The sequence below is a fragment of the Microcaecilia unicolor genome, chromosome 2, assembly GCF_901765095.1.
Source record: "Microcaecilia unicolor chromosome 2, aMicUni1.1, whole genome shotgun sequence".
In the NCBI taxonomy this organism is placed as follows: Eukaryota; Metazoa; Chordata; class Amphibia; order Gymnophiona; family Siphonopidae; genus Microcaecilia; species Microcaecilia unicolor.
Genome location: NC_044032.1, coordinates 340652972 through 340797150, shown reverse-complemented (window position 1 = coordinate 340797150; position 144179 = coordinate 340652972). Strand labels below are relative to the sequence as shown.

Sequence of the window (144179 nt, the reverse complement as noted above, 5' to 3'; positions counted from 1 at the left end):
AATAGAATGTTGGGTATTATTAGGAAAGGTATGGAAAACAGGTGTGAGGATGTTATAATGCCGTTGTATCGCTCCATGGTGCGACCGCACCTTGAGTATTGTGTTCAATTCTGGTCGCTGCATCTCAAGAAAGATATAGTAGAATTGGAAAAGGTGCAGAGAAGGGCGACTAAAATGATAGCGGGGATGGGACGACTTCCCTATGAAGAAAGATTAAGGAGGCTAGGGCTATTCAGCTTGGAGAAGAGATGGCTGAAGGGAGACATGATAGAGGTATATAAAATAATGAGTGGAGTGGAACAGGTGGATGTGAAGCCTCTGTTCACGCTTTCCAAAAATACTAGGACTAGGGGGCATGCGATGAAACTACAGTGTAGTAAATTTAAAACAAATCGGAGAAAATTTTTCTTCACCCAACGTATAATTAAATTCTGGAATTCGTTGCCGGAGACCTGGATTAGCCAATGTTGAAGATAGGATGCTGGGTCAGATGGACTTTCGGTCTGTCCCACTTTGGCGATGCTTATGTGCTTCTGTTTAAGGCTGGGACGTGGATGCACATGCCATATTCAGTGCCAGTATCCATATAGCTAAATGGCCAAATAGGACCACACAAAATGCAGTCCTGACTTAGGCTGCTTAGCTAAGTAGGTGCAGGCACTGAATATTGTCCAGCACCTACATAACTTCTGAGGCCTGATGTCATTTTTTGCTCTCCCCTCTGAAACCCTTCCCCTCAAGATCCCCCATGAGCTACCCTTCTTCCACTGGGGATTACTGTGGAGGGGCATTTTCAAAAAGTCATCTAAGTCTGAATTGGGCATTTTGCTGATAACATAAAAAAAAAAAAGGCCATCTGACAGCCATTTTCAAACAGGAAAAATGTCTGGCTTTCCTATTTGAAAATGAGCTATGAGAGAGACATCTTAGTCTGAAAACATCTAAAAAGAAGAGTCATTTTCAAAAGTGAAATTCCAACTTTTGGACTCCAAGAAAGCAGACACAAAAACGTCCAACTGGCATCATTTTAAGAGAAATGGCCACACATACATTGCTGCAGATAAGACGGCCAGCCTAATAATCAGTGCAGTGGAATTTAAACAATGGCACCCAGGTACACTCCCACTACAACTCCTGTGAATGTATTGTGACCATGGGCATAGTTTGGTGGGGGCAAGGGGGGGCAATGCCCCCCCCCAAATGAGCCGCTTCTACCTGGCAGCCTGGAGGAACCGCGAACTTACATGCTCTTCCCTTTCCTTCTCTGCCTCTCGCTCGTTCACTCACTCCCTCTACTGCAGGCAGCCGATGCCTCAAACATATAGCGCTCTTTCCTTTCGTCGCTCTCCCCCTCCTATTCATCTGCTACAGCCATTGTACTACTGGGGTGCTGGAGCCATCGGCTGGCTCCCGGTACTCACCCATCACTTGTATCGGGCTCCGGACTCTGATCTAGGACAGAGGAAGACAGAGGGGGCAGAGAAGGGTGCCTGGCCCAGTGAGCTCCATCTCTGGTGAGTCCGGGGCTCTGCTGCTGCCTCTAGCACTGACACGCCAGGCGGCTCCTTCCCCTTCTCAGCAGGCACACAAAAACACTCCAACCCCTCAATAAAACAAAAAAAAATGACGGGAAAAAAATGTGTGCAACTGGCCTGTTTCACCGGCTGCAAAATGCAGCTGCTACTGTCCTAAATCCAGCCAATTTGGGGGGGGGGGGGGGCATTCTGATTTTAAAATCTAGTTCTCTCTGCCTGCCAAACGACAAAAAAATGCTAAATTTCTCCCCGCGCTGTCCGCTTCCTGTACAATGCAGAGAATTACAAAGAAAGTATTTGAAGGGGGGAGGGAAGAGGAGGCGAGTGAGGGGTGGTCGTGGGGAGTGTCTGCAAAGAGCGAGCCAGGCAGGAAACTGCTGCATGATTCATATTTCGTCAAAGTCGCTATGCCCATATCAGCCCTCTTCTGAAGTCACTTCACTGGCTCCCTATCCGTTTCTGTATACAGTTCAACCTCCTCTTATTAACCTATAAGTGCATTCACTCTGCTGCCCCTCACTACCTCTCTACCCTCATTTCTCCCTACACTCCTTCCCAGGAACTCCGTTCACTAGGCAAATCTCTCCTAATTGCACCCTTCTCCTCCATCGCTAACTCCAGACTCCGTTCCTTTTATCTCACCGCACCTTATGCCTGGAATAGACTTCCTGAGCCATTACATCAAGCTCCATCCCTGGCTGCCTTCAAATCCGGGCTAAAGGCCTACCTGTTTGATGCTGCTTTTAATTCCTAACTTGTCACCTGCTCATAATCTTATCTTGTCTTCCTCTCTTCAATAGTCCCTTTTCCCTATGTGTCCTATCTGTCTGTCCTCCCCTTATCCCTTATTTGTCCTGTCTGTCTGTCCTGATTTAGATTGTAAGCTCTTTTGAGCAGGGACTGTCTTTTCTTCATGTTCAACTGTGAAGCGCTGCGTACCACTGGTAGCACTATAGAAATGATTTGTAGTAGTAGTAGTAGGTAGAAACTGGGAACTGCAGAGACCATTCTAGGGAATGTGAACAAACAGTCCAAAGGCAGCCCGCAGCTGGCAGAATGGTACTTTCCTAGCTCTTCCCTTTCCTTCTCTGCCTCTCGCTCACTCACTCACTCACTCACTCACTCCCTGGCAAAGCATAATGCAAACGTGTGCGGGGCCGTACTCCTGCTGTGCGCGCCGCTGACGGCCTCCCTCTTTTTCCATGGACAGGATCTTCTAGCCACACCTCTGAATATACGTCACAGTGATGTGACTGACCCAGCTATCCAATAGAAAATGCTCTAAAAGTTAAAGTGAGCAAATTAGAGGATTCCCGCCCATACCTATAGTATATATACAAAGTGACATTACAGATAACTCAAGTTTTATTTTGCCCACAGAAACGGAAAGACCTGTGTCTATTTATTTCAGTCAGTCAGTCAAAATTCGAGAATTCAATTTATCAGAGATCTTATTTAATATGTCTAACCAAAAGACAGGATTTAAGCGATGTGCTACTTGCACACGTAAATTATCTATTACTGACCGTCACATACGATGTCTCCGTTGTTTAGGGAAACATCATGATACACTTAATTGTTTTTCTTGTAGGAGCATGTCACAGAAATCACTTGTAATTAGAGCTCTAAAGCTGAAGCAATATTTAGCTACTTCACATTCGGAAATTTCATCGGCAAGTTTGTTGAAGAAAAATTCAACTGCTCAATGTTTACCTTTATCAGCTGATTCAGCTCCACAAAATGACACTTCAATCCCTGCGCTTCCCCTTGCCTCAGTGCCCGGGGATCAGGTGCCTTCATTTCCTGCTCTCCCCCTTGCTTTAATGCCCGGGGATCAGGACTTCTCTTCACAAAATCTGCAAAGCTTGTCAGTGTCAGCTCAATTGCCTGAGGTAATTTTTGCTGATTCTCTGCCTGATGCCGATACTTCCACCTCAGCTTTACATTCTTTGAAATCAGCTGTTTCAACGAGACCAGTTTTTTCTCACAAATCAGCTTCTCGACATCGACATCTACATTCTTCGACGTCATCATCAAATACTCTCACTTCAGGTTGATGTCGAGCTTCCTTGACCTCTTCCTCATCATCTTACACTCCCCGAACTAAATGGAGTCGAGCTCACTCTCAGCATTGCCACCATAAGTCTGCACAATGTCGGCACTCCAGGCATTCATTTTTTTGTGCCTCTTCTAAATCTCATAAAAGCAGGGGAACTAGATCTCAATCATCTTCCTCTAATGCACAGTTACAGTTAATTTACTCACACAGATTCTACAAAATCAGCAGCCTGTTAAAGAGGCTCCTTCTGTTCCTTCTAAAGCTAAAGAGGTTATCCCACCTCAGTTGCTTTCATCTAAAACATCCTCTCACCATAAATCTCCTCATAGACAGGAATTATGGACTGTCTCTCCTTCAACTTCTGGAGAAGATGTTCTTTCTGTAAATTCACCACCAAATTGATCAGTTCATTCTCAAGTTTCCTCAAATCATACTTTACAACCTATGCAGCCTGTTTACACTCACCTAAACAAGATGTACTTCCATCTGTACAAGATGATTCTTATTCAAGGTTTTTAGTTAAGTTAGCTAACTCATTGAATATTCCTCCATCCTCTCAGAGTTGCATTTCTGATGACAAAAGATCAGTAACCAAATATCTAAATATTGTTAAGGAGTCTATTGCAATTCCTGTAGCTTAAGTACTCCAAGACCACAATAAATTAATCTGGGCAAATCCTTATTCTATAAGACCTACTCAGAGAGCTTTAGAAAATAAATATAAGGTACAGGACGTTTTAGGTCAGGGCAAGAATCAACTTTCTCACGCATCACTGGTAGTTAAATCAGCAATGCGTCGAAATAAAATTCAAAAGGCTATAACTAATCATCCTCCTCCAAAAGAGTTAAAATGTATGGATACAATGGCAAGAACAAGTTTTCAATCTGCTATGCTTTCAGCTTGTATTTCAGTTCACACTTTTCACCATGTAGAATATTTATATATAATTATGGATGATTTATCAAAGTTGCAGTCCCTCTTGCCTCAGGAAAACATTCCTCTACTTGTATCTATTATGGCAAATTTAGAAGAATGTTCTAAACGAATGATCCGAATGACTCATGATCATTTTGATACCTCTATAAAAGGTGCAGCAACTGCAATAGTAGCAAGACGTTTATCCTGGTTGAGAGCTTCAGCTTTAGGAGAAGACATTCATGAAAAAGTAGCTGATGCTCCTTGTTCAGGTGATTCATTATTTGGGGACAGAGTTAAGGAGTTAATTGAAGGTCTCAAAGAAGATTGTACAACTCTTGATACCTTAGAACAGGAAAAACATCAACCGTCCAAATCAAATTATAAAAGGTTGTCTTACTACGCCTCTAGAAATAGATTTCAACATCGTAAATCATTTTCTAATCAGCTTACATCTTATAACTTTTAATCTCATAATAACTGTTATAATTTTCATAATAGAGGAGGAAGGGAGAGACGTGCTCAGAAACCAGTTACTACTCAACAACAGCAAAAAGTATCCTCTAGTTTTAGACATCACATCTCAAATTCAGGATCCAGTGGGGGGCAGAATTCAGAAGTTTTTGAATGCTTGAAGTTCAATAACATCAAACAATAGGATTTTAGGGATAATTCAAAAAGGTTATTCCCTTCCCTTTACACATCCCCCACCATTACGACTACCTACACATCTTCATGTCCCAAGGTCCCAAATTCCACAATTACAACAGGAAGTTCACAGACTACTTCAGGAGCAGGCTATAGAGTTTGTTCCTGTTCAGGAGAGAAACAAGGGTTTTTATTCCCGATACTTCCTCATCCCCCCCCAAAGATTGGGCTTGCGAGCAATTCTAGATCTAAGAAGACTCAACAAATTTATTCCAAAACAAAAATTTCGAATCACTACATTGCCTGCAATACTTCCACTATTACAGCAAAATGTATGGTTCACAGCCCTAGACCTTCAAGATGCTTATCTTCATATTCCTATCCATCCATCCTCCAGAAGATTTCTTCCATTTGTACTTCAAAGCTAACATTACCAGTTCAAGGTTCTGCCATTTGGTTTAACGTCAGCCCCCAGAGTATTCACAAAGAGGGGCATAATCAAATGGAAACGCCTATCTTCATGGGCGTTTATCTCCGAGAACGGGTCCATGAAGGGGCGGGCCGAACCGAATTTTCGAAAAAATGGACGTTTTTGAGCTGGGCGTTTTTTTTTTTTTAGCGATAATGGAAACTAAAAACGCCCAGCTCAAAAACGTCCACTGGCCCCCCTGATATGCCAGGACACCAACTGGGCACCCTAGGTCAGTGCGGTGGACTTCAAAAAAAGCTCCCACATGCATAGCTCCCTGACCACGGGTGCTGATCTCCCAACCCCCCTCCCCCAAAACCCACTACCCACAAATGTACAACACTACCATAGCTCTTAGGGGTGAAGGGGGCACCTACATGTGGGTACAGTGGGTTTTGGAGGCCTCCCATTTACCAGCACAAGTGTTACAGATGGGGGGTGGGGTGGGCCTGAGGCCACCTGGCTGAAGTGCACTGCGGTACCCACTAAAAGTGCTCCAGGGACCTGCATACATGCAGGCCTCTAGGACTGGTTGCTGCTATATAACATTGGCACACCAGTTGACACCTGAAGACTAATCTCTCCAAAAACGTCCTTTATTGGAATAACCGCCTTTACTCACAGTTAACTGCAGAGCAGAGGTTGTGCCCCACTGGCAACGAGTCTCCCTGGTACTGAGATGAGCAGTAGGTCAGAGCTGGCAGAATGCTGTACAATGCCCTCTTTCAGCCACATTCAAGGGAAGAACTAAGTTGTCTAACGTGGCTAACACAGGAAAGGGAACTAAAACTGGCTTACAAAAATGTCCACTACCGCATGGACTACAACAGGAAACACAACAGGGCACACTCTGACCCAGTAGGCAGGGGGAAAAGCACCATGGGAGAAGAGCCTACCAACTACCAACATCGTGAGACTGTAACACAAGCTAATGAAATCACGCAGCCCAATACCCTACACCCACCACAATGCAATGCTGATGTGACCCTGTACTGCACCCGAGAGCCACATCTGACCCAGGGAAAGGCTGTGACAGGATCGAACATATTCTGTTGTCAAGGAGGTGGGTACGGCATTTGAGGCTGGCATAGAGGCTGGAAAAAAAGTTTGTAAAGTGGGGGGTTTTTTGGTGGGAGGGGGTTAGTGACCACTCGGGGAGTCCGGGGAGGTCATCCCCGATTCCCTCCAGTGGTCCCCCTTTAGATTGTAAGCTCACCTGAGCAGGGAAACGTCCTTCTTTGTTAAATTGTACAGCGCTGCGTAACCCTAGTAGCGCTCTAGAAATGTTAAGTAGTAGTAGTAGTGGTCATCTGGGCAGTTGGAGCACTTTTTTGGGACTTGTTCGTGAAAAAAAAGGGTCCAAAAAAAGTACCCAAAATCGAGGTCAAAACGTCTTTTTTTTTTTTTCGATTATCAGCTAAAGACGCCCATCTCTCCTCGGCTGATAACCACGCCCAAGTTCCACCTCCACCACGCCTCCGACACGCCCCCATCAACTTTATTCATTTCCGCAATGGAGTGCAGTTGGAAACGCCCAAAATCGGCTTTCAATTATACCGATTTGGGCGCCTTTGCGAGACAAACGTCTATCTCCCGATTTAGGTCGCACTATAAACGTTTTTCTCTTTTGAAAATAAGCTGGAAAGTGTGTTATAGCATCAGTAGCTCATTTACATCAGCAGGGAATCATGCTATTCCCATATCTCGATGATTGGCTAATAGTAGCTCCTTCTCCACAGCAAAATCTTCAGGCTTTACAGCTCACCATTCATCTTCTCAAAAGGTTAGGTTTTCTAATAAATTACAAAAAATCAAATATGATCCCAACGCAGAGATTAACATTCATAGGAGCAGACCTTATTTCTCAGGAATCTTTTGCAAAACTACCGTTATCTCGAGCCCAACTGTTGATGCATTTAGTACACCATCTGCAATCAGTACAAACGACAACTGCTCACACTATTGCAACTCTTTTAGGACATGTGGAGGGCCATAATCGAACGGGGCCGGCCAACTATAAGGGCGGCCATCTCTAATGACGGCCCCGTAATGCAGCATACCTGACTGTATTATCAAAACAAGATAACCGGCCATCTTTCATTTCAATAATACGGTCAGGGCCAGCCAAATCTCAACATTTGGGCCGCCCTTAGAGATCGCCAGCATTAGAGATGGCCGCCATTGTTTTTCGCCGATAATGGAAACTAATGGCAACCATCTCAAACCCGGCCAAATGCAAGCCCTTTGGTCATGGGAGGAACCAGCATTTGTAGTGCACTGGTCCCCCTCACATACCAGGACACCAACCGGGCACCCTAGGGGGCACTGCAGTGGACTTCACAAATTGATCCTAGGTGCATAGCTCCCTTACCTTGTGTGCTGAGCCCCCCAAACCCCCAAAAACCCACTACCCACAACTGTACAACACTACCATAGCCCTTATAAATCATATTCAGTGTGTCATTTAGAGGGGCTGGTTATAGGGACACCCTAGCATGTATTATATTTGTGCAGAGATCTTTTTTCTCCAGGTAAAGGGCCATTAAAACACATGTCATATTATAAGGATCAGGTGCTCAACATTCAGAGTTTCTATCTATTTAGTTACTTATTTATGACATTTAACCCTGTTATTGGTGCAGAGATTTTTTTTTCTCCTGGTAATGGGCTTCTAAAACAGACATCATGTTATGGGAATCAGGTTCTCAATGTTCAGAGTTTCTATCTATTTATTTACTTATTTATGGCATTTTATCCCACGTTAAACTTGAATTAGATTGGAACCTGGAAGCATTTAAAAATAAAAACAATTTCCCGGAGTAATGCATGACCCCTCCCCCTGGCTCTCTCCCTGGGTATAGCCAGCCCTGCAATTTGGGGGGGGGGGGGGGGGCGCAGAATTGGACTGGGGAGAGAGCCTGTTGTTAAAAATTTACCAGCACACCACTGATTTAAGGGCACCTGGCCTACCACAGTCTCTTGTGTAACCTCACTATCCAGAAAGCCTATCTTCCCTGTTTGTGAGGTATCCTTGCAAGATACCTTATCCTGAACCATGCGCTGTTGTACGACTGTCGGCCTTTCCCCCATATCTAGTTTAAAAACTGCTCTATCTCTTTTTTGAATGCCGATGCCAGCAGCCTGGTCCCACCCTGGTTAAGAAGGAACCCATCATTTCAGAATAGGCTCCCCCTTCCCCAAAATGTTGCCCAGTTCCTAACAAATCTAAAACCCTCCTCCCTGCACCATCGTCTCATCCACGCATTGAGACTCCGGAGCTCTGCCTGCCGCTTGGGGCATGCGCGTGGAACGGGTAGTATTTCAGAAAATGCCACCCTAGAGGATCTGGATTTGAGCTTTCTTCCTAAACGTTTAAATTTGGCTTCCAGAACCTCTCTCCCACATTTTCCTACGTCATTGGTACCCACATGTACCAAGACAGCCGGCTCCTCCCCAGCACTATCTAAAATCCTGTCTAGGTGCCGCGTGAGGTCCACCGCCTTCGCACCAGGCAGGCAAGTCACCAGGTGATCCTCCCGCCTACCAGCCACCCAGCTATCTACATTCCTAATGATTGAATCGCCAAGTATGACAGCTGTTCTAACCTTTTCCAATGATGGTCAGCTTTCTTTTTGGCAAAAGGTACAGAATCTTGTATCTGATAAGGGAAAAGGCTCCCTATTTATTGGAGGGGATTTTAATATTGTGCTTAATCCCATTGTGGACAAATTACCAGCAAGAAAGGGAGGCTTTGGGAGGGGGTCTAGGGATCTGATTATTAGAATGTTACATGATAGCGGAGGCTGTAATCACGGTGATTCCCAAACCCAATAAAGATCCTCAGTTGGTGCAAAACTATAGGCCCATAACTCTCCTCAATTCAGACTATAAACTGTATGCCAAGATTTTGGCTAATAAGCTAAAAAAGATTATAGGCAGTGGTGTGCTGGAGCCGGCTTGCACCGGTTCTGCAGAGCCTGTTGTTAATTGTTGAACAATTTAGCGAGCCGGTTGTTGTGCTTTCAGCTGGGAGTGGGACTTGAATGGGGTTTTTTTTTCACAAAGCAGGAGGCTGGAGGCACGCATGCCCAAACACACCAGCTGTCACCTGATATTGGTGCATGCGTGGTGTGTGGCAACCCTGCCTCCTCGTGCTGCACTGCAGGCAACAGATTCGTGTGCTCCTGGGCTGGCTCACTCACCTCGCTCCTGATCACAGCCCAGCTGGTCGTGGAGCTGTACCGTCCAACCTCAGAGAGGACAGAGGAGCAGGGGCGTAGCCAGACACCCAAGATGGGTGGGCAGAACTCCGCCCTGTCCCACAAGTGATTTGGTCTCTCCCTCTCTCGCCTGCATGCCATATGGTCTCTCAAACATCCCTCTCCCCCCCATACCTTTTAAATAGCAGATTTTCACTGGCAGCAAGCAGCAAATAATACACACTGCTCATGTTGGCTCCACAGCCTTCCCTCTGATGCAACTTCCTGTTTTCGCATAGGAGGGAATACATCAGAGGGAAGGCTGGTATGCAGGAAGGACAGGAATTTTCGGCTGGTGGGGCTTCAGAATCCCTGCCAGACACTTCATAGGTGTGCTGCTACTGGGTGGGCCTGAGCCTAAGGTAGGCGGGCCTGGGCCCACCCAGGCCCACCCTTGGCTATGCCACTGCAGAGGAGAGCCCTGCTGGCTGCTGGGCTGAACTTGCTACAGCATTACCCTCAGCCTCTGGTAAGAATTGCTGCCCTTCTCGCACTGCTCCAGTTTAACTTTTTGTCCTCTTCAGTTTCTTCCCTCTGGCATCATCTGCTCTACCCTCCCTCAACCTCTCCCCCTCCCCCTCCCCCCCCCCCCCCCCCCCCCCCCCCCCCCCAGTCCTCGGACCAAACTGTTAAGGTTGTACCTGCAGGCAGTGGTTAGGACAGGATTCCAGCTAGGGGTTTAATGAGTAAACTCACATTTTTTACCTGGTCAGTGCACAGAACTCCAGCTGTGTCCTTTCTGTGGCCAAGCAGCAGACAATGAAGATGTTATCTTTAGAGCCAGGCTGCAGATACCAGATTTGTAATTTGAATATGTGTAAACAGTTTGTGGTTTTGCTGTTTCAATTGCATTCTTGCCTTGAGCAGTGGATTGGAAAAATGGGTTACAAAGGCCAGAATTAAATTATTTTAGTTTTTTTTTTTTATGGTGCCCTGCTTGGGGCATCTTATGAGATACAGTCATAAAATCCTATCTGCATGACAAAATTGAGCAAAGGAAAGGAGATGCAGTGGATAAAAGAATTGGAGAACTAGGCAGATTATGTATAATGTTAGCTCACATCAGACTGAGGACTGGAAAGCAGTTGCTTGCATTTCAGATGAGAGCATGTTGCAGAGGTGGGACATGGGAAGGGAAGAGGCTCAGAAACACCTGGCAGTGATCTAGTGGAAGGAAACCAAGAAAGAAAAAAACAGGAAAGCACAGTGTGGTAGAGAGAGAACACATCTTGAGCACTGTGTGCTGTTTTCTCTTTGCAGTACCTGAGACTGTGTAAGAGTGCTTCTAGTCAGTAATTGAAGGTGATGTGAACAAGGAGTCTCAGAACAGCTGTGTCCATGTGCCTGACAGTCTTAGGGTTATACCACTGTGGCTAATGCCAGTTGGAGGCAAAGGTAATGAAGAAGCTGACTCTCAGTGCAACCATCACAGAAACAGAAGTCCTAGAGTCCTGGTTCCATAATTTGAATGAGATATTTGGGTCATCATCTCATCCCAGGTCATCATGAAGGGACTGATTGAGTCCTGGTATTTTCTTTGTTTCATGCATAGAATTGTAGTTTTCATTTGGAGGAGTAGCCTAATGGTTAGTGCAGCGGACTTTGACCCTGGCAACCAGGGTTCAATTCCCACTTCAGTGCCTTGTGACCTTGGGCAAGTCACTTAATCCTCCATTGCCCAGGTACAACCCCCCCTTAGATTGTGAGCCCTCTAGGGACAAAGTACCTGCATATAATGTGTACAGTGCTGCATATGTCTAGTAGCGCTATAGAAATGATTAGTAGTAGTAATATTTAAAGGCAGGGTGGCAGCAGGAAAGAAACGAGGGCTATCGGGGAGCTAGCAGGCAGGAGATGATGGACGACGTGGGGAGTGGGGTGCTGGAAGAAGGCTGGAAATATAGGCTACTGGCAGGGGGGGGAGAGAGGAGAGAATCGCTGAGTATGGGTGGCTGGAGGGGGGGCAGGGGAGAGGAGAGAATCGCTGGGTGGGTATGGATGGCTGGAGGGGAGCAGAGGAGAGGACAGAATCCCTGGGTTGGTATGGATGGCTGAAGGGGGGGCAGGGGAGAGGAGAGTTGCTGGACATAGAGGAGAGGGAAGGGAGAGAGAAGAAATGCTGGACATAGATGGAGGGGAGGGAAGAGTGAGGAAGGAGATGAGATGAGGGAAAAGGAAGAGAGGAGAAAAACTGCACATGGATGAAAAAAATAGGCAGAAGCTGGATCCACTGGACAGTCAAATCTGTGGAGGACCCAGCTTTTACTTACAGATGTAGGACAAGAAATGAAGAAGAAAGGCAGAAAGTAAAGAAATCAATGGAAAGGAAGCCCTGGAAACTGAGTTAAGAGGACAGATAGCAGCAGAATCGGATACTGAGCCAGCATGATCAGAAAAACAAAGTCACCAGACAACAAAGGTAGAAAAAAATCATTTTATTTTCATTATAGTGTTTGGAATATGTCCATTTTGAGAATGAGGTGCTCAACATTAAAAGTTTATATTTATTTACTTATTTATGGCATTTTATCCCACATTAAACATGAATTAGATTGGAACCTGGGATCATTACATTTTTTTTTTTATTTCCTGGAGTAATGCATTGACCCCCCTCCCCCTTCCCAGGCTCTCTCCCCGGCTATAGCCAGCTCTGCAGTTTGGGGAGGCGCAGAGGTGGATCAGGGAGAGAGCCTGTTGTTAAACATTTACCAGCACACCACTGGTTGGAGCTCAGCTGGAAATCCTGCAGAGGATAATTCACCGATCTCTTCTTCCTAAACCTCACTTATAAAGAAAATAAACGGATGCAAAACCCTGAACTCCCTGGGCTTGTCCAGGCACTGACTCCTCTCTGGTGACATTTAATCAGTTCTCAATACTGTGGCCACACTCTCTATCTGAAACAAAATAATTTACAGGAGTACTCATTTCACAGCCTATTTCTCACTGTTAATTCCCTATTCTATAATGCTGCCGAAGGCTTTTGCACTGCATTCAGGGATCTCACTCAGTAACCCATTCCATATTCAAATGGTGATTCAACATTCCATCTCACAGACTTCACATAAAAACATAACATTTCCCTGCATAGCTATCAGATCTATCTTGAAAATACAGCACACTCAAAAAGAAGCAGGGCTGTATATTCCTTAACTTGCAGCCTGATTCCAAACCCTGTACTGAACTCAGAACTCTCACAAACAACACACCTTTCCCACAGACACAGCCTAAACGTTTCTTTTTCCAAATATCAAATTCACCTTCAACCTCTCCTGTCACACTTTAAATCCTTACACCCTTTTTCCTGACACCCTTATAGGCTTTCTCATTAAGTAAAATTCCCACCACAAATCACAGCCTCTCTAGGAGTGGCCTAGTCAGGGGTGTGCTGGTAAATTTTTAACAACAGGCTCTTTCTCCGGACGTAGCCAGCTCTGCAGTTGGAAGGGCCAGGGGTGGCCGGGGGGGGGGGGGGAGGGGGGGAGCAACACTTGCCTCTCTCTCCTCCCTTCCTTAGTGCGGGCTTGCTAGGCATACCTTTGTTGGCAGCCAATAAATGGACTGCCACCACTCCCAACGTCTTGCTCTGAGCAGTATGCTGGAACTTCTCTCACATGCTGGAGAAGTCCCAGCCTGCTGCCCAGAGCTGGAAACAAGGAGCGGGGAGCAGCAGTAGTCTATTTACTTGGCTGGCAGGGCTCAGCATCCCCACCAGCAAAGTAAAAGATAATTCAACAGGGGGCCCAAGCCCACATTTTGGGAGCCAGTTGTTAAAGTAGCCATGGAGGGCCCTACTTTAACAACCGGCTCCCAAAATTCTTAAAAATTTAACAACCGGCTCTCGCGAGCCTGTGAGAGCCTGCTCCAGCACACCACTGGGCCTAGTGGTTAGGGTGGTGGACTTTGGTCCTGAGAAACTGAGTTCAACTCCCTCTCCAGGCACAGGCAGCTCCTTGTGACTCTGGGCAAGTCACTTAACCCTCCATTGCCCCATGTAAGCCGCATTGAGCCTGCCATGAGTGAGAAAGTGCAGGGTACAAATGTAACAAAAATAAAAAATAAAAATTTATCTCTTGAAATTCAGTGCTAACATTGGAACATTTACACTCACCTCAGCTCACTTTCAGTAACTGGCACACATAAGCCTGGGTCTTAATTGCTTTTCTAATCACTTATTTCACTTTAAAACCCATAAAATCTTAAATTTCACACACCCAGCAAACATTTTTTTTCACTCTCTCTCTCTCTCTGTGCTCAGCCTGCTCTCTTCTTCCAGCTCAGCAGTCTCCCTAGCAACTCACCCCCCCCCCCCCCCCCCCCTAGAGGAACATCTGACATCCCTCAACAAATCAGCTTGTCAGCTAAAGACTGGGGTATTTTTCTTATTTGGTTTAAAACCTTGGCTGTCCTAACTGAATCTTCAGGTTGCTTCCCCTTCCCCCCATAGAAGTTAATGCAAAACTTACTATATATAGAATATTAAAGTCAATTTTAACCCAACCTGTACCCAAAACAGCAAGAAACATTTTATAGTACAATCCCCACTTAATCATGGGTTATTCTTTTGTAAAAAAAAAAAAAAAAAAAACATATTTAAGAAACATACCACACTTCCTTCACCTAACTCTATTAAAAATTCCCAAACTAACTTTAAACCTTTTCCAGCCAGCACCATCCACCAAAACCCTGGAACAGCCCCCCACAGAGCCCCAGGAAAAAAACATTTAATATATCTTACCATATATTACATAAATCTTAGCTGACAAATTCTACATCATTCCAAAAGCTTTGCTAGATCCTACTCATGCTATCCACCCTTTTGCAGATGTTGGTATTATCTGCAAAGAGGCAAACCTTACCAGACAGCCAGTGGCGTTCCTAGCGTGGCTGACACCCGGGGCGGATCGCAGAAGTGCCCCCGCCCCCCAGGTGCAGCGCGACCCTCCCCACCCCTGGCAAAAGGACACCCCCGCCGGGTGCATTTTTACCTGCTGGGGGGGGGGGGGTGCCGCGCGCCTGTCGGCTTCGCTCGTTCCATGCTCCCTCCGCCCCGGAACAGGAAGTAACCTGTTTTGGGGCAGAGGGAGCACAGAACAAGTGGAGCCGACAGGCACGTGGCACCCCCCCCAGTGGCGTGCACCCGATGCGGACTGCCCCCACCGCCCCCCCCCTTGGTACGCCACTGCAGACAGCCCTTACACAATATTGCTGACAAAAATATTAAAAAGAACTGGACAAGGACCAATCCTTGTGGCACACCACTGGAAACATACCTTTCCTTTGAGTTAACTCTGTTTATCAGTCCCCTCTGTTGCCTTTCTCTCAACCAGTTTCTAACACAGTCAGTTACTGGGCCATTCTAAGGGCACTCAGTTTATTTATCAGTCACCTATACAGAATCATGTCAAAAGCTTTGCTAAAATCTAAGTACACCATATTTAGCGTTTTCCCTCAATCCAAGTATCTGATCACCCACTCAAAGAAATTAATGAGATTTGTCTGACAAGATCTACCTCTAGCAAAACCATGCTCCGGGTCCTCCAATCCACTGGATTCCAGAAACTAGGGAAGAACAAGTAGAAGTGAAATGATTTTTTACTCTTTCAAAAAGTACAAAGACTAGGGGACACTCAGTGAAGTTACATGAAAATTCTTTTTCTCCGAGGACAAGCCGGCCTTTAATTCTCACATGTGGATAACACGGGTCCGTGTTTCCAGTCTGGAGCTTGTCTTTGAGCATGAGATGTGCTCCACCGCGTATTCATGAGTGCCTTCCTACCCCCTGCGAGAGCACGGGACCAGCAGTTCTCTTTTTTTTCCGTGGTGAGGAGAGGACACGTTTATTCCCACTCGGTCTTTTTTGTGTCTTCCTTTTTGTTTTTTTATGTACCTCTCTCAGGGTTTTTCTTCATTTTATTCCTTCCCCGTATTTTGTTTTTAGATTATTTTTTTGCCTCTTTTTAAAGTTTTCTTTATTTTACCTTTCATTTCATCAAAGGTTTCCAGTGGTTTCAAGCGCTGCACTCAGTGCAATAGGACCATCTCTGGCAAAGACACCCATTCTTGGTGTCTTCAGTGTTTAGGACCTGATCATACCCCTGCAAACTGTATTCTCTGTCTTTGTATGAAGAAGGGAATACAGTTAGACAGAGAGGGTCATGGAGAAAAGATTTTTGGAGCCAAGTCCGAAGCCTCGATGTCGGTGTTGGCATCGGTGTGTCAGTCTGTATGGCTGAGAGTCCCTTGCACACTGGGAGTGACCCGCATAGAGTGGGTCTCCACCTTCCTTGATGCCAGCCGCTGAGTTCTACTGTAAGCTAAAAATGCTACCGCAGCTTAGTAAAAGACCCCCTTAGATATTTATGATTGTAAAATGGATGCACGTAACCAGAGTACAAACATTCTTTTCTCTATGTACTTTAGAACAGGTTTTACATTAGCAGATCCTGTTCTAAAATAGTAGTGGTACTTGAGATGTCCCAACTTGGACATCTCAAATCTGATGTACGTCTTTGCTAAAATTTGCCTCATAGTGTGTCACAAATTAACATTGATTAAGTCTCTTTCTCAACACTTGGAAACAAGCACATAAGAAATATAAATATGCAATAAGACAATCCAAAAGATCTTATTACAAATCCAAAACAGGCCCAGGATACAATGATTTGAGTATATGGAGCATAATACACCAACACTTGAATTTCTCCAATTCTTTGAGCTGAAGTAATGGAAATTAAGAATAATGTCCTCCAGGTAAGAAATTAGATGGTGGCAGACTGCAAATGTTCAAAAGGAGGCCCCATTAACGCCTCCAGTACTAAATTCAAGTCCCACACTATTGGAGGTGATTGAATAGGAGGTTTGAGATTAAGTAATCCTTTCAGAAAACGTTTGGTGATAGGATGTCTTATTACTGTTGTGTTATCAATAGGATCATGAAAAACCGATATAGCTGCAACATGCACTTTAACTGATGAACAAGCTAATCCAGAATTAGAAAGGTATAGAAAATAATCTAATAATGGAGAAATTGAACAAGAGATTGGATTAATGCTACGTGGTCTACACCATAACAGAAATATGTTCCACTTGGAAGAATAAGAACTTCTAGTTGACTGCTTTCTAGAAGCTAACAATTTATTAATGACTGGTTGTGAAAAAACTGTAGTATTTCTACTATGTTACTATGTATTGCTTGAAGATACCAAGCTGTGAGACGAAGCTTCCTTACGTTTGGATGCAGACGTAGACCTTTGTTTTGAGATATGAGATCTGGAAGAAAAGGAAAAGTCCGTGGTGGAAGGATAGCTAATGTTTTGAGTATTGGAAACCAAGTTTGCCTCAGCCAATATGGTGCTATAAGAATTAGAGATGATTTGTCCTGAATAACCTTTTGTAATATCCTTGGAATTAGAGGAATTGGAGGAAATGCGTAAAATAGGGCATTTTTCCAAGGGATAGCAAAGGCATCTGCGGCTATCCTGTTCTGAGTGGGCCACCTGGAACAATATCTGTGACACTTGCTGTTCTGTGGGGATGCGAAGAGATCTACGTGCGGTATGCCCCAAAGACGAAATAGGTTTTGAATAACTGTGGTCTTGATGGACCACTCGTGTGGTTGTAATTTCCTGCCTAATTAATCTATTTGATTGTCAAACCCTGGTAGGTAAATCGCTTGAATTGTGGAATCCAGGGACAGAACTAGAGTCCATATCTTGACAGCTTCACAACAAAGGTGATGTGAACCTATGCCGCCCTGCTTGTTTATATAGAACTACTTGATTGTCTGTTCGAACTTGTATAACATGAGAATGAAGGAGATGTTGAAAAGTTTGAACAGCTAGTCTGATTGCTGTTAATTCTAGGAGATTGGTGGAATACGTTCTCTCCTGAACTGTCCAATGTCCTTGTGTTGAGTAATTGTCTAGATATGTCCTCCAACCTATTTTGGAGGCATCTGTTGTTATAATCTTGGTAGGGTGAGGTGACTGAAAAGGAGCTCCCACCAACAGATTCTGCTGTTGTGTTCACCATAAAAGCTGTAGTTTTATATGGTTGGAAATAAAAATCTTTGCAGAAAGAGGATGTAGATATTGAATCCATCTTTTCTTTAAATACCATTGTACTGGGCGCATCTTTAGACGTGCTAGGGGAAAAACACTGACTATGGAGGCCATTCTGCTTATTTTCAAAGGAGAAGGGCGGCCATTTTCTGACACAAATTGGGAGATGGCCGGCCTTCTCCTAAGGCCGGCCAAATCAGTATAATCGAAAGCCGATTTTGGCCGGCCTCAACTGCTTTCCGCCACAGGGCCGGCCAAAGTTCAAGGGGGCATGTTAGCAGTGTACCGAAGGCGGGACGGGGGCGTGGTTAACAGATGGCCAGCCTCAACCGATAATGGAAAAAAGAAGGCTGGCCCTGACGAACATTTGGCCGGCTTTACTTGGTTGATTTTTGTTCAAGACCAAGCCTTCAAAAGATGCCCGAACTGACCAGATGACCACCGGAGGGAATCGGGGATCACCTCCCCTTACTCCCCCAGTAGTCACCAACCCCCTCCCACCGAAAAAAAAACAAACATTTTTTTGCCAGCCTCTATGTCAGCCTCAAATGTCATACCCAGCTCCATCACAGCACTATGCAGGTCCCTGGAGCAGTTTTTAGTGGGTACTGCAGTGCACTCCAGGCAGGCAGACCCAGGCCCATCAGGGCCGTGCCAAGGGTCTCTGGTGCCCCCCTGCAGACTATCAGTTGGTGCTCCCCCCCCCCCCCTCATCTCGCTTCTTCATTAGATGTTTCTCCATTGCTACCTGTCTTTCCTTTAGAGTGAAAACTACAGGCCCAGCCAGACCTGACAAAAGGGTCTACCACACCCTTCAATGTCAAGCATATACTAGTAAACTGTAAATTAGCTTACACAGGAAAGCAGTTTAAAAAAATAAACACAATTCCTGCTGTTTCTTAACACTGCTCTCCAGAGAAAGCACTGCCTTTATACAGAGGCTTTTCAGTGGGACTTAGCCTATTAAAAACTATTAGCATAATTAGGAATGGCCAGCCCTTGTAACTGCAGAGACCTAAGTTTTGATTATACATGTTCCTGTCTTTGTTAGAGTGTGTGTGTGTGTGTGTGTGTGGGGGGGGGGGGGGGGGGGGGTGCGTCTCTTCATCTCATTTACACAGTCTGACCTCCCTGGCTCACTGGGAGCCCAGTCTCTTGGAGACTGCTATACATTGCAAAATAAGATAGCAGATGTAAATTCTCAAAGTGGACATATTCCAAACACTAAAATGAAAATAAAATGATTTTTTTCTACCTTTGTTGGCTGGTGACTTTCTTTTTCTGATCATGCTGGCCTAGTATCTGATTCTGTTGCTGGTATCTGTCCTCTTAACTCTGTTTCCAGGGCTTCCTTTCCACTGTATGTATCCCTCATTGATAAGTCTCTGACTCTAAAGTTTAGCAATTTCATTAAAGCAAAATGTATTTTCAAATATCACAAACTCTCCCTATCCAAGCAGAATGTTTTATATAAAAACAAACACACAAAAAAAGCAGATTTTTACTTACCAGCTATTCTACACTATACGTCAGGTAAACTTCCTCTTTGAAGCTCAGCCAATTAAATGGATTTTAGCTGTAGCTATGATAATTATGTACACATCATTGCAGTCATGCCCTCCTCTCAGTGTACATGCTCAAAAAACAAAAACTTTGAACCACTTACAGATAACAATTACACTATTTATTTTTTATTTCTCCCCAGTCTCACTTGCAAACCTGCCTCCAAACCTGTTCTCTTTAATTTGATTGTTGTTCCAGCTCACCCTGAATGAAAGTTGTTCACACACCAAAGCCATAAATAGCTGCTGGTTGTACTCTTTGAAGCAGCTTTAGCAGAGCAGCGTGTCTGTCTCAGCACTGCTGGGCTACCTTCACTTCCTGATGCGCGGGACGGGCAGGGGAGAGAGGAGAATCACAACTTCAGGTAAAAGATTTTGCAAGTGAGTGGCGCCCTCTAGAGGTCGGCGCCCCCCTGCGTTGCTTACCTCGCTTACCGTGTCGGCACGGCCCTGAGGCCCATCCCCCCCACCTGTTACACTTGTGGTAGTAAATGGGAGCCCTCCAAAACCCACCCGAAACACACTGTACCCACATGTAGGTGCCCCCCTTCATCCTTTAAGGGCTATGGTAGTGTTGTACAGTTGTGGGTAGTGGGTTTTTGGGGGTTTGGGGGGCTCAGCACACAAGGTAAGGGAGCTATGCACCTAGGATCAATTTGTGAAGTCCACTGCAGTGCCCCCTAGGGTGCCCGGTTGGTGTCCTGGTATGTGAGGGGGACCAGTGCACTACAAATGCTGGTTCCTCCCATGACCAAAGGGCTTGCATTTGGCCGGGTTTGAGATGGTTGCCATTAGTTTCCATTATCGGCGAAAAACAATGGCGGCCATCTCTAATGCTGGCGATCTCTAAGGGCGGCCCAAATGTTGAGATTTGGCCGGCCCTGACCGTATTATCGAAATGAAAGATGGCCGGTTATCTTGTTTTGATAATACAGTCAGGTATGCTGCATTACGGGGCCGTCATTAGAGATGGCCGCCCTTATAGTTGGCCGGCCCCGTTCGATTATGGCCCTCCACATGTCCTAAAAGAGTTGCAATAGTGTGAGCAGTTGTCGTTTGTACTGATTGCAGATGGTGTACTAAATGCATCAACAGTTGGGCTCGAGATAACGGTAGTTTTGCAAAAGATTCCTGAGAAATAAGGTCTGCTCCTATGAATGTTAATCTCTGCGTTGGGATCATATTTGATTTTTTGTAATTTATTAGAAAACCTGTAAGTTCAAGTAGCAACCACCGCATTCTTCTTTTCCTTTCTGTGATCTCCATTAGAAAATCTCATCAGCCTTTTCCCTTTGGGAACTGGCTGCCATTTGGTTGGGTACTGTTTAAGCCATTGTATTGAGAGCTATCTTCTTGCTTCCCCCTTGATGTTGTCCACCTGGAGTTCAATCAGTGCCCACCATGCCTCTTCTTGTGCTTGCACTCTCCCTTTGCTGAAAATATAATCCAAAGGAATATCCACTCCAACCTCAAACGTTCGTGACACCTTTAAGCGCTTTCCTCTCCTATAGGGTAATTTCAATTTGGAGGGCCTGATTTCCATGTTTCAGCTATTATCCTTTTCTTAGTTCCAAAATTTGTAGGCATGCCGTGATGTCTCTCGATCGAGTCTCTCTTCTAGGGCCTGAGACTCCGTGTGCTCTATCCACTTTTATACCGGGAACTCTTCAGTAGTATCCTGCATCTCAGCCAACAAGTATTTAGCAATGTCTTTAATTAGGCCAGCACTGTCTGTAACCACAGTTACTTAACATGTAATTAAACTCTGAAAGTCATTGTCAGAGAATGTAGTAAAAGCAATTAGCTTAGCAGGGTTTAAAAAAGGTTTGGATGGCTTCCTAAAGGAAAAGTCTATAGATCGTTATTAAGATGGACTTGGAGAAAATCCACTGCTTATTTCTAGGATAAGCAGCATAAAATGTATTATACGTTTTGGGGATCTTGCCAGGTACTTGTGACCTGGATTGGCCACTGTTGGAAACAGGATGTTGGGCTTGATGGAACTTCGGTCTTCCCCAGTATGGCAATACTTATGCACTTATGAAACCCCTCTGATCCCAATGTTGCTCCGAGATCTGTTTTCCAGGTCTAACTTCCCCCAGAGAGCCCTGTTACCTTTGCCAAGAGGCTCCTGCTGGGCTTTAAATTCACACACAGTATCATCGATGCCATCTATTTTGGGCTCGAGCACCTCCTGGCATATACCAAGTTCACTCAGCTCTTTTTTTATGTCCTCAAGAGCCCCTTTTATTTAGTCTCACCATCTGCAGCTCCATGCTTTATATCACTCATCCACTGTTGCAGTGTGCTGTTATATTCCATGTGGCCTGTTTTTAGGCTCCTTGTACCCCTTCCCAAATTAACATGTACCAGCCATCCACAATTAGGGAGGATAAAAGAAACCAAGGCAACGTGCATATGAGAAAGTATATTTTTTATTTGCTTACCAAGTACAGATACAATTAATAGTTTCTCATGAGAGATCAGTACAGTTACCTAGAGATGTTCACTGTCTGCATCTGTTACGTCCGTGCTCACCTAGCCCTCTGGTGGCTCGAACCAGTGGCTGCTATGGACTTTCACCCATTCCAGACTTTAGCCGAGTCCAGTCCGGATCATCCAGGCTGCCAGATTTGTCTATCTTGTTTGACCCTGCACAGCACCCGTAGTTGCCTTTGCATCACCTAAGGCCCTGGTATGTTGGTGCTTGTTGCACTTCAGCCTAGTTTGATTCCTGTTCTAGTTCCTTGCCTGATTCTGTTTATGTGTAGCTTAGCTTGTACTGTCCTAGTCTTGACTCTTGTTTGTATTGTGTCTGGTTCTGGGTTCTCTGTGTTTCTTGTTTAGTGGCTGCCTGGCAGCTTTCAGTCTGTCTTTTGTTTTTCAGTGTTTGGTTCCCTGTTCTAGTGGCTGCTTGCAGCTTTCAGGCCTGCCCTGACCTGGCTTGTATCCTGATTTTCTCTATTGCCTGCTGCCTGCCCTGACCTGGCTTGTATCTTGGTTATTCTTTGTCTGCTGCCTGCCCAGACCTGGCTTGTACCCTGGTTTATTCTTCTGTTCTGTGTCTTGTTTATCTGTCTTTGTTCCCTGCTGCAGTGACTGTTGGCAGCTTTCCGTCCTGTCCTTCAGCTTATTCATTTCCTGCCTTGCTTCCTCTGTATATTCCTTTCCCCTCTGACCCTCAGCCTGTTCTGCCTACTGGGGAGTCCGTCCTGCTCTGTCCCGCAAGTCCTGCCAGCCACCTAGACCCAGGGGCTCAACTTCTGGTGAAGGGTGGCCAAGTGCAGGTGAAGACTACCTGTTTCTGTCCAAGTTCTGCCTTGCCCCTAGTGTGGGGTGGTTTTGCCTACCGCTCTTCGGCAGTGGCCCAAGGGCTCACAAACCTAGTTCCTGCCTTGAAAACATGACAGCATCTCTGAAATACTGTTCTGATTCAGCTGCTTATATCGTTTGTTTCAGACAATGATTTACATTACTTTTTTCTGTAAATTATCCTTCTCACAGATTATTATCTAGTTCCCAGCATCTGGTTCCCTTAAGCTGCTAGACAACATTCTTCTGTTGTTTATACTAGTTTCTTTCCCAAGCCTTCCTTGCCCGTAAGGGTATCATAATAGAGCATAAATACCAGAGATCCTGCAGGCTCATCAATCTCTGATAGATTCCAAAGTCACACAGGCTTATCAATCTCTGGCCTTTTAACCCATTCCATAGTGCATAACTGTGCTCATAATTTTACATCTCCCCCCTTGAAGACCTTGAAAATAAGGGCTTCACTTATATTAGATTTGTGACCCTGTTGTTACAGAAAACATAAACCACAGCCTAGTCCTGCATCTAGGACCTGTGTCTCGCCTTTATTTCGTTAACTTATTCTACATATTCTGTGTTAATGCCCCGGCCGCAGGCTGGCTTAGGTTGCAGGCCACTCAGGCTCCCTCAGCAGAATGAGAATCCTGTTCCTGTCTTACTCGTCATTGCCATACGACCTCATGAGCACTAAAGGGTGATTTCAATTTCCTGCATAAGTGTCTAGATCTTAGTCACCTTGTTAAGGTTAGGCAGTAGGGGTGAGTCACAATTCATGCCAACTCTATTACATAGGCTATATATGACAGGTATTGGGCTATGTGTAACAAGACAAGGTGATTATAATGAGATATATATTGCCCTTTATTAACCTTCCCCGGGCCTTATGTTACTTACAATGCCTCCCCATCTGAATAATCCTAGAGGAGGACAATGATGCAGAACAAAAGAAATCACAAAAAATTTAAATGGTATCTGCAACATTTTAAATCTTTGCGTTAATATGTAGTCTTTCATATAGAACATAGTCATGTCCTATAGTTTCTTTCTTACTTAAAGCAGTTTCAATGAATTGTTGCACTAAACTCCTAATGCAAGTTATTACACAACAGCCAAGAAGTACAAATACAGCAATAACAATTATCATTGTGGTTAAACTAGATACTATAAGAGTTTTCCATTTCCCAAAAATATTGTCCATCCACCCAGTCCAGATGGTATCTACACCAGAATTCTCAGCAAGTTCATGTGGCATCTGATTGAGCAGCAATACCTTTAACTGCATCTTGAGTATAATTAATGAAGCGCTGTTGATTATAATAAATGTAATTAATCCAATCAACATTTTTGTTAATAGTGGACCACCAAAACAAAGAGGATTCAAAACCTGCAGCAATTTGGTTGCGGGCCTTGAATTCATCTGGCACCCACCTTGGTACACCTACAGAGTCAATATAAATTCTATCATCAAAGGAACCAGGGATTTCTCACTTCTTTCTAGAAAGAACTAGATTATCAACTGATTGGGTTGCTATGGTAAGTAGAATTACTAATTGGACTAGACCACATTTGCCCTGCCAGCATTGAATATAAGGTTTTGGTTCCACAATACCACCATATGTCCGCCCGAGGACGAGAAAAGTCAGAAAAGTCAAGGTTGATGGTACAGGTTAAGTTAGAGTTACATAGTGAAAGATTACTGACTGAGTAAGGATTCAGGACTTTTTTTCGGATTAAACAGGTCTCATAAATTGTCCCAGGGACTGGTGGTCTGAATACTGGGGGTGTTTTCGCTTCCTTGGGTAAGTCGGGGAACTTATTGCCAAAAACAGTCCTGGAGATTGAAGACACGTGTGCTGATAGAAGTAAAACTAATGGAAAGCCAATAGATAATATACATATTAATGGTTATGCTAAACAAAAACAATACAGTTCCTTTCTAATAACAGTAATATTATGGCTAATAGGAAGGTGAAGGTTAATAATAAGTCCTATGACAGTGAATCCCTAATCATAAACAGAAAGAAAAATAAACAACAGATACCAGAGCAAACACAGCTATGCCCACAAACAATAGTCCCCAGATAGTAAACTTAACAGTCTGTTGCTCCAGGCACTGTTGTTTCAGGGTTGTGGGCTGCATGAGGCAAGGATGTCTGTGTAGGAGACTGGTTGTCAGCTGAGTCAGAACTGTGGAACACTCGAATAGCTTTAAGGTGCACCCAAGAAGTGTGGTCCTGTAATGTCGCTGCTATGGCTAACAGGGCCTCAATTCGGAAAGGTCCAACATAAACAGGAGCCTTCCAAGTTTTATGGGTATAATGTTTCCTATAGACTAAGCCTCCTGTTTTCAATGCTTTGGGGTCTTCTGTACCACTTTCCCCCCTTCTGTCTGGCAGTTCCTGTGAAATGCAAGACAGAAATGTGATTAGAAAGTTATAGGGCAGTGTAAGGATGAGGATTAGGAAGCAGCAGTCTGTATGCCGTGGGAAGGCTCACATAGGCAGGCATCATGTTGCATCTAGAAGACTTCCATTTAGAGGGCCGTATGGTGTCCAGGAAGGTAAATAGTCCATATAATAGTTGTCCAATTCATAAGGAACATGTCATTAACTTAAGGGTGTGCTCAGATTTGATTCAGTGCACAGTTCAAGGTATATGTAGGATAAAATAAAAATCAATAGCCATACTGGTCTGACCATAAAAGGATGTCAGAAGTCATATACAGGTCCCTGTACAAACATTTCTACATGCATATTGTAGACTCTCTCATGGGGCAAAGATATCTTCCAAGTAAAAGGAATCTCTAAGGGTTATGCTTGAAGAGAAAGAAAGACCCTAAATTCTGTACTGAGTGTGAAAATATTACACTTTAGCTGTAACGAATGCATGAAAAAGGTTGAGAGGAGACAGAATATAAGTAGTTAACATATCTACTATAGAATGCAGAAAAGAAATCTTTTGTTATATGGCATACGCAACTAATTTGTATTCAGGAGAGAAATTTTTTATATGTACTGATTGTATTACCCACAAAATTGGGGAAAAAAGACAAAAGATATCACTTATACTGATTGTATATAAGGGGTAACATAAAGACAAACCAACAAAGGAAAAACAAAGAAAGAAGAGGTTGTAAATTAGAGCATGTTATTGGAATGCAGTACTGGGCATAACCGTTAAATAAACATGGTGTTATTCACAATTATGTATGATAAATTACCAAAACTGTGTCCTAGGGCTAGAAGTACTGCTTATGGTTAATAACATGGCATAGTTACTCCAAAAATAGGAGAACAATGTAAAAACAAATACCATTTTAATGCTCCACAGAGGTTCTTTATTTCTGCAGGTAATAAAGACAGTCTTGGTGGAGTGCTTATAAATATATATTTCTAAACCAAGCAGGGAAAAATACCATAAATTTTCATACTTGAATATGGACCAAATATTCCTGATATTTTAAACATCCTGAAAATAAAATTGTAGAATTCTTAGCAGGAGTAAAAAAAATTATCTAGAAATCAGATACACAAAATAAAACATTAAAATAGAATTATATAAAAAAAGAAAACATTGAATTAACAACAGATACCAAATAAATATAAAATATAAATATTAGATTTAAGCCAAGAGAAATATAACTGTAAGGCAAACTTAGGAAACTGGTCTTCTACTGATTTTTGATATTTCTTTTGTTGCTTCGGGCTAAGAACAAAAGGTAATTTAAGCCTTATCAGTTTGGCAGGATTTCAGAGCTCACACAAAGAATGAGATAGAAAGCTATTTACAAAGGAATGTTGCTAAGTAATCATGACAAACAGAGACACAAACCATTCATTCCAGATGAAAGAAACAATTCAGCTATATTCCCTCCAAGAAGGAAGAATGTTTTAAAAGAAAACACTGCCTACAACTAAAATTAAATATATCCCTAGTTACAGTGCTTTAGAGCCATGAAATCGAACATTTAAAAAAAAAAAGAATGTAGAGAAGTTTCCCGTGGCCACTAAGAATTTCCTTCAGCAATCCTGTGTTCCTTGTTATTTATTTTTTTATAAAGCACTGTAGCTTTAACAATCCAAGCAACTGCAACCATCTGGAAATAAGAAAACAATCACAAAAATTAGCATGCCATCAGAAATACAAGAGTGTAAAAGTCTGCCACATATAGACAAAACAGGAAAAAACAATGTTGGCATGAGCATGTCAGGAAATCTAATAACTAATGTAAAAGTTACGTAGCTATGAAACATACAACAGAGAATTCAGAAGAATGAATGGCAAGCTTTGAACCTAATCTAATAAAAGTGAGCTGTAAAAAGTACAAATCCTAATGAGGTAGGCAAAGGTGCATCCTTGGCTGACCTTTACAAGATTCATATAGCTCTGGCTCAGGCAAGAAATAGCACATAAACATTTGCAAGTCTTATGAAGAAATTTGGAAATTAATGATTGTATTGTATTTTAAATATAAATCACATTCCTCCTCTGCGGTGTGAATCGGGCCCTGAAACATAAAGCAGTGGGAAAGAATGGTATTCCACATACTGTAAAAAGAAACAAAAAACAAATGTGGTGTAATTTAAATATAAAATGCAATTAATTAAATCAGCCGTAATAGGGACAGCCGAATAATCCCATAAGACTTGAGTGAGAAAAAATCATAACGGGAACAAGGGCACTGTCCCAGAGGAAGTTCAATACAGGACATAACTGATGAGCAAAACGAATGTGCACAGCTCAAAGAAGATAGCAAAAGGCAATACAAGAAAACAGTTTATTTCAAAGAAAAAGTCTCTGTACATCAAAGTTCAGGAATCTCTTATAACGCTAAAAGTTAGTGCTCTCAAACAAAGTAAAGTTTCTGTCACATAACTTAAAACAAGGCAATTAGCAAAAGAACATGGCTAAATATACAGGCAGCTGATATCTCCCTGTAAGAAAGCAGAAACTGGACTGCACTCATGCCCACACATATTTATGAAGGATAGCAAAAGAAAGAAATGATCGCCGGGAAGCAAGGAAAAGAATGTTTAAAAAGATATGACTTTCCTATCCCCAGATTAACTGCCAAAAAATAAATGTTTTAGTACACAAAACAGCGCTTTTTTATCAAATAACACAGACTAAAAAAATGTATATATGTATCCCTCTTTTCTCTACTAAGTGACGTCACAAGAAACCTCTCTGTACAATAAACTCTCCAGCACTGTTTCTCACTTTATTCCACAGTTCAAACAGTAATAAATGCTGTGACAAGCTCTTAGCCCTCTCACAAATATCCAAGGCTCTCATCAAGACTACAAGATAATGGGGCAGGAAAGATCCCTCCTTGAACCAGGAGAAAAAAAAAACAATTTAATATCCTGAGCCATTAAGGAAAGAACAGTACATACACAAATTACAGATACTGACTTTTTATCATGCACCCTCTTTGTAGGTTTCATTATATTTAATTAAAGTTCAGAAAATAGTCGGATTAAAGGATCTCTTTGGGGGCCAACAAAGGTCGGGCTCTAACGTTTATAATTTATAGTTCTCAATGTTAGTTTTAAAAGAAATTTCTTAACTTGCCATTCTTAACTTACTACACTTAAAATGTTATGTGCAAGTTAACTTACCATTCTTCGTCCAAATTATCGGTGTCCCAACCCTGCAATGGATGGGCACGATCCCGAATGGCATATCCAGTGATCTGCAGCTGAACCTGGATTCAATCTGAGTCCTCTGTTTCCTGGAATCATCTGCTCCGGTGTCCCAGAGACAGACATGTGACTCCCAATATAATTTTTTCTCTTTTTTTTGATTAATTTTTTTTTCTTTTTGCTTCGCCCCGACTTGAAATCTGGGTCAATCGGAAGGTCCGTGCATGACTCTCAACTCTTAACGGACGATCCCTCCTATCAATGTCAGGGACACCAATATTTTTAGGCTCCTTGTACCCCTTCCCAAATTAACATGTATCAGCCATCCACAATTTGGGAGGATAAAAGAAACCAAGGCTACGTACATATGAGAAAGTATATTTTTTATTTGCTTACCAAGTACAGATACAATTAATAGTTTCTCATGAGAGATCAGTACAGTTACCTAAAGAGATGTTCACTGTCTACATCTCTGAAATACTGTTCTGATTCAGCTGCTTATATTGTTTGTTTCAATGATTTACAGGACTTTTTTCCTGCAAATTATTCTTCTCACAGATTATTATCTAGTTCCCAGCATCTGGTTCCCTTAAGCTGCTAGACAACATTCTTCTGTTGTTTATACTAGCTTCTTTCCCAAGCCTGCCTTGCCCGTAAGGGTATCATAATAGATCATAAATACCAGAGATCATGCAGGCTCATCAATCTCTGATAGACTGCAAAGTCACACAGGCTTATCAATCTCTGGCCTTTTAACCCATTCCATAGTGCATAACTGTGCTCATAATTCTACAGGCTGGATCGCTCTATATCTGTGCTCTGCTGTCCTTCAGGAATCTATGCTGCCATCTTGTTCTGCCTAGACCCATCTGCCACTCTCATTACTGCTGTTGCTTTTTCTCAAGAATATCTCCTGCTGAGAAGGTCGAATTGAGGGGTTAGTATTAATTTATTTGCTTAGCTTCAGCTCAGTGCTGCCAATATGCTGATGTCACTTCCTCCTTCATGTTATTTTAACATTTTATATAATTTGTAATTGCTTTATAGTATTAAGATTCTCATCAAGTATAATTTAAGGAAAACAAATATAATTAAAGAAAATAAGGAATAAAAGATGAAGGTCTGAATAGTTTTATACAGGTCCTCATTGCCTCTCTCTACATTTAAGAAAAATATTGGGTAAGAAGCTATTACTTTGAATAATATTGTTCTCCTGTGTTTATTTCTATAATGCTATTACTTTGAATAATATTGCTCTCCTGTGTTTATTTCTATAATGTGTGCATATAATGTGTACAGTGCTGCATATGTCTAGTAGTGCTATAGAAATGATTAGTAGTAGTACTAGTGTCTTACAATGAATTGATAAGTATATGGGCAGTATTTGATAAAGAGGTTCTCAGTCAATGAATTGCTTCCAGCAATCACTTTCTTTTTACCTTTGTTCATGAAATTCCACAAGTGCAATGCATAAGAGCTTTTAAAAGTGTCACTGGGATTCCAGACCTGAAAGTACCTTTCCCATGCAGGATAGGGAATTGGATAGAATCGCTGTGGGTTCAGAATGAAAAAATCTCCACATGTGGCATCTTCTGTACCCTTGACAACTGGCATCCCATATTGCCTTTCTACCATTCTAGTAAGTAGTCTAGGGCCTTGTTGTCCCCATATCTCTCCTCTGTAGTTCTTCACAAAGTCCTCCATGCAGTCCCAGAGAAACTGAAAGTGCCTTTGGAAACCAAATGCTGCATTGTTGCAGGACTTAGTGGTCTCCAATGCCAGGAAATCGACTTCTGGGATAGGCCTCAAGGATATCATATCTGTGTCCATGTAAATCCCACCATACTTCCAAACCACTGCTAATCTGAAGCCATCTGAACTGACATGCGTCCAGAATTTCTCCTGGGCCGGATTTACCTGTAAATTAATGAAAGATGTTGAGTTTTTATTCTTTCACTTGTTTTGTTTCATTATCAGTATACAATCAGGAACAGATTAACACATACTATAGCATATGCTAAAGTGATTACTCCACTACAGGGGTTTTCAACCCAGTCCTTGAGGCATATCCAGTCGGTTGGCGTTTTCAGGATATCCCCGATTGGTTGGGCATGCCCCAAGGACTGTGCTGAAAAACCTCTGTTGCACTATGTAGCTATTCTGCCCTGAAAAGCCAGAACACAGTAAGTCAAATGTTTGTCAAAACTAAGATAACCCACCAGATGTCCTATAGTTACTGTGCATTTCTTAATATGAAAGCCATTTAACATTTGGATGCATTTTCAAGCCTATAGTAAAAGTCAAAAACACTGGCTGGCCAATATTCAAGGTGCGTTAACCAGCCAGGAACAGCCACCGACCGGTTAATACAATATAGTACAAAATGTATATTCCGCTATGTACCAACTAGGATCAATGCGGATAACAATTTAAGCAAAAAACTAGGCCATCACTAGCCGAAAAATAAATGTACAATAAACTTAGGGGTCCTTTTACTAAGGTGCGCTGAAAAATGGTCTGCGCTAGTGTAGGCGCGAGTTTTGGGCGCATGCAAATTCATTTTTCAATGCCTTTTTAAAATTTTTGCCCTAATTGGTGTGTGTCCATTTTGGGTCTGAGACCTTACCGCCAGCCATTGACTTAGCAGTAAGGTCTCATGCGTTAACCAGGCAACTTATTCTCATATATGGGTGACATCCTCCATATATGAGCTTGTAGCAACACTCTCACAATGCATGTGCAGGTGCCTTCCCGCCCAACTCGCAAGCCTGGGACTAATTAGTATATTAATATAGCTATAGGAGACAACTCCAAGGGGAGGTGGGAGGGTATGTGAGAATAAGTGGCCTGCTGTCCTCGGAGAATACCTGCTGCAGGTAAGTAACTTCACTTTTTCCAAGGACAAGTAGTCTAGGTAATTCTCAAATGTGGATATCCATAGCTACCAGGCACGCAGACAACAATAACACTAGAGCAATAGGAACTTGCAACAGTGAGCTCAAAAAAGTTAATTAACCTTGTAGGAGTGGACAACTCTGTAATGTAGCATCTACGGGACTGCCAAGATGACCTCCGCCCTTGTGCATAACACTTATGAACTTTTGCCTTACCTGTGGCATGCTCCACATTTGAATAACTACTGGACTTTTGTGCACTTTTGTTCTAACAGGATTTTCTATTTGGACCTTGCATTCACATTTGCACTTTTGCTTTGTATCTAGATCTCAGTTTCCATATAATGAGCCTAGATTAGGACCTGAACCTGTGCAGTTTGAACTTTTACTAGTAGTGTGTTTTTGTTAACTAGCAGCTAGATAACAAATTGTAGTAGTCAGCAAGTTAGGAGTGTAGGGAAGGCAGCAGGCTCTGCCAAAGCAGTCTCGTGATCTATGCATAGAGGCTGTATTGTGCAAACGTGCTGGAACACTGCAATAAGTTACATTTTCTTGCAAAGTAACAATTTCTGTGAAAGCTATGAAACTGACGTATCTTTTCTCTGTGAGAACTACAGAACTACTAATGTACTGCGCATGTGCAATTACTGCGCATGTGTATGCGTGACGTATGGTGTGTTTTATGCGCATGATCACTAATTTGTATAAGACCAAATGTCAGATGACGCTCAGGAGGCAGTATCCTGAGACTGAACTCAGTACTGTTCATTGCTAGCAAATAAAGGTGTCCTGCTTTCGGAATCATTTGCCTCTTGTCTCCTGATTTACTAGCCGAGGGCCTGTTTCAACCTGAAAACATGTATAAACTGTTGTGAAGGTGACACCTGGAGCAGAATAAACTAGGCCTAGGAGTTGGATTCTAAACCCCAAACAAATTCTGCAGAACTGTCTGACCAAACCAACTGTTGCATCGGGTGTCTTGCTCAAGGCAATAGTGGGATGTGAATGTGTAGACTGAAAACCACGTTGCAGTCTTGTAAATCTCTTCAACAGAGGCTGATCTGAAGTGAGTTACCAAAGCTGTCATGGCTCTAACATTATGAGCCTTGACATGACCCTCCAGAGTCAGCTCAGCTTGGGCATAAGTAAAAGATATGCAATCTGCTAGCCAATTAGAGATTGCGCATTTCTTGATGGCAACCCCCATCCTATTGGGATCAAAAGAAATAACTGTCTATAGGACCTACTCTGCTCCAGGCAATAGGCCAATGCTCACTTGCAGTGCAAGGTATGCCGTGTGCTTTTGCCAGGGTGGGCATGAGGTTTGGGAAAAAATGTTAGAAGGATGATTAACTGATTTAGATGGAACTCCGACACTACCTTAGGAAGGAACTTAGGGTGTGTGTGGAGAACTATTCTGTTGTGATGAAATTTAGTATAAGGTGGATCCACTATTAGGGCCTGAAGCTTTGTCAAAAGCAAACCTTGCATGAACCAAACAACTAGCAGCTTTCCAGAGATGGGCTTACCCTCTACATGGAAATAGCAAGCACTAATCGCACTGAGGTGAACTCTTACAGAGTTGGTCTTAACACCAGACTAAGAGAGGTGTAGAAAGTATTCAAGAAAGTGGATCTAGGGCTTTGCCCTCATACCAGACAGCAAACCTCCTCCATTTGAAAGAATAACAGTGGAATTTTTCCTGGAAGCCAGCAAAACCTTGGAGATACCCTCTGGGAGGTAAGAACATAAGAATAGCTATATGGTTATGGTTATGGTTATGAGTTATTCGAACTTTCTAGACCACTCCAGTGGCGTAGCCAAGGGTGGGCCCGAACGGGCCCAGGCAGGCCCACCTACTTTGGGCTCAGGCCCACCCAGTAGCAGCACACCTATGATGTGACTGGCAGGGATCCTCAAGCCCCAGCAGCTTAAAACTCACAACAACTGTCCCTCCTGCATACCTTGTAAATAGCAGATCTTTGCCTGCAGCGAGTAGCAACTGATACATATTGCTCGCACCGGCCCCACAGCCTTCCCTCTGATGTATTCCCGCCTATGCAGAAACTGGAAGTTGTATCAGAGGGAAGGCTGTGGGGCCAACATGAACAGTGTGTATTAGTTGCTGCTTGCTGCCAGTGAAAATCTGCTATTTCAAAGGTATGCGGGGCATGTTTGAGAGACCATATGGCATGCAGGTGAGAGAGGGTGAGACCATATCACTTGTGTGACAAGCATAGGCGGTCGGTGGCCCAACTGTTTGGGGAGGCTAAAGGGGGTGGGGTTAGGGGGTGGGGTCAGGGGCGGGGCTTACATCCATAATTTTCTGACAACTCAGAAAAAAAATAAGTAAAAATAAGTCACAATTAATACCTTTTATTAAATTTAGATATTAAATATGAATCATATGTCAAAGAATAAAGTGGTTGCTCAAAGCATGTACTAACCACAATTGCTCAACTGCAAAACACTATGCACAAATTTGTGCAAAAACACACTCAGAACCTTACTGTACCATAACACTGGGCAGACCCTAATAAACCAAGATACCACCCATACGGAAAATGCAGACCGTCAACAATATGAAACAAGGGATCATCTCTCTATATAAAACGCACCTCCAACGTTCTAATGAAGCCTCTGTTAGTTAGCCAACATTCTAAGTGAAGGGGGTGAGATCGCATTGTGTCTGCCCCGCCCACGCATCAAACGTGATGACGTCGAGGGCGGAGCAATGACACTCAACCAATCGCAACGCTCGGCAGCGAAGCGTCAGGGAAGGAGGCGGCGCTCTCGACGTCTAGCCTTCCCTTCGCTGTATTCCGCCTTCTTCTGACGTCAAGGATGACGTCAAAAGAAGGCGGAACACAGCGAAGGAAAACCTAGACGTCGGGAGCACCGCCTCCTTCCCTGACGCTTCGCTGCCGGAACCGCCACGGAGGTAAATTTAAAAACAAGGAAAAAAAAAACCCATGTTGGGGGGAGAGAAGAGGGTGGCCACTAAAGTACAACAATGGGAGCAGGAGGGCAGGGGAGAAACGACAGCATGGATGAGAAGGGGGGGGGGGGAGAAGAGGGCGGCCCAGGCTGGGACATGGGAGAGAGAGGAGCATGGATGCAAGGGGGGGTCATGGAAGGGAGACAGGGGACTTGCTGGAAAAGGATGAATGGAGGTGGCAGGGGACAGAGGAGCATGGATTGGGAGGGCAGGGCTCAGGGAGAGAGGGCAATTGCTGGAAAGGGATGAATGGAGGGGCAGGGGACAGAGGAGCATGGATGGGCATGGATTGGGAGGGCAGGACTCAGGGAGAGAGGGAAATTGCTGGATAGGGATGAATAGAGGGGACAGATGGGCATGGATGGATATGGATTGCAGGGCAGGCCTCAGGGAGAGAGGGGAAATGCTGGATAGGGAAAAATGGAGGGGCCAGGTGACACAGGAGCATGGATTGGAAGGGCAGGACTCAGGGAGAGGGGAATTGCTGGATAGGGATGAATGGAGGGGACAGATGGCCATGGATGGATATGGATTGCAGGGCAGGCCTCAGGCAGAGAGGGGAAATGCTGGATAGGGAAAAATGGAGGGGCCAGGTGACAGATGAGCATGGATGGGCATGGATTGGAAGGGCAGGACTCAGGGAGAGGGGAATTGCTGGATAGGGATGAATGGAGGGCACAGATGGGCATGGATTCATATGGATTGCAGGGCAGGCCTCAGGCAGAGAGGGGAATTGCTGGATAGGGATGAATGGAGGGGCCAGGTGACACAGGAGCATGGATTGGAAGGGCAGGACTCAGGGAGAGGGGAATTGCTGGATAGGGATGAATGGAGGGGACAGATGGCCATGGATGGATATGGATTGCAGGGCAGGCCTCAGGCAGAGAGGGGAAATGCTGGATAGGGAAAAATGGAGGGGCCAGGTGACAAAGGAGCATGAATGGGCATGGATTGGAAGGGCAGGACTCAGGGAGAGGGGAATTGCTGGATAGGGATGAATGGAGGGGACAGATGGGCATGGATGGATATGGATTGCAGGGCAGGCCTCAGGCAGAGAGGGGAAATGCTGGATAGGGAAAAATGGAGGGGCCAGGTGACAGATGAGCATGGATGGGCATGGATTGGAAGGGCAGGACTCAGGGAGAGGGGAATTGCTGGATAGGGATGAATGGAGGGCACAGATGGGCATGGATGCATATGAATTGCAGGGCAGGCCTCAGGCAGAGAGGGGAATTGCTGGATAGGGATGAATGGAGGGGCCAGGTGACAGAGGAGCATGGATTGGAAGGGCAGGACTCAGGGAGAGGGGAATTGCTGGATAGGGATGAATGGAAGGGACAGATGGCCATGGATGGATATGGATTGCAGGGCAGGCCTCAGGCAGAGAGGGGAAATGCTGGATAGGGAAAAATGGAGGGGCCAGGTGACAAAGGAGCATGGATGGGCATGGATTGGAAGGGCAGGACTCAGGGAGAGGGGAATTGCTGGATAGGGATGAATGGAGGGCACAGATGGGCATGGATGCATATGGATTGCAGGGCAGGCCTCAGGCAGAGAGGGGAATTGCTGGATAGGGATGAATGGAGGGGCCAGGTGACAGAGGAGCATGGATTGGAAGGGCAGGACTCAGGGAGAGGGGAATTGCTGGATAGGGATGAATGGAGGGGACAGATGGCCATGGATGGATATGGATTGCAGGGCAGGCCTCAGGCAGAGAGGGGAAATGCTGGATAGGGAAAAATGGAGGGGCCAGGTGACAAAGGAGCATGGATGGGCATGGATTGGAAGGGCAGGACTCAGGGAGAGGGGAATTGCTGGATAGGGATGAATGGAGGGGACAGATGGCCATGGATGCATATGGATTGCAGGGCAGGCCTCAGGGAGACAGCGGAATTGCTGGATAGGGATGAATGGAGGGGCCAGGTGACAGAGGAGCATGGATTGGACTCACACTTTCACTCTGACTCTCAAACACTCTCACATACACTCTCCCAAACATACACACTCCGAGGAAAACCTTGCTAGCGCCCGTTTCATTTGTGTCAAAAACGGGCCTTTTTTACTAGTAATATCATAATTCTCATGTAGAGCCACAAAACACCCTTTTAGGGTGGAAAATGTTCACAATGAGCTCCTTTTATGAACGACTATATGTAGATCCTTCAAGAGGTAGTGTGTCATGATTAGGCTCTAAAACCCTTTCTGATGATTTGGTGCCACTTCAGTAAGCCCAATACACAATCTCTCCACTTCAAAACACTATACACAAACTTCTGCAAAAACACACTCATATAGCCTTACCAAACCATAACAGTACTAATTCCAAGGACAGGACGAGCTAAACCTTATGCGTGGAAAGGCAACACTGTAATTACACCAGGCTCTAAAACACCAGTGCACAACCTAGTGAAACAAAAAAAAAAAACCAAAAAGGGCTGAAAATACTACACGCTAGCAGAATACTGCACCTTGATCACACATGAAAAACACATGACACAACAGATATGAAGGCAAAATACTGAACTGGAAAGTTACCTCAAGAAGTCAGACTCAGCATGCAGCAATACTAGAAAAATTGAAATTTACATGCAAAACATCACAGATGCACATTTCCAAAAGCTGACATATTCCAGTTAATAGTAACATAGTAACATAGTAGATGACGGCAGAAAAAGACCTGCATGGTCCATCCAGTCTGCCCAACAAGATAAACTCATATGTGTATACCTTACCTTGATTTGTACCTGCTTTTTTCAGGGCACAGACCGTACAAGTCTGCCCAGCAGTATTTCCCACCTCCCAACCACCAGTCCCGCCTCCCATCACCGGCTCTGGCACGGACCGTATAAGTCTGCCCTCCACTATCCTCGCCTCCCAACCACCAACCTCTCTTCCCGCACCTGCTCCGCCACTCAATTTCGGCTAAGCTTCTGAGGATCCATTCCTACTGCACAGGATTCCTTTATGCATATCCCACGCATGTTTGAATTCCGTTACCGTTTTCATCTCCACCACCTCCCGCGGGAGGGCATTCCAAGCATCCACCACCCTCTCCGTGAAAAAATACTTCCTGACATCTTTTTTGAGTCTGCCCCCCTTCAATCTCATTTCATGTCCTCTCGTTCTACTGCCTTCCCATCTCCGGAAAAGATTTTTTTGCAGATTAATACCTTTCAAGTATTTGAACGTCTGTATCATATCACCCCTGTTCCTCCTTTCCTCCAGGGTATACATGTTCAGGTCAGCAAGTCTTTGTTCATACGTCTTGGAGCGCAAATCCCATACCATTCTTGTAGCTTTTCTTTACACCGCTTCCATTTTTTTAACATCCTTCGCAAGGTACGGCCTCCAAAACTGAACACAATACTCCAGGTGGGGCCTCACCAAAGACTTGTACAGGGCAGTGGCGTAGCCAGAAGGCAATTTTTGGGTGGGCCAACAGGTTGGATGGGTGGGCACTAGAGTTGCCAACTTTTTTGAAAAAGAAAAAAACAGCAAACCTGATGCACCCATGCTCTGTCCCTACCCCACTCCCCATAACTTCAATGAGGGTTGCAGTGCAGGCTTCAGTGGCTGCAGGCCAATTGAGAGCTAAGGGAAGTACAATAGACTGCACTATTCAGCCCCACTGAGCCATGGTCCTCCAACACATATATGGTATTGAAGCCAAACACATTCTGCATCCAGAGAACCTCCTGGCCGTCCACCAACAATGGATACAGAGCACAGCAAGGACAATTCACCATAAAACTCATCATATAAAGAAATTTTGTTTTCTAGTGTAATCTCAATTACAGACATATTATAAATTAACTTAAAAAAATCTATAAAACAAAAGTCACTCAGAACCTAGAGCAAATCTACCATGCCAACACTAACTTCCAAATGAAAAAGAAGTGCCTTAAATATTATAGTAGGGCCCTAAAATACAAATACATTTATCAGGAAAGCTGAACAAGCCAAATTACTACAGAATGCTACATTGAAACTTCATGCTAACAGAGTACCTCAGTCACACACACAAGACACAAATGCCAAATACAGAATAAGTGACCACAAACTCTAGAAATATAAATTAAACGGAAACCCCAAGAAACTAGACCTTGCATGTAGTACACCACCAGAGAAACAAGAAAGAAAGGCACTTGCTCCTGTGCAAAATATAAAGATGGCACATGCCAGGGATGGTGTTAGGGGATGCAACTAGGGCAATTGTGCTTGGTTCCTTGGCCAGAGAAAGCCTGCATGCTGGAAGCTGAAGGAGCAGCCTGGTAATGGACTTTGGGGTCCTTTCCTAGATTTCTGTCCTGGACCCCAGCCATGTTTACCATCAACTTTGGCAAGATGTACATTCCAAATCCAACATATTATATTCACAACATTGAAAATAAAATATTTTTTTATACCTTTTTGTTGTCTGGTCATTTTTTCTCAAATCATATTGGTCCCAGTCTCTGGTTTCTGCTTCCCTCTGTCTTCTCTTAACTCACTTGCCAGGGTCTCCTATTTGACATTTCTTCTTTCTTCATGTCCATCATCCATCTCCCATCTCTGTTTTCCTATATTTCCTTGTTCAGTATCTCCCCTGTGTTCATATCCCCTCATCCATCATCATTCCTCTGTGCACCTATGCACCCCATGCCCAGCATATCCCTTCTGTATTCCTATTCTCCCCCTTGTCTGGTATCTCCCCCCCCCCCCCCGTGTCCATATACCCCCCTCTCCAGTGTCCAGCATTTTATCTCTATTCTATATCCCCCCCCTTGGTCAGGCATTACCCCTCTGTGCCCATGTGCCATCCCCATACAGCATCTCACATTTGTGTCCCTGTCCCCATGCTCCCACCTAATGCCCATCATCTCCCTTCTGTATCTGTATACTTCCCTATGTCCCCTTTCTCCCTCCTCCACACCAATGTGTCCCTCTCCTCGCTGATCCCATCCCCAACCAGCTTCTCTTCCTCTCTTTCCTTCCCCTTATGCATCTGGCTCTTTCTCCCTGCATCTCTCTCCCTTCCCTCTGCATATCATCATCTGCATATCCAGCACCTCTCCTTCAGCCCCCCCCCCCACACACACACGTCCAGCATCTCTCCCTTTCATCCAGCCCCCCCTACATGTTCAGCACCTCTTTCCCTTTCATCCAACTCCCATACATGTCCAGCACCTCTCCCCTTCACTTCAACCCTCTGCATATCCAGCACTTCTCCCCTTTCCCTCCACCCCCCTGCATATCCAGCACCTCTCCCCTTCCTTCCACCCCCCCCTATATATCCAAAACCTCTCCCTTCCCTCCAACCTCCCCTCTGCAAATCCAAAACCTCTCCCCTTCCCTCCAACCTCCCCTCGGCAAATCCAAAACCTCTCCCCTTCCTTCCAACCTCCCCTCTGCAAATCCCAAAACCTCTCTCTCTCCTTCCTGCCAACCTCCCCTCTACAAATCCAAAACCTCTTCCCTTCCCTCCAACCTCCCCTCTGCAAATCCCAAAACTTCTCTCCCTTCCCTCCAACCTCCCCTCTGCAAATCAAAAACCTCTTCCCTTCCCTCCAACCTCCCTTCTGCAAATTCCAAAACCTCTCCCCTTCCTTCCAACCTCCCCTCTGCAAATCAAAAACCTCTCCCCTTCCTTCCAACCTCCCCTCTGCAAATCAAAAACCTCTTCCCTTCCCTCCAACCTCCCTTCTGCAAATCCCAAAATCTCTCTCCCTTCCCTCCAACCCTTGCAAGTCCAGCACCCTTCTGTTCCCTCCCCTCTCTGCCTCCCCTTACTGGGCCAGCACGCAGCACCCCACTGACTTCCTCACCCTCTCCCACCCCTGCCGCAGCGCTTCATTTAATGTTGTTGTCGGCGCTGCTGTTACAGTTTCCCACCCCCGCGGCGGCGCTTTACACTTTACCCGACGGCAACGCTACAGATGCAGCGCTGACGTCCGACGTCCTGCTCCGGGGCCTTCCATGCTGATGTAACTTCCTGTTACGGAGGCGGGACGTGGAAGGCCCCGGAGCAGGACGTCGGACGTCAGTGCTGCATCTGTAACGTTGCCGTCGGGTAAAGTGTAAAGCGCCGCCGCGGGGGATAGGAAACTAACAGCAGCGCCGACAACATTAAATGAAGCACTGCGGCAGGGGTGGGAGACGGTCACGGCAAGGATCTGCTTCTGGGCGGGCCTGGGCCCATCCAGGCCCACCCGTAGCTACGCCCCTGGTACAGGAGCATCAACACTTCCTTTCTTCTGCTGATCACACCTCTCTCTATACAGCCTAGCAACCTTCTCGCTACGGCCACCGCCTTGTCACACTGTTTCGTCGCCTTCAGATCCTCGGATACTATCACCCCAAGATCCCTCTCCCCCTCAGTACCTATCAGACTCTCACCGCCTAACACATAAGTCTCTCGTGGGTTTCTACTCCCTAAATGCATCACTTTGCATTTCTTCGCATTGAATTTTAATTGCCAAACCTTAGACCATTCTTCTAGCTTCCTCAGATCCCTTTTCATGCTTTCCACTCCCTCCCAGGTGTCCACTCTGTTGCAAATCTTAGTATCATCCGCAAATAGGCAAACTTTACCTTCTAACCCTTCGGCAATGTCACTCACAAATATATTGAACAGAATCGGCCCCAGCACAGATCCCTGAGGCACTCCACTACTCACCTTTCCCTCCTCCGAGCGAACTCCATTTACCACCACCCTCTGTCGTCTGTCCGTCAACCAGTTCCTAATCCAGTTCACCACTTCGGGACCTATCTTGCCCATCTAGTTTATTTAAGAGCCTCCTGTGAGGAACCATGTCAAAAGCTTTGCTAAAATCTAAGTAGATTACGTCTATAGCACGTCCCAAAGTGTCAGCTAACTACTGTAGTTCTCAAGGCAATTCTCTAGATGGGGACCAGAATTGGTACAGTCTGGTCAAAGAATTTTCAAATGATTTAATTTTCAAAATTGCCCTAGAATATAAAAAATAAACTTTCCTTGTTGTAATATAAATCCAGATATTCCCAATAATATCAGTTTCAACAATGTAAAATGCACATTAGAGCCCCAATACAATACAATGCAATGCAGCTTCCCTCTCTCTCAGCGCTTGACAGGAAGAGAAAGAAAGAAAGAAAATAAGAGGTTTCACAGGGCAAAATTAATTAAGCACTAAGCATTAAATTAAAGAGAATATCAGGTATCTCACCTATAGCTAGAAAGTTGAGAAGTTTGGAATTTAAAAGGTCCGAATTTAAAAGGTTCCGCGTTAGGAGTTACGGATCAAGAAAGGGATCTGGGTGTCGTCGTCGATGATACGCTGAAACCTTCTGCTCAGTGTGCTGCTGCGGCTAGGAAAGCGAATAGAATGTTGGGTGTTATTAGGAAGGGTATGGAGTCCAGGTGTGCGGATGTTATAATGCCGTTGTATCGCTCCATGGTGCGACCGCACCTGGAGTATTGTGTTCAGTACTGGTCTCCGTATCTCAAAAAAGATATAGTAGAATTGGAAAAGGTACAGCGAAGGGCGACGAAAATGATAGTGGGGATGGGACGACTTTCCTATGAAGAGAGGCTGAGAAGGCTAGGGCTTTTCAGCTTGGAGAAGAGACGGCTGAGGGGAGATATGATAGAAGTGTATAAAATAATGAGTGGAATGGATCGGGTGGATGTGAAGCGACTGTTCACGCTATCCAAAAATACTAGGACTAGAGGGCATGAGTTGAAGCTACAGTGTGGTAAATTTAAAACGAATCGGAGAAAATATTTCTTCACCCAACGTGTAATTAGACTCTGGAATTCGTTGCCGGAGAACGTGGTACGGGCGGTTAGCTTGACGGAGTTTAAAAAGGGGTTAGATAGATTCCTAAAGGACAAGTCCATAGACCGCTATTAAATGGACTTGGAAAAATTCCGCATTTTTAGGTATAACTTATCTGGAATGTTTTTACGTTTGGGGAGCGTGCCAGGTGCCCTTGACCTGGATTGGCCACTGTCGGTGACAGGATGCTGGGCTAGATGGACCTTTGGTCTTTCCCAGTATGGCACTACTTATGTACTTATGTACTTATGTACTTATTTGTTTTACTTTGGAGGAGTTTGCTTCAGGTACAGACAGAGAGGTCAGCACCTGAGCAAAGTTACAAATGGTTTGACCCCTATTCAGAGCTGAACCCTTACCTCCTGCTGTGTAATGATTAAGTCCCAAAGTGTCAGCTAACTACTGTTGTTCTCAAGGCAATTCTCTAGATGGGGACCAGAATTGGTACAGTCTGGTCAAAGAATTTTCAAATGATTTAACTTTCAAAATTGCCCTAGAATATAAAAAATAAACTTTCCTTGTTGTAATATAAATCCAGATATTCCCAATAATATCAGTTTCAACAATGTAAAATGCACATTAGAGCCCCAATACAATACAATGCAATGCAGCCTCCCTCTCTCTCAGCGCTTGACAGGAAGAGAAAGAAAGAAAGAAAATAAGAGGTTTCACAGGGCAAAATTAATTAAGCACTAAGCATTAAATTAAAGAGAATATAAATTCTGAATAAAATACTTTTTTCTACCTTTGTTGTCTGATCATTTAGTTTTTCTATTAGGTTTGGTCCCAGTGTCTTCTGTTTTATGCAGTGTCTTCTTTCCATCTGATATTTTTTCTCTCACCAGGTCCACCATCCTCCTGTGTCTTTATGCGTCCTGTCTACCATCTGTAGCCCTGTCCCTATCCTTCAGTATCACGATCCAGCTCTTAAATTCAACAGTTTACCCTCCATCCATATCCAGCATTTCTCCTCACTCCCCTCCATCCATGTGCATATACTTCCCTCCCCTCCATCCATGTCCAGCACCTTCCCTCTTTCTCTCCTACCATTCCATCCAGTGTCATCCCTCTTTCTCTCTCCATCCTTCCACCCATTATCCTCTCCCAATCCTTCCGTCCATTGTCTTCCTCTATCTCCTCTTCTTTCTAGACAGTTCTCTCTCTTGACCGTTTTCCATTCAGCATGTCCTCTCTCACCCCATCCTTCCAGTGTCTTTCCTCTTTCCCTCCCTACCAGTTTCTTCCCTCCTTCCAGCATTTTTCCTCTTTCTCTCTCCTTTCATCCAGCCAGCATTTCTCAGTCTGACAGCTAGGGTCGCCCCCAGTTTCTCCCAAGCAGCTTCTCTCTCTCTCTCTCCTGCCCATATCCCCTCTTTCTCTCCCCATCTTTCCACTCATCTCTCTCTCTCTCTCTCTCTCTCTCTCTCTCTCTGTACCCCTCTTCCATCCAGCATCTTCTCTATGGCTCTCCCCTGCTCTTTTCTATGCCCCTGGCTCTCCCCTGCTCTTTTCCATGGCCCCCCTTTTTCACCTTGGCTCTTCCCTGCTCTTTTCCATGTCCCTGGCTTTCCCCTGCTCTCTTCCATGTCACCTTTTTCTCTCCCCATCTCTTTCTGGCTCTCCCCTGCTTTTTTCCATGTCCCTGGCTCTTCCCTGCTGTTTTCCATGTCCCCTCTTTCTTTCCCTATCGCTCTCTGGCTGTCCACTGCTCTTGTTCATGTCCCCTGGCTCTCCTTCTCTCTCCTTCTACCGTTTCCACACGTTCTCTTCTCTCCCTCTGGGCCGGGCCTCTTTACAGCAGCGCTGACAGAAGAAGAAAAAGAAGCACGGGGCCGCAGCAGCGTTCAGACATGTGCTGTAGGCTCTGCCGGGCCTCTGCCTCCGGAATGGGAAATTGACGTCACGGGGCAGAGACCGGCACCCCCGCGCTTCTTTTTCTTCTTATCTTATGCTTATGCTGGCTCCGAAAGAAGCGGCGGCGGCAGCAGCGGATGAGGGTAGGTGTCGTTCTTGGCTGCCGCTGCACTGCTCAATCGAAGCGGCGGCAGCAGAAGATTTCGTCGTCGGGAGTCTGGCTAAATTTGGAGAGGGAGGCAGGCGGGGCCGCCACGAAGGTCACAGCTGGGCTGGGGAGGCTTAGGGACATATTTTCAAAGCACTTAGACTTACAAAGTTCCACAGTAACCTATGGAACTTTGTAAGTCTAAGTACTCTGAAAATACGCCTCTTAGCCTCCCCATGCCTCTTATATGGGACGCCTATGGTGACAAGGTGGAGTTCTGCCCACCCAGCTTGGGCCCAGGCCCAACCAAAACTGGGTGTCTGGCTACGCCCCTGGCACTCAAGCTGTCATGGTAGAACTAAGCGGTGTACAGTCTATTACAATAAGCAGTAGGAAAGGAATGCCATTAATAATAGGAAAGATAAACACTCTCACAAAAAAAGGGAGGAAGAAACACACAGAAGAAAATCAGAGAGTGATAGCAGAGAAAGAAAAGGTAGAGGACATCCAGTTGGTGAAAATCTACTTAATCAGACTGTCTAAACAACCATGCTTTTAGCTAAGCTTTAAAAAATCTTAAGTCAGGATTCTGTATGGAGGGGGTGGGGAAGATTGTTCCAAGTGTGTGGGGAAACATAAAGAAAAAGGCACAATGCTTAGTAGATTCATAGTGAGACAGCATGGGCAGAGAAATAATTTGGTATTTTAACTTGAAAGTGGAGGAATGCCATATGGTTTAGATTATTTAGAAGTTTAACGTTTCGGTTAGAAAGGTCAGAGAGAGAAACTTTCTTTGACCCTTGTGAGTGATGGATGGTTAAGGCTAGTTCATAGATATTATTTTACCACATATGGGTGCCATTATGAACAAGGCATGTTGCAGACAGACTGTAGTTTTAAAAGGATTAGTTTGATGCTTGTTTAGAAGAAGATAGAGTAAATAATTCTAAATAATTCTAGAGAGTTAGATTTTGTCTTATAAGGAATTTGATTTCTGCTTATTTTAGAATATGTTTTATTCTGTGTAATTAATATTTCTGTGTGGAATGTCTGTTCAACTCAGTGTTACTTTATAAGTAAGACTGCAGTTGAAAAGGTCATCATCTGGTTTGAATTATCCACAGTCCTAGCGAGTTCTGTGAAGGAAGCTAATAGGTGAAAGAGGTCAAGAAAAGTCTTGATTAATTATAGGTAAATGTAAGAATGGTCCTGAAAGTAATAACAAATCATATATGTATGCCATTAAGCAAGACTGGCCCCTTAGCCCCTAAATGAACCCAGTTTAAGCTATGATTGGGATTATGTGAATAATAATAAAATGCAAGAGTTCTGGTGCCCAATTGTCTAGTGTGAGAGGCCCCAGGTCATAGGTCAGTTAGGAAATGTCTGGAACCTATGTAACTGATATTTTGAACATATGTATAGAGATGATTGGTTCAGACAGGGTAATTAATCTATTCTTTACCATCTGGAAAGTAAGGGGGGCTAGGAGGGGGTTAGAACTGTATATAACTGGGAGCAGAAGCAGCTTACGTCAGAAGAAGGAGCTGAGAAGGAGAGAAGAGAACTGAAGAGGACAGACAGAAGCCACAAAGACACGGAGAGCTGAGAAAGAGAAGAAGAGACTTAATGCTGATGTCCTACTTTGTTTGCTGGCAAATAAAGAAGATTTCTCCCTCATTCTGGTGTGTGCTATTTGACTCCTGAAGTACCACAGATTCTGCTAACACTAGTGGTAATTCCTGCAACAATTCTTGGTGGCAGCGGTGGGATCCTGAACCCTGCAGCAATTTCTGGCACCCAACTGCCTGAGGAACATTAGCCGGGTATGTATTTTGTATTCTGTATCCTGTATTCTGTATTGTAATCCTAGCTAGGAAACTGTAAACCAGCCCCTCAAAAATTGAGGGAAGGGGAGTCTGATCAACTCTCAGCGAAGGCCTTAGTACCTCTAGTCTAGTGGAAATTAGTAGGGAAACCGCTAGAGCTTATCTGTATTTGAGAAATCTGAAATTGTTGGGTGGGATTTTCTGTACTGAATGTGTGTTATGCCTGAATGTTAAATGAGTGCGGACTTCTTATAGCTGCGTTTCCAGTTAACGCGAGTTCAACTGGCCAGCGACGGAAGGAAGCGATTGTTGTTTGTCTACCTTGTGTCTCTGGATCTGTGGACCCCTAACCACACTCCAAAAATTCCCTCCCTTTTGTGTGTTGTAACTGTAAGCATTATGGGAGGGACATCATCTAGACAAATTACTACTCCCCTAGATTGTATGCTTAAGAATTTCAAGAAAGGATTTTTAATTAATGATTATGGACAGACTTTAAGCTTAAGTACTCTAAGAACCTTGTGTGAAGTTGAGTGGCCATCTATGGGAGTGGGGTGGCCCCCTAGTGGCAGCTTAGATATTGAAGTAATCCGGAAGGTCTACAGCATAGTTGTAGGAGAACCAGAATATCTTGAACAACTCCCTTATATAGATTCCTGGGACAGCCTTGTGACTGACCCTCCCTCTTGGTTGAAAACTTATATGGGATCCCCAGTAAAATTCATGTTGGGCCGCGTTCAAAGAAAGATTAGAAAACCTAAACTGGAAGAGGGAAAGAGCCCCAGGAAGCCTACCACCCAATCGGTGGCTTCCGCCCCTACCCTGTCTAAGAAACCCATACTCTCTGATGACCCCTCAGATCTTGAGCCACCACCTTATGGCCCATTGTTGGGGTTCCGTGCTACCCTCAGAGATCCACGCCGTCCAGCCCAAGCCTCTCCAGCACAGGCTTCTCCGGATAGTTCCTCCCCTTCTGTGCAAACCCCGCCACATCCTAGGTTGGACCTTTCAGCCAGCCTCTACCCTTCTGTGCCACATCCTCCCCTGTTAACCTCCAAAGACCCGCTTTGGGCTGCACTCCCTGACTCCTCAACTCCCGATAGCCCAGCCTCTCCCTTTAGTACCCCTCCCCACTCATCAGGGGCCCAGCATCCCTTTCAATGGACTGAATCACCTGTGATCACCTCTCAGTCTATGAGTACCCCTCCTCATCCCTCAGGGGTTCAACACACCTCCCCTGAATGGGTTAGACCCGCTGCAATCACTTTTGAGCATGATAGGGGGGTAGCTCCTAGCTCTACCTCAGGTTCCATTCCCACCTCCTCGAGAGCTCTGCCCCTCCGCCAGGTAACCACCACTCGACCGGATCCTAATAATCAGGGTCAGGTTATACAGGCACAGGCCTACCAGTATGTACCCTTCACAACCACCGATCTCCTGAATTGAAAGACGCATTACCCCTCTTATACTGAAAAGCCTCAGGCAGTGGTGGACCTAGTGGCTAGCATTATGGCCACCCATAACCCAACCTGGACTGATTGTCAACAACTTCTCCTGACCCTCTTCACAACTGAGGAGAGGCGGAAGCTTTTACAAAATGCTGAGGCCATCACGCGAGCGCGTGTTCCCGAGGGGATACAGGACCCGGAGGAATGGGTTAGAACTCGGTTCCCTCGCGCAGCTCCATCTTGGGATACAAATAACGTGCAGCACTATGAACTGTTGTCTGGCTATTGCCGGGACTTGCTGGAAGGTATGAGGAAAGGCATAAAGAGGCCCATTAATCTGGCAAAGGTCTCTGAAATTCTCCAAGGGGCAACTGAATCCCCTGGGGCCTTTTTAGAGCGACTAATTGAAGCTTACAGAACATACACCCCATTTGACCCTGAGGCACTAGAAAACCAGAGAATGGTGAATAGTGCATTGGTGGCCCAGAGTATGCCAGATATCCGGAAGAAGCTGCAGCGTCAGGAGGGATTCGCAGGGATGAATACCACCCAGCTAATTGAGATCGCAACAAAGGTTTTCGTAAATAGGGATTAGGAGATGCGCCGAGAGGCTGACCGGAAGATGCAGAAGAAGGCCGACCTTTTGGCGGCAGCCATTACTAATTCCACCCTTAACCGAGGTCGACCTCTAGCTAATGGGAAGCCAAAGTGGGACCCCGGACCGCCAGCCAGGCCTCGAGATTCCTTCAATCAATCCCGGCCACGAGGGGAGAATCCCAGACCAAGATTGGAGAGGGATCAGTGCGCCTACTGTAAGGAAAGAGGGCACTGGAAAGATGAATGCCCCCAGAGGCGCCAGGGACTGAAAAGGGGACCAGGAGATCGAGGAAGCCGAGGCCGAGTTCGAGAGGGAAGGTATGAGCCTCCTGAATCTGATATCATTGGGATAGCCGAGATGGCAGAATGGGATGAATAGGACAGACCGGGTTCCTACAAACTGGGCTCCCAGGAACCTATGGTCAAGTTAACTATAGGGAGCCGCTCAATTCCATTCATGATTGATACAGGAGCTGAACATTCTGTTGTGACGGAGCGATTAGCGCCTGTGTCTGGAAAAACTGTCCGAGTGGTGGGAGCCACGGGGGTGCAGAACCGGAGGCCCTTCCTGACGACCCGTAGATGCCAATTAGGCTCACACACAGTCACTCATGAATTCCTGTATATGCCAGACTGTCCAATCCCTTTGTTAGGCCGGGACCTGCTGTCCAAGCTTAGGGCCCAAATTTCCTTTGATTCTGATGGCCAGACTTCGGTCTCCTTTCGGCCCCCGACATCCAGCCCTAAGGGCATATTGAGTTTCTGCTGCCCCCTTGAAGAAGAATGGCGGCTGCATCAGTCGCATGGCCAAGTTGACCTACCCCTGGCAGACAGCTTTCAGGTCAGTGGGGTATGGGCAGAAGATAATCCCCCAGGGTTGGCCCAAAATATTCCTCCCGTTCATGTAGATTTACTTCCAAGTGCCCGGCCAATGCATCTTCGTCAATACCCAATTCCCCGAAAGGCTCTGGAAGGGATTCAAGCACATCTGAATCGTCTGTTATCCCATGGAATTATTCGTCCTTGCCAGTCTCCATGGAATACGCCACTGTTGCCAGTCCAGAAGCCAGGGACTGAGGACTACCGGCCAGTCCAAGACTTACGAGTGGTCAACAAATCCACTATTTCATTACACCCTGTAGTGCCTAATCCATATGTCCTGCTGGGATTGATACCTTCTGGAGCTACCCATTTCACGACACTGGACCTAAAAGATGCCTTCTTTTGTATTCGGGTGGCCCCCGCCAGTCAACTGCTTTTCGCCTTTCAATGGGAAAACCCAGTAACAGGACGGAAGCTTCAGTATACATGGACCCGCCTGCCACAGGGGTTCAAGAACTCCCCCACCATTTTTGGGACTGCCCTAGGACAAGACCTTAAGATTTTTAAATCTGAGCCTTCCAGACGAGTTTTACTCCAGTATGTAGATGACCTCCTGATTGCAGCAGTGACCCAGGAAGAGTGTTTTGAGGCTACCAGAGAATTGCTGGAGTTACTCTTGGATGCAGGTTATAAGGTCTCACGCTCAAAGGCCCAACTTTGTCAGTCAGAAGTGAAGTATCTGGGCTTCTGCATCTCCCAGGGAAGTCGGAGACTGGATGTCAGTAGGAAGCAAGCGGTTGCTGCAATTCCCCAACCCAAGTCCAGAAGGGAAGTTAGGGAATTTCTGGGAGCAGCCGGATTCTGCAGAATTTGGATTCCAAATTTTGCATTGATGGCGAAACCCCTTTACCAGGCCATAAAGGGGGGTGAAAAGGAACCATTTGAATGGGGACCTACTGCTCAACAATCCTTCATCGCCATAAAGAAAGCCCTACTCCAAGCCCCTGCGTTAGGCCTTCCTGATGTGGAGAAACCTTTCTCACTGTATGTCCACGAGCGACAGGGGGTTGCTCTGGGTGTGTTGACCCAGATGATGGGATCCTGGCAGAGGCCTGTTGCATACCTGTCTAAACAGCTGGATGGAGTGGCTAAAGGATGGCCAGCCTGCATGAGGGCCATTGCAGCAACAGCCTTACTGGTCCAGGAAGCTGATAAGTTGACCTTGGGGCAAGAACTGGTTGTTAAAGTCCCCCATGCAGTTCTCACCCTCATGGAGTACAAGGGCAACCACTGGTTTACAAATAGCCGCATGGTTAAGTACCAAGCCAGTTTATGTGAGAATCCACGGATACACCTGGAAACAGTGGCTACATTCAATCCCGCCACTCTTTTGCCAGCATCTGAGGGACCACCGGATCATGATTGTATCCAAACCATGGATGAAGTGTACTCTAGTCGACCAGATCTCAAAGATGTTCCTTGGAGGGATCCAGATGTAATTTATTTCATAGATGGAAGCAGTTACGTGGAGAACTCCAAGCGATTGGCAGGCTATGCTGTGGTGACAGAGGACAAGGTGATAGAAGCAAGAGCCCTGCCCCAAGGAACTTCAGCCCAGAAAGCAGAACTTGTGGCCCTCATACGAGCTCTGGAGCTAGCAGCAGGACTGGTGACCAACATTTATACTGATTCCAAGTATGCCTTTACAACCCTACATGCTCATGGAGCTTTGTATAAGGAAAAGGGACTCATAAATGCCGCAGGCCAACCTGTTAAGTATGGACCTGAAATACTTCAGTTGCTAGAGGCCGTTTGGGCACCTAAGAAGGTAGCTGTCATTCACTGCAGGGGACACCAAAGGATAGATACTCCAGTGGCCCGAGGGAACCGCCATGCTGATCGGGTGGCCAAGGAAGCTGCTCGAGGACCCCCAGTAGGTACTGTGACCCCCCTGTTCCAAATTCGACTGCAAGAATGGACGCCTATGTACACCCAAACGGAAGAGAAATGGGCTCAAGAGGAAGGTGCAGTAAGGAGACCTGATGGCTGGTTACATCTCCCTGATACCAGAGTTCTGGTGCCACGCCACCTAGCCTGGCCTGTAGTGTCTCAAGCTCATGACCTGTCACACTTAGGGAAAACAGCACTAGCCCGCCTACTCAGTCGAGTAGTGGTCTTGGAAGGATTGGATAGTCTGGTTGCCACTGCCTCTGCCCGATGTACTCTCTGTGCCCAGAATAATGCTCGTCAGGGACCCCGTATTCCACCAGGAGTTCAGTCTAGAGGACTAACACCCTTTGAGTCCCTAGTTATAGACTTCACAGAAATGCCCAGGAGCGGTAGGCTCCGATACCTCTTGGTCATGGTCTGTACTTTCTCTGGGTGGGTGGAAGCATACCCTACAGTCACTGAGAAAGCCACAGAAGTAGCTCGAGCCCTCCTTAGGGATGTCATCCCCAGGTATGGACTGCCCCTTGCTATAGGTTCAGATAATGGTCCCGCCTTTGTTGAAGCCACACTTCAGGCCCTGTCCCGCGCATTGCGCATTACCTGGAAATTGCATTGTGCCTACCGTCCCCAGAGTTCAGGGCAGGTTGAGCGGGCAAACAGAACCTTGAAAAATAGCCTAGCAAAGATTTGTCAGGAAACCCAACTGAAATGGCCACAGGCACTGCCACTAGCCCTCTTCCGCCTCCGATGCACCCCAACTAAAGGAACAGCCCTCTCTCCCTTTGAAATTGTGTATGGGAAGCCCCCAGCTATTTTGCAGGGAATTAAGGGAGACATAGGGACTTTAGGGTCTGCCCAGGTGCAGGAGCAGGTAGCCCTCTTGGGCAGGATAATTTCTGAGCTCCAGTCTTATGTGAGAGAAATAAACCCTGTCCCCTTCCAGGCTCAGGTACATTCCTTCCTGCCAGGGGATAGAGTTTGGGTGAAAGACTGGAGGCTCCAGCCTTTGGGGCCCCGGTGGAAAGGACCTTTTACTGTTTTGCTTTCTACCCCTACAGCTGTGAAGGTCGCAGGGATAACTCCATGGGTCCATTGGTCTCGAATCAAGTCTGCTGACCAGACTGAGCCCAGCACGGATCAGACGGAGCCTAAACAGTGGAGAGCAGAAAGTGATCCAGCGGAGCCATTGAAGTTGCGCTTGACCCGAACCAAAGAATCTACCAGCTGAAAAGAAGGGTCAACTGCATATTGCAGGAGCTGCTGAACTTCGGCTTCGTACTGAGACTCTTTCTTGCCTGATTCTGGCTTTCTTGTAATTTGAGAGCTTGATCCTTGTCAGTTGAGGGTCTATCCCAACTGGTATAAGAATTCAAAGACTGAGAACATTATATGAGAGTAATCTGTGACTAGCACAGACTGTTGGAATATTATTGCTTAATTAGTTTGCAGTATTTGTTTTAGATTAGGGAAAAAGAAAATGTTAGTAGTTTGGGTGCTTTTGTTGTTTTCTACTCCTTGCCTCCTTGTTCCTAATACCCCAACTCGCTCCAACCTTTGGTTACATTCTGTCCAGGAACTAATTAGCCAGGCAAAGATTACTTCCCCTTGTATTGTGTGTTCCCGATTTTCTCCTTATACTACAGATGTCCCAGCTGTTCCTGTCCCTGTGCCGCTTACAGCTCTTATACCTCCCTACTTTTCGAGTTCAGGCCCTTGGAGCCAGGATTATACTTGGTGGTCCTTTTATAATGCTACCTCCCCCTCTGAATTTTCTCTAAGGCCAGTTTTTACGTCTCCCTATCCAGCTTCTGGAGTGTTTTGTTTAACAAGAAACATCTTAACTGTTTCTCCCATTTCCTGTAACTATACCAATGTTCTCCCAGAGAAGGGGGAATCTGTGTGGGTAGTCTCTCCAGGTACTCCTATGTGCCCTACTACCGTACCTGTAGATTATGACCCAGGTGATTATCTGGCTCCTAACCGTACTACTGAGAAGACTATAGTGTCCAAGCTTATTTTCTACTTTCATAAGTCCCCGGGGTATGAAAGGTTTATAACAATTGAGCAGCTTGTCACAATTGGGGATTGGCACCTATGGTGTGCAAAGTCTCCATTTCATCTTCGTTCCCCCTGGGATAGGGGCTCGCATTATGGGCATCCTAAGCACCTTGTCCATCCTGTGCCAACATTTATTGGGAACTTTCCTCACCCTCTCCTTGGTCATTACTGGCTCTGTGATAATGTCCTCCACATGATTCTTCCCCCCACGTATGAGTTTTGTGTATTGGTAACCTTGAATTATTTTCCTAAAGTTATTCCTCTTCTCAGGCCACCATCTCCGCACCGCTCTAAGCGAGAGGCTTTGTCCTTACCCTCTTCCGTTGCCACAGAGGATGAGGCGATTGAATTAGCCCTCCAGTACATCAACTCTACTTATCCTCTGACTAAAAAGAGACTTGTAGCCCTTTCTGCTACGGCCTGGATTCCAATTGGGGGCCCGGTAGCGGGTATTACTGAACTAGGCATGGCTACCCGGAGACTTCAGTCCCTACTCCATGTTTTAGTTCATGAGCTGAACGTGGTAGTCAATGCATTGCAGGATCAAATTAATGAATTAAGTATAGTTTCTCGGTATAACCGTATGGGCCTTGACTACCTCTTTGCAGCCCAGGGTGGCCTCTGCACAGTGCTAAATTCTTCAGAGTGCTGTACCATTGTCATAAATAGGACGCATGTAGTTAGGCATGCCATGGATAAAGTCCTACAGTTGGCTAGCCTTAATGTGGAGGATTACCGAGGAGGATTAGACCTTACCTCCTGGTGGTGGTCATTGACCTCATGGATACGTCCCTTGTTCATTTCCCTAATAGTCTTAGTTTTAGCAGGGTTGTTGTTTTGTTTCCTAGCCTCATGTGCTTCGGCAGTATGCCGTCGGACCTTAACGAGTAGGGTAATGGTGATTCACAAGCCTATTCCTAGACGTTATGCCCCAGGAGGAGGTATGGAGTTGGGACCACTATAGTTTCCAGAGTTTTGAGTTGTGAGACTTATCTCTGCATAAGCTGATTTTAGTCTCAAAGGTGGGAATGAGACAGCATGGGCAGAGAAATAATTTGGTATTTTAACTTGAAAGTGGAGGAATGCCATATGGTTTAGATTATTTAGAAGTTTAACGTTTGGGTTAGAAAGGTCAGAGAGAGAAACTTTCTTTGACCCTTGTGAGTGATGGATGGTTAAGGCTAGTTCATAGATATTATTTTACCACATATGGGTGCCATTATGAACAAGGCATGTTGCAGACAGACTGTAGTTTTAAAAGGATTAGTTTGATGCTTGTTTAGAAGAAGATAGAGTAAATAATTCTAAATAATTCTAGAGAGTTAGATTTTGTCTTATAAGGAATTTGATTTCTACTTATTTTAGAATATGTTTTATTCTGTGTAATTAATATTTCTGTGTGGAATGTCTGTTCAACTCAGTGTTACTTTATAAGTAAGACTGCAGTTGAAAAGGTCATCATCTGGTTTGAATTATCCACAGTCCTAGCGAGTTCTGTGAAGGAAGCAAATAGGTGAAAGAGGTCAAGAAAAGTCTTGATTAATTATAGGTAAATGTAAGAATGGTCCTGAAAGTAATAACAAATCATATATGTATGCCATTAAGCAAGACTGGCCCCTTAGCCCCTAAATGAACCCAGTTTAAGCTATGATTGGGATTATGTGAATAATAATAAAATGCAAGAGTTCTGGTGCCCAATTGTCTAGTGTGAGAGGCCCCAGGTCATAGGTCAGTTAGGAAATGTCTGGAACCTATGTAACTGATATTTTGAACATATGTATAGAGATGATTGGTTCAGACAGGGTAATTAATCTATTCTTTACCATCTGGAAAGTAAGGGGGGCTAGGAGGGGGTTAGAACTGTATATAACTGGGAGCAGAAGCAGCTTACGTCAGAAGAAGGAGCTGAGAAGGAGAGAAGAGAACTGAAGAGGACAGACAGAAGCCACAAAGACACGGAGAGCTGAGAAAGAGAAGAAGAGACTTAATGCTGATGTCCTACTTTGTTTGCTGGCAAATAAAGAAGATTTCTCCCTCATTCTGGTGTGTGCTATTTGACTCCTGAAGTACCACAGATTCTGCTAACACTAGTGGTAATTCCTGCAACAATAGTGGGCGAGCTTAGGGCCAGAGAAGACAAGCCTGTGGTCATCAACAGATCGGAGCATCCATACAGAGGAGTAAGGGATCTTAAAGCAAACAAGATAGTCTGGTAGGCCCATCCAAAGGACCTTAAAGGTTAGAAGAGCTACTTTGTAAATTATACAGTACTCCGTGGGTAACAAATGGTGATATTTGAACAGTGGAGTGGAGTGATCGTTGCAGCGAGCGTGATGTAGGAGATGAATAATGGTGTTCTGAAGAGTTTGAAGTTTTTTCAAGGATGATGGTAAACCAGCATAAACAATATTGCAGTAATCGAGCCGAAATGTGAAATGAGAAAGAATCAATTCGTGAAAAGTATTGTCTTTGAAAAAAATGGTGAACTGCACATAGCTGACAGAACAGAAAAAGAAGACTTGGATAACTGAGTGATTTGTGGCTGAAAGGATAAAGTAGAGTCTAAGACGATCCCAAGGTATCAAAAACTTGTGACCGGAGTGACCTGGGTCCCTAATAGGGAGATAGGAAATGTAGGAGGAGACAGAGCACCAGTGAACCAGCAGGCGATCATCTTATCCACATTAAGCAGTAGTTGATGATCTACTAACCTTTTTGCAATAGAGTCTAAACATGTCTGTAATGCGGTCACAGAAGTGCGGGAAGGGTAAGAAGGGTAGGTCAGGTAAAGAAGAAGAATATCATCAGCGTAAAAATATGCTGAGATCCCTAATGAGTGGATGAGGGCCGCAAGAGGGCTCAGAAATAAATTGAATAATAAAGGGAAAAGAATGGAACCCTGGGGGACACCACAGGAAAGTTGCTTAATGCTGGAAAAGGAAGACGCGGTAAAAACTTTAGAAGAAAAGTGAGACAGGAAAGAGGTGAGCCAAAAGAAAGCTTCACCAGCAATACCCAGAGAAGCAAGATGAGAAAGGAAAAGGGAGTGATCTACAAGGTCAAAAGCTTCGGAAAAATTGAGAGAGACAGGCAGAACAATTCTGTATTAATCAGGAAAAGAGTGTATATTGCTTAGGAGTGCTGTCATGATTGTTTCAGTGCTGAAATGTGTTTTAAACCTTGATTGGCGAGGATTCAGTGCTATAACATTATCAGAAAAGGAAGTCGATCAAAGACTACTTTCTCAAGAACTTTGGACATGAATGTGAGATTAGAGACTGGGAAGTAATTACTGGGGACTGAGGTGTCAAGATTATTTTTTTTCAGGATAGGATGAACAATAGCCAGTTTCCAGATATCCAGGAACTGGCTTGAAGAGAGGCTGAGATTGATTGTTGATAAAAGAGTAGGAAGAAGGCCAGTTTAGGGATCTTTAGCCATGATGAAGGAATAGGATCACTTAAACAAAAGGTTGGCTTCACACAGGTCAGAATTTTGCCCAAAGAGAAAAAAGTTTGTATCTGGAAAGTTGACCAAACTGATGTACTTAACTGAGGAAGGAAATAAGATGAAATATTAGGAATAAAGGACAATGACTGAAGAAGTTGCGCGCAATGTGAGGAATAACAAGCAATTATCAGCACTAATTGGAATTTACGCGCATATCTTTTTAGGTATATTCTATAAAGAGATTCGTATAAATTCCAGTGTGTGAATCTGAAAAGGAGCATGGCCATGGGAGGGGCATGGGTGGGTCAGATGCATTCCTAAATTTTATGTGCGTTGTTATAGAATTTGTGGGATCCGCACCTAATTTAAGCCTGGGGGTTTACACCAGGTTTTCATTGGTGTAATTGGCCATGCCTAAAAGTAGTCAATGTTCCCAGAGCTATTCTGTAAACTACGCCTAACTGTAAGTGCGGTTTATAAAATAGCGCTAAACACTGTTTTGTTCAGTGTCAATTTTTTAGGCACCATTTATAGAATCTAGGCTTATGTAAGTTAAGTGGGTATTTGCAGATTAGACCTTAAGTGCATTGCTGGCAGTTTCTCAGGTGAGGGTACATTTACACGAATAGGTGCTAGTATTCTAGACATTTGTATGTGCAAGGGGCATGGAAATGTGGGGGCCTAGATTATAAAGTTGCCCTTATAAAAAAAAAAAGCCTCAAAATAGGCACCTACTTAGCCTTTTTTTCTTTCGGCTAGGGTTCTGCATTAATTATAGTTAACTTTATAAAACTTCAAACTTTTTCTTTTTATTATTCATATCAGTACAAAAATATTTGTTGTTTTTCCCAATTCTTATACATTTAAAGTGTTTAAATTTGTGTGCTCAGAAAAATAAATAGTGCCCTTTGTTGGGATACCAAAGCAACCAAGAGTTTCTATCATCGCATACCAACAGTTCCATTCAGTTCCATTATATACTGTCACATCTGGGAAAGTGAGCCCTTGTGCCCCGGCTGAGCACGGCGAAGATGGAGCAGCACCGCGCTCAGTCAGGCAGCCACACAACCCCTAGCTTCACCTGGGAAGCGACCGCCGTTCCCCGGGAGTTGAGCCCCCAGGTGCAGGCGGCCACCAGGACTTCCGGAACTAGTGGGGTGAACGGCCACCAACCACACAGGCGGGAAAGCTGACACAGTCCAGGAACCAGGGAGGCAGCAACACAGCAGAGTAGTCAGGAGTCAGTCCAAAGTCTGGGCAGGCAGCAATACAGCAGAGTAGTCAGAAAACAATCCAAGGGTCAAAACACAGGAACACAGGATCATAAGCTAACCGGCAGTTGAACACAGACGAGGACTGCGACCTCTACAGCAATAGAAGCCGAAGCATGGAAGGACTGGTGGCAGGGCTTTAAATAGTGTAGAAATTAGGCTCAACCATGTGCAGCTGTTCCAAGATGGCTGCCCCCATCAAAGGAGATGCTCTACGCCCAAATATGGGCTTCCTTCCTGAAGCTGCCCAAGATGGTTGCCACAACCTAAGATGCCCATCTCCAAGATGGCTGCCCTATCCTGGAGATGCCCAAATCCAAGATGGCCGCCACATCCTCGAATGCCCATACTCTGCGCTTGGAGGAGTTTAACAGAGTGTAACATATACATTTGTGTTTTCAATGATAACGTCAATAGAATTTTTGTACTTATCTTCTGTATTATGTGGCGATCATATCCTGGAAGCCTTGTTGCAACAGGCATACCCAGTTATTAACAGCCACTATTCACCATTTCACCATTCCTGGTTTCCTTCATTTCATTGCTATTATCATCAAAATTGTCAACTATCCCAGCCTTGCAGTCTTGGAGGGGCATAATCGAACGTCTATTTTGGCGGCGGCGCAACAGCTGGCCGGAACCGTATTATCAAAAAAGATGGCCGGAGTTCACCGGGTTTGAGATGGCCGGTTTTGTTTTTCAGCGATAATGGAAAAAAATGCCGGTGATCTCAAACCCGGCGAAATCCAAGGCATTTGGTTGTGGGAGGAGCCAGCATTTGTAATGCACTGGTCCCACTCACATGCCAGGGCACCCTAGGGGGCACTTCTAAAAATGTTTAAAAAATACAAAAAAAGCTCGCAGGTGCATAGCTCCCTTACCTTGGGTGGTGAGCCCCCCAAATCCCCCCAAACCCACTCCCCACACCTCTATTCCATTACCATAGCCCTTATGGGTGAAGGGGGGCACTTACATGTGGGTACAGTGGGTGTTGGGGGGGTTTGGAGGGCTCAACACTTAGCACCACAAGTGTAACATGTAGGGGGGGGATGGACCTGGGTCTGCCTGCCTGAAGTGCACTGCACCCATTAAAAACTGCTCCAGGAACTTGCATACTGCTGTCAGGGACCTGGGTATGACATTTGAGGCTGGCATACAGGCTGGCAAAAAAGTGCTTTATTTTTATTTTTTTCGTGTGGGAGGGGGTTGGTGACCACTGGGGAACTACGGGGAGGTCATCCCCCATTCCCTCCAGTGGTCATCTGGTCAGTTGGGGCACCTTTTTGAGGCTTGGTTGTGAAAATAAAAGGACCAAGTAAAGTTGGCGAAATACTGCTTAACGCCGTTTTTTTTCCATTATCCGTGAAAGCCGGCCATCTGGTAGCCATGCCCATGCCCGCCCATGTCCCGCCTTCGCTTCACTGGTGACATGCCCCTTTGAACTTTCGCCGGCGAGGCGACAGGAAAGCGGCGATGCTGTCAAAAAAGCAGCTTTCGATTATACCAATTTCGACGCTTTTCCGAGATCGCCAGCCATCTCCCGATTTATGTCGGAAGATGGCCGGCGATCACTTTCGAAAATGAGCTGGTTGGTGACCTGTTATAAAATTACCCTCATGATATCAACTTAGCCAACTGAAATATCTTCAGCAATACCTAGGATAAGAGTTGTATAAATCTATCAACAGGGCTCACTTAAGAAATTCATGGTTTTACGTCATTATTGTAGATTACCTTTCAACCCTTGAGATGTATTAGGATGTTTTTGTCTCTGGGTGTAGCTACAAACACTGCGTTATTTAGGATTACTATTATCCTTAGAGCGTGAATATTCTTGATACATTTGGGTAGGAATTGTTTCTTGTTATGAATGATATTCCTTTCTGATTTTTATATTGGTATTTTTACTGTATTTTGTATCTTGTAAACTGCTGTGATCTGAGAAGGTCTAGCAGTATAGTAAATTTTAATAAATCATAAACCATATTTTTCTCTCTGAACTTAAGTGGAACTGATTCAAACTAAATATTTGCACAATGAATCCACTGGAAAGGGAAATTTACGCATGGGGAGCACCAGAATTTGCAAACTGAGGGGCTCTTTTACATAGTTGCAGTAAGTCCAATGCGGGCTTACCGCTCGATCTTTTGGGACTGCCACCAGCCCAACGCAGCTGCCGGCAGTAGTCCCGCCCCGTGCGCACACCATTTCTGGGGGAAAAAGAAAACCCCAGGAAATGGCTTGTGTAGCAGTAACCCGGTGATAATCAGGCATCACTGCGCGCTGCCCGGTTACCGCTGGGTTAGCGCGGAAGCCCTTATCGCCATCTCAGTGGGTGGCGGTAAGGGCTCCCCGTTGCATGGCCATATGGTAAGAGTTCTCTTACTGCATGGCCATGTGTGCTGGGGGCTTTTTTACCCGCTGTGGGAAAAACGGCCCCTGCCACTACCGCAGGGCCTTTTTTCATGACGCTTCATAATAGGGCCTTTGACCATTCAAAAGGTGCTATAAATTAACAGTTTAAAAGACAGCACTTTACTTCAGAAATGGTATATTTTAAGAGCAATGAGAGAATTATGATTTGGGGTACAGTTGGTATTGCAGTTATGAGACAGGTTACGGTAGGAGAATGCAACCACCCTCCAATGATGGGGTGACGTTAGCTCCAGAGAGAGATATAAAGGAGTTAAATTGGAGAAACACATAAAGTACTAATGCCCCAGTATTCAAAAGCAGTTATCCGAATAGTGGGAGTTGCTAAGCCAATAAGTGCCTTATCTGCAAATTATCAGTAGCACTATGGTAATAATTCTCAATAGATCACCTAAAGTTATGTGGGAGCAAAAAACTTCTAAAGAAGGCACTATGGAACACTGCATACCACTATATAGCAAAGCTGTATAGAAATAATGGTGCCTGAAATTATTCAGCTAACTTGACTTTGTGAAATACAGACTCTGGCTATTTCCATCTTTCAGTGCTGGGGTCCAGGGCCACCGAGAGGGGGTGGCAGGGAGGTCAAAATTCTCCGGGCCTGGGCCTGCAAGGGGGGGCCGGCATCGGGGTCTCTCTCTCTCTCCTGCTCCCAGGCCGCAGTCCCCAGTCTCCACCTGCCTACCCTCAGCTCCCTCGACAGCCCCCTTCTGTCTGCCACTGGGCCTCCTGCATTTAAAAAAAAAAATCTCTAAATCGGCAGCGCCTCGCGTCTGTGTGAAAGCGGCAGATTGCCTTGGGCCTTCCCTCACTATATCCCGCCTGCGTCTGATGTAACTTCCTATTTCCACGAGGGCGGGGCACAGTGAAGGAAGGCCCGAGGCGATCTGCCGCTTTCACAGAGACACGAGGCGCTGCACTGCTGATTTAGAGATTTTTTTTTTAATGCAGGGGGCCCGGTGGCAGACAGAATGAGGCTGTCGAGGGAGCTGAGGGTAGGCAGTTGGAGACTGGGTACTGCGGCGCCGGCAGCCTGGGAGCAGGAGAGGGAGGCAACAGCAGTAGCAATGGAGGTGGGTGGCAGCAATCCTTGGGGCAGGGCCGGGCCTGGCTCGGTCTCTCGGCGGCCCTGCTGGGGCCTGGTGCTTGTTAGGCCTCATATTTGCTTGCAGTCAGCAAGCATGCTGAGAAATATCCCAAGGACTGCAGAATTCCCCTTGGTAATTGGGGCGACACAATGACTGGACAAACAGTATGATATCTACACACCGTGATCAGTGACCCTGCTATATCTTGCATAGCATATGGCATATTGTTTTGCTTCTCCAAGTCAAAACATATGAAGTCAGCAACTTACTGTTCCAGACTGGTAGGCCCTTATTACCTAGAAAAAAGGTATAAGAAGCCTCCACAAAAATATGATTTTATCTGGTTGTTATCCAGAGCAGTTATCAGAAGGACTGCTGTTAGTGAAACGGCCTGATTCGAGCCAGCCACATCATGTAGACATCTCCTGCTCCTTAAAGGTGGCCCTGCTGTTTGCCTGTTTGTTGAGGCATCATCGTTTTACTGTCACCTTCGCTGTTTCCTGAGTGTATTTTTGTTCTTGTTCATGTTTTGTATTATTATTCATTTTAATTCAATACAATTTCATGGACAAAAAATAAACAAAACAGGAATTTATCACACCTTTTGGAATTTAGCTGTGGGGCAGTATCCAGCATAGTGAAAGCTCCGGAGAAATAGAAGACAGTGGACAGTGACGCTGGAAAAGCTTGAGAGCAGCAACGCTGCTGGGTGTCAGAGAAGTGCACATGTTTCCACTAGCAGTAGAAGCTGGTATGCCTTTTTCAGCATTTTTCCTATTAATTCATGAAGTTGTTTGATCTTTTTCACACAGAGACATATTTATTTGGTTTCTTATTTTGTATGTGAGTCTAGTGGGGATTTTTTAGAACCAGTAGTTTTTCCCCAATTGCTTGGAGTTTTTTTTACACTGGTTCAGTTTTTGTCCCCTAGTAGGAACCAATGATATAAAAGGACCCCTACACGTGATAGAGGGTGACGTGGAGGGGCATAATCGAACGGGGACGACCATCTCTAAGAGAGTCCACCTCTAAAGACGTTCCGGTGAAGGGCGGGGCAACCCGTATTTTCAAAACAAGATGGACGTCCATCTTTCATTTTGATAATACGGTCGGGGACGCCCAAATCTCAACATTTAGGTCGACCTTAGAGATGGTCGACCTAAATGTTGAGATTGTCGACATTAAAGATGGTCGTTGCCGTTTTTCAGCGATAATGGAAACCGAGGACGCCCATCTCAAAAACAACCAAATCCAAGGCATTTGGCCGTGAGAGGAGCTGGCATTCATAGTGCACTGGTCCCCCTCACATGCCAGGACACCAACCGGGCACCCTAGCGGGCACTGCAGTGGACTTCACAAATTGCTCCCAGGTGCATAGCTCCCTTACCTTGGGTGCTGAGCCCCCCAACCCCACCCCACCCCCAAAACCTACTCCCCACAACTGTACACCACTATCATAGCCCTTAGGGATGAAGGGGGCACCTACATGTGGGTACAGTGGGTTTGTGGTTGGTTTTGAAGGGCTCACATTTACCACCAACAGTGTAACAGGTGGGGGGGGGGGGGGGGGATGGGCCTGGGCTCGCCTGCCTGAAGTGCACTGCACCCACTAAAAACTGCTCCAGGGACCTGCATACTGCTGTGATGGAGCTGGGTATGACATTTGAGGTTGGCATAGAGGCTGGCAAAAAATGTTTTTTAATATATTTTTTTTTGGGTGGGAGGGGGTTGGTGACCACTGGGGTAGTAAGGGGAGGTCATCCCCTAATCCCTCCAGTGGTCATCTGGTCAGTTCGGACACCTTTTCGAGGCTTGGTCATGAAAAAAAAGGGACCAAGTAGTCGGCAAAATGCTCATGAGGGACGTCCTTCTTTTTTCCATTATCGGCCGAGGACGCCCATCTCTTAACTACGCCCCATCCCGCCTTTGGTACACTGACGACACGCCCCTATCAACTTTGGTATTTCCCGCGACGGAAAGCAGTTGAGGATGCCTAAAATCGGCTTTCGATTATGCCGATTTGGGCGACCCTGGGAGAAGGACGCCCATCTCCCGATTTGTGTCGGAAGATGGGTGTCCTTCTCTTTCGAAAATAAGCCTGATAAGCTTTAAGATTTCCCCTATCAGGAAATTTGAGGTTCCAGTTATTTAATTATTTTTATTATATAAGATATCGAATATTACGGCTCTGTTGGAATTTTGAACAAACTTTTTGGTATGTAAGTATTGTCTTTTAGAAGTTTGTTATCCCATTACGGAAGTTGTATTCTATTTAAAAAAACAAAAAAAAACAACAACAAATAAAACAGTTACCTTTTGGTACCAAGGATAGAGAGGAGTGTCTTTAAAAACGTCTTCAAAGTCTAAGGGAAGGATGTGGACATTTGCAATAGATGACAGCAGTGGAATGGCCTTGTAGAAGGAATTCTCGGTGACAGTCAAGTCTTTGGTCAGCCCTTTCATGAAGAAATAAACACTTCTGTTGGGGTACGTCTGAGCTGCTGATTCTACTGCACATACTGCTAAAGGGGAGGGCTCCAGTTTCTCTGTGGTCTCAGCGAAAAAGATTCCAGTATTAGACTTAATAATGTCTTCAGCTGTGAACTGCCTATTTAAGAATCTGTGCAGTGTCCGTAAAGACTCCGTTTTCATCCAGTAGACAGCAGAACAAATAAATATCAAAAAGAAAAGAGGTAGACATAATATCCATAATTTCATGACTGATTGTTGGAGTAAAGCGCTGTAGGACCTAGTGAGAGAAAAAGAAAGTGGCCTGATATTAGAAATTTTGAAATGCCCATTAAAAGGCTGCTATAGTCATATTTCACTTTGAAAAGAAGCTGCCATTAACTGGTATGAACATTTATAAATATAACATATTATTTCAATTCAGCAATGCAAGGAAAAGAGCAGAGCAAAAAGACATAAAAACAACATCACAAAATACAAATAAAAAGCAATTCTAGGTACTCATATTTGTGAGTATGGTGCTCAGGCAGGTCCTTGTGACTCTGGGCAAGTCACTTAACCCTCCACTGCCCGCCGCATTGAGCCTACCATGAGTGGGAAAGCGCGGGGTACAAATGTAACAAAACACTGTCTCACCCAGTTCCTGGATGCCTTTCTAACTCACACCTCTCACTACATCACTTTCCCCACCACCCCCCAGGCCCTGCACAACAACATGGCCGCCTTCTATGCTGTTGCTAGATTCCCTTTGGTCATAGGTGTGATTGACTGCACACACGTCCCACTCAGACCCCCCCCGGCCACACGAAGCCACCTACAGAAACAGGAAGGCATTGCATTCGATGAACATGCAAGTAGTATGTGATGCCGAGGGGGAGATATTAGACGTGTGTGCCAGGTACCCCGGGTCCACCCATGATGCCTACATCCTACAGCACTCAGGCATCTTCCGCAGGTTTGAATGAGGGGAGTTCACCGGTGGATGGCTACTAGGTAAGTGCAACATGGATGTACCCATACTATATCTCCTCCACTGGGCAACCCTCCGCCCTGGCTTCCTCCACTTCACTCCACAACCCACTATGCTAATCCCCCCCCCCCCCACCGTACCTGCTCCAAACAATACACCCTCATCTATCTCATTCTGCTTTTCTCCAAAGGTGACCGAGGGTACCCGCAGAGGACATGGCTCATGACCCCTGTGGTCCACCCACAACCAGGGGCAGAAGAAACCTACAACAGGAGGCATCGCAGCACCCGGGGGATCATTGAGCGGACCTTTGGCCTGTTGAAAAACCGCTTCCGCTGTCTGGACCGGTCTGGAGGAGAGCTGCTCTACAGTCCATAAAAGGTGGCCAAGATCTTTGTGGCGTGCTGCATGTTGCACAATTTGGCCCAGCGCAGAGGACAGCCTCTCCCAGAGGAGCCACAGCCACCAGAGGAGGCCCCAGATGAGCAGGAAGAGGAGCCCCCTCCACCCCCAGCCCATAGAGCAGAGCTCAATGCTTACCAGCTTGGCGTAAGAGCAAGACAAAGACTCATTGAAACAAGTTTTGCGTGAAAGTAAGTGCACATTTATTTATATTAAGTGCATAAGTGTTCACCCCCCCCCCACCCCTCACCCTCCAGCATGTGCCATCATTTTCCCCGTCCCCTCCTACCCCTCCCACGGACTTCCTTTGCAGCTGGTGCTGCAGGGGAAGTATCTTCACACTCTGGTGATGTGCTGCTCCCTCTGTCCTCCTCCATATCCACGACGCAGCAGCCTGCGGCTTTGGCTGCGGTGTGGAAATCTGGCCACCTTGTTGGCTGTAGCCTGGCCACAGGACCCAGAATGGGAGCTGGTTTGGTGGTGGGTGGTGCAGTAGTGGCTGCGGAGGCGCCCGATCTCAAGGCCCACCTCTTAGCTGGAGGTGGTTGCTGCCCACTGGAGGAGGAAGTGGATGGCAGGTCTTGCTGCACCACCACCGCTGGAGTAGGTGGGGTCACCTGAGGGCGCAGGCCTTCAATGCTGTGCTGCAGCTGTTGCAGTTGCTGGAGCACCTCTTGGTGGGCTTGCTGGTGTGCCTGGAGCACCTCTTGGTGGGCTTCCCGCTGCGCCTGGAGGGCTTCCCGCTGCGCCTGCAGTGCTTCCCGCTGCAGCTGTAAATTTTCCTGCCGGTACTCCTCCAAGCGCACATTGTGCCTCAGCAAATCAGTGGCCAGCCGCAGGAGTTGCCTCAGTTGGCTGGATGGCTTGTGGCGAGGAGCTGGTCCCCTATATGCATCCTCATCAGCAGAGTCAACCAGTGGTGGAGGTTCCGCCTCTGCCGGTGGTGCTGGTGGAGGTTGAGGCTCTACTGCTGGTTCAGCTACTGCAGGTGGTGGTGGTACAGGCTGTACTGGTGCAGGTGGTGGTGGTACAGGCTGTACTGCTGCTGCAGGCGGTGAAGGTTGAGGGTGTCCTGCTGGTGTATACCTTTGTTGGGCTTGCAGGCCACTAGGGCCAGCCTCCTCAGAGTCATCACCTGTATAACACAAGGGTGAGGAAGTGTGTTAGTGAAAATAACCCACTTTTGTCTTTCAGCATTCATATACATTGGCCCCCAAACTGCTGACCCAGCAAAGAGATGGTGAGGAGGAAAGGAATTGACACCGATGTGAAAGAGAGCCCCAGGGCCAGCTGGGTAGAGGTGGTGAACGGACAGCCAAGAGAAGGACACCGCTCACAACTTTGTGGACAAGCTGTTTGTTGTATATTAGTTAAAGTGAAGGACATTTGAGCATGTCTTGTGTTACTACTGACTTGCTAGACTGCCTAGAACTGCTTTATCACCCCCATTACAGGCTCCTTCAGTTGAATGCATGTGGCCCACACTCACTAGAGCACAGAGGTGACAGAAGGAAATAGGCACAGTTTGGTGATGGGAAAATAGGAAGGAGTAGTAGGGAAGGAAGGCCCCCCAAAGTTGTGCCACAGTAGTAACCTACTACACACACCCATAGGAGCCAACTGTAAAGTATTATTGGGGGTGCTAAGGCCAGTGCACAAAACTCCACCCTGGGCACCTATATGATAGTTGCTCAATATTGGGGGTGTTCATAAACCCACAGCACCCACAGAGTGTGCTCCTATGACACACATGAATACTACCACAACTCAAATAAAGCTTACAATGTAATTAAGATGCACACACAGGACAAGTAAGAGGGAAGGTAAATGAGTATGGTAGGGATAGAGAGTAAGGGTACAGAGCAAAGGAGAAGGGGTAAGGAAGTCAGGATGCCATCATAAAGATGGTAGTTTATTCTACATATGAGCACATCCGCCTGAAACTCGCTCATAAAGATGGACGTTTATTCTACATATGAGCACACCTGCCTGAAACTCGCTCCCCCTCCTCCTGCCCCCCCCCCCACCCCCCACTCCCCACCTCCCACCTCCCGGCCCCAACTTGTATAACACAGTTTAGTGCAGCAGAACAGATAGCCCAGCTTCATAATCGTCAACCTACCTGAGCCCTCAGGCTCTGCCGAGGTGTCAAGCAACCCTATTCTGTGGATGCCCTCCTGGGGTAGGAGGGAGTGGACCATGAGCTCCAGGGGGGTGAGGTTGTCTGTGTCATGTGGTGGGGGATGGGCACCAGCCTTGTGCCTCACATCCCTCCTCAGCTTCCGCCACTTGCGCTTGCAGTCCTCCACGTCCCTTGCACAATGGAAGACTGCATTGACGCTGTCACGTACCGCCTCCCACTCCCGTTGTTTGGTGGTTGCAGCCAGCCTCTGCCCTGTGGGAGCAATGAGATTTTGGTGCCGTTGCTGGATCTCCTGCACCAGTAGCTCTACCTCTCCATCTGAAAAGTTTCCCTTCCGGGTTGGGGGCTGACGCGGTGGCATTGTACCAATGGGGTTTCGAAAATACGGAGTGAGTGGGCGTTTAAATAGTCGCCAGGGACGCCCATTTTGGACAGGGGATAGGTGTTCCAGAAATGGGCAGTGTCTTTTCAATTATACACAGATTTCCTAAACGTCTCCAGCTGAGGTAGCGATTAGGCCCGTGTGATTTTGATTATGGGTACATTAGTATGGGCGTCCCCACCTGCCTTCCCTTTCTTCATTGCCATTTAAACCACCATTTCCTGCGCTGGGACGTTGCCAGTTGTTCTTAACATTCATTTACACGGTTTTACTCTCACTTATAATAAGGTTTGTGTTTGGCAATGTATGCTTGGGTACACCTGTATATTTTTGGGGGGGGGAAGGGGTTGTGATTAGGGCTAGCCCTCAGTCACCACGCCTTCCGTTTCCACTCTTCCACATCCCATGAGCCTCCCTTACTTTCTCCCATTCTCTCTGCCTGGTTGTAGCAGGCAGTCTGTGGTGGCAAAGAAATTGCTACAATCGGCCCAAATCAAGCACCCTTCGGTAAGGGTCAGTTTGTAACAGGAGACAAGAGACAAATTGGTTCCAAAGGCATGACAGCTTTATTGCTAGCAATGAACAGCACTGAGTTCTCTCAGGATACTGCTCCCTGAGCGTCACCTGACACTCGTTCTTATACACTCTTATCAGTAGTCATGCGCAGTTACAGACAGAGGATCTTACACAGAACCCAGGAAACGAAACTTATCTTTGGCTTTGCACACAACCCTCTATTTCCAACACTGGTCTCTAGTCTATTCACAGTTATTTGGCATTGCATATACCATATAAGGCAATATACTGATAAGCAGCACAAGTTCCAGCTGGTTTCTGCTATCTGGCTACAGCTGCTTCTTCTGAGCTAACTGTCAGCTTGCAAGCCTTATATTTCAGAAAAGGCACAGAAGGAGAGAAAATGTATTTCACAGAAAAAACAAAGTTAATGGCTGCCATGCTACAAGTTACAGCTTCTTTTAGCTAAGCACAATAGATTGTCCTTTACAGCAAAATCTAACTCTAGTAACAAATACATACTACTAGTAAAAGTCCAAACTGCACAGGTTTAGGTCTTAGTCTAGGCTCATTATATGAAAGCTGAGGTTTTGGTACAAAGCAAAGGTGCAAGTGTGAATGCAAAGTCCATAGGTAATATGCACAGAGCTTGAGGTTGTCCTGCCAGTCTAGTGATGGCTGCAGGCCGTGCACAATGTTTGCTTGTCCACTCCTACAAGTTCACTGAGCCAGATGTCCAGCTAATATTCCTGAAGATAGAAGGCGCAACACACATTCTTGAAACAGACGTTCATGGTAAGCTCTCATTTCTCTGTCACCTCTTCTCTTTCTACTCATAATCAAGGAGTGTCCATTCACTGTATGTAGTCTGCAGTCAACTCTCAGCTAGCTCTCTTTTTCACCATGTTCCTGTGCACTGGTTGGAGGCCATCAGCGCTGTACTGTGTGGGGTAGGCAGGTCCTCAATGGTGTGGGCCAGCTGTTGGAGCTGCTGTATTGGTTCCCGGTAGGTTCCATCTTCCTTCTTTATGTGGTGAACCCCAGTCCCCATTTATGAAGTGGCCACCCATTGTCAAGGTCGATAGGAGGGGGAGGGGGAATAATATATGCAATGGATGTGTTTAGCACATTATTGAACACCTTCCTAAAATCCTCCATAGTTAGGGAACAAGAACATTTCTAACATTTGGTAGCCTGGAAAGTAGGCTCAAGGTGGCTACAGGTACTGCCTACTGAGCCCTTAAGACGTGGTGGTGAGGGAGAGGGTTCTGTGTACAGGTCCCAACCCAAATTACCTGCAGGTGGCCAGGTTAGAGCACCAGCCTTGTAATTACAAGGTTGCAGGTTCAATTCCCATCAAGGGCAAGTCACTTCACTCTTGGTTGGCTCAGGGACAAACTGAGTCATCCTGTGACAGAGACAGACCCAGAATACCTGCATGTAACTCACCTTGAGCTACTACTGGAGAAAGTGTGATCAAACCTCCAAAAAATGAGCACCATATTTATTTTTGGCCTTCTGTAACTCTTGTATTATATTGCAACTGTGATGAAGTAATCATCCATCTAATGGGCTTCCCTTCCCATTGTTTTCCCTTTTCTCCCCAGCACTATATACCATTGCTGATGTACTGAATGTGAAAATAAGAGCCAGCTGTATGTAGCTCCTTCGTGGGCCCCCCACCAATGTGGCTTGTGGGTAAGGATGTCTGGCCATCAGAGAGCAAACATCATCTATGTGCTACCTAGGGTTATGTGTAAGTTTCTACTTGGCAGATCACAAGTGCTAGACAACAAATCTCTTATTGATGCCACTCTGTGCTGTGGGTCAGTATGGTAAAGGGGGAGGGGAGGGAGAGAGTTTGGCTAGGTATTTGTGTTTGTGAACAGTACTATCCATCCAGCCTCCCCCCCCCCCCCCCCCCCCCCGCACATATGGCCATACAGGCTGGAATGAACAGGTGGCCTTCTGTATGGCCCAACATTCTCAGACATGCATCAACTTTCTCATTCACACTGCACATTTCATGCTATGAATATTGCTGCCTCCTTCCTCTCAACTCAACAGCACCATTTGCTTATATGTAGTGCACAAGGGAGAAACACACACACCCTGTTATTTAAAGTGTAACAAATAGATTTATTTCCCCCCCACCCCTGCAAAACACCCCCCCAACCCAACAAAGCCCCACCAACATTGTGATTCCCCCCCACAACCTCCCCACAACTCCAAAAATTCCCTCCCCCCCTACAATTCCCTCCCCCCCACAACTCCCCACAACCCCAACAATTCCCCCCCCCCCACAACGTTAGTCAAGGGCGGGCACGCCCTCTGAGTAATGCCCTCTGTTGCAGGGCAATGAGCAGCCCCAGCAGTACCCTCAGTGGGCCCTGGAGCTGCTCATTGCCCTGCCATAGGGCTCTGACCTCCTGCAGAAGCTGGTGCTGGCCATCTACCAGCTGCTGCTGGCCATCTACCAGCTGCTGCAGGAGGCGCATCATTGCACCAGCGCCAAGGGCTGCTGGAGCTGGCCCAAGGGCTGGAGCAGGGCCAAGGGTTGGAGCAGGCCCAGGGGAAGGCGTTGTGGCAGGTGATGATGGGGGTGGCCAAGGGGAGGGAGAGGGCTGTGATGGTGGTACAGGTGGGGAGGGGTCCTCCATATAGTCCTCATCAATAATGAGGACCTCCTCCTCCGAGCCCGACTCCTCCTCCTCCTGCAGGTGGGCCTCCTGTGCTGCCTCCTCCTCCTCCTCCTGCAGGTGGGCCTCCTGTGGTGCTTCCTCCTCCTCCTCCTCCTGCAGGTGGGCCTCCTGGCTTGGCTCCTCCTCCTGTAGGTGGCCCTCCTCATCGGCCTGCTCCTCTTGCTGATGCTGGAGACCTGTGTATGTAAAAGGAGTGTGATTGAGATCAGCACATACAACATGGCTTGCATAGTGCAGTAGCTGGGTGGCCTGAGGCGGGGGATGGGCCACGGTGTGGTGAGGCGTGGCCTATGCCCATGGGGAATGAGATGCATCAGATGACATTACAAGGAACCCTGGAACCTCCTCTGACACACACCACACAGGACATGTTGGCATACCACACTCATTGCTGACCAGCATGTTTGCATTGTGAGATGCGACGAGGGGTTGATGGGCAGTTGTTGTTTGTTTTATTGGGGGGGGGGGGCAGTGGGAAGGGTGTTGAGCACATAACTTTTATGTGAGTGAGGCCATGACTGACATCCAGTAAAAGTAGGGCCTCAGGCAGGTCTACCAGGACACACTATCCAGCCACCCCAGAAAGGGGGATAGTAAAGTAAGGCATGTCATCTCATTCATCTCGGGGGGATGGTCATTGGAAGTTGCAGCCACAGTCATGGGAGGGCACCTGCAACCTGTATCCTTGATCTGGGACAGATATGTTATTACTTACTAGTTGGCTATTAGCCACATGGGAATTGATATTGTACAGCACATTTGCATTATTCTATAAATACATTTCCAAATCAGTACAGGTGTCCTGTATTGAATACTTACGGCGAGTCCTCAGGTGCCATCGCACTGCCTGGATGACGTCTGGGCGCTCACGCCTTACCCGGCGGAACCTCCTCCTGAGGGACTCGAGGTCCCTGTGAACCCCAAAGCGTCTGTAAGATATAAGTTTGAAGAGCAAGGGTCAGGGGATGGTCCTTCTTGCCCTCTATACACACATTCATTTGTCAATCAAATAGCAGAGAGGGTCAACACTGTGGGGGGGGGGGGGGGGACCACTTCCATTGGTACAGATTCATAGGAGCCACCTTTTTGAAATTATTGGGGGTGCTAACCCCAGTGGGGATCACCCCTCCCTGGACACATACAAGGAATGTAATCAATATTGAGGGTGCTGAAGCACCCACAGCAGCCACCGAGTTGGCTCCTATGCATATGATGCCATAGAGGTGGCCATGAGGCCAGAAAGTACCGTTTGTCTGCATTATAATTTATGCTTGTAAAACTACTTTATATGTGTTATCATTACCATGTTATGAAGATCCTTCTGTATGCTATACATTTATTTTGTTCAATGTTTCGACTATTCTTGATGTATTGTAAGCTACATTGACCCTGCAAAGAGGTGGGAAAATGTGGGATACAAATGCAAGAAATAATGAAATAACGAAATACATTATTGTAGGGATATGGGAATGGTCGTCCTTTCAAGAACATACATTTTATTAGTGATTGTGCATGTACCCATATTACTCATTATCCTTGCATGCACACTCCAGTTACTGGCTACATTGATGAGGGAGGGAGCTGTTATATGTGTAAGTACAGGAGGGGGGGGCAAACACTTACCTCTCCAGCTTCTCCCTGATGCGGGACCAGGCTCTCATGGCCTGGAGCCTGGGGGGCAGGTGGTGGTGTGTGATAAAGAGCCTATGCCGGTGCCTAAGGCATAGCCGCACCAGCAGCAGGCTCTCCTCCTCACTGAAATTGTGTTCCCTTCTAAGGTGTGCCATTTTTTCAGTGAGAATAGGTGTGGGAAAAGAAGTGCCTTATATGGACATCCTTGCGTGATGGACGTCGTTTCGTGCACAGCTCCATATATGGATGACCATCCCATATATGGCCCTATCAGCACGTGGACGCCGTCGTAAGCATAGACGTCTTTGACGTGCATGACTGGTTGTTATGCGTGCGGCCCCTTCCTGCGTGCGGAATTTGCCTTATATAGATGAGTATGAAGCACCCGACCCTTTTCACATATACACAATATGCATATAGCTGCATGTTCAGTAGGTACAGAGCATGCAGTTCCAGACATCCAGATAGGGCACATATGAGGAATGTTCAATGGATCAGCAGGATCTTTCTGTAGTTAACGCGTAGAAACATCCCTCATATTTCCCTACCTGGATGTCCAGAACAGCATGTACCGTAGTTGCGGTACATCTATGTACATTGTTTTACACACTTTCTGATTTGGGCGTTTTCAGCTGCGATAATCGACCGCGTTAGGGCGCCCTAGCTAGTCACGTTTATGCAGTCATCATTTGGTCGTTTTGCAACAGGGATAATCGATTGTTGAAAAACGCCCATACTATTTATTGATTATACCTGCCTGATTGTGGACGTTTTCGTAAGGACTTTCTAACTCGTACTTGGACGACCTTTCGATTATGCCCCTCACAGTTATCTTCTCTAGAATCTGTCAAATTAAAATCTAAATGGTTTAATACATGTCTTTCCCCCCCTGGAATTAAAAGAAAAAATGGTGTTGCTATTTTATTGGCAAAAAATCTTCAATATACTATTTTAAATCATCAAACAGATTCTGAAGGTAGACGGGTAATCGTAGTGTTGCAAATTTATAATTTATCTTATGTTTTTATTAATGTGCACAGTCCCAATTTGGATTGTCCTCAATTCATTAAAGATTTATCTCATCAGATATTACTTCTCAGTATATACCATATTGTATTAGGTGGTGATATGAATATAATCATTAAGTACATAAGTACATAAGTACATAAGTAGTGCCATACTGGGAAAGACCAAAGGTCCATCTAGCCCAGCATCCTGTCACCGACAGTGGCCAATCCAGGTCAAGGGCACCTGGCACGCTCCCCAAACGTAAAAACATTCCAGACAAGTTATACCTAAAAATGAGGAATTTTTCCAGTCCATTTAATAGCGGTCTATGGACTTGTCCTTTAGGAATCTATCTAACCCCTTTTTAAACTCCGTCAAGCTAACCGCCCGTACCACGTTCTCCGGCAATGAATTCCAGAGTCTAATTACACGTTGGGTGAAGAAAAATTTTCTCCGATTCGTTTTAAATTTACCACACTGTAGCTTCAACTCATGCCCTCTAGTCCTAGTATTTTTGGATAGCGTGAACAGTCGCTTCACATCCACCCGATCCATTCCACTCATTATTTTATACACTTCTATCATATCTCCCCTCAGCCGTCTCTTCTCCAAGCTGAAAAGCCCTAGCCTTCTCAGCCTCTCTTCATAGGAAAGTCGTCCCATCCCCACTATCATTTTCGTCGCCCTTCGCTGTACCTTTTCCAATTCTACTATATCTTTTTTGAGATACGGAGACCAGTACTGAACACAATACTCCAGGTGCGGTCGCACCATGGAGCGATACAACGGCATTATAACATCCGCACACCTGGACTCCATACCCTTCTTAATAACACCCAACATTCTATTCGCTTTCCTAGCCGCAGCAGCACACTGAGCAGAAGGTTTCAGCGTATCATCGACGACGACACCCAGATCCCTTTCTTGATCCGTAACTCCTAACGCGGAACCTTGCAAGACGTAGCTATAATTCGGGTTCCTCTTACCCACATGCATCACTTTGCACTTGTCAGCATTGAACTTCATCTGCCACTTGCACGCCCATTCTCCCAGTCTCGCAAGGTCCTCCTGTAATCGTTCACATTCCTCCTGCGACTTGACGACCCTGAATAATTTTGTGTCATCGGCGAATTTAATTACCTCACTAGTTATTCCCATCTCTAGGTCATTTATAAATACATTAAAAAGCAACGGACCCAGCACAGACCCCTGCGGGACCCCACTAACTACCCTCCTCCACTGAGAATACTGGCCACGCAATCCTACTCTCTGCTTCCTATCTTTCAACCAGTTCTTAATCCATAATAATACCCTACCTCCGATTCCATGACTCTGCAATTTCTTCAGGAGTCTTTCGTGCGGCACTTTGTCAAACGCCTTCTGAAAATCCAGATATACAATATCAACCGGCTCCCCATTGTCCACATGTTTGCTTACCCCCTCAAAAAAATGCATTAGATTGGTGAGGCAAGACTTCCCTTCACTAAATCCGTGCTGACTTTGTCTCATCAGTCCATGTTTTTGTATATGCTCTGCAATTTTATTCTTAATAATAGCCTCCACCATCTTGCCCGGCACCGACGTCAGACTCACCGGTCTATAATTTCCCGGATCTCCTCTGGAACCTTTCTTAAAAATCGGAGTAACATTGGCTACCCTCCAGTCTTCCGGTATTACACTCGATTTTAGGGACAGATTGCATATTTCTAACAGTAGCTCCGCAAGTTCATTTTTTAGTTCTATTAATACTCTGGGATGAATACCATCAGGTCCCGGTGATTTACTACTCTTCAGCTTGCTGAACTGACCCATTACATCCTCCAAGGTTACAGAGAATTTGTTTAGTTTCTCCGACTCCCCCGCTTCAAATATTCTTTCCGGCACCGGTGTCCCCCCCAAATCCTCCTCCTTGATTATGTTTTGGACAAAAAATCTACAGTTAAATATAGAATTACTAATTTTTACAAGGCTATTCATGACATGTTAACCCAGTTTGGTTTAATTAACTCATAGAGATGATTTCATCCAGATACACTGGAATACACTTTATTTTCAAATCCTACATAAGTATTGCCATACTGGGACAGACCAAAGGTCCATCAAGCCCAGCATCCTGTTTCCAACGGACAGATACAAAGGCATTATAACGTCCTCACTGTTATGATTTTGCCGGTCTGGCAGGGGAGGGGTGTGAACTTCATTCCTGATTGGCTGTCAGGGTTTGAGCTGACGTCAGTGGGTAGTACTTAAGCCTACATATTCCTGCTTCCCCTGCTTTGGCGTTACGTTTCTTTGTGGCTAAAGCCTTTGCAGTTCTCTGTCAGAACGTTGTTCTGTGCTCTGATGTTGTATCTGTGTTCCCTGTTCAGGGCTTTCAGTTACTTTCCCTTTGTTTGGGATATCTCGTGGCAGCGTGTGTATTCAGCTTGCTGTTTAGTTTCCTTTGTCTGGATTCGTTTCTGTCAGCATATGTGTGTGTAATCAGTTCACTTGTCTCCAGCTGGGGCTCTCCCTCACTGCTTGCAGTTCTCTGTGGGAGACCAACTGCTTTGTTTGTTCAGTGGGGGCTTTGCTCCTGTTCTGGCAGGCTGTTGGTCTGCCGCCTTCCCTCAGGTTGTTTATTTATTTAGTTATGCCCTCCTCTGTGTTTCTGCCTCTGGCTTCTGGTTCAGTAAGTTTTAACCCCTTGTGTACTGTGTCTCTGCCTCTGTCTTCTGTGTGTTTAGACAGGGGATTTTCTTCATCCATTTTGTGTCTTTGCCTCTGGCCTCTGGTTTGAGGGCTAGTCTACCTCTTTGTTTCCTGCACCTGTCTCTGGCTTTTGTAGCTTTTAGTTAGTTCATTTTTCCCTTCTGTCCTGGGGGGTCCCTGGCTGCAGTGTTCTTGTGGCAGCCCGGTCTTCTAGCTGGTTTCTTCGTATCCTCCTGTGGTTACAAGGTGCTTCCCGTATTAGTTCTCCTTTCCTGCGCTAGCCCCTGGGAGAGGGGTGTGGCACCCCGCTCTGGTTCCTTTAGTGTCCTTCCTTGTTAGTCTGGGGGGTTCCATCCTGGGTCTGTGGAGCCTCCGTGGTTGGTTATTTTCCTGCGCCCTGTGGCTGGGGTTCAGTGTGCGGCTGGCACCTTGGGTCCCGTGGGGACTCCTGTGTTCCTTTCTCCCCTCCCTGGGTGTGTATCGGTTCCAGTTCGGCCATGAGGCCCGTTGAATGCCTATTTCCCTTTCTTCCTGAGGTACAGTGTGTGGGTAGCTAGGGGTGTTGGATAGCTGGGGTGTGTAGTGGCGGGTCGGTCTCCCCTAGGCCTTGGCCTCTGCTATCAGCGGGCCTCGGCCTGGGCTCAAGGGCTCACGACCAATCCAACAGATTACACTCACTTTTGTTTTCCATTCCTTTCCTAATAATATCTAACTTTCTATTTGCTTTCTTTGCCGCAGCAGCACACTGAGCAGAGAGTTTCAACGTATCATCAATGACGCCGAGATCCCTTTCTTGGTCGGTGACGCCTAACGTGGAACTTTGCATTACGTAGCTATAGTTCGGGTTCCTCTTTCCCACATTCATCACTTTGCACTTGCTCACATTAAACATCTGCCATTTAGATGCCCAGTCTCTGTCTCGTAAGGTTCTCTTGTAATTTTTCACAATCCTCTCGCAATTTAAAAACTTTGAATAACTTTGTGTCATCAGCAAATTTAATTACCTAACTAGTTACTCCCATCTCTAGATCATTTATAAATATGTTAAAAAGCAGCAGTCCCAGCACAGACCCCTGGGGAACCCCACTATCTACCCTTCTTCATTTAGAATACTGACCATTTGTCACGTTTACAGGCTGGAACCTAGGTTTGTGAGCCCTTGGGCCACCGCCGAGAAGTGGCAGCGGCAGGCAAAACCACCCCACACCAGAAGCAAGGCAGAACAGACGTACCGGCAAATCCAGGCAAGATCTCCAGGCGGTCAGCCAGCAAGCAGAAAACAGGTCCAGGCAAAAGTTCAAAAGGCAGGCGGCAAGCAAAGCAAAGTCCATATCCAGGCAAAGGTTCAAAAGGTATGAAACCAGCAAAAGCAGAAACAGGTCCAGACAAAGTCTCTCAGGCAGAAGTGCACAAGCACCCACATACCAGGGCCTAAGACGCAATGCAAATGCAACTGCAGAGAGATTCCAAAAGGCTAATAAGCCCAGCAGCACCTGGAACTCAGCTGCAGCAAACACCAGGCAACTATGGGTGCTGTGCAGGCTTAAACAACACAAGCAAACCTGGCAGCTTGGAAGATCCGGACCGGACTGAGCAGAAATCTGGAACGGGTGATGGTCCATAGCAGCCACCCGTTCTGGCCACCAGAGGGCGAGGAAAGCACAGACATAACAGTACCCCCTCCTCAAGGCCCCCCCTACCTCCACGGGGAATTCAGGTCTCCACGGGTAGCAATGATGGAATCTACAGAGGAGCCTCAAAACATGGCCAGGGGTAGCTTGGCTGGAGCTTGAACCAGAGTCAAGACTGGCATTCGGACAGACATCAGCGCCGGCCCTCGGACCGCTCTCAGGACTGGACCTCGAAGCAGACTCAGGCACAGCTTGGCTGGAACTCAGAGCAGGCTCAGGCACATCTTGGCTGGACCTCAGGGCAGGCTCAGAAGCTTGACTGGAACTCAGAGCAGACTCCGGCGCTTGGCTGGAACTCAGCGGGACTCAGTAGCTTTCAGAAAGTCCCACGCCTCCTGCGCACGAGTCTGGAACTCAGGACTACTGCTATGCCTCCTTTCAGCGTCAGCCTCAGGGGTATCCCACAGGGCTGGATCAAAGGCAAGTCTGAGGCGGTACTCGTAGAGCTGGGTCGAAGGATCAATAGCAGAAACTGGGTTATCAATGAACCCAAGCCATGAAACATGTCTTCTCTCTGCTGCAGCTTCAGGGGTATTCTTCAGGACTGGATCCGACAAAAGTTTATCATGGTAATCATGGAGTGTCATATAAGAGTCAAGTGCAAACATTAAGTTGAAACTGGACTCCGAACTGGAACTAGGAGCTACGCCCGGGCTGGGAGCTGGACTGTCAACAGAGGAGAAAGTCATGGGCAGGAAACCCCACTGGAAGGATGATTCTGCTGAGCTCATGGCCTTTGCATTCTGTCATGTTTACAGGCTGGAACCTAGATTTGTGAGCCCTTGGGCAACCGCCGAGAAGCAGCAGCGGCAGGCAAAACCACCCCACACCAGAAGCAAGGCAGAACAGATGTACCGGCAAATCCAGGCAAGATCTCCAGGCAGTCAGCCAGCAAGCAGAAGACAGGTCCAGGCAAAAGTTCAAAAGGCAGGCGGCAAGCAAAGCAAAGTCCAGAACCAGGCAAAGGTTCAAAAGGCAGGCGGCAAGCAAAGCAAAGTCCAGGTTCAGGCAAAGGTTCAAAAGGCAAGCGGCAAGCAAAGGCAAAAGTCGAGGTTCAGGCAAAGGTTCAAAAGGCAGGAAACCAGCAAAAGCAGAAACAGGTCCAGACAAAGTCTCTCAGGCAGAAGTGCACAAGCACTCACATACCAGGGCCTAAGACGCAATGCAAAGGCAACTGCAGAGAGATTCCAAAAGGCTAATAAGCCCAGCAGCACCTGGAACTCAGCTGCAGCAATCACCAAGCAACTAAAGTCTCCAATGACCTATTACTGGCTAAATCCAGAGGTCTCTATTCCATCCTCATTCTTCTTGATCTTTCTGCTGCTTTTGATACTGTTGATCACAGCATACTCCTCGATATCCTGTTCTCACTTGGATTCCAGGGCTCTGTCCTTTCCTGGTTCTCTTCCTACCTCTCCCTCCGCACCTTCAGTGTTCACTCTGGTGGATCCTCTTCTACTTCTATCCCTCTGCCTGTCGGCGTACCTCAGGGTTCTGTTCTTGGTCCCTTCCTCTTTTCTGTCTACACTTCTTCCCTTGGTTCATTTATCTCATCCCATGGCTTTTCCTACCATCTCTATGCTGATGACTCCCAAATCTACCTTTCTACCCCTGATATCTCACCTTGCATCCAAACCAAAGTTTCAGCGTGCTTGTCTGACATTGCTGTTTGGATGTCTCAACGCCACCTGAAATTAAACATGACCAAAACCGAGCTTCTCATTTTTCTCCCCAAACCCACCTCCCCACTCCCCCCCGTTTTCTATTTCTGTTGATGGCTCTCTAATTCTCCCTGTCTCCTCAGCTCGAAACCTTGGGGTCATCTTTGACTCTTCTCTCTCCTTCTCTGCTCATATCCACCAGATCGCCAAGACCTGTCATTTCTTTCTTTACAACATCCGTAAAATCCGCCCCTTTCTTTCCGAGCACTCTACCAAAACCCTCATCCACACCCTTGTCACCTCTCATTTAGACTACTGCAATCTGCTTCTTGCTGGCCTCCCACTTAGTCACCTCTCCCCTCTCCAATCGGTTCAAAACTCTGCTGCCCATCTCGTCTTCCGCCAGGGTCACTTTACACATACTACCCCTCTCCTCAGGTCGCTTCACTGGCTCCCTATCCGTTTTCGCATCCTGTTTAAACTTCTTCTACTAACCTATAAATGTACTCACTCTGCTGCTCCCCAGTATCTCTCCACACTCGTCCTTCCCTACACCCCTTCCCGTGCACTTCGCTCCATGAATAAATCCTTCTTATCTGTTCCCTTCTCCACTACTGCCAACTCTACACTTTGTGCCTTCTGTCTCGCTGCACCCTACACCTGGAATAAACTTCCTGAGCCCCTACGTCTTGCCCCATCCTTGGCCCCCTTTAAATCTAGACTGAAAGCCCACCTCTTTAACATTGCTTTTGACTTGTAACCACTCGCCTCCACCTACCCTCCTCTCCTCCTTCCTGTACACATTAATTGATTTGATTTGCTTACTTTATTTTTTTGTCTATTAGATTGTAAGCTCTTTGAGCAGGGACTGTCTTTCTTCTATGTTTTTTTTTTTAATTTCTTTCTAACATTTTAATATGCATAATAATATTCAATCAAGAATAATAATACACAATACGGAAAAAGCATAAGGAAAAAAGTAATACGAAATTAACGATGTGATATCATCCACAAATAAGGTAAATGATCCAAGAATTAAGAAATATTAAACAAGCTATTTAGTACCCAGCTTATAATCAATTCTGTTAAACCAAGACTGCGTCATGTTCTGCCGACTTACTCGAAGCTGCTTTACAGTGTTACATTCGGGTCTAAATTTTCATAATAATACTCTCTTTACCTTTCAAAAAATCATCCAACTGTTTGGGTTCAAAAAAAAGATATTGTTTTGTGTGAAGGAGAATCCTACACACACAAGGAAATTTCAAAAGAAAATTTGCTCCCAGGGCCACTGCCCTAGGACGCAAATCTAGAAATAACTTACGTCTCTTTTGGGTTTCCCTGGACAAATCTGGGAAAACCCTTACTTTTGAACCCATAAATAAAGAATTTAAATGTCTTAGAGATAATCTGAGCACTGCATCTCTATCTAATTCTAGTGCAAAAGTCACTAACAAAGTAGTTCTTTGCGTGACCACCTCCAAAGATGATTCCAGGAAAGCCGTCAGATTCATTGCATTCTGAGGATTTAAATTTTCTGGAGCTTGCCCAGGAATTTGAATATAATAAGCTCTTGTAATTGGTGGCAGTGAAGTTTCAGGCATTCCCAAAATATCGACAAAATATTTCTTAACCATTTGTACCGGGGAAAGTAATGGTGATTTTGGAAAGTTTATAAAACGCAGATTAAGTCTCTTAGATTGATTTTCCAAATATTCCATGCGTCTAGAAGCAAAATTCCTTTCTTTAATCAATGATTTTTCCACAAGTTCCATTTTTTCAACCTTTTCAGAGAGGCTTTTACTTCAACCGCTTGGACCTCATTGATTTGCAATTGTTTAAGTGCAGTCTCAGCTAAAGCTTTAATAGTTTCAGAATTCTTTGAAATAGATAACTGCAAAGCAGAGAGAGTTGTGGAATTCAGGTCCCAAAGTGACTCCAAAGTCACTATAGCAGGTTTTTCAAAGTTCCCTTCAATAAAAACCAGGGGAGGTGCTTGAACAACTTGTTCCAGGGTACTCACGATTGTAGATGCCACAAACGGAGTTGTTTTCTTCTCTGGTTCAGTCAATCGTTCAATTGATGTTCCTGCTGCCTGCAAGTTCCCTCCCTGCTTGCTCCCTTCACCACTTAGGTTGGAAGCGGCAGGACTCGTCTGGGAGCTGTCTCTTCCTGGTTGAGGGGGCGCTTTACGTAAAACAGGGCTTAGAGAAGCCCTGTCGCCACTGTCGGTCAGCGCTGAGACGCTGGCACCAGCTGCGGGAGTAGAAGTGAGACCAGAACCGGACGCAATTCCAAAATGTTCAAGCGTCGGCTGTGAGAGCTGAGGTTTCCCGCCAGGGTCGGAGGGAACATCCCTGACTTTTCCTCGTCGCTTTCCCATCTCCTCGACAGGTAAAGGAGCTCTTTCCAGGTTCTGCTTGAGCACAGATTGGTAGCACGTCCGTCGGCGCGAGTCAAACCGTCGCCATCTTGGATCGCCGATCTCTCTTTCTTCTATGTTTGTGCAGCGCTGCGTACGCCTTGTAACGCTATAGAAATGCTAAATAATAGTAGTAGGGTGCTGTGCAGGCTCAAACAACACAAGCAAACCTGGCAGCCTGGAAGATCCGGACTGGACTGAGCAGGAATCTGGAACGGGTGATGGTCCATAGCAGCCACCCGTTCTGGCCACCAGAGGGCGAGGAAAGCACAGACATAACACCATTTAACCCTACTCTCTGTTTTCTATCTTTTAACCAGTTTTTAATCCACAATAGGACACTACGTCCTATCCCATGACTCTCCAATTTGTTCTGGAGTCTTTCATGAGGTACTTTGTCAAACGCCTTTTGAAAATCCAGATATACAATATTGACTGGCTCCCCTTTATCCACGTTTGTTCACCCCTTCAAAGAAATGTAATAGATTGGTGAGGCAAGATTTCTCTTCGCTAAATCCATGTTGGCTTTGTCTCATTAATCCATGCTTTTGAATATGCTAATTTTGTTCTTTATAATAGTGTCTACCATTTTGCCGGCACCGACGTCATGCTCACTGGTCTATAATTTCCCAGATCCCTTCTGGAACCTTTTAAAAATATTGGCGTTACATGGGCTACCCTCCAATCTTCGGGTATCACACTTGATTTTAATGATAAATTACATATTAATAACAATAGTACTCTGGGATGAACACCATCCGGTCCAGGAGATTTGCTAGTCTTCAATTTGTCAAATTGCCCCATTACATCCTCCAGGTTTATAGAGATTTCATTCAGTTTCTCTGACTCGTCAGCTTCGAATACCATTTCTGGCACCAGTATCTCTCCCAAATCTTCCTCGGTGAAGACGGAAGCAAAGAATTCATTTAATCTCTCCGCTGTGGCTTTGTCTTCCCTCATAAATTATATTCCAGACTGGACTACTGGGTTCTTTCGAAATCCCTGATTGATAGCTTATTTACTTCTATGACTAAATCAATTCATATATCTGACCATTCTGGTGTCACAGTCTCCTAGGATATTAACTCCTGTTTACCAGAGGCCAAAATGTGGTGCTTTAACTCGGCTCTATTACATGAGGAAGCATTTCTTCAAACAATTACTGACTGTACTAAGTTATTCTTTGAGATAAATAATATTCCTGATGTTTCTCGCTTAATTATATTGGACTCATATAAATCATACATTCGGGGGTAATTATTGCTCATCCGGCTCATATTAATAAAACAAGTAAACGAGAACTTGTACAACTGGAACAAGAAATTCACTCCGAGCACAAATATATGTCATCTGGAGATAAGGAAGATCTAGTTAATCTTCAAAAACTTAAATTTAACTATAACAAAGTACTGAGCCGCAAAGCTGGAATTCAACTTTCTTCTCAATCTGCTGTATATTACTCAGGCATGAATAGGACTGGCAGAATTCTTACAAACTACTTGAAAGATGCCAGGGAAAAGACTATTGATTTGTGCCATTAACCACAACAGATCCATCCTGACTAAGCAAAAGGATATTAGTAATCACTTTTTGGACTTCTATGAAGGTATCTATTCTTGTCATCATGATGCATCTTCTGATCAAATGATGTCTTTCCTACAGTCTTTAAAGTGCCCCAATCTGGACTCATAATTTGTTTCAAATTTGGATGCTGATATTTCCTTGTCTGAGATTAAAAAAGCCATTTCTTACCATCTACTGCATCATAGACCCTTTGGTGTGAAAATTGAAAATCATAGATTGGCTATTCAACTAGTCACAGCAGCCCGTCTGGCTTTGGCTGCCAAATGGAGAACCACAACATTTCCCTCTATAACTATTTGCCTCAAGAAATTGGACTATCTGCACCTTATGGCGGAATTGACAGCGACCAAAAATGAACAATGGGTCTCCTTTCATAAGATCTGGGACAAATAGAAGACATGGTGTTTGAGTAAAATTCAGGAGGAGGAGGCAGGAGAACCTAATGAAGGTTAAGACTCTAACAAGATGTACAGATAGAAAGTGAAGAGGAGAACTATCCCACATAATGATGGAAACATTAGTAGGGGATAGAGATAGATGGGGGTGAGTGGGGAAAGGGTTGATACCTTCAATTATATTGTTGTATGTTGATCGATTTTTTTTTTCAATAAAAGTTTTACAAAAAAAAAAAAGCCATTTCTTCATTAAAACCAAGGAACTCTCCAGGCAGTGATGGTCTTACAGTTTTTACAGTTGCATAATTATTGCATATCAGGTAAAATATGTACCTCTTCTATGTCATAAGCAATTATTGTTCTTCTAGAAAAGCCTGGAAGAGATCCCCTTCTTGCTGGTAATTACCGTCTTATATCTCTGCTAAATTTTGACTGTAAAATTTTTGCAAACATCATAGCAGTCAGATTAGCGATGATAATTGGTCATACAGTACCACCTGAACAGAGTGGTTTTGTTCCTGGTCACCTTGGTTCAGATAATTCTAGGGTGTTTAAAGGTCCTTTTACTAAGGTGCTCTGAAAAATGGCCTGTGTGAGTTTTGGGTGAGTTTTGGGTGCGCATGTGCCAAAATAAAAATTGGCATGTGTCCATTTTGGGTCTGAGACCTTACTGCCAGCCATTGACTTAGCAGTAAGGTCTCACACATTAACTGGGCAGTAATGACCTACATGCATCAAATGCCACTAGAAAATAATAATTCAGATGTGCGTAGCAGACGCATGTCAGAAATGAAATTACCGCAACGGTCACGCGGTAGCCTGGCAGGAACTCCAAATTGACGAGGCTTAGTAAAAGGGCCCCATACTGCATATTTCTAAAAAGCTTCAACTTGTGTGATTTCTTTAGACGCAGAAAAGGCTTTTGACTATGTAGAATGGCCTTTTCTGTTTCATGTATTGAAATGGTTCAAATTTGGTCCTAAATTCACTGATATGGTTTCTGTTTTATACTCAGCACCAACTGCTAAACCTTTGATCAATTCCTCTCTTACAGACTCATTTCAGGTGTACAAAGGCACCCGCCAAGGTTGCCCTTTGTCACCTTTGTTATTTCTTCTTGTACTAGAACCACTCCTTATTACTATTAAGGATCACCAAGAAATTGAAGGAGTCCCTATTGGTAATTCGTCAATTAAGCTCTCTGCACATGCGGATGATGTTTTACTTTATATTACTAACCCAGATAGCTCTCTTCCTTCTTTATCATCACTGAACTATTATGGATTTCTTTCAGGTTATAGAGTCAATGTCATGTCATTACCCTCATTGCATTGTAACCTTTTGTAACATTGTAAGCCACATTGTGCCCGCTCTAGTGGGAAAATATGGGGTATAAATGCATCACAAATAAATAAATAAATACCCCTCAACATACATTGTAATAGGTCACAAATCATATCATCTCCAATAAGATGGTGTCTAGACCAAATTACGTTTCTTGGTATCCTTTTTGGGAATTCATGGGAAGATACTCTTAAAATCAATACTGAATTATTCCTAAAGAAAACCTCATGACTCATGTAATTCATGGTCTCCCCTATATCTTAGTTGGTGGGGGAGAATAGAAACGATTACAATTGTTATTGCTCTCTGCATCACATATGTAATGCATATGTTTCCATTCCAATTTCCTAATTCTTTCTTTCAGGCTTTGGATAAAATTATAGCCTCCTTCTTATGGAAAACTAAACCTGTGAGAATTTCTTTATCTAAATTGTATATGCCTAGACACTTAGGAGGGTTGAAACATCCAGACTTTTATCTTTATAAACAAACATTTTTTGCTTAAAGGGGCATTGACTTGGTTACAGTCAAAGAATGATGTTGCTCCTATATGGATGTTCATTGAATAAATTTTGGTAGATCCCTTTCCTTTAGACAAATTGCTTATATTGGTATCAACTGCATTAATTACTAATTGGCCTATTATAATTAATACCCTCAAAGCCATTCTTATATTGGACTCCACTTGTAAGTTCTCTATTTCTTCTTCTATGGAGGCTTCAATTTGGAGTCATCCGCATGTGAAAATTGGTTTCAATACTATCATCTGGAAATACTTCGTCTCTAGAGGTATTTACTGTTTGGCAGATGTATGCTCTCAGAAAAATCTCATTTCCTTTAAAGATTTAATATGTAAATATAACCTACCTGATAGTCAATATTTTAAATATTTACAGGTGAAATCTGCTATTAGCAAGTGGTTAAACAAACAAAGTATATCGTGTCAAACACCAGATATCTTGAAATTACTTCTCTCTATCTTTCAACCAAAGTGAATTACATCTAAATTATACTCTGTTTTATTACCTTCCACTCATTCAAAAATCGGTGCTCTTTAAAACATATGGTCATTGGACACTGATCATTCAATGTCTGACTGTAATGGGAGATTTTAAAGATTGTTTTTCAACTTTGCTCTAACCAACAGTCCACTTTAAAGTTCCTGTTTTCTGACCGAAACTAATTTTTTCTTGTAAAACAAGATGAAGTCATGTCTCTGATTTATTTGGTGCAAAAGGGAAGTGGAGCATGATTAAGGCTTGTTTACTTGAAACCAAGATCATGTGACTACATTCTCTTGCACATCTTTGTAATTTTCCATGGCTCTGAAAAAAAACCAATAAAAAGGGGAGCTTTGAACAGTGAAGCCAGAAGCTCATCTATGGATAAACGTATCGCACAGAAGGACCTTTTCCTGGTCATGAGTCTCCGGCTTCACTGAAAAAGGGGCTTCTCTCAGCTGATGTAAAAAGTGTGGATATAGTAATTAATGACCAGTGAAGTAATAAGTATAAGTACATAAGTAATGCCATACTGGGAAAAGACCAAGGGTCCATCGAGCCCAGCATCCTGTCCACGACAGCGGCCAATCCAGGCCAAGGGCACCTGGCAAGCTTCCCAAACGTACAAACATTCTATACATGTTATTCCTGGAATTTTGGATTTTTCCAAGTCCGTTTAGTAGCGGTTTATGGACTTGTCCTTTAGGAAACCGTCCAACCCCTTTTTAAACTCTGCTAAGCTAACCGCCTTCACCACTTTCTCCGGCAACAAATTCCAGAGTTTAATTATACATTGGGTGAAGAAAAGTTTTCTCCGATTTGTTTTAAATTTACTACACTGTAGTTTCATCGCATGCCCCCTAGTCCTAGTATTTTTGGAAAGCATGAACAGACGCTTCACATCCACCTGTTCCACTCCACTCATTATTTTATATACCTCTATCATGTCTCCCCTCAGCCGTCTCTTCTCCAAGCTGTATAGCCCTAGCCTCCTTAGTCTTTCTTCATAGGGAAGTCGTCCCATCCCCGCTATCATTTTAGTCGCCCTTCGCTGCACCTTTTCCAATTCTACTATATCTTTCTTGAGATGCGGCGACCAGAATTGAACACAATACTCAAGGTGCGGTCGCACCATGGAGCGATACAACGGCATTATAACATCCTCACACCTGTTTTCCATACCTTTCCTAATAATACCCAACATTCTATTTGCTTTCTTCGCCGCAGCAGCACACTGAGCAGAAGGTTTCAGTGTGTTATCGACGACGACACCCAGATCCCTTTCTTGGTCCGTAACTCCTAACGTGGAACCTTGCATGACGTAGCTATAATTCGGGTTCTTTTTTCCCACATGCATCACCTTGCACTTGCTCACATTAAACATCATCTGCCATTTAGCCGCCCAGTCTCCCAGTCTCGTAAGGTCCTCTTGTAATTTTTCACAATCCTGTCGCGATTTAACGACTTTGAATAACTTTGTGTCATCAGCAAATTTAATTACCTCGCTAGTTACTCCCATCTCTAAATCATTTATAAATATATTAAAAAGCAGCGGTCCTAGCACGGACCCCTGAGGAACCCCTTCTCCATTGTGAATACTGCCCATTTAACCCCACTCTCTGTTTCCTATCCTTCAACCAGTTTTTAATCCACAATAGGACATTGCCTCCTATCCCATGACCCTCCAATTTCCTCTGTAGCCTTTCATGAGGTACCTTGTCAAACGCCTTTTGAAAATCCAGATACACAATATCAACCTGTTCCCCTTTGTCCACATGTTTGTTTACTGCTTCAAAGAATTGAAGTAAATTGGTCAGGCAAGATTTCCCCACACAAAAGCCGTGCTGACTTGATCTCTGTAATCCATGTCCTCGGATGTGCTCTGTAATTTTGTTTTTAATAATAGCCTCTACCATTTTCCCCGGCACCGACGTCAGACTCACCGGTCTATAATTTCCCGGATCTCCCCTGGAACCTTTTTAAAAAATGGGTGTTACATTGGCCACCCTCCAATCTTCCGGTACCATGCTCGATTTTAAGGATAAATTGCATATCACTTGCAGTAGCTCCGCAAGCTCATTTTTCAGTTCTATCAGTACTCTAGGATGAATACCATCCGGTCCAGGAGATTTGCTACTCTTCAGTTTGCCAAACTGCCCCATTACGTCCTCCAGGTTTACCGTGAAGTCAGTAAGTTTCTCCGACTCGTCCGCTTGAAATACCATTTCCGACACCGGTATCCCACCCAAATCTTCCTCGGTGAAGACCGAAGCAAAGAATTCATTCAGTCTCTCCGCTACGTCTTTGTCTTCCTTGATCACCCCTTTTACCCCTCGGTCATCCAGCGGCCCAACCGATTCTTTTGCCGGCTTCCTGCTTTTAATATACCGAAAAAATTTTTTACTATGTTTTTTTGCCTCTAATGCTATCTTTTTTTCATACTCCCTCTTGGCCTTCTTAATCTGCGCCTTGCATTTGCTTTGACACTCCTTATGCTCTTTTTTGTTATTTTCAGACGGTTCCTTCTTCCATTTTCTGAAGGCGTTTCTTTTAGCCCTAATAGCTTCCTTCACCTCACTTTTCAACCAGGCCGGGTGTCTTTTGAACTTCCGTCTTTCTTTTCTAATTTGCGGAATATGTATGGCCTGGGCCTCCAGGATGGTATTTTTGAACAGCGTCCATGCCTGTTGTACAGTTTTTACTCTCTCAGTTGCCCCCCTAAGTTTTTTTTTTACCGTTCTTCTCATTTTATCATAGTCTCCTTTTTTAAAGTTAAACGCTAACGTATTTGACTTTCTGTGTACAGTTACTTCAAGGTCGATGTCAAAACTGATCATATTATGGTCACTGTTATCAAGCGGCCCCAGTACCATAACGTCCCTCACCAGATCATGCGCTCCACTAAGGACCAAGTCTAGAATTTTTCCTTCTCTCGTCGGCTCCTGCACCAGTTGCTCCATAAAGCTGTCCTTGATTTCATCAAGCAAAATTGTATCTCTGTAGCATGTCCCGATGTTACATTTACCCAGTCTATATTTGGATAATTGAAGTCACCCATTATTATCACATTGCCCATTTTGTTCGCGTCTCTGATTTCTTTTATCATTTCTGTGTCTACCTGCTCATCCTGGCGAGGCGGACGGTAGTACTATCCTATCACCATTTGTTTCCCTTTTATACATGGAATTTCAACCCACAATGATTCAAAGGTGTGATTTGTGTCCTGCTGAATTTGTAATCTATCTGAGTCAAGGCTCTCGTTAATATACAATGCTACCCCTCCACCAGTCCGGTCCACCCTATCATTACGATATACTTTGTACCCCGGTATGACAGTGTCCCACTGGTTATCCTCCTTCCACCAGGTCTCAGTAATGCCTATTATATCCAATTTTTCATTTAGTGCAATATATTCCAACTCTCCCATCTTATTTGTTAAACTCCTAGCATTTGCATATAGACATTTCAGAGTATGTTTGTTGTTCTTATTTGCATGATGCTTAGTACCTGACACTATTGATTTGACATCTTTTGTCTGATCTTTAGTTGTATTTAAGGGCACCTGGCCTACCACGGTCTGTTGTGCAACCTCACTATCCAGAAACCCTATCTTCCCTGTTTGTGAGGTATCTTTGCAAGATACCTTTTCCCGAAACATGCGCTTTTGAGCGACTGTCGGCCTTCCCCCCATTTCTAGTTTAAAAGCTGCTCTATCTCCTTTTTAAATGCCGACGCCAGCAGCCTGGTCCCACCCTGGTTAAGGTGGAGCCCATCCTTTCGGAATAGGCTCCCCCTTCCCCAGAATGTTGCCCAGTTCCTAACAAATCTAAAACCCTCCTCCCTGCACCATCGTCTCATCCATGCATTGAGACTCTGGAGCTCTGCCTGTCTCTTGGGCCCTGCACGTGGAACAGGTAGCATTTCAGAAAATGCTACCCTAGAGGATCTGGATTTGAGCTTTCTACCTAAGAGCCTAAATTTGGCTTCCAGAACCTCTCTCCCACATTTTCCTATGTCATTGGAGCCTGGAGAAGGAGGAGTGCAGTGTGACACCTACCTTTAAAAAAAATGTTGTGAAGCCGAGTTGCAGGCAGGGCCTCACGTCTTCCCTGCTTGTAAAACAAGTAAATCTCTTTTCCTCGTCATCGTCGGGTCTCACTGTGTCCCACCCTCGCAGAAATAGGAAGTTACCTCAGAGGAGGGCGGGACACAGTGAGGCCCGATGATGACGAGGAGAAGAGAGAGATTTACTTGTTTTACAAGCAGGGCAGACGCAAGGCGCTGCCTGCAACTCGGCTTCACAAAATTTTTTTAAAGGTAGGTGGGAGGCGGGGCAGCATGGCAGCGGCGCCCTTGAAGGCAGGCCCCCCCCTGCGGTGCTTACCCCGCTTACCGTGTTGGCATGGCCCTGCCCGGCGTCGCTGTCCCGCTGTGTGTGTGTGTGAGAGAGAGAGAGTGTGTGTGTGTGTCTGTGTAAGACAGAGAGAGTGTGAAAGTGAGTTCAGAGAGAGATAGAGTCAAAGTGTGTGTGTGTCTGTGTGAAAGAGAGAGAGTGTGAGAGTGAATTGAGAGAGAGAGAGAAAGTGAATTGAGAGAGAGAGAGAGAGAAAGCCTCCGAGTTCCAGGCCTCCCTCCCAGTTCCAGGCCCCCTCTCCCAGTTCCAGGCCCCCTCCCTCCCTCCAAGTTCCAGGCCCCTCCCTCCGTCCAAGTTCCAGGCCCCCTCCCTCCGAGTTTCAAGGCCCCTTCCCTCCAAGTTCCAGGCCCCCCTCCCTCCCACCCAGTTTCAGGCCCCTTCCCTCCCACTCTCCCTCTCATCCAGTTTCAGGCCCCTTCCCTCCCTCCCTCCCACCCAGTTTCAGGCCCCCTCCCTCCGAGTTCCAGGGCCCCCTCCCTCCCTCCCTCCAAGTTCCAAGGCCCCCTCCCTCCGAGTTCCAGGCCCCGCTCTCTCCCTCCATGTTCCAGGCCCCTCCCTCCCTCCCAGTTTCAGGCTCCTCCCCTCCCAGTTCCAGGGCGTCTCCCTCCCTCTGAGTTTGTCGCCGCCGCTCCCCCCCCCCCCCGAGGTCACCGCCGGCCCTCTCCATTGAACTAACAGCGCCTCACCTCCGAAAACGCAGCAGGCAGCAGCAGATCACCTCCCTTCGGGCTTCCTTCCCTTCCTGTGTGCCGCCTTCGTGTGACGTAACTTCGGCGAGGGAGCGACGTTAAAATAACCGGGAGCAGAAAGGTAGAGCTTCTGGCTGCGCATCAGCACGATATTGTATACGTGCCGCTGTCAGCCTCTAAGAACGTCGGAATTTGGAACAGATCTGTGACGTGCCGCACATGTGCAGAACAGCTGCGCTGTTCAGCACATGTGCGGCACGTCGGTCACTCTTCATTTATATAGTAAGATTATTACATTTGTACCCCGCGCTTTCCCACTCAAAGCAGGTTCAATGAGGCTTACATAGTAGTATGGATTACAGGATTTTGATAAGAAAATAAAAGTTAAATATAACAGAATAACAAAAGTGATAGGTAGGTAGTGAAGGACAGGGGTGAAGGAGTAGGAGAGGTGTAAGCAAGGGTAGAAGAGGCGGGAGGGGGATGGGTACAGGATAAGCAAATGGAATTTTGGTTGGAAAGGAAGTCAAGGTCATTGTCGTTGTCTCCTGTATATGTGATGGGTAGTAGGATTCATATAATTAGTTTGGGTCATTAGGATAGGCTTGCTTGAACAAATGGGTTTTTAGTGATTTCCGGAAGGGTAGATAGCCACTGATTGATCTGATAGGTCTTGGGTGGGCATTCCAGTGTTGGCTACCTAAGAAGGAGAAATTGGATCCAAAATAAGTTTTATATCTGAGTCCTAAAGTTCTAAATTTAACCATGAATTCCCATAGCAGACGTGAAATCATTGACCAGTTGGGGGTGCTATGTGAATCTGTTTGGCCCCTCACTGAAAGGGAATTAAAAGAATGGATTACAATGCTGTATTTAATCGAAAGTCAGGTCCCTATACATTCCAGAGTTGCATAAAATATTTATTACAATCATACAGGGCTCTGTTAACAATGGACAGTCCTTGGCATATTTCCAGCATAATTTTAGACTACTTTTTAGCAGCCTGCTGTTAGCAACCTGTTCACTGGGAGCTCTTGGAGTTTTCTTAAAAGAGCTCCCAGTGAACAGGTTTAGACAGAAAACAAGCAGATTTGAAAGACTTACATTAAAGGCTTCTCCAGAAAGGGAAATACCAGATATTCCTCTGAATGGAAATTGAATAGAAAGGGAGAACTCTTTAGGACAGAAAGAGATGATTGGTGTTGCCTCTGGGGAAAGTGTCCTAGAGGCTAGGGTCAGACCATTATCGACATGTCACTCAGTGTCTTTTAAGGGGTATCAAGTATGCCGGAAGAAATGCCAGCCAAAGACAAAAGTTAGAGCAGAGGAGTCTATAGCAGAGAGAGAGCCATCCTCAGGGACAGAGTAAAGAATAAGAACTTTTCCTTCACCTCCCACTCAATTGAGCCATTATTTATTTACTAGTAAAAAAGGCCCGTTTCTGACACAAATGAAACGGGCGCTAGCAAGGTTTTCCTCGAAGTATGTATGTTTGGGAGAGTGTATGTGAGAGTGACTGTTTGAGAGTCAGAGTGAAAGTGTGAGTGTGTGAGAGAGAGAGTGAGTCTGGGTGTGAGTGTGTTTGTGAGAGAGTGTGTGTGTGAGAATGAGAGTGTGTGCAAGTGTGTATGTGAGACACAGTGTGAGAGAGAGTGTGTGTGTGTGGGCGAGAGAGTGTGTGTGAGACACAGATTCTCTGTGAGAGTGAGTGTATGAGACCAAGCGAGTGTGTGAGTGACTGTGTGGCACATAGAGAGTGAATGTGATACAGTGTGAGATAGAGTGTGTGAGAGTGAGAGTCAGAAAGACATTGTATATGAGAGAGAGAGTGTGAGCCCTGCCCTCCCAATCCATGCCCATCTGTGCCGTGCCCCCTCCATTCATCCTTTTCCAGCAATTCCCCTCTCTCCCTGAGCCCTGCCCTCCCAATCCATGCCCATCTATGTTCCTCTGTCACCTGCCCCCTCCATTCATCCCTATCCAGCAATTCCCCTCTCTCCCTGAGGCCTGGCCTGCAATCCATATCCATCCATGCCCATCTGTCCCCTCCATTCATCCCTATCCAGCAATTCCCCTCTCCCTGAGTCCTGCCCTTCCAATCCATGCTCCTCTGTCACCTGGCCCCTCCATTCATCCCTATCCAGCAATTCCCCTCTCTCCCTGAGGCCTGCCCTGCAATCCATATGCATCCATGCCCATCTGTCCCCTCCATTCATCCCTATCCAGCAATTCCCCTCTCCCTGAGTCCTGCCCTTCCAATCCATGCCCATCCATGCTCCTTTGTCACCTGGCCCCTCCATTCATCCCTATCCAGCAATTCCCCTCTCTCCTTGAGGCCTGCCCTGCAATCCATATCCATCCATGCCCATCTGTCCCCTCCATTCATCCCTATCCAGCAATTCCCCTCTCTCCCTGAGCCCTGCCCTCCCAATCCATGGCCATCCATGCTCCTCTGTCCCCTGCCGCCTGCATTCATCCTTTTCCAGCAAGTCCCCTCTCTCCCTTCCATAACCCCCCCTCGCATCCATGCTCCTCTCTCTCCCATGTCCCAGCCTGGCCCGCCCTCTTCTCCCCCCCCCCCCCCTTTCGCATCCATGCTGTCGTTTCTCCCCTGCCCTCCCGCTCCCATTGTTGTACTTTACTGGCCACCCTCTTCTGTCCCCCCAACATGCGTTTTTTTTTCTTCTTGTTAAATTTACCTCCGTGGCGGTTCCGGCAGCGAAGCGTCAGGGAAGGAGGCGGTGCTCCCGTCTAGGTTTCCCTTCGCTGTGTTCCGCCTTCTTTTGACGTCATCCTTGACGTCAGAAGAAGGCGGAACACAGCGAAGGGAAGGCTAGACGTCGAGAGCGCCGCCTCCTTCCCTGACGCTTCGCTGCCGAGCGATGCGATTGGTTGAGTGTCATTGCTCCGCCCTCGACGTCATCACGTTTGACGCGTGGGCGGGGCAGACACAAAGCGATCTCACCCCCTTCACTTTGTTGGCTAAGAGAGGCTTCATTAGAACGTTGGAGGTGCGTTTTATATAGAGAGATTTGTAGCATTTGTAGCCCACATTTTCCCACCAATTTGCAGGCTCAATGTGGCTTACATTATGCCGTAATAGCGATTGCTATTTCCGGGTTGAGGATTACAAATGGTATTATATTAAGGCACATACATACATGGTACAGTAGAGTACATTATGGTATTGCAAAGAGGTTCCTGAGTGATGTGGAGGGGCATAATCAAACGGAAACGCCTATCTCCATGGGCGTTTATCTCCAAGAACGGGTCCGTGAAGGGGCGGGCCGAACCGAATTTTTGAAAAAATGGACGTTTTTGAGCTGGGCGTTTGTTTGTTTTTAGCGATAATGGAAACTAAAAATGCCCAGCTCAAAAACGTCCTAATCCGAGCCATTTGGTCGTGGGAGGGGACAGGATTGGTAGTACACTGGCCCCCCTGATATGCCAGGACACCAACTGGGCACCCTAGGTCAGTGCGGTGGACTTCAGAAAAAGCTCCCACATGCATAGCTCCCTTACCACGGGTGCTGAGCTCCCAACCCCCCTCCCCCAAAACCCACTACCTACAAATGTACAACACTACCATAGCTCTTAGGGGTGAAGGGGCACCTACATGTGGGTACAGTGGGTTTTGGAGGCCTCCCATTTACCAGCACAAGTGTTACAGATGGGGGGGGATGGGTCTGCGGCCACCTGGCTGAAGTGCACTGCGGTACCCACTAAAAGTGCTCCAGGGACCTGCATACACGCAGGCCTCTAGAACAGGTTGCTGCTATATAACATTGGCACACCAGTTGACACCTGAAGACAAATCTCTCCGAAAACGTCCTTTATTGGAATAACCGCCTTTACTCACAGTTAACTGCAGATCAGAGGTTGTGCCCCACTGGCAACGAGTCTCCCTGGTACTGAGATGAGCAGTGGGTCAGAGCTGGCAGAATGCTGTACAATGCCCTCTTTCAGCCACATTCAAGGGAAGAACTAAGTTGTCTAACGTGGCTAACACAGGAAAGGGAACTAAAACTGGCTTACAAAAATGGTCACTACCGCATGGACTACAACAGGAAACACAACAGGGCACACTCTGACCCAGTAGGCACGGGGAAACGCACCATGGGAGAAGAGCCTACCAACTACCAACATCGTGAGACTGTAACACAAGCTAATGAAATCACGGAGCCCAATACCCTACACCCACCACAATGCAATGCTGATGTGACCCTGTACTGCACCCGAGAGCCACATCTGACCCAGGGAAAGGCTGTCAGAGGATCAAACACATTCTGCTGTCATGGAGGTAGGTACGGCATTTGAGGCTGGCATACAGGCTGGAAAAAAAGTTTTTAAAGTGGGTTTTTTTTTGGTGGGAGGGGGTTAGTGACCACTGGGGGAGTCCGGGGAGGTCATCTCCGATTCCCTCCAGTGGTCATCTGGGCAGTTGGAGCACTTTTTTGGGACTGTGAAAAAAAAGGGTCCAAAAAAAGTGACCCAAAATCGCGGTTAAAATGCCTTTTTTTTTTTGATTATCAGCTAAAGACGCCCATCTCTCCTCAGCTGATAACCACGCCCCAGTTCTGCCTCCACCACGCCTCCGACACGCCCCCATCAACTTTATTCATTTTCGCGACGGAGTGCAGTTTGAAACGCCCAAAATCGGCTTTCGATTATACGGATTTGGACACCTTTGCAAGACAAACGTCTATCTCCCGATTTAGGTCGCACTATAGGCGTTTTTCTCTTTCGAAAATAAGCTGGATAGTGAGTTATAACATAGTTGGATAATCAACTATAGAAAGTTCAATTCAACATGAGGAATAAAGTGATAGTGCAAATAGCAATAATAGCAATAAGGTTATCTAGTCTGGTGAGGAGAGTTCAGGTTTTGGCTGGGTGATGTGGAGTCTGCTTGTATCGTCTGTTTGTTTCATATTTAGGATGTGTCGTTGTGGTATGCCTTCTTGAATAGATCAGTTTTCAGCAGCTTTCGGAAGATTATTAGGTCGTGCATTGTTCTTATGGCCTTTGGTAGTGCTTTCCATAGTTGCGTGCATATGTAGGAGAAGCTGGAGGCATATGTTGATTTATGTTTAAGGCCTTTACAGCTAGGGTAGTGAAGAATGAGGAACATGCGTGCTGATCTTTTTGTGTTCCTCGTAGGTAGGTCTATGAGGTCTGACATATAGATCGGCATTTCCCCGTGAATGATTTTGTGAACCAGGGTGCAGACTTTGAACGCAATTGTTTTTTTAGTGGGAGCCAGTGTAGTTTTTCTCTTAGGGGTTTGGCACTTTCATATTTTGCTTTCCCAAATATGAGTCTGGCTGCTGTATTTTGGGCAGTTTGAAGCTTTTTGATGATTTGTTCTTTGCATCCGGCGTAAATGGCATTTTAGTAATCTAGGTGGCTTAGCACCATTGATTGTACCAAAGAGCGGAAAATATCCCTCGAGAAGAAAGGTTTGATTCTTTTGAGTTTCCACATTGCGTAGAACATTTTCTTTACTGTATTTTTTGCATGGTTTTCGAGTGTGAGGTTTCGGTCAATTGTGACTCCAAGAATTTTCAGACTGTTTGAGATGGGGAGGGTGTATTCTGGGGTGTTTAAGTTGTTGGGTTTGTTTGTGTTATATTGTGAGGAGAGAATGAGACATTGTGTCTTCTCTGCGTTTAGCTTTAGTTGGAATGCATCCGCCCATGAATTCATTATTTGGAGGCTGTGATTAATTTCATTTGTGATTTTGGTCAGATCGTGTTTGAACGGGATATAGATTGTAACATCATCTGCGTAGATGTACAGGTTGAGTCCATAGTTGGATAGCGATTTGGCTAAAGGTGTCATCATTAGATTGAAAAGGGTTGGTGAGAGTGGTGATCCTTGTGGTACTCCACATTCAGGTTTCCATTGTGATGACGTTTTTGAATTTGATATCACTTGATATGTTCTTGTGGTTAGGAAGCCTTTGAACCATCTAAGTACGTTTCCCCCAATCCCGAAGTAATCTAGGATGTTCGAAAGTATTTGGTGGCTGACCATGTCGAACGCGCTAGACATGTCAAATTGTAGGAGAAGCACATTATTTCCGGTTGCGATTAGTTGTTTGAATTTGGTTAGGAGAGTGGTTAGCACTGTTTTGGTGCTATGGTTGGATCGAAATCCTGACTTGGATTCATGTAGTCTCGTGAATTTGTTTAGGTAATTGGTAAGTTGTTTAGTTACCATACTTTCCATTAGTTGGACTATCAGGGGGATGGATGCTACTGGTTGATAGTTGGATGTGTCATTTAGTTTTTTCTTTAAATATTTGGGAATAGGGGTAAGTAGTATGTTTCCTTTGTCCTTGGGGAAAAGTCCGTTCTGTAGCATGTAGTTCATATGTGACGTGAGGTCTGTTATGAAGCGTTGGGGGGCAAATTTTGTTAGGTTGTTGGGGCATATGTCCAATTTGCAGTGGGATTTGGCGAATTTGTTGATTGCTTGAGTGATGGTTTCTTCGGTTAGAAGATCGAACGCTGTCCAGGTTCGATCTGCTGGGTGTTCATCGGGAGTTGAGTCCAGGCATTCCATGAATTTTTCGTGATCAGTGGTGTTGAGTGTTAGCATGGATCGTAGTTTTATAATTTTCTCATTGAAGTATTTGGCGAGATTGTCTGCTGATGGGGTGTCTGTGCTGGTTGTGGTAACCGGTGTGGTATCTAGTAATTTATCTACAAGTTGGTAGAGTTTATATGTGTCTTTGTAGTCTGGTCCTATTTTGGTTTTGTAGTATGTTCTTTTGGTTTGTCTTATTGAGTATTTGTATTGTCTTTGCTTTTGTTTCCATTCATTGAGTGTGGACTCATCTTTCATTTTTTTCCATGCTCGTTCTAGTCTCCTAACTTGTGTTTTTAGTATTTTCAGTTCTTCGTTGAACCAAGGCATTGAGATTTGTCTTCGTGTGGTTCTCGTTTGTAGTGGTGCAATTTTGTCTAGCGTACTCCTGCATCTGTTGTCCCAATTTATTAGATAATGTTTGGAGTCTGTTTGTGCTGTCCATTCATTATTGTAGATCTGTTGCCAGAATATTACAGGGTCAATTTGGCCCCTCATGGTGTAGGTTGTGCGTTCTTGTTTGAGGTGCATACCTTTTTTCTGCCATTGTAGGGTGAGGTTTAGTTTAAAGTGGTCTGACCATGGTATGTCTGACCATTTTGTGTCCTTTAGTATAAGGTTTAGGTCTGTGGAAAGTTTGTGTGTGAGGAGGTCAATTGTGTGTCGTTTGGCATGCGTGGCTTGTATAGTAGGCCAGTTAAGGTCCCATAGTTGGAGGAAGACTTTACATTCACGTACATTGGTTGCGTTAGGGTCTTCTAGGTGTATATTTATGTCCCCGATAATAAGTAGATTGGAGTTAGAAACACAGATGTTTGATATGAAATCCATAAAGTGTGATTGGCATTCTTGCCAGTTTCCTGGTGGTCTGTAAAACAAGACAACGTTTAAGTTGTCAAGCAGGTTAGTATGATTAATTCTGACTGAGGCGATTTCAAGTTTTGGTGTTATAGATTCGGCAGTTGTTGTTACATTGAATTGAGATCTATAGATTAGTGCTAGTCCTCCTCCTCTTTTTTCTTTCTTTGTCCAGTGAGTAATTTTGTAGCCTGGGGGGGCAGAGTTCCAAAATTATGGGGTCTTTTTGGTCATGGATCCATGTTTCGCTGATGAGTAGTAGGTCAAGATTTTCTGCTGTGATCCAGTCTGTTATAGTTGTTGTTTTATTAACAACTGATCTGGCGTTTATGAATCCTATTTGGATTATTTGGAAGGGTTCCGTGTTTGATGCAGTGTGGATTTTTATTAGCTGTTGTTCCTTTATTTTAGTAGGTCTTTCCAATTTCTCTAGAAAGTTATGCACGCTTTTAAAGGTAAAGATTCCTTGATATTGCTATGCTAAACCCTTTCTAAAAGAAAAAGAAATGAAAAGGTTTCCATAAAAGGGGTTAAAGTGCAGTTGCCAGATTCTGTATAGCACACCTGGAGATTGGCGCCAAAATCCAAACAGATTCTATAACAGTGTGTGTAACTTAACAAGCTAATGAGCACTGATAACAGCACCTAACAAGCAATAATGAGCACTAGTTGGCACTGATTAGAATTTAGGCGCACAACTCGCTAAGCGTATTCTATATCAAAGTGTGCTGAACTTCTAACATGCACAGGCAAAATGAGCATTGTTCTGAGCAGGGAAATGTGCATTCCGTGGGCGTTCTGAAATTTATGCTCATAATTATAAAATATGGCCCAGTGAGCGTAAATGTACGCACTGGGATTTATGCCACATTTTCGTTGGTGTAAATGGAGGCACGTAGTTTTAAATATACTCTAGAATCGGTGCTTAAATCTAGGTGCTGATTATAGAATATGCTTAGTCGGCACTGATTTCAGCACCGATTTTTTTATTCATAGTGTAATAAATTCAGAATTGTTTGAATTAAGAATGACTGTAAAGGTAAAGATTCTTCATAACATCTTTGTGTCTTATCAAAGGCAAAGCTTTTAAAAGACATTCTACTATCTCTTTAATACCCAGTTTTGAACACAAGTAAATCTGAGCTGCCTTCCCAGAAGATAAGAACATCTACACATCCCTGGACAACAGACATCATAGCAAGCAGTGCAATTAATTATAATAACAAAAATGTACCTTTTTGGATCCAAGATGGCCGCAAGCTGTTAGGTCGTGTCGACTCAAGCTCCTAACATGCCGAAACGGAGAGGACGAATAGCGGGTAGGGCTTCCCCGTTAACACCCTCCTTACCTGGTCCGTTGGATCGCTACTTGAGATCGCAGGGAGCTCATTCTGAAAGCGGGTTGCAACCAGATGTACGCGCCGGCGAAACGGAGAATTTGGCGCTTTCTGGACTTGAAGTGACTCTAAGCCCCGCTGAACGCACTCCTCCTCCCCAGCCGATTGGCGCCAGTTCCTTCCTCCTGGATTCGACAGGGTCTACTCCCATCGAGGTAAGGGGCCCAGAAGAACGCCGAATCGAAGCCTCTCTTACTACCGAGGTGGGATTGGAGACCAGTTTGCCTGTGGAAACGCTGCAAACTGAGGGGAGAGAAGCTGAGGGGCGAAATGAGGACGCTGATCAGCCTGTAAGGTTTGAATTACCTATAGAATTTATGACTAAACCTAAAGATGTTACACTTGAAGCTTTGTGGGACTTGGTTTCCAATCTGGGTCAAGTTTTCCTTAAGCAGATAAACGACCTTCAACCTAAAGTGAAATCCTTGGAAAGTAACTTAGGTGTACAAGAGCAACAGATTAAAGATTTAAATGGAAAAATAGTTAACCTGGATCAGAGACTTCTGAAGATTGAAACCCTACAACCTATTATGGTGAAAGACTTGACAAGTCTTAGAGACAAAATGGAAACTTTTGAAAATTACACTAAAAATCATAATCTTAGATTTACTAATTTTCCTCGACTTCAGAATGTAACTCCAATAGATATGCTGAAACGCTATATGCGTGAAAATTTATTAATTCCGGAACAGAATCTGCCTCCAATGTCTATGGTTTATTATATTCCTGGGAAAGGAACCTCTTTACCTGAAGCTCCGATTGATATTTCCCTGTTACTTGAAACTTCTGATACTGAATTGGCAACTGCGGCTACATTAGTGGCCACAGTGGTATTATTACCAGATAAGAATTTGCTCTTTCGTCTGTTTTTCCGTAATAAAGATAAACCCTTTTTGGGTCTAAAAGTTTTACTTTTTCCTGATGTCTCCAAGGAGACTCGCCGACGAAGGAAACAATTCTTACTCCTTAGGCCTGAGGTGTTGCACTTGGGGGGTACTTTTTTTTTAAGGTACCCCTGCAAGTGCATAATAAGGTTTAAAGAAAGAAAATATGTATTTACAGAGCTGTCACATGTGTCCTCGCTCATAACCTCAGTGAAAATGGAAAAGCGTTAATTACAACTGTGCTCTTCTTAACAGCTTTTGTATAATCTTTATTAATTTCCTTATATTTTGTCTCCGCAATTTTCCTGAAATCTTGGATCACATTTATGGACTTGAGTACAAAATTTTCCTTAGTGAAGGTTTATTTTCACTTTTCTTTTTCTTTTCCTTATTATTATTATTTTACAATATTGTAAATTACTATATACTATACCTGAACAAGAGGAATGTCTTGTAATATAATGGAAAATGTTAATAAAAAAAGAAAAAAAAAAATGTACCTTTTTGTTTCCTCTTAATCAGGTTTTCTGGAGACCCTCGGAACAGCCGAACAGCTCCCAGGATGCTTTGTTATCTATATTATGTCTGTCTCGTGGATTCTTATATTTATTTATTTATTTATTTTATTTATTAGGATTTATTTACCGCCTTTTTGAAGGAATTCACTCAAGGCGGTGTACAGTAAGAATAGATCAAACATGAGCAATAGGCAATAACAGCAGTAAAAATATTCAAGTAACAATACAAAATATGGCATGGTATGCTACTTGCAATTACAACACAACACAATACGTAATAGAACATTATAATTGGTAGTGAAGGGTAAGGCAAAGTTGTAACACATAGATGAGTAAGAAAGTAGAAAGAATTAGAAAGTAAGGTGACTGATTTGAAGAAAGTTGCACATGAGGTCATAGAGATGGTTAAATATTATCTCGGTTAGGCTAGGAGTGGATAAACATGTCCCGCTGCAGTATGTGCAGCCCAAGTCAATCCTTGTATGTGTGAGTGAGACTAACAAGTTAGTTACTTCTTCCATTAAAGGCTTGGTTGAAGAGCCAAGCTTTCACCTGCTTCCTGAAGTAGAGATAGTCTTGTGTTAAGCGCAGCCTTTCAGGCAATGCATTCCAGAGTGTGGGGGCTACTCCGGAGAAGGCTCGCTTGCGGGTATCACATCGTGTAATGGCTTTTTTAGAGGGTGTAGTTAGTGAAAGTCCTTGGGAGGACCTTAGTGTCCTTGGCAGTGTGTGGAGGATCATCCTATTCTTTAGATACTCAGGGCCATTTCCTTTCAGGGCCTTGAAGATCAGACATAGAGTTTTAAATTTAGCCCTGTATTGTACTGGTAGCCAATTAAGTTTTTGCAAAAATGGTGTGATGTAGTCACGTCGCTTGCAACCTTCTATGAGTCTTGCTGCTGCATTCTGAATCAACTGGAGCTGGTGCAGGCCCTTTGTAGTCAGACCATTGTATAGTGCATTGCAGTAATCCAGTCTTGTCATGTAGAGTAGTTAATATTTTTGCTTTTAATTAGTTACTAACAACTAATTGTGCTAAGTTTAACAATACCATTGAATTTGTGTGTCTATCAAGCTCATTTTCAAAGCACTTAGCCTCCCAAAGTTCCATAGAAACCTATGGAACTTAGCCTCCCAAAGTGCTTTTTGAAAATATGCCTCCAAGTGTATACAGACTTGTTTCTCTTTAGAGAAACCAGGAAAATTAAAGCAGAGAAACGCAGCTACAGTGAGGCTTTCACCTATGACTCATAAAAATGCTACTTATCTGCTTCTGCCTTAGGGCAACCAAGAGTACATGCTTTAGCTCATTGTTTTCTTTCTGTTTTTAAGACAAACTGGATTCAGTGTTCTGCTTTAGCAAGGAAAGAGGCCCTGATTTAGGGCCCTGTTTACTAAGCCATGCTAACGTTTATAGTACAAGCTAAAATTAGCTAATCATTAGTGCGCACCAAAAAAGCTAAAATGCCTTTAGCGCTGCTTATTAAACAGGGCTATTAACGTTTGCTTTGCCTCTGGCCTAGCACTTTGTGGCCAGAGAATTTATTTTTGGTTTTCTGATTTTGACCAGCAGTTATGACTCATTATAGTTTTGCCATAAGGTCTGGAAAAACATAGTAACATAGTAGATGACGGCAGAAAAAGACCTGCACGGTCCATCCAGTCTGCCCAAGAAGATAATTTCACGTGTGCTACTTTTTGTGTATACCTTACCTTGATTTATATCTGCCATTGTCAGGGCACAAACCGTATAAATCTGCCCAGCACTAGCCCCGCCTCCCAACCACCAGCCCCGCCTCCCACCACCGGCTCTGCCTTCCAATCTCAGCTAAGCTTCTGGGGATCCCTTTCTTCCAAGCAGGATTCCTTTATGTTTATCCCACACATGTTTGAATTCCGTTACCGTTTTCATCTCCACCACCTCTCGCGGGAGGGCATTCCAAGCATCCACCATTCTCTCCGTGAAAAAATACTTCCTGACATTTTTCTAGATTCTGCCCCCCTTCAATCTCAAGCCACATTGAGCCTGCAAATAGGTGGGAGAATGTGGGATACAAATGCAATAAATAATAATAATAATAATTTCATGTCCTCTAGTTCTACCACCTTCCCATCTCCGGAAAAGGTTCGTTTGTGAATTAATACCTTTCAAATATTTGAACGTCTGTATCATATCACCCCTGTTTCCCCTTTCCTCCAGGGTATACATGTTCAGGTCAACAAGTCTCTCCTCATATGTTTTGTAACGCAAATCCCATACCATTTTCGTAGCTTTTCTTTGCACCGCTTCCATTTTGTTAACATCCTTCGCAAGTTACGGCCTCCAAAACTGAACACAATACTCCAGGTGGGGCCTCACCAGGGGTATTAAAAACTCTTTTCTTCTGCTGGTCACACCTCTCTCTATACAGCCTAGCAACCTTCTAGCTACGGCCACCGCCTTGTCACACTGTTTCATCGCCTTTAGGTTTTCAGATACTATCACCCCAAGATTCCTCTCCCCGTCCGTACCTATCAGACTCTCCCCGCCTAACACATATGTCTCCCTTGGATTTCTACTCCCTAAGTGCATCACTTTGCATTTCTTCGCATTGAATTTTAATTGCCAAACATTAGACCATTCTTCTAGCTTCTGCAGATCTTTTTTCATGTTTTCCATGTTTTCCGGTGTGTCCACTCTGTTGCAAATCTTGGTGTCATCCGCAAAAAGGCAAACTTTACCTTGTAACCCTTCGGCAATGTCACTCACAAATATATTGAATAGAATCGGCCCCAGCACCGATCCCTGAGTCACTCCACTACTCTCCTTTCCCTCCTCTGAGCGAACTCACCTCTGGCGTCTGCCCATTAACCAGTTCCTAATCCAGTTCACCACTTCGGGTCCTATCTTCAGCCTGTCTAGTTTATTCAAGAGCCTCCTGTGGGGAACTGTGTCAAAAGCTTTGCTGAAATCTAAGTAGATTACGTCCATAGCACGTCCTTGATTTAATTCTCCAGTCACCCAGTCAAAGAATTCAATGAGATTCGTTTGGCACGATTTCCCTTTGGTGAAACCATGTTGTCTCGGATCTTGCATCTTATTTGCTTCTAGGAAATTCACTATCCTTTCCTTCAGCATCGCTTCCATTACTTTTCCAATAATCGAAGTGAGGCTTACCGGCCTGTAGTTTCCAGCTTCTTCCCTATCACCACTTTTGTGAAGAGGGACCACCTCTGCCGTTCTCCAATTCCACGGAACCTCTCCCGTCTCCAAGGAGTTATTAAAAAATCTTTAAGAGGACCTGCCAGAACCTCTCTGAGCTCCCTCAATATCCTGGGGTGGATCCCGTCCGGTCCCACTGCTTTGTCCACCTTTAGATTTGGATGGAAGTTGTTCATACACACTTTCTTCCGTGAACGGTGTATATATCCACTCCAATCTCACATGTACTTTTGCCAGTCAATCATGGTCCTGCTCCAGGATTTTCTTCTGTGAAAACAGAACAAAAGTATCTATTTAGCAAATTTGCTTTTTCTTCATCATTATCTGCATAGCGGTTCGCAGCATCTTTCAGTCTCACAATTCCCTTTTTAGTCTTTCTCCTTTCACTAATATACCTGAAGAAATTTTTGTCACCCCTCCTTACATTTCTAGCCATTTGTTCTTCTGCTTGCGCCTTCGCCAAACATATCTCTCTCTTGGCTTCTTTCAGTTTCATCCGGTATTCCTCCCCGTGTTTTTCTTCTTGAGTTTTTTTGTATTTCAGGAACGCCAACTCTTTAGCCTTTATTTTCTCAGCCACTTGTTTGGAGAACCATATCGGTTTCCTTTTTCTCTTGCTTTTATTTACTGTCCTTACATAAAGGTTTGTGGCCCTATTTATAGCTTCTTTCAGCTTGGACCACTGTCCTTCCACTTCTCGTTCATCCTCCTATCCCATCAGCTCCTTCCTCAGGTATTCCCCCATTTTACTAAAGTCAGCATGCTTGAAATCCAGGACTTTGATTTTTGAGTGGCCGCCCTCCACTTTAGCCGACATATCAAACCAAACCGTTTGATGGTCTCTGCTGCCCAGGTGGGCACCCACTCGGACATTTGACACACTATCTCCATTTGTGAACACCAGATCCAGCGTCTCTCCCTCCCTCGTGGGTTCCATCACCATTTGTCTGAGCAGAGCACTTTGAAAAGCATCCACGATCTCTCTACTTCTTTCCGATTCCACAGATGGAACTTTCCAATCTACATCTGGCAGATTGAAATCTCCCAGCAACAGCACCTCTCTCTTCTTTCCCAACTTATGGATATCTGTGACCAGATCTTTATCTAGATCATCCAATTGTGTTGGAGGTCTGTAGACAACACCCACGTGTACAGAGGTTTTATCATCTCTTTTTAAGGTGATCCATATCGCTTCTTTCTTTCCCCAGGTCCCTGACATTTCAGTTGCCTCGATCATAGGTGGTCGGAGGCCCAATTGTTTGGGGAGGCTAAAGGGGGCGGGGTTAGGGGTGGGGCCAGGGGAATAACTTACCTCCATAATTGTCTGACAACACACAGAAAAAAAATAAGTAAAAATAAAATAGTCACACTTAATACCTTTTATTAAATTTAGATATTAGATATGTGTCACATGTCAAAGAATAAAGTGGTTGCTCAAAGCATATACTAACCACAATCGCTCAACTGCAAAACACTATGCACAACTTTGTGTGAAAACACACTCAGAACCTTACTGTACCATAAATATTACACTGGGCAGACCCTAATACACCAATATACCACCCATACTGAAAATGCAGACCGTCAACAATATGAAACAAGGGATCATAATATCACAATTCTCATGTAGAGCCACAAAACACCCTTTTAGGGTGGATAGTGTTCACAATGAGCTCCTTTTATTAACGACGGAAAAGGCGAGGAAAGGTCACAGCTTGGCTGGGGAGGCTTATAATAGCCTCCCCAAGCCTCTTATACGGGGCGCCTATGGCCTCGATGTCATTTCTCACATACAGAGCTACTCCTCCACCTTTTCGACCCTCTCTATCCTTCCTAAATAGATTATAGCCCGGAATGTTTGCATCCCATTCATGGGAACCATTTAGCCACGTCTCCGTGATTGCAACAATGTCTAAGTCTGCCTCCAACATCAGGGCTTGAAGGTCATGAACTTTATTGCTTAGACTGCGAGCAATAACATAAAATGTTCATGTTTTAAAAACATGGTGCACCTTTTGAAATTCAAACTGAAATTTAAATTCAAATACAATTGCAAAAATTATATGCATGCATTTCATACTTGCAAACAGAGCTTGTTATTTTAATAATGTATACATTTATATACATATCTTCTAAGCACAGATGGGCAGATACAAGTTTCCTTTCTACAATATTCATATGTACCTACTATTAGAACAGGTCTAGTTAGGTATACAGACACTTTATACCTGTCTTCCTTAGGTATCATAGAGACCTTTTTATGTTACATATGTGCAGTGCTTTTTTGTGCCGGTACACGCCAGTACAGTGTACCAGCACCTTTTTTCTGAGGGCCAGCTCACCTGCCTTCCTTCAGCTCCCCGACTTTCTGTTCGTGCGGCTCTGCATTGAAATCTTTTATTTTACCTGAAGTTGTAGCTGCGAACCGGCAGTGAAAGCAACAGGCAGGCTCACCTCCAGCCTTCCCTTCCCTCTCAGCATCCTGCCTGCCTCTGATGTCATTTCCTTTCTGCAAGGGCGGGATGCTAAGGGAAGGGAAGTGAGGAGGCAAGCCTGCCTGCTGCCTTCACTGCTGCTGCCACTTTCAAGTTGAAGTAAAATAAAAGATTTCAATGCAGGGCAGCAGGAACGGAAATTTGGGAAGCTGAGGGTGGGCAGGGGCAGCTGGGGTTGGAACTGGAACTTGGGGGCAGGTGGAAGCTGGGGCGAGTCACTGGACATGGATGGTAGGGGAGGATAGGGGGCAAAGGAGAATTGTTGGACATGGAAGGGAAGGCAGAGAAGAATTGCTGGACATGGATGGGAGGGAAGGATAGGGGCAAAGGAGAACCGCTGGACATGGATGGGAGGGGAGGGCAGGGGAGAGAGGAGAATCACTGGTCATGGATGGGAGGGAAGGATAGGGGCAAAGGAGAATCACTGGACATGGAGGGGAGGGCAGAGAAGAATCGCTGGACATGGAGAGGAGGGCAGAGGAGATTCACTGGACATGGATGGGAGGAGAGGGCAGGAGAGAGAAGAGAGTTGCTGGACATGGATGGATGGGGGAGGGTAGGAGAAATGTTGGGCATGGATGGAGGAGAGGGAAGACAGGAAGGAGATGCACATGGATGGAGGGGACGGGAGAGAGGAGAAATGCTGGACATGGATGGACTGGAGGGCAGGGAAGAGAGGAGAAATGTTGAAGGGAAGGAAAGACAGAGGAAGGAGATGCACACGGAGGGGAAGGAAGAGAAGAAAAATGCTGGACATGGACGGAGGAGAGGGAAGACAGAGGAAGTAGATGCACATGGATGGAGTGGAGGGGGGAGAGGAGACATGCTGGACATGAATGGAGGGGAGGGAAGACAGAGGAGGAATGCTGGACATGAATGGAGGGGAGGGAAGACAGAGGAAGGAGATGCACATGGATGGAGGGGAGGGGAGAGAGTTGAAATGCTGGACATGAATGGAGAGGAGGAAAGAGAGAGAAAGTGAGATGAACAAGTATGGAGGGGAGGGGGAGAGGAGAAATGCTAGACATAGATGGAGAGAAGGGAAGACAGAGGAGGAGATGCACATGGATTTAGGGAAGATAAGAAATTCTGGACTCGAATGAAGGGGAGGGGAGAGAGTTGAAATGATAGATGGGAGGGAATAGAGAGGAAGTGAGATGAACATGGATGGAGGGGAGGAGAGATGAGAAATGCTAGATATGGATGGATGAGAGGGAAGAGAGAGGAAGGAGATGCATATGTATGGAAGGAGGGGAAGAATAGGAAGGAGGTGCATACTGATGGAGATAAGGGAAAGGGAAAAGAGGAAAAAAACTGCACATGGATGGAGAAAATAGGCAAAAGCTGGATCCACTCTATATCTCCTCCAGTCAAGTCTGCGGAGGACTCAGCTTTTACTTATGGATATAGGGCAAGAAATGAAGAAGAAAGGAGGAAAGTTAAGAAATAAATGGAAAGGAAGCCCTGGAAACGGAGTTAAGAGAACAGATAGAGAGCAGCAGAATCAGAGACTGGGACCAATATGATCAGAAAAATAAAGTCACCAGACAACAAAAGTAGAAAAATAATTTTCATTTAGTGTTTGGAATATGTCCATTTTGAGAATTTACATCTGCTGTCTTATTTTGCACTGGGTATATTGGAGCTGTAACAGCTTACAGAAATTATTTATAATGAAAAAACATTACAAGTTATTTTTTTCTCCTATACTGGTATAGTATTTTTAATGATACCTGTTTATATGTGCCATGGTATAAGGCGTGTGTCTACTGTGGGTGGGGCTACCATAGGGGCAGAGCCATAATGGTGACCTCACCCATAATGAGTACCAGTACCTTTTTTCCTACAAAAAAAAACACTGCATATGTATCTCTACCTATAATAGCCACACTTAGTTTTTCCTAAATAAAAGGGGGTTTTTTTGTTTTGTGTTTTGTTAGGTCACCCATATATACAGTCAGTATTAAATATTAGAAAGTAGGGCTGTTCATTTAATGTGTTTTAACGCAATTAAAGTGTTAAAATGTTTAACTTGCGCTAATACTTTTATGCTGCTCTCTCCTACCACTGCCCCCTTCCTCCCCAGTGCTCCTGCAGCTTGTTCTCTCCTACCCGCCACCATATACCAGCAGCCTTTTCTCTCCTGCCAACCTGCCCTCTGGCATCTCATCCTGCCCACCCGCCATCCTCCGAACTTGCATTGTACACATTGTGGCATTAAGGATACGCTGTTCCACTCTACTCTGTAACCGGAGCCCTCCCTCTCTAGCATCCCGCCTTCTCTGATGAAATTTCCTGTTTCCTGCTGCAGGAGTTGTACACTAGAGAGGGAGGGCTACGGTTACAGAGAGTAGCGGAACAGAGTTTGGTTAATGCCGCCATGTGTACAAGGCAAGTTTGGAGGGCTACGTGTGGTGGGGGTGGGATGAGATGCCAGAGAGTGCAGTGGCAGCAGAGAAAAGGCTGCCAGTGTGCAGAGGACAGGAGAGAACAAGCTGCAGGAGCATCGGGGAGGGAGGGGGACAGCAGTAGGAGCAGTGCTTTTTTTGTAGGAAAAAAGGTACCGGTACTCATTATGGGTGGAGTCACCATATGTGGCTCCGCCCCTTATGGTAGCCACACCCACATTAGCCACACCTCTTATATCAGCCGTGGCGCATATAAGCAGTATCATTAAAAATACTGTACCAGTATAGGAGCAAAATATAACTTGTGATTTTTTTTCATTATAAATAATTTCTATAAGCTGTTATAGCTCTAGTATATCCAGTGCAAAATAAGACAGCAGATGTAAATTCTCAAATTGGACATCTTCCAAACACTAAAATGAAAATAAAATGATTTTTTTCTACCTTTTTGTTGTCTGGTGATTGTTTTTCTGAACATGTTGGTCCCAGTCTCTGATTCTGAGGCTCTTTATCTGATCCCTTAACTCCATTTCCAGGGCTTCCTTTCCATTTATTTCTTTACTTTCCTCCTTCATTTCTTGCCCTACATCCATAGGTAAAAGCTGGGTCCTCTGCGGACTTGACCAGAGGAGGTATAGAGTGGATCCAGCTTTTGCCTGTCATCCATGTGCAGATTTTCTCCTCTTTTCCCTTTCCCTCACCTTGTCAGTATGCATCTCCTTCCTCTCTCCATCACGTCCAGCATTTTTCCTCTCTCCCTCCATCCATGTCCAGCATTTCTCCTCTCTCCTCCCCTCCATCCATGTTCATCTCACTTCTTCTCTCTTCCGTCCCCTCTTCCTTGGAAGTACGGCATGCAGTTAAACAGAGCATGCGCTTATCCGATAAGCGCATGCTCTGTTTAACTGCATGCTGTACTTCAGTCCTGTTTTTGGTGCCATCAGTTTCTATGGGGACAAACTTCAGTTTAGCGCACCACTGATAAGTGCAAGATTCGCTTATATGCATGGTTTAAGATTGCTCCTCTGCAGGATAGACTCCGCATATGCGCGTGCACGGAATATGGAAGCCGATTGGCGCGTGACAACCAACGAGATTTCAAATTTACTGCCCCTTTAACTGCCACAGGCAGAATAAGCAAAAGAATGTTGTTAGAGTGTACACTGGGGTCGTCATTGTCGTCATCGCGCAACTGTAAGACTTTAAAACTGGCTGAACGAATAGAAGTTCTTAAAAAATTAGAAAACAAACAAAGTCAAGCATCTATTGCTAAAGAATATGGTGTCATTCCCAGTCAAATTTCACGTATCTTGAAGCAGAAAGATCAGCTTCTGAAAGACTGGCAAAGCAATACAAATCCACAATGGAAACGAAAACAGGCGGGAAAAGCTGAGGAGGTAGAAGATGCTCTTCTTCGGTGGTTTTCTCAAGTCAAGAGCACACAGTTTCCTGTCAGTGGTCCACTGCTTATAGAGAAAGCTAATAAGCTAGCTGAAAGTCTTGGACTAACTGAATTCAAAGCCACTGTTGGATGGTTGGAAAGATGGAAGGAGAGGAACAACATAAAGTTCAAGAAACAGTATGGTGAAAAACAAGACACTGATGACTTTGGTGCTGAAAATTGGATTGTTTCAGTTCTTCCTACCATTTTGAACGAGTTTGCACCTCGTGACATTTTCAATGCTAACGAAAACGGTCTCTACTGGCGAGCGATTCCTGATGGAACACTTGCATTCAAACAAACCAAAACTACAGGAGGTAAAACATCGAAGGACCGACTGACAATCCTCCTTTGCTACAATATGGATGGGAGTGAGAAGTTGGAACCACTCGTCATTGGAAAGAGCAAACAGCCCCATTGCTTCAATAATGTTAAGCGACTTCCTGTGTCATACGAGGCTAATGCAAATTCATGGATGACTGGGGAAATTTGGAAGCAGTGATGATGTCAGGCTGCCACCAAACACTACCTCTCTGATCCAACCTATGGATCAGGGCATAATAACCAATTTCAAACTGTTACGATTCTGCCCATGTTTCAGGCTCTCACTCATCTCGCCACCTGGTGGCCAGACCTGGTGGCTGCATTGAACTGGCTGGTTATTGTCACCCATTCCAGATTTCAGCCCAGTCCGGTCCGGATCTTCCAGACTGCCAGACTTGCTCCTTTGTTTGAACCTGCACAGCTCCCGTAGTTGCCAGATGATTGCTGAGCCTCAGCTGCTGCTGGGTTTATTAGCCATTCTGAAATCTTTCTGCTTTGCCTTTGCATCGCATAAGGCCCTGAGGTTTGTTGGGGTGCTGTTTGCGCTTCTGCTCAGTCTTGTTCCTTGCCTTGATTCTTGTCTGTTTTAGTCAATGGGTAGTTAGATTAGGTTGTTGTTTGTTTGCTAGTCCTGTCTCTGGATTATAGTTTTGTGTTTAGTCTTTGTCTGTTTGTGTCTTTGTGGCTGCTCTGCAGCTTTCAGTTCTGGGTCTTGTCATTCAGACAACATTATCGGGCTCTTGTGCTACGTCATCTGATGAGTGTTATGGATGACCAGACTGGCAAGGATAAATGTGCTGTTGAACTGGCTCGTAATCTATCACTGTTGGATTCCCTACATATGCAGAAAGAAGCCTGGAATCATGTTACACAGGCAACCATTGTGAACTGCTACAAGCGGGCAAGCTTTGTTAGGGATATGGAGAGGGACAAAACAGATGCAGCTGTTGCAAACGCATCAGATGAACAGGCTATTGACATCCCAGCCGGTGTTACTGAAGAGGAGTTTCATCACTACGTAGCTGTTGATTGCAATCTACAAACAGCTGATGACAGCACTGATGTCCAGATATGCGCCTACACACAGGCAATGGCTGATGATGAAACAGATGATGAAATGAGCAATGAGGCACATGCTGACGAAATTCAACAACCTCCTGTCACTTTTGCAAGAGCGCTGGAGAGTCTCAACACTGTGCGGGCCTATCTGGAGGCCACTGGATGTCAGTGCTATGACAGTTGTTACCGTCTGGCAGACGTAGTCTATGGAACTCACAGACGCAAGAGTGTACAGAGGACTATGACTGATTACTTCAAGTAAGCCTAACGTCAGTTAACGGAGACAGTACATCAGTTAACGGAGACTGTATACTGTACGTATAATGTGTATCAGATGTCAAGCTTCTTTGGGTCACGACAGTTAAATGCACGCTCCGGTTAACTGCATGTATTTCTTTGGTCCCAGACCCTTGCACTTAAGTGGATTGCACTGTATAGATAGATAGATAGATAGATAGATAGATAGATAGATAGATAGATAGATAGATAGATAGATAGATAGATAAAACAGTATGAGAATAATTTGAAAATAGTTTCACACTTGAATTATGTATATAAAGTTTATGTAGCTACACTTACAGATTTCACAGCTAGGCCTGAACCTTGTCACCTGTTGGTGTCATCTGTTCTCTACCTTGAAAGGTTTCTATCAAGGAATACAGTGCAGACCCTCTGATAGAGTCCTGACCTATACATTGTACATTATCTTGTTTGGCCTACACTCATATATATTTGAAACATTTTCTTTTTGGTCTAATTATGCAAAACCAAAGACTAATTCTTAAGGTACCAATTATTTTTCACATTCACATTTTTAGAGTGACTTGCACTAACACACCTGTCAAGTATTTCCAAGTGACACTTGATCCAGGCTACTCCACTTGGTAGCTTGTTGTTTTGATACATCACTATCTTTAGTGCAAATAAACAAGGAGGGTTTTTTGTCCACACCACCTCATTTTCCCCTCTCAAAATACAATTTTTAATAAAATTGTTACCTAAAATAAAAACTGCCTTATTATATGCCACCTACATCCAAGTGTCAAAGAAATTCCTAGGTTTTCCACACACTGTGTGTTTTTTCCCCTCTGTGTTATAAAAATCATAGTACAGGACTGGGACCAAGGTGGCTGCTGCACGTACCTGATGTGTGGGAGTGTTCTCTGTGGTCCTTGTTGTTGGCCACAATGCTGAAGAGAAGGGGACGAGCTGTTGCGGATGCCTTTCAATGGCAGAATTCCTCTTATGTTTCTTCATGATAGATTCGTATCTTCAGAGGACTGAGATTCCTGTTGAGTCGGTGAGCAGCCTGCAGGAGCAGCACGGGGCGAATGGAGGTCCCGGAATTCACCATGGACTAGAGGTTACACTCAGCCCCAGCATGCAAGCTCCCCCTCAACAGCGAGGCAGCAGCTCCCCGATGTCAACATCTTCTACCCTGCATGTGGAATGTTCCGCAGAGGTCGAATGATGAGAGGCACTGGATCAGCCCAATGGAGTTCTGGGGAGCCAGGGGTTGCTGGCTTTACCAGCAGAGGCAGCCGCGGGTTTTTTTTTATCGCTAAGGGGGCGCTGGATGCAGTGAGTAGAGAGTGATAAAACTACTATGGAACCTAAGGTACAGTCTATACCATTTACTTTATCAATTACCAAACCTGTTGAAGTCACTCTGGATAGTTTGTGGTCTCTCATAGTAAACTTTATATCCCCAGGTCCAAAAATTGGGTCAATATCTGACTACCTTGGAAGGGAAGTTGAAGAAAACTGATGTTGGATTAGAAGGTTTAATTCAACAATACAAGAGAGAGATATACAGAATCTACAAACCAACATTGTGAAAGATTTGTCTAACTTGAGGAGGAAAACTGAATCGCTTGAAAAATTATCCAGGAGTAATAATCTCTGATTCCTTAATTTTTCTAAACAATTTGCAGTTACCCCTCGAGATATGTTTAAAAAATATATTAAGGAAATATTGGGGGGGGGGGCACTGAAGAATCTATTCCACCTTTTCCACAAGTATATTATTTGCCTAATAAACCAGTAAATGATGAGCAAGCTCAAGAAATTCAAACATTGGATGTTTCCGCTCTCTTTGAGTCCTCAGACACTGATTTAGTTATGGCATCAACCTTAGTTCCTACTGTGGTATTGGCGCCTGATAAAAATTGGTTAATGAGAAAGTATTTCAAAAATAAGGAGAAAAACGTTTTGGGGATTGAAAATTCAAAATTTTCCAGATGTTTCTAGAGATATGCAGAAGAGATGTTGGCAGTTCTTGTTAATGAAACCAGGTGTTCTTCAGCTAGGGGGCTATTTTTTCCTGTGATATCCGTGTAAAGGTATAGTCAGATACCAATAAGTCAAATATGTCTTTTACGAACCTTCTCACCTTACTGCTTTCTTGTCAGCTAAACGGTTCACTAGGGGGTAATTTGTACCTAATACCTACTGAATATGCTCTCTTTTTTGGTAATAGGAATTTAATGGCACGTTAGGTCATCTACCTTCATTTCTTGTTTCCTTAAATTAGAATTTCCATTGAATGTAATCATGGACCCAATATGTGGACTTGAGTATGATTGGTATAAAATTTTTCCTCTTTACATTTTTATTTATGTTTGTTGAGTATTGAAATAATGTAAAATCATACTTTTCTGTACAAGTACTTTTAAAATCATAGTACAGTATGTAATTCATCTGTTGTTGTTGACACTTATAAATTAAGTATGATGTAACATTTTACGCTACTCCATGTCATTGTGTATCGTGCAATTGTTATGTTCCATCATTAACCTATATTACCTGGACTTTGATTTACCATGGCCACCCATTTTAAACAATCAGATGACTGATCACAACCTGGTTTTAGACTTTGGGGTTTGCCTTGGTTACCAGCTTTAAGTAATTGGAGGACTGATTACAGCCTAGTTACCTATCCACAATGAACATTACCTTTATAGTGAATACATTTAGCAGTTTTATCATTTGCACTATTAACTATTGGTAGTATTTGTTGCAGGCCTCAAGAAGAACATATCCAGCATCTAGTCATTCTGATGGAGTGTTTACAGGGTGCTAGAATGCCGCCTACTGGACATGTTGTATTTCTTGGATGCCTTAACTTTACCACCCATGTGGTTAATACTAGTGCATCATCATTACCTTGGTTCAAGTGGCATTTCTTTTCCAATGAACTGATAACTCTTGACTTTTACGAACAGTCACTGAAACTTTTGCATTACTTGGTTTACTTATGGACATTGACCCAGGTCATTTACATTACTTGCAAATCTACAATAACACACGATGTCATCTCATATGAATTCATGTTCATGTACGTTGTTAAGAGCCTTGTACTTCTGAACTGGCATAAGTTGTATTGATTCATATCTGTCTTGGTGAACAAGATTATGCACACTTTTGTCCTTTAGTTAGTGTTTCAAGCCCCTTTGGTTTCTATTTCAAGCCAAAGGTCCTTGACAGAGGGGGGGGGGGGGGGGTGTAGGGACAAAACCCTGCATAAAAGCACTACCATGAAGCACTATTTTACATTGTGAATCTGACAATTACAAACAGCCTATGTCAGCTCTCATGCAGAGACTTGGTACTGTAATAGGTCTCTAAGACATTGCAGACACATCGAGGCTGACAAAGGCAAAACAACTGTTTATAACAACAACTTTTGTTTACTGTACTTGGGACAGAATAAGAACATACAGGAGGGTGAAGGCCTGGTTCTTAGGCCCAAGGATATACCACTGGAGAACACCATCAGGCTCATTTTCGAAAGGGAAGGACGCCCATCTTTCGACACAAATCGGAAGATGGATGTCCTTCTCCTATGGTCATCCAAATCGGTATAATCGAAAGCCGATTTTTGGACGTCCCCAACTGCTTTCCGTCAAAGTTCAAGGGGGCTTATCAGAGGCGTAGTGAAGACAGGACTTAGGCGTGCCTAACACATGGACGTATTCGACCCATAATGGAAAAAAAGGGCGTCCCTGACGAGCACTTTGACGACTTTACCTGGTCGTGTTTTTCTTACGACCAAGGCATAAAAAGGTGCCCAAAATGACCAGATGACCACTGGAGAGAATCGGGGATAACCTCCCCTTACTCCCCTAGTGGTCACTAACCCTCTCCCACCCTCAAAAAACATCTTTAAAAATATTTTTTGCCAGCCTCTATGCCATCCTCGGATGTTATACTCAGGTCCATCACAGCAGTATGCAGCTCCCAGTTTTAGTGGGTGCAGTGCGGCGGACCCAGGCCCATCCCCCTCCCTTCCTGTTATGTTTGTTGAGGAAACAGCGAACCCTCCAAAACCCACCACAAACCCACTGTACCCACATCTAGGTGCCCCCTTCACCCTTAAGGGTTATGGTAGTGGTGTACAGTTGTGAGTAGTGGGTTTTAGGGGGGTTTGGGGGGTTCAACAAACAAGGTAAGGGAGCTTCTTCCTGGGAGCATTTTATGAAGTCCACTGCAGTGCCCCCTAGGGTGCCCAGGTTGGTGTCCTGGCATGTCAGGGGGACCAGTACACTACAAATGCTGGCTCCTCCCATGACCAAAGGGCTTGCATTTGGTCATTTCTGAGATGGACGTCCTTGGTTTCCATTATCGCCGAAAATCTGAAACGACCAAGTCTAGGGACGACCATCTCTAAGGACGACCTAAATGTCAAGATTTGGGCATCCCCGACCATATTATCGAAACGAAAGTTGGACGTTCATCTTGTTTCGTTAATACGAGTTTCCCCGCCCCTCCTTCAGGACGTTTTGCAAGGACGTCCTCAACAAAACTTGGGCATCCCTTTCGATTATGCCCCTCCGTGACATCATGTTCCTGTCAAGCTGAGTTTAAGAGCCCTTTCCTGGAAGCTGTTATCATCTGTTATCTGATGCAGCCCAAGTTTGCTACTATCGGCTCCAAGCCTGCCACAGGACAAAGGCTCATTAATCTGTGGCATCACTTTCCTGCTTACTCTTGCCTGGCTGAGAAGAGTTTCACCAGCTGCCTGAATTCCTAATCATGTACCATCATCAGTTCCTGACTACTGCGTATCCCGAGGTTGTGAGTGTTATCATCTTGTCAGGTTGATCTGCTACTGCTTGAGTGCTGTAGGGGTATTTACCTGAGATCTCACCTTTGCTGGTCTTGGCCTGTAAAGCCTGAACCATTCTTAGAACAAGATGGATTCTACAACCTGTGACCTGTAAGCTTCAGTAACCATCAGAAACCAGCTTTCTTGCTATGGAAAAGTACTGCTGAGCAATGCAAGATTTCTACATTCCAAGGACAGTCTTTGATGCAGACTTGCCCCGTTATCTCCTGTGAACATTGTAGGAGAAACAGTCATGGCTCCAGGATGTGTGAGACCAGACAGGGAGTTTGTATACCATCTAACAAAGGCTCACTTATTGCCGATGAAGTTGCCTGGACATTATGTCACCGTCTGTGATTTGTCCAAAGGTATCATCTGACCCTGAGATACCAAACATTTTGGACGGAAGAAAGTCAGTTAGACGAGGGGGGGGGGGGGATAAGGAGAGAGTCGGGGGAGAACGGAAGATCACCAGAGGATTTGAAAGTGAATAGCCGGCTCTGAGTCACAGCTAGAGACTGATTTTCCTATCATCAGTGAACTGCGTGCATTGTAACCTGTTCCTGAGGTTTGCACCACAACAACAAGGACTTGTCTACTGACGGTGCCATCTGTATTCAGAATAGACCTTGGACCTTATCTCAGGCGTGAGAGAGACTCGCTGAGAATTCAGCTTGAGATTCTGAGGAGTTCCACTTATCTACCATTGTGACAGACGGCAAAGATGAGATCTGGAAATTTTCCTCTAGTCGGGGTAATTAGTTCTGGGTTTTTATCTGAGGCAGACAGGTCTAGTGGACAGAACTTGTGGTCTGTGTATTTAGCTGCTAAGTATTTGGCATAAGACTGTTGGTGTGAGTTCTCCTATGATTCATTAGGATATCAGTAGTGATTGGTGGTGTTGCCACTCATTTAGTTAGTCCTTTGGGAGAATCATATTATATATAGATATAGATATATGTGATAATCTATTTTTATAGCCAGATTTTATATTTTGCTTTGCAATTTGCTACAGAATTACTTCTACATATATTTTTCTTACATAATAAACCTAATATATTTCATCTCTCTGGCATGGTTTATTCTTACAGCACAGCTAAGCTAACATGTCAGTCTGATTACAGAGGTACACCCCTGGACCCGCGTTTATAATATTGCTATCTAGTAATGTTATCTGATAAGTACCTCTAAGTGAGCACTACCACCTGGCTACCACATACCCCAGGTGGTGATCCCATTTTTGGCACACGCCCAAAACACGCAGTAGAAAATATTTTCTATTTTCTACCGCGTGGCGCTTACCTGGTGTTAATCGACTTGGCGTTAATCGACAGTTTATGCGTGTTGAACCCTTACCACCCGGTTAGCATGTGAGACTTTACCGCTAAGTCAGTGGGTGGCGGTAAGGTCTCAGGCCGAAAATAGATGCGTACTGGTTTTAATTTTGCCACCCGTCCATTTTCCGGCACAAAAATAAAATGCCTTTTTTCCAGGCGCACTGAGGAAATGGACCAGCGCACATCTAAAACACGTGCCTACACCAGCGCAAGCCACTTTTAGGCGTGCCTTAGTAAAAGGGCCCCTAAATAAGTAATACTAACCTTAATTGTAGTGGCAATGAAATCGGGGGGGGGAGGGTCTAGATTCAATCACATGCATTAGCACAATTTAAACAATGTGATTTTGAATGCAATATCATACATTGGCTTTACAATCAAAAATCAACTACACTCTCAGCATGTTTCCAATATTACTAAAATCAACAATTTATAAAAAAAAATCAAATCAAAATTAATAAACTTTTTATGGGCAAACAAGACTCCAAGAATAGCCATAAAGAAATTAAAAGCTAGTCCAACAAATGGTGGAGTAAAATTTTCTAGTTTTTATGACTATCACATGTCTTTTCTCCTGAAACAAAATTCAATATTTATGCCCAAAGAGGAACTACTTAATTACCCTTCTTGGTTCTATATAGAAACTCATAAAGATGTGCCTTTACATTACCTTCCATGGTCTCAATATACTAAGTTAAATAAGAATGTTTTGTTTATAACTCTTAATACTGTATTCAATGAACTTGACACTGTTGTTAAAAAGCCATTAAGGCATTCCATATTTACCCCAATATGGAACAATCCTACCTTTAAAATCAACAAAACTTGTATAAACTGGCCTCTATGGAAAAAAGCCGGCATATGGTCATTAAATGATATTATAAAAGACAAAACCTGGGTTCCCTCCTCACAGTTATGCTTGAAATTTGGTATTCCTAATACCCACCACTATAAATGGATACAACTTAAGCACTGCATAACTGCTACTACTGACATTACTAAACTTCCTACTGATCCTCCTAGTTATTGGCAAATTGGTAGAACTTTAATGTTATCTAAAGGAGCTGCCTCCAAACGGTACAAAGTACTTCAACAAGCAAAATTCAAAGCACCTACTAAAATTATGGAATCCTGGGAACATGATTTAAATCTTCAACTCGACGAACAACTATGGAATAAATTTTGATTTAGAACTACACATATTACTAGATTTGCATCTACATCGCAATCCATGTTTTACTTGGCACATAGAGCTCTCTGGACTCCAAGTAAAATTGCCAAACTAAAAACATCAGTTCCCAAAAACAACACGGAAAAATGCTGGTCATGCAATAAAGATAAAGGAACTCAAACATATTATTTACTCCTGTACTTTTATACAAGAATATTGGAGATCAATATGGAACACCACATCATCTACATTGAAGATACCAGTGTCCTTCTCATATAAAATAGCCATATTAGGATCATTAGCTATACATTGCCCACTGGATAAATATCAATCACAACTTTTGGATTTACTTCTCCAAACAGCATTAAGAACACTTTTCTTCTGCTGGAAAGACTTATCCAAGGCAACCTACTTAACGTGCTGGAATTCAGTATGTATACTTTCCAAATATCAAATATGTAGTATTCTTGTGTAGATATGTTCTTTTAACTATCTGTTCTCACGATATGTCTACCTAACCATCGTTACAAATCTGTAACCATAATAATTACTACTATTTAGCATTTCTATAGCGCTACAAGGCGTACGCAGCGCTGCACAAACATAGAAGAAAGACAGTCCCTGCTCAAAGAGCTTACAATCTAATAGACAAAAAATAAATAAAGTAAGCAAATCAAATCAATTAATGTGAACGGGAAGGAAGAGAGGAGGGTAGGTGGAGGCGAGTGGTTACGAGTCAAAAGCAATGTTAAAGAGGTGGGCTTTCAGTCTAGATTTAAAGGTGGCCAAGGATGGGGCAAGACGTAGGGGCTCAGGAAGTTTATTCCAGGCGTAGGGTGCAGCGAGACAGAAGGCGCGAAGTCTGCAGTTGGCAGTAGTGGAGAAGGGAACAGATAAGAAGGATTTATCCATGGAGCGGTGTGCACGGGAAGGGGTGTAGGGAAGGACGAGTGTGGAGAGATACTGGGGAGCAGCAGAGTGAGTACATTTATAGGTTAGTAGAAGAAGTTTGAACAGGATGCGAAAACAGATAGGGAGCCAGTGAAGGGTCTTGAGGAGAGGGGTAGTATGAGTAAAGTGACCCTGGCGGAAGACGAGACGGGCAGCAGAGTTTTGAACCGACTGGAGGGAGGAGAGGTGACTAAGTGGGAGGCCAGCAAAAAGCAGATTGCAGTAGTCTAAACGAGAGGTGACAAGGGTATGGATGAGGGTTTTGGTAGAGTGCTCGGAAAGAAAGGGACAGATTTTACGGATGTTGTAAAGAAAGAAACGACAGGTCTTGGCAATCTGCTGGATATGAGCAGAGAAGGAGAGAGAAGAGTCAAAGATGACCCCAAGGTTTCGAGCTGAGGAGACAGGGAGAATGAGAGAGCCATCAACAGAAATAGAAAACGGGGGGAGCGGGGAGGTGGGTTTGGGGGGGGAAATGAGAAGCTCGGTTTTGGTCATATTTAATTTCAGGTGGCATTGAGACATCCAGACAGCAATGTCAGACAAGCATGCTGAAACTTTGGTTTGGATGCAAGGTGAGATATCAGGGGTAGAAAGGTAGATTTGGGAGTCATCAGCATAGAGATGGTAGGAAAAGCCATGGGATGAGATTAATGAACGAAGGGAAGAAGTATAGATAGAAAAGAGGAGGGGACCAAGAACAGAACCCTGAGGTACGCCGACAGGCAGAGGGATAGAAGTAGAAGAGGATCCACCAGAGTGAACACTAAAGGTGCGGAGGGAGAGGTAGGAAGAGAACCAGGAAAGGACAGAGCCCTGGAATCCAAGTGAGGACAGGGTATCGAGAAGTATGCTGTGATCGACAGTGTCAAAAGCAGCGGAAAGATCAAGAAGAATGAGGATGGAATATTGACCTCTGGATTTAGCCAGTAATAGGTCATTGGAGACTTTAGTAAGCGCAGTTTCGGTTGAGTGGAGAGGGCGAAAACCAGATTGTAGTGGGTCAAGAATAGCATGTGAGGAGAGAAAATCAAGGCAGCGGCGGTGAACAGCACGCTCAAGTAATTTGGAGAGAAAAGGCTAAATGGGCATTTAGCTTTAACATAACAAATGATAAAAGAGGCAATAAGAAATCATAGATCAAGTGTTTATTTGAGTAGGTTTTAGCACAGTAGAGCCCTGGAATATTCACATTCGAATTTAAATCATTATTCAGCCAAATACAAATAATGTATTCGGGACACTATTCGGGGTGGAAACCAAATTGGATATAAATATTCTGTAAATCCCTAGTTTTAATGGCCATGCATTAATAGCTACTAAACACAATCGAAACCCTGGGTGTAGATATGCTATATAATCTATCAATTTATTTATTTATTTGTTTTTTGTTACATTTGTACCCCGCGCTTTCCCACTCATGGCAGGCTCAATGCGGCTTACATGGGGCAATGGAGGGTTAAGTGACTTGCCCAGAGTCACAAGGAGCTGCCTGTGCCTGAAGTAGGAATCAAACTCAGTTCCTTAGTTCCCCAGGACCAAAGTCCACCACCCTAACCACTAGGCCACTCCTCCACTCCAATATCTGCTGCTTCAAAATGACGTTCATATAACTTGTAGTATTATGATGAACAGGAAAAAAGGCCTCAAAAAGCTCACAGATCTTAATGGAACTGTACGAGCTACATCAGATCACAAGATCCTGCCTTCATCATCGGCCCAAAAAAAAACATGGTCTCCAAGATCAAATATGTAATATTCTTGTGTAGATATGTTCTTTTAACTATCTGTTCTCACGATATGTCTACCTAACCATCGTTACAAATCTGTAACCATAATAATTGATATCTTTATCTTGTATCACATATGTATATTGTTTGATGCTCAGTTTATTGTTCATATTTGAATACTGGCTAACATTTTAGCCATTTGTGTTTTGTTCCATTGATAAAATTAAATAAAAATATTGGAAATAAAAAAAATACATTGGCTTTACCATAGATATAGCTTAATCAGTTCCCATATTTTTTGAATACACTTGAAAAAATGTACATATTTTATAAAAAATCATCTTACCTTATTGGTGCAAAGTGCACTGCAGTCTCATCCAAAGTCCTCTCCTTAATCCTTTCACTGTCTCGCAAACACTGGAATTAGTCTCAACCTGCCCTACCAGTTTGTCCAGTTCCTCCCCTACCAGTTTGTCCAGTTCCTCCCCTACCAGTTTGTTAGTTCCTCCTCTATTTTAATGAGGAGATGTTCCCTAACAAGCAGATGTAATAAACAATTTTGTAATAAGGAAAGTCCCTCTGGAATGGATTAACCCCCAGATTCTATACAGTGCAACTAAAATTGCACTTGCAAATCTGAGCTTATTCTGTTTTGCACGTGCAACTTAATTGGTTAATAAGCCAATCAGTATTGATAATTGGAAGTTAACAAGCAATTATCAGTACTAATTGGCACTAATTAGGATTTGCATGCATAGCTCACTAAGGGGTCCTTTTACTAAGGTGTGCTGAAAAGTGACCTGTGCTGGTGTAGACGTATGTATTGGACACACGCAGGTCCATTTTTCAGCGTACCTGCAAAAAAGGCCTTTTTTTTACCAAAATGGACGTGCTGTAAAATGAAAATTGGCACGTGTCCATTTTGGGCCTGAAACCTTACTGCAACCCATTAACTTAATGGTAAGGTCTCACGCGTTAACTAGGTGGTAATTGTCAGCTTGCAATCAATGCTGATGATTGCCAGGTTAGTGCCTTGCTCCGGAAAAGTTTCTGGCATGAGTAGCGGATGCACGTAAAAAATGAAATTACCGCCCGGGCCACCCAGTAGCCGGGTGGTAGTTCAAGATTGATGCGCGTAGGACGTGCCTATACTGCTTAATAAAAGAGCCCCTAAGTCTGGTCTATAAAGCAGTGTATGCAAACACACTGCACGGAGCTCAAAAAGGGGTATGGCCATGGAAGGGCCATGGGTGCTATGCATGTGATCAAGGAGGTTGAAGAAAACAGGAGACAGGATGACGTCAAAAAGTTGAAACCAATTTGGTTAGTCCCTGTTTCCCATTCCCCATGCGCAGTCATCATCTAGTACACTCAAAACAAACAAGGAAACCTATGAGCTGCTGCATTCTCATTGTTGTTCTTTATTGTTGGTAGCATTTTTATTTAATCTCACTTAAATTTTCAAACATGCCAGCTTGTGCAGCATACGGATGTACACAGACGCAGCATATTAACATAATAACTTTTCATAGGTAGAGTAGTAATTTGTTATAAATCATAACCAGTGTGTCATTTGGAGGGGCTGGTTATAGGGACACCCTAGCAAGTGTTGTATTCATGCAGATATTTTTTCTCCTGGTAAAGGGTCACTAAAACAGACATCATGTTATAAGAATCAGTTGCTCAACATTTAGAGCTTCTATTTATTTATTTATTTATTTATTGTATTTGTACCCCACATTTTCCCACCTTTTTGCAGACTCAATGTGGCTTACAGAGTGTAGATATGATAACGTCGTTACATGATTTAAAAAACAGTCGATCATAAGCAAAGGTGAAAGAGGATTTAGATGGAAAGGTGTTCGGTAAGGTCGTGTGCGATGTGTTTTTTGGTTTACTTGGGTGGTTTAAGGAATGAATTGTTTCATTGAGGGTGACTTTTGTAGGCTTTGTTGAAGAGGTGTGTTTTCAAAGCTTTGCGAAAGTTGTTTAGATTGGTTATGGTTTTCAGGCCATGGGTAGTGCGCTCCAAGACTGTGTGCTTTTGTACGCAAAGGTAGTAGCATAAGCTTGTTTGTATTTCATTCCTTTACAGCTGGGGAAGATCAGATTGAGGAATTTGCGAGCCGATCTTTTGGCATTTCTGGGCAGTAAGTCCACTAGGTTTAACATATAGAGTGGGGCATCTGCGTGAATGATTTTGTGTACAGTCGTGCAGATCTTGAACTCAATTCATTCCTTGAGTGGGAGCCAGTGCAGTTTCTCTCTTAGGGGTTTCGCACTTTTGTATTTAGGTGTTCCAAAAATGAGTCTGGCTGCAGTGTTCTGGCCTGTTTGGAGTTTTTTTATGGTCTCTTCTTTACAGCCTGCGTACAGAGCGTTACAGTAGTCCAAGTGGCTTATTACTAATGACTGTACTAGGGTGCAGAAGACGTTTCTTGGGAAAAAAGGTTTTATTCTTTTGAGTTTCCACATCGATTGGAATATTTTTTTCGTTGTATTCTTCGCGTGGGTGTCCAGAGTGAGGTTTCGATCAATGGTGACTCCAAGAATTTTCAGATTTTCTGAGATAGGAAGTGTGCAGTAGGGTGTAGTTATTGTAGGGTAGTTGTTTGTGTTGTATTGGGAGGTGAGAACTAGACATTGAGTTTTTTCTGCGTTGAGTTTTAACTTGAATGAGTCCGCCCAGGAGTGCATGATCTGGAAGCTCTGGTGGATCTCGTTGGTTATTTCATTTAAGTCACTTTAGAACGGGATATGGATCGTAACGTCATCGGCATATATGTAGGGGTTAAGGTTCTGATTAGCTAGGAGACTGGCTAATTTACTTATTTATATCCCATATTAAACATGAATTATGCTGAAACCTGGGAGCATTTAAAATCCTTTTTTTTCCTGTGCCTTGATCTAAAGAGAAAGATGGTTTGTGGGAACTTGCTCCTTTTGTTTTGTGGAACGCAGTGGTATATTATAAAAGCGCACTTAATATTGTTTATTACTACTATTTATAAGAGGGATATCAAATAATGTACACAGATGTGTCCTGGGAATAATGAGAAGCTATTGGATTTTGTTGGCTGCGAAGTGACTATTACATTTATTTGCATGTTGAATTTCCTTTTTGATGTGCTGACATCAAGAAATTTGAAATATTGAGGTTCCAAGGCTCCATTGTAGTCAGCAAACATAGCTGATAAGAAGTCCATTTTACACACTGCTCAGTCTTATGTAACATCTTTGAAGGAATCCAGACGCGGCAAGTTTATGTTACATTCAGTTTGTAAAACTGGATTTCAGGGGTTTATAGGTTGCTTTGACAGTTAATGCTCTATGACTTTCTGATTGCCTTTAAAGTAAGCCAAGACTGGAGTTATTTTTTGGAAACATTTGGTGTCTTGGGGGCAGTAACAACAACCCATCAGCTAGGCAGTTCATTGCTGCTTATAGAAAAACTAGTAAAAAAAGGCCCTTTTCTCACACAAATGAAATGGGCGCTAGCAAGGTTATCATGTAATGGCAATTATGTTTCTAAGGGAACCGTTAGGAGAAATGTTCTGTTATGATAATAATTGGGAAGGATATATAATGATTAATATGCTCCAGGGGTATGAGATATGGATTGTTCTATGCTTTTTTTTATTTTAATCTTTCTTTTTTTGTGATTTTTATTTATGCTATTTTTTAAAGATAAAGAGTAAGCAGAAATTGTAAAATTTTTATTAGAAATATAATGGTTGTTTACATTTGCAAGATTTCTTGATAAACAATATTTCTCGTGAAAACTTTGTTACAATGGGGTAAAAGCTTTCCTTGTTGAGGACCATCTATGACTTTTACAATTGCATTAGAAGACTTTCGAACTCGTGAAAATGCTACATACAGCTGGCCATATGTAAACACTGGTTCTGGTAGGAAAATGGCAACTTTTCAAATGTTTGTCCTTGTGACTTGTTAATTGCATGGGCGTAGTGTGACTGTTTCATTTGAGGGGGCAAAGAATGGAGCATATTCATTTGCATATATATATATATATATATATATATATATACAGTATATATATATATATATATATACAGTGGTGGAAATAAGTATTTGATCCCTTGCTGATTTTGTAAGTTTGCCCACTGACAAAGACATGAGCAGCCCATAATTGAAGGGTAGGTTATTGGTAACAGTGAGAGATAGCACATCACAAATTAAATCCGGAAAATCACATTGTGGAAAGTATATGAATTTATTTGCATTCTGCAGAGGGAAATAAGTATTTAATCCCTCTGGCAAACAAGACCTAATACTTGGTGGCAAAACCCTTGTTGGCAAGCACAGCGGTCAGACGTCTTCTGTAGTTGATGATGAGGTTTGCACACATGTCAGGAGGAATTTTGGTCCACTCCTCTTTGCAGATCATCTCTAAATCATTAAGAGTTCTGGGCTGTCGCTTGGCAACTCGCAGCTTCAGCTCCCTCCATAAGTTTTCAATGGGATTAAGGTCTGGTGACTGGCTAGGCCACTCCATGACCCTAATGTGCTTCTTCCTGAGCCACTCCTTTGTTGCCTTGGCTGTATGTTTTGGGTCATTGTCGTGCTGGAAGACCCAGCCACGACCCATTTTTAAGGCCCTGGCGGAGGGAAGGAGGTTGTCACTCAGAATTGTACGGTACATGGCCCCATCCATTCTCCCATTGATGCGGTGAAGTAGTCCTGTGCCCTTAGCAGAGAAACACCCCCAAAACATAACATTTCCACCTCCATGCTTGACAGTGGGGACGGTGTTCTTTGGGTCATAGGCAGCATTTCTCTTCCTCCAAACACGGCGAGTTGAGTTCATGCCAAAGAGCTCAATTTTTGTCTCATCTGACCACAGCACCTTCTCCCAATCACTCTCGGCATCATCCAGGTGTTCACTGGCAAACTTCAGACGGGCCGTCACATGTGCCTTCCGGAGCAGGGGGACCTTGCGGGCACTGCAGGATTGCAATCCGTTATGTCGTAATGTGTTACCAATGGTTTCCGTGGTGACAGTGGTCCCAGCTGCCTTGAGATCATTGACAAGTTCCCCTCTTGTAGTTGTAGGCTGATTTCTAACCTTCCTCATGATCAAGGATACCCCACGAGGTGAGATTTTGCGTGGAGCCCCAGATCTTTGTCGATTGACAGTCATTTTGTACTTCTTCTATTTTCTTACTATGGCACCAACAGTTGTCTCCTTCTCGCCCAGCGTCTTACTGATGGTTTTGTAGCCCATTCCAGCCTTGTGCAGGTGTATGATCTTGTCCCTGACATCCTTAGACAGCTCCTTGCTCTTGGCCATTTTGTAGAGGTTAGAGTCTGACTGATTCACTGAGTCTGTGGACAGGTGTCTTTCATACAGGTGACCATTGCCGACAGCTGTCTGTCATGCAGGTAACGAGTTGATTTGGAGCATCTACCTGGTCTGTAGGGGCCAGATCTCTTACTGGTTGGTGGGGGATCAAATACTTATTTCCCTCTGCAGAATGCAAATAAATTCATATACTTTCCACAATGTGATTTTCCGGATTTAATTTGTGATGTGCTATCTCTCACTGTTACCAATAACCTACCCTTCAATTATGGGCTGCTCATGTCTTTGTCAGTGGGCAAACTTACAAAATCAGCAAGGGATCAAATACTTATTTCCACCACTGTATATATATATAGTGACAAGGCTACAGCCTAGAGGTACAAAATGAAACAACAAAATCCTGAACTACGTCTCCCAGAATGCATTGCCCGTCCCAGCAAGGGGAGCCCCAGGGATAGACAAGATGGATACATACCAACTCTGGCCACAAGAGGGAGGGAGAAGGAAGAAGCCCAGTTCCCCTGGCTCCGTAATCAATACATCATGCCTCCCACCTGTAAGAGGGAAGGGTGGGGTGAGAAGCAGGAGGAGGAGGGGATGGATTGGTTGGAGGAGGAGGTTAAGGAGGCTGAACAAGAAGCAGAAAGCAGGATGGAATGGGAGCTGGAGAGCCCTGAGGAAGGTAGCACCTGAAGGTGGAAAGCTATGTGTTTAAAAGTTTTTGATTTAAAACCTGTTGTAAGGAAGAAGCCTGTTTTGGATTACAACTGTTTGCTGTGGGGGGGGGGGCAGAGGGCCGGAATAGTTATAAGCCCGGTTCCCCAGCTGCTCCTGTTTGTTGTGTAAGGACTGTGGGAGCTGGAAACCCTGGTTGGACAGGAGGGAACAATCCTGCTGAAAGACCAGCACTGCTAGTGATACGTACTTTGAAAAGGAAGTATTTTCAAAGGGGACTAAATGTAGCCCTCAAGAAAGGGCAGAGACTTTGGATTGCTAGGTGAAGGGCAGCACAACCCTGCCTGGGGCAGGCCTAACCCAGGGCTGGACTGAAGCTTTTGTTTGTAACTTGGAAACAAAAATAAAAAGAAAAGAATATTTGAACATATCTGCTGGTGGCAATTTGTGGGGCTCGGATTAATCCTGGGGAGGAGACTTCCTTCCTCCCCCTACTGGCGCAGCGGTCCCGTTTACAATGGCACTAAACAGTGAGCCACACGGACAAGAGGGAGAGGACCCTGGTTGGCCTTTACTACTGCACAGACCAGCAGGCACCTCAGGTAAGCGGTACCTAGGGGGGCCAAGGCTGGACAAAGAACGGGGTAAGGGAAGAAAAACCACAGGGTGGAGACCCCGGGCGGAGTAAAAAGGGGACCCACTTAAAAAGTTAGCGCACTTGGGTCGTGTTTCTGTTTTTCACAGGGGCTTCCTCATTGCCAAGATGGAGCAGAAGGAGCTGTTGCATTGGATGGCTGCTCAGTTCCAGAAGCAGCACGAGAGTTCGCAGCATGCCTTACAGCAACTGGTGGAAGCATCCAAGGAACAACAAGGGCCCCTCCTAAAAACCATACAGACCCAGATGCAAGCCATGGAGGATCTGGTGCGGACAATGAAGGCACCCAGCAACCCCGAGATGACCCCCATGGCGGTAGGGTCAGCTGTCTATCAGCCCTTTTCCTTGGGGAAGATGGGGGAAAAGGACGATGTGGATGATTTTATTGTGACTTTTGAAAGGATTGCCAGGGCTATGAAGTGGCCGACAGAACAGTGGGCCATACGGCTGGCCGGCTGTTTGACAGGGGAAGCACTGGCCGCTTATAGGGCCATATCCCCTGCTCAGGCTCTGGTATATGAGGAAGTGGTGGCGGCCATTAGAAGTAGAATGGGTTTAACCCCGGATTACTATCGCAGACTCTTTAGAGAGACCCTTTTAAAGGGGGAAGAGAAGCCTCGAGCCTTCGCCCAGAAGCTCAAGGATCTAGCGGTTAAGTGGCTAAATCCGGAGGCGAAAACTGCCGGGCAGGTGGTAGAGGAGATAGTGGTGGAGCAGTTCCTCTTCGCTATCCCCTGCCCGGTGCGTGAATGGTTGGTCAAACAAGGGGCTCGTTCCCTGGAGGAAGTGACCCAGGGGGCAGAACTCTATTATGAAGCTGAGAGGCTCCCCCTTAATCCTTTTCTCCCACGGGATAAGGGGCCTAGGGGCCAATTGGTGGCCCAAACCCAAGAAAGGGAGCCTGACACGGGGAGGAAAGGGGGCCCACAAAGAGGCGGCAAGTGTTTTCAATGTGGCCAAGGGGGTCATTTTCTGAGGGAGTGTAGGAAGAAAATCGGGTTCATGGGTCAGAGTGAGGTAGACCCGGGCACCTTTTTTTTCCATGAAGTAATGTTGGAAGGAGTACCGGTTAGGGGCCTGCTGGATTCAGGAGCGAATCAATCTATGATATGCAAGGCTCTATGGAAGAAGATAAGGGCCACTCAAGGGGCGGGGGGTGAAGAAAGGTATTGTGGAACGCTACCCATTAGGTGCATTCATGGGGCAGCCACAGTCTACCCAGTATTCCGCCTGAGGATTCGTAGCCCTTTTTGTAGTGGGCCACTTAATGTAGCCGTTTTACCTAAACTGCCCTTTGACCTGGTGTTGGGAAGGGATTGGGCCCCTTTTTTCAAGTGCCTGCAAGAGTTACATGGGTGGGTTACTACAAGGGCTCAAGAGTCAAGGAAGAGGGAGGTACCCTTGGGGAATGACGCCTTGGGACAAATCTTTCCCTTTCACGAAGAAGTGTTGGGGGTTCCAGAGCGAGGGAGAAAGGACAGGACCACCCGGATCCAGGAAAGGGGGGAGAGAGCCCTGGCCCTGCGGAGGATCAGTCAGGGGGAGAGTATGCCTTGGGTGGTGGAAGAGGTGTTGGCACGGTTCCCGGCCTTTGCCCAAGAACATAGAGGCGATCCGGCCCTTAAGCGAGCTTTTGAGCAAACCACGGGAGTTCTCTCAGACAGTTTCCCCCGTTTTCAACTAGTTGGGGGGTTATTGTATAGGGAGATTCGGGAACCGGTGGGGGGAACCATCCGACAGCAGCTAGTAATTCCCCAACTCTTTAGAAAAATCATACTTAAGGGGGGTCACGATCACCCTTTAGCGGGCCATAAGGGTTCCCAGAATACACTGAGACAGATCCTAGAGCGGTTCTATTGGCCAGGGGTACATAGGGAGGTACAGGAGTATTGTCACAGCTGTCCCCAGTGTCAGAAGTTACTTGACCGTTTCCCCCCGAAAGCTCCGTTGATGCCCCTTCCTATTATAAAAGAACCTATGACTAGCTTGGCCATGGACATTATTGGGCCCCTCATCAAGACTTCCAGGGGATTCCTCTATATTCTAGTGATCTTGGACCGAGCTACTAGATTTCCTTGGGCTATCCCTTTACGGAACATAAAGGCGAGAGGAATTGCCACGGAGCTAATTAAGCTCTTTTGTGAGGTCGGTTTCCCTAAAGAGGTCCTGACGGATCAGGGCTCCAATTTTAAGTCCAGTAGCCTCCAGCAATTATGGGAGACTTTTGGGATACGTCATGTTACCACCTCCGCTTACCATCCCCAGGCTAATGGGTTGGTCGAGTGGTTCAACAAAACCCTTAAAGGTATGTTGAGAAAGGGACTAGACGGACAGTATGGGGACTGGGATCAGCTCCTCCCCTTTGCCCTATATGCCTGCCGGGAAAATGTTCAGGCCTCTCTGGGGGTATCCCCCTTCGAGCTAGTTTACGGGCGTCCCCCCCGAGGGATCCTAGATATTATACAGGAGCAGTGGGTGGAGAGAGCTGAAGAGCCCCAACTCGTCAGTCCATACTTAAAAGACCTAAAGGCCCGATTGCATCGCCTATCAGAATACGCCCAAAGTAATCTGGGAAAGGCTCAGGGCATCCAGAAGAAGTACTATGTCCGGGGCACTAAAGCCAGACATTTCAGGGTTGGAGAGAGAGTTCTGGTAATGGTACCCTCAGACCCGCATAAATTTCTCTCACAATGGAAAGGGCCATTCACCATAGCTGCTAAGGTAGGTCCTTGGTCGTATAAAGTTAAAAATGACAGGGGCCGGGTCCAGACCTACCACGTAAATGTATTACGACCCTGGATAGAAAGGAGCGGGATGGGGGCCCTCCGAGAAGAAGACCTGGGGCCCCAACTTACTGATCTTAAAGAAGGAGGAACCCCGGGTATAGGGTTGGACTTAGACCCCCAGCAGAGGCAGGCAGTTGAGACACTGTTAAGTGAATTCCAGGATGTGCTTAGCCCTCTTCCTGGGGAAACAAAGGTGATTACGCATCATATTCATACGGAACCAGGGCGGATTAGCCACCAGAGACCCTTTAGGGTGCCAGAGGCTCGGAGGCAGGAAATTATCAGACAAGTGCAAGAAATGCGGGACCTGGACATCATTGAGGAGTCCAACAGCCCCTGGGCCAGCCCCGTAGTGCTAGTACCAAAGCCTGATGGCTCCCAAAGATTCTGTATAGACTTCAGAAGGGTCAATGCCATTTCTAGATTCGATGCCTACCCCATGCCCCGCATCGATGAGTTGTTAGATTGGGGCAGGCGAGATACCTTACCACTCTAGATCTTACAAAGGGCTATTGGCAGATTCCTTTGGCTGAGGAGGCCAAGCCAAAAACCGCCTTTGGCACGCCTATAGGGCTATATCAGTTCCGAAGGATGCTATTTGGCTTGAATGGGGCGGCGGCCTCCTGTCAGCGCTTGGCCGATTTCATCCTGAGAGGGCATTATGAGTATGCGGCGGCCTATATGGATTACATCGTGATATTTAGCCAAGACTGGGAGTCCCATCTGCCTCGGGTTGCTGCAGTGCTAAGGTCACTGCGGAGGGCCGGCTTGACGGTAAACCCAAAGAAGTGCATGTTTGCCAGCCGGGAAGTCACCTACTTGGGGTACCGAGTGGGGGGTGGCATCATCAAACCCATAACAGACAAAGTACAGGGGATACAGGAATTTTCCTTGCCCCACAACAAGAAGCAACTCCGTAGCTTTTTGGGTCTCGTGGCACTTCATTCCCAGATTTGCAGAAATCTCCTGTCCCTTGACCGAGATGTTAAAAAAGGCCCAACCTAATACCCTGAGGTGGGAAACACAAGGGAGGGAAGCCTTTGATACCCTGCGCCACATTCTGTGTCAAGAACCTGTTTTAAGGGGGGTGGATTTCGGGAGACCCTTCCTTTTACAAACTGATGCCTCTGTCACAGGACTGGGGGCCGTCCTGTCGCAAGAGTTCGGGCAGGAGGAGCATCCAGTACTGTTTTTAAGCAAGAGGTTGACCCCAGCCAAACGACGCTATTCGGTCATAGAAAGGGAATGCCTAGCAGTTAAGTGGGCCATGGAGGCTTTAAAATATTACCTACAAGGGCGCCACTTTACGCTCATAACAGACCATGCCCCACTGAAGTGGCTACAACAGATGCGGGTCCAAAATGGCCGTCTGACTAGGTGGTATTTGGCCTTACAGGCTTTTTCCTTCACAGTGCAACATCGGGCAGGGAAGCTCCACGGGAATGCTGATGCCCTGTCGCGAATTGCGGACCCTCAGGAGGGCCCTCTTCAGTCCTCTGAGGGTCGCAATTTCTTCAGGGAGGGGGTGTGTGACAAAGCTACAGCCCAGAGGTACAAAATGAAACAACAAAATCCTGAACTACGTCTCCCAGAATGCATTGCCCGTCCCAGCAAGGGGAGCCCCAGGGATAGACAAGATGGATACATACCAACTCTGGCCACAAGAGGGAGGGAGAAGGAAGAAGCCCAGTTCCCCTGGCTCCGTAATCAATACATCATGCCTCCCACCTGTAAGAGGGAAGGGTGGGGTGAGAAACAGGAGGAGGAGGGGATGCAGTGGTGTGCTGGAGCAGGCTCTCACAGGCTCTCGAGAGCGGTTTGTTAAGTTATTAAGAATTTTGGGAGCCGGTTCTCCATGGCTACTTTAACAAATGGATCCCAAAATGTGGGCTTGGGCCCCTCATGAATTCTCTTTTACTTTGCTGGCAAGAGAGAGCCTCCTGTTAGCAATTTACCAGCACACCCCTGAGGGGATGGATTGGTTGGAGGAGGGGGTTAAGGAGGCTGAACAAAAAGCAGAAAGCAGGATGGAATGGGAGCTGGAGAGCCCTGAGGAAGGTAGCACCTGAAGGTGGAAAGCTATGTGTTTAAAAGTTTTTGATTTAAAACCTGTTGTAAGGAAGAAGCCTGTTTTGGATTAGAACTGTTTGCTGGGGGGGGGGGGGGGGGGGCAGAGGGCTGGAAGAGTTATAAGCCCGGTTCCCCAGCTGCTCCTGTTTGTTGTGTAAGGACTGTGGGAGCTGGAAACCCTGGTTGGACAGGAGGGAACCTGCTGAAAGGCCAGCACTGCTAGTGATCCGTACTTTGAAAAGGAAATATTTTCAAAGGGGACTATTGCAGCCCTCAAGAAAAGGCAGAGACTTTGGATTGCTGGGTGAAGGGCAGCACAACCCTGCCTGGGGCAGCCCTAACCCAGGGCTGGACTGAAGCTTTTGTTTGTAACTTGGAAACAAAAATAAAAAGAAAAGAATATTTGAACGTATCTGCTGGTGGCAATTTATGGGGCTCGGATTAATCCTGGGGAGGAGACTTTCTTCCTCCCCCTACTGGCGCAGCAGTCCCGTTTACAATATATATATATATATATATATATATATATTCAAATGAATATGCTAATATGGAGGAAGGAAGGAAGGGAAAAAAAGCTGGCTTTTTTGGGGGAATAACCATAATGAATATGTATGAGATATCAAGCCAGCTCTTTTTCCCTTCCTTCCTTCCTTCTTTCCTCCTTACCCAGCACTCCCTCTTACTCTCCAGTAGTATTTCCCCACCCCCTTTCCCATACCATGCCAGTGTTGACCTTAGAAATGCATAGGCTCTATGTGTAGATCCTTCAAGAGGCAGTGTGTCATGATTTAGGCTCTACACCCTTTCTGATGTTTTGGTGCCACCTCAGTAAGGCCAACACACAATCTCTCCACTGCAAAACGCAATGCACAAACTTGTGCAAAAACACACTCATATCCTTACTAAACCATAACAGCACTAATTCCAAGGACAGGACGAGCTACAACCTTATGCGTGAAAAGGCAGAACTGTAATTACACCAGGCTCTAAAACACCAATACACTACCTCGTGAAAAAAAGCAAAACAAAAAGGGCTGCAAATACTACACGCTAGCAGAATACTGCACCTTGATCACACATGAAAAACACATGACACAAGGAACTAGAAATGAAAAAATATGAAGGCAAAATACTGGAAAGTTAACTGAAGAAGTCAGACTCAGCCTGCAGCAATACCAGAAAAATTGAAACTTACATGCAAAATATCACAGATGCACATTTCAAAAAGCTGACATATTCCAATTAATAAATTCTGAATAAAATACTTTTTTCTACCTTTGTTGTCTGATCATTTAGTTTTTCTATTCGCAAATGATATATATGCTTAATTTGCAGTTCCCTCTCTTTCAAGCATCCCCTCCTCTGCAGTTTGGCAGCTGGCCTCTCGCTCAACTGTCCTCCTATTGTCCAGCAGCTCACCCTTCTCCTCTCACCTCCTGATTCTGCAGGCCTTCTCTCTCTCAACCCCCCCCCCCCCAAGCCTTGTGATTCAGCTCATTCAACCTCCCTAGTCCAACAGCTTCTCCCCTTTCACCCTCCCCCCCCCCCCCCCCCCCCCACTGATCTGGCAGCTTCCCTCTCTCTGACCCCCTCCAATTCGACAGTTCTCCTCTCTCTCAACCCCCCAGGTGCTGTAATCCAGCAGCTCCCCCTATCTCAATCACTCCCAGCCTGTGCGATCCAGCAGTTCCCCCTCTCTTAACCCCTCCTGCCCCTGTGATTCAGTAGCTCCCTCTCTCAAACAACCCCCCCATTCCAATAACTCTCCTCTCTCTCAAGCCTCCCCCCCCCAGCACTTGCAATCCAGCAGCTCCCTCTCTCTCAAATACTCCATCCATCCAGCAGCTTCCTTCTCTCTCACCTGCACCAATATGGCAGCTCTCCTCTCTCTGAACCACTTTCTCAGACACTGTGACCCAGCATCTTCTCCTTCTCTCTTAACCCCCTCCCCAGGGTCCCAGCAGCTTTCCCCCCTCTCACCACCTACCAATCAGGCAACACTACAGCCTCTCTCTCAAGCTCCCCACATAGGGCAGGGCAGCCCCTCTCTCTGTTCCCCCCATATCCTCCATGGTTCTGCAGCTCCACCCCCCTCTCCTGCGGGAAAGAAGATTAAGTTTTTTCGTCGTCTTTGTCATGTTCTTTATTTGGGGGGGCATTGCCCCCCCCTCACCCCCCCAGTCTATGCCCATGGTTAATTGTCATTGCAAGAGCCAATTTCACAGGAAATTGTTTTCTACGTAAAGAATTAGGCCAACCCATAAAAGGGGGCCAACCACAACTGGGCTGAAGGCCGACAAAGACAAGGGGGAGGGGGAGGGATAGGGAAAATGAGTTAAGAAAAGGGAAGGGAGGGTGTGAGGAGGGAAGAGTTAAAGAAGAAAGGGGTGGGAGATAGGTGTATTGGAAGAAGGGAGGAGCGTATGGAGAGGGTGTCATTTTGTGTGCAGCAGGCAGGAGAGGAGCAACGCTGGAGATAAGTGAGAGCGAGAAGATTGACTGGTTCCTTTAATTTTAATTGCAGTGTGTGTTGGGGGGCAGTGTGGTGAGATTGACTGGTTCCTTTATTTATTTGTAGTGTGTATGGGGGGGCAGTGTGGTTAGATGACGCATTAGTAATTTGTTGATGTTTGGGAGTCGTGTGAAGGCATGATTGCTGCAAAGTAAAAAAAAAAAAAAGGAGAAACGGGGATCGTGTGTAACAGGAGTTGTGTCTTTAATTGATGTACTTCATTCTTTTCTGCTGTTCCGGTTATTAAGTGGGACTTAGCAAAGGGGTGGCTTCAGGGTGTTTTCCTGCCTGCTGTCGGTAAGGAAGGGTAATGGATTTGTGGTGAAATTGAGGGTTATTATTTTGAGGGCTCTACGCACTACGGGGGATAGATGGCAGACAGTATGTCGGGCGTCGTGCTAGCGGTGCTGCCGTCGGCGTGCTGTGCAGTTGTGACGGGGTACACGAATGGGGTGGGTAAGTTAAAAGATAAACAGGAAAAGAGGAACGACAGTGTTCAGAGTTTTGTTTGGTATCTGTTTCGCTGGGTTGGTGGCGGTAGGATCAGGATTTTGTTCTTAATTTGTTCTTATTTGCCACTTTATTTAATTATCCGTTATTTTCTCTCGCCAATTTACCGTTGCTAGCTTTCCCGCTTTTTAGCCGGCCATTTTGTGGGGAGCATGGTTCAGTGCTGTTATTGAAGTGGTGTGATGCAGTTCCTAGTAAGGTCCTACAGAGGGCAGCAGTGCCTTATAGTACATTGCAAGTCATTGGGGCGGGAGGAAAATTTTATGTTGTGAGGGAAAGAATTAAATTTGAAGTATATATAAATAAATAAACACTGGATTTAATTTTAAAGTATATATAATGCTTAAAAAGAAATGCATTTCATTTTAAAGCATATATTAAAAAATAGGGATGTAACTTTAAAGTATAGGTATTTATTAAAGTATATATAATAAAAAATAAATGAACAAATAAAATAAATATGACGGGTGGGTTATATGCATTATATAAATATATATATTTTTAAAAGGTAGAAAATACAAGGCAATATTATTTCTGAGGAATAATAGTACACCAAACAGATGAAGAGGAATCAGTAAAACTTATATGGAAATATAATGTTTAATTTGTACAAAATATTTCTAAAAGGCAAAGAAAAGACCTCAAAACGCCCGACTGCTTACTTTCAATTTTCAGCGGCTTTAACTGGGGGCATGGTGTTCATCACTGGTCATAAAAACCTTGCTTCAAACAATTACTTCAACTTTTAATTTATTTCCAAAAAGATTTTAGCAAATTTATTCTTTTTTGTAAAAATGTTTTTAAATATATTACCAATCTCAATGCTAACTTCAAATTTTATTTGGTTCACAAAAACCTTTACCAATTCTTATGAAATGCTATGAAGCAGCTATTTTCACAAATAAAGTAAAGTCGAGCACGTATCTTTTGCCCAAAAGTGGCCCCATCCGTTTCGCTTACAGGCTTTTTCAAGGGCTGTGCTTCAACAGAGAAAGCATTGAAAAAAATGTTTCTGAAAAATATATTTACCATATATTTCATTATGAGAGAAAACAACTGGAAAGTCAACGTACAAAAACTTCTATCAGGGCCGTGCGAACACGGGGGCGTTGACCTCTGGAGGGCGCCGCCGCGCCATGCTTACCCTCGCCGCTTACCTCAGCTCCCGGACCCCGACAGCAGCCCTTTTATTTAAATTTACTTCTGACGTCGCAGCAGCTGAGCAGCGTCAGTGAAAGCGCTGCCGATGTCTCCAGCCTTCCCTTCGTGCTTGTTCGTTCCCTCAGTGTCCCACCCTCACAAGGAAATGATGTCAGAAGAAGGCGGGACACTGAGGGAACGAACGAGCGGGAAGGGAAGGCTGGAGACATTGGCAGCGCTTTCACTGACGCTGCGCAGCTGCTGCCACGATGGAGGTAAATTTAAATTAAATACAAGAAACCAGACTCAGAGGGCGGGCAGAGAGGTGAATTACTGGATATGGATGGATGGAGGAGGAAAGGGCAGAGAGGAGCATCGATGGACATGGTAGGACCCAGAGAGAGGAGAAATTGCTGGACATGGAGGGAGGGGAGAGAGGAGAATTGCTGGATATGGATGGACATGGAGACAGATCTATCAGTCTTTCTTTGAATAAATTATTCTTTTTATTCATATTGTCATCCCATTATTTTCAATTTTTATCAATCATGGGTACATATATATATGCTTTTTATATTTTTAATTTTGTTCATGCATTCTATATATTGCCTTAACTATGAGCACTTTTTCACTTAGGGTGACTATTATTGCATTTTATTTCTTTGTTTTTGGTCGTTTGCATTTCATTAACAATCATTACGTATTTTTTTTGCAAGTCTATGCTTCTTAATTATCCTAATACATATATATAATCTTCCAATGTCAATACTACATAGTATCATTCAATATCTTCATTTACATTTTTTTTTCTAATTCAGCATTGGTGTTTTTAAGATTTGTTTTTTATCATGTATGAATATTTTTTTTATATTTGTAGTTATTCTTTGCCAATAGCATACAGTCCTTTGGCTTTTATTCATTTTTTAATTCATTTTCCTTTTTTTGCACTTTGACCTGGAAATCAAGGATAAAAAACATCACATGACACTCCTCAAAGTTTTTCCAGGTTTGACAGCAGTGCATCTGCTTGCGTTGTGTTAAGAGTTACAGTGAGTATAGCCTCCGTTTCAAGGCACTTTATAAGATATTTATATTTATAAGGTCCTTCGGATAGTGTCTCCGTTATACTAGTGCTATTTCCCTCTCTGACAACAATTGCATGCAGCATTTAGTGGTGGTTCTTTTCCCCCCTCCCCCTTCACTTTTGGTGCGTTTTTATAACTATTATTGAGATACATCAGCAATTTCCTGTGCTTTGGAGACTTGGATTTTCAGGCACTGCTCATCTCTGTTTTTAAAGCAAATCACTACACGTATTTTACTTTTGGTTTCGTTTTATGTCTATTTATGCATATTTTATTGCGCTCTATGTTTGGGTTTTTAAAATTCCCCTTCCTGCACATATATTCTCTTACTGTGAACGAGTAACAGTAATACTTTAGAGCGTTTATGGTGTTTTTTAATGATTTTAATATCACCAAGTATAACCCTTTATTGTTAGACACCTTTGGCACATAGTTTTAGAGGTTTTTTTCTGACAATACGCAGCGAGCATACACACACCATAGCACTATTCTTTCTGACACAGCAATATATAGTATAACCATGACATCATTCCATTAGATGTTTCTCACATACATTCAGTATATTGTGCATCTCCACATTCTGTTAGTCTGGACAGTAGTGATTTTATATACATTATTCATTTGGCGAAGGTATGACGCCTATTTTCATTTTTAATTTTTATTCCTTATTTTTTGGACAGTCATTTTAAGCATCTGCTGTATGAGCTGGTTTTTTCCAATCTATTATACACCACAAGTGAGTAACCTTTTATTGCATAATCTTATTCATATTGCTATTTATTTTTGTTTTTACTTCTTATTTTTTAATTTTTCATTATTATGATCTTTTAACATTGCTGGTTTGATATATTTAGTGTTTGATTACATTCATATTTTTAGGTTTTCCGTTTTTAGAGTTGCTCCTTTCAGAAGGTTTCAAATTACGTATGTGTCCACCACTCCATTTTTATTATTTAATACTAGTAAAAAAGGCCCGTTTCCAAAACCAATGAAACAGGCGCTAGCATGTGGCTTTTTTTTTGTGTGTGTGTATGTGTCATGGAGTTATTTTGTGTGTGTGTGTGTGTGTGTGTGTGAGTGTGTGAGGGTGCGGTGTGTGTGCAGGTTGTTGATGTGTGTCTCTTTTTGTTTTGTTTTGTTTTTTGCTTGGGGGTTGGGGGATGTGCTGTGCTGGCAAAGTGGGTTGGATTGGTGTGTGGCTTTGAGGGTGTGTTTCTGTTGTATTGTGTGTGTGTGGTTTTGTCTGTCAAGGAGGTTTGTGGAGGGGGGTCTGTTGGTGAAATGTAAATGTGGTTGTAGGGGGGTCAGCCTTTGAGTGTTTTTTTTTCCGTGTTTTTTTTTTTGTGTTGTGCTGAGGCAGCAGTGTTGTTTTAGATGGGCGGAAGGTAGAGGAGCACGTTCTTTGTCTGTCGGTATTTTTTGGCCGTTTCAGGGCTGCTGTAGGGGAATGCTGGAAGAGAAATGTGCTGTTGGAAGCAGCGCCATCTTTTTCCATTGGGCTGGGGTTCTGGGCATCCTGGAGTTGGGTGACGGCTTGCCTGAGGACGGGGATGGTTGTTTTAAGTTGGCAGAAGGGAGAAGAGCACGGTCTTGGGCCGTCGGGGGGTGATCCGATATGTTTGGTCCATTTCAGGCCGGCTGCAGGGGAATGCTGGAACATTTATGCGCTGCAGGAATCAGCGCCGTCTTTTTCCGGGTGCTCGGGGAATCCCCGAGGTGGGAGACAGCTTGCCTGAGGCTGGGGATGGTTGGGCACATCCTTGGCCGCTTCGGCAAAAGGGGAAGAGGAAGGGGGTGGGGAGTTACCTGCAGCCGCCTGAGAAACCATGTATTCTTTGTTTGTTTTGTATTATTAGTTTGCATTTCTGTTGAAGAAAGAGTGGATGCCTTTCGAATGATGGAGGTGGTGCGTCGGTGTGCGGTTGTTTCGTTAGTTTGGCAGCCAGTCTCCAGCGATTCCTGGGCAGGGAAGGAGTATGTTTCCCTACTCCTCCCCCTTCCTTGGTCGCTGTTTGCTGCTGGCTGGGTCGCGGGTAATCCTTCCAGCTGGGCCGCAGCTTGTCCTGTTCGCCCACGTCCCAGATGGTGACGGGCACGTTGTTTTCCGGCTCCTCTGACTCCATGTCAAGCGATCCCAAATATAGTCTGTGCTATAGGCCCTCTGGCACTCTTCAGTACTGGCATTAGGCATTTAAAAATTCCCCCCCCCCTCCCCCAGTCTATTTTTGCACATACCCACAGCAGGAATATTCTTCTCTCGTTCCAGCGGTGTTTCTGTGCTCTCTGTGCTGCACAGATAATGAGCCATTCTGCTGGGGAATGCTCCTCCCTTATTGTCTGATTGGTCCGTCTTACGTTGCCTAGTGTTGCCTGGGAACAGTGTTGTGATGGTCCTTTGTGTTTCAGAATGTTGAGTGTGTTTTTTCTGATTGGTCCGTCATGCGAGGGCGGGGCAGAGAGACATGGTCAGTGTTCTGGCTTCACCACCATGAATCCATGAACCCTTCAGTGAGTGACTTCAGAACGTTGTCTTCAGAACGTTGAGGGTGAGTTTTATTATAGTAGATGTTACACAATATTTTCACATATTTATATATGTTCAAGGTCTAATGCTGTATATCAGTGCCCTTGCTTAGCTGTTTTTATATAAATGTTCTTATATAGATATTTATTATTTATTATATATATATGTTGGGAATTGTATACATGTTTATATATATACTTGTTTATATATATACTAGTAAAAAAAGGCCCGTTTCTGTGAGCCATGAAACGGGCGCTAGAAGGTTTACCTGTGGCAGCGTCGGGCGGGCGCAGGACGGCAGCGTGGCAGCATGGGGAGGGTGCAGGCGGGTAGTTTTGTTTTTGCGGGTGGCAGCTTCGGGTTCCCGGCGGTTCCGGTGTTCGGACGTTCTCGCAGTGCGTCAGGGGGGGTAGCGTCGGAGAGCGGTGGACCTGGCGATTGGCTGAGTGTCATAGCCCCTCCCTCCACGTCATCACGTTGTGACGTGAGGGCGGGGCATACACTCATGGGATCTTGTAACTACAAATTTGCATTTAGAATGTTGGGGTTGTGAATTATGTGTGGATGGGGCGTGGCTGAGGGCGGGTCTGTGAGTGAGAGTGAGAGTGAGTGGTGCTGACAGCCTAGAAGACTACAGGGCTTCAGTGTTTCCCTGCCACACAGTGAGGTTCTGAACGTTGGAGGTGAAAATTATTTATATAGATATTTTTTAAATACATATAAGCATTTTTTGTGATGGGATGATTTATTTATTTATTTATTTGTATTAAGTGGTCCTTTCTATGTACACCACATACTTATTTATTCATGTTTAGATTTTACATACATGTATGTATAACATGTTATTATCATTTTATACTTTATACATTATTTATTTGTTCATGAATATATGAGAAACTATGGTGGTATGATATTTTTATATTTTAAGTATGCTGTTTTTATATTTTAAATTTGATGTTTTATTTATTATAATTCAATCTGTTTGTTTATTGTAGCCCCTGTCGCAGCCCTTGGTGGGTGAAACACGGCCTGTGTCAGGCAATTTGTTTATATACGGTATCTTCAATAAAATCTTTCTGATGTTATATTGATCTGTTGGCTTCTTTTTCCATGGAGGGGAGGGAAGGGCAGAGAGGGACAAGGATGGACATGGATGGAGGGAAAGGGAGAGAGAAGAAATGCTGGGCATGGATGGAGGGGAGGGAAGAGAGAGGAAGGAGATGAGATGAGGGAAAAGGGAGAAAACCTGCACATGGATGGAGAAAATAGGCAGAAGCTGGATCCACTGGACAGTCTGCAGAGGACCCAGCTTTTACTTACGGCTGTAAGGCAAGAAATGATGAAGAAAGGAGAAAAGTAAAGAAAGAAATGGAAAGGAAGCCCTGGAAACGGAGCCAGCATGATCAAGTCACCAGACAACAAAGGTAGAAAAAAATCATTTTATTTTCATTTTAGTGTATGGAATATGTCCACTTTGAGAATTTACATCTGCTATCTTATTTTGCAATGTATAGCAATTTGTTTCTAAGAATATTGCTGACAATTCCTGTCAGTGTAGCAAGTGGTGAGCGATCATTTTCACGATTAAAAATCATAAAAAATTATTTGCGATCAAGTATTTCGCAAGAAAGGCTTGTAAGCCTTGCCATGATTGCTATTGAGAATGATATATGTGCCCAGTTAGATATCAAAGATTTAATTACTAATTTCGTGAACATGAAAGCACGAAAAGCTAAGTGGTTGTAAACCCTCTATTTGTTCAGCAATCCCACAAAGATGCACTCCATCTTTCAGCTCCTATTTCCTTTGCATCTTGTGCCACACCCGGGGGGGGGGGGGGGGGCGCCAACTGATAGTCTGCAGGGGGGCACCAGAGACCCTAGGCATGGCCCTGACTTCTATGGACAATACAGGTAAGAACTACTTTTTAAACTTACATTTTGTCTCATTTTAACCATAACTGATTACTATTTCAGACAAAGAACTTTTGTTTCCTCACAGCATTTAGCTTGTGAGAACTGTGAGCCAATTCGTAATCTATCATAAAATTCTAACTTGATCAGTGGCGTAGCAAGGGCGGGGCAGTGTGGGCCATCCGCCCCGGGTATCAGCGGGTGGGGGGGGGGGGGGTTTCGTCGAGAGCCGACAGCTCTCGTCTCCTGCCTGCCCTGCGTGTGCTGTGAAAGGAGAAAATCACCTCGCTGGT

The 144179-nt window shown here is 44.8% G+C and overlaps 1 protein-coding gene across 1 annotated transcript; it reads right to left on the bottom strand.

Moving 5' to 3' along the window:
* Positions 1-28656: 28656 nt before the first annotated feature.
* LOC115463684 (alpha-1,4-N-acetylglucosaminyltransferase-like) lies at positions 28657-123110 on the bottom strand. Its single transcript, XM_030194405.1, has 3 exons — positions 123040-123110; positions 63418-63853; positions 28657-30385 (listed from the first exon to the last, which is right to left on the bottom strand). The coding sequence occupies exons 2-3, from the start codon at positions 63820-63822 to the stop codon at positions 29813-29815; spliced, it is 978 nt and encodes a 325-aa protein (XP_030050265.1). The 5' UTR covers positions 63823-63853; positions 123040-123110; the 3' UTR covers positions 28657-29812.
* Positions 123111-144179: the final 21069 nt, after the last annotated feature.

Bases quoted from the DNA above. Each gene is read 5' to 3' on its own strand.
- LOC115463684 (XM_030194405.1), bottom strand. From the start codon at position 63,822: ATGAAATTATGGATATTATGTCTACCTCTTTTCTTTTTGATATTTATT. The intron at 30,386-63,417 runs GTAACTGTTTTA...ATTAATTTACAG, and splicing joins TCTATCCTTGGTACCAAAAG to GTAAATCCGGCCCAGGAGAA.